At 45.9% G+C, this 121,896-nt stretch overlaps 6 protein-coding genes across 10 annotated transcripts in view; 3 read left to right on the forward strand and 3 right to left on the reverse strand.

Moving 5' to 3' along the window:
- Positions 1-2,851, reverse strand: part of MSI1 (musashi RNA binding protein 1) — a 22,664-nt gene extending 19,813 nt beyond the window's left edge. For all 4 annotated transcript variants that reach the window (XM_047698433.1, XM_047698432.1, XM_047698431.1 and 1 more), the window contains exons 1-4: positions 2,710-2,851; positions 2,500-2,540; positions 1,855-1,936; positions 1,672-1,756 (exon numbers count right to left, since the gene is read on the reverse strand). In XM_047698433.1, coding sequence (XP_047554389.1) covers positions 1,672-1,756; positions 1,855-1,936; positions 2,500-2,540; positions 2,710-2,768 — 267 coding nt within the window. In that variant the 5' untranslated portion in view covers positions 2,769-2,851. The remainder of the gene's footprint in view (positions 1-1,671; positions 1,757-1,854; positions 1,937-2,499; positions 2,541-2,709) is intronic.
- A 59,408-nt stretch (positions 2,852-62,259) lies between these two features.
- LOC125081662 (cytochrome c oxidase subunit 6A1, mitochondrial) lies at positions 62,260-64,270 on the forward strand. The gene is made up of 3 exons (XM_047696301.1): positions 62,260-62,418; positions 62,568-62,710; positions 63,996-64,270. The coding sequence occupies exons 1-3, from the start codon at positions 62,310-62,312 to the stop codon at positions 64,077-64,079; spliced, it is 336 nt and encodes a 111-aa protein (XP_047552257.1). The 5' UTR covers positions 62,260-62,309; the 3' UTR covers positions 64,080-64,270.
- A 646-nt stretch (positions 64,271-64,916) lies between these two features.
- On the reverse strand, positions 64,917-68,193 carry TRIAP1 (TP53 regulated inhibitor of apoptosis 1). Its single transcript, XM_047696304.1, has 2 exons — positions 68,011-68,193; positions 64,917-67,089 (listed from the first exon to the last, which is right to left on the reverse strand). Exons 1-2 carry the CDS (start codon positions 68,155-68,157, stop codon positions 67,006-67,008), a joined length of 231 nt encoding a protein of 76 aa, XP_047552260.1. The 5' UTR covers positions 68,158-68,193; the 3' UTR covers positions 64,917-67,005.
- A 1-nt stretch (position 68,194) lies between these two features.
- On the forward strand, positions 68,195-79,437 carry GATC (glutamyl-tRNA amidotransferase subunit C). Its single transcript, XM_047696299.1, has 4 exons — positions 68,195-68,334; positions 68,412-68,584; positions 76,954-77,057; positions 78,656-79,437. Exons 1-4 carry the CDS (start codon positions 68,254-68,256, stop codon positions 78,706-78,708), a joined length of 411 nt encoding a protein of 136 aa, XP_047552255.1. The 5' UTR covers positions 68,195-68,253; the 3' UTR covers positions 78,709-79,437.
- A 922-nt stretch (positions 79,438-80,359) lies between these two features.
- Positions 80,360-87,418, reverse strand: SRSF9 (serine and arginine rich splicing factor 9). The gene is made up of 4 exons (XM_047696298.1): positions 87,120-87,418; positions 84,644-84,804; positions 82,737-82,909; positions 80,360-80,849 (listed from the first exon to the last, which is right to left on the reverse strand). The coding sequence occupies exons 1-4, from the start codon at positions 87,305-87,307 to the stop codon at positions 80,706-80,708; spliced, it is 666 nt and encodes a 221-aa protein (XP_047552254.1). The 5' UTR covers positions 87,308-87,418; the 3' UTR covers positions 80,360-80,705.
- Positions 87,419-87,744: 326 nt separating this feature from the next.
- On the forward strand, positions 87,745-121,088 carry DYNLL1 (dynein light chain LC8-type 1). 2 transcript variants are annotated; one of them, XM_047696303.1, is made up of 4 exons: positions 87,745-87,878; positions 99,233-99,326; positions 118,971-119,108; positions 120,667-121,088. In XM_047696303.1, exons 3-4 carry the CDS (start codon positions 118,977-118,979, stop codon positions 120,802-120,804), a joined length of 270 nt encoding a protein of 89 aa, XP_047552259.1. In that variant the 5' UTR covers positions 87,745-87,878; positions 99,233-99,326; positions 118,971-118,976; the 3' UTR covers positions 120,805-121,088. The 2 variants fall into 2 exon arrangements, with proteins under 2 accessions (XP_047552259.1, XP_047552258.1); XM_047696302.1 differs by lacking the exons at positions 87,745-87,878; positions 99,233-99,326 and adding an exon at positions 118,612-118,770.
- The last annotated feature ends 808 nt before the right edge of the window (positions 121,089-121,896 follow it).

Here is a 121,896-nt window from a genome sequence, read left to right on the forward strand (position 1 = left end):
AGACCTGCCCACAGAGAAGGAACCTCTAAAATCCATGCTGGGGCAATGTCTCCTCTCTCCCAAAGTCCCACTGGGCTCCAGGGGAAATCACAACTGCCCATTTCCCCTGTCTGAAGGTGTGATTTCGTACCTCTACGGACATTTTCATCCTTCTCTTTCTCCTGGAAGCAGCCTCCCCAGCCACCAGAGCACCTCAGACAGTCCCCCTGCGCAGACCCTGATGGGGAGATGGTACCCAAGCCACGTCCCACAGACCCACGCACACCCGATCCCTGACACACCCCACCTCCACTCTGACTCACGGCTGGTAACATAAATAAAACGCAACAAGTAAATAAAAGGTGAAAGCCAGAACCCAAAATAGACTCCCCACAATAAACCTCCCTCCCACCCACTCCCCCAGACCCAGGCCAGAGAATGCCAAACACAAAGCCCTTGCCTTTTTGAGTCCCAAACCCCAGAAGGATGCCCATCACACCCTCCTTTCCCTCTTCCCTCTTCTCCTTATCAATCTTCCTTAACCCACCCCCACCGACCCCCTCCCAAGCCCCAGTCCCTAAATCTCAGCTTCCTGAGCGCTGCTGAAGCCATCAGTGCATTCTGAGGACAGGGGATGGTAGGAGAACTGGCAGCTTGATGGCAGATAATCACCAAAAACAATAGGCCACTGTCTCTCCATTCCCAGCTTGGGTCACTCACTCTGCGCCAAGAAGATCCTTTCAGAGCCGGCAAAGTTGAGGCCTGGCCTCATTTGCTCATTACTGTGAGCAGGAGTGGGAGCCACTGGGCAGAGATAACAGGAGCTGGGGACAGGCGGTAATTTAGCAAATTCTTGGGCACAACCGGCTATTGTTACAGGTAAACAGGAGCCAGGGACTGACCCAAGCAGGGAGGCCCAGAGCTGGAGGAGAGTGGGGGAGTGTGGAGAGAGATCACACTGTCCCAGCCCCCTGGCCTCCGGTCACCCCATCACAGAGTAACCCCTCCTCTGACTTTCTCCTTTTCCCTCTCCCCTAGAGCAGGGGCCTGGGCCAGCGCCCCCTGGAGGGCCCAAGACACTGGGGAGCAGTGGGACAGCAGTAAAATGTTTTAGGAGTTTGAATGCCAGAAAAGCAGCCTCTCCTCGGATCCAGCCCTCAGAAGGGTTGTTTCCAGGCAAGCTAGTCCCCTTCTCATAAATCCCTTCTCGGGCAAAGCAGGTTCCTGTCTTCCACACAAAGCGGGGAGCTCATAGACCAAAAGGGGAGGGGGGGAGAGGGGGACTCTGTGATGCTTTGCTATTGGTTTGGAACGGTGGTGGTGGGGAGTCAAATACTAGAGTCCACAGAAGCCACGGGGTGGGTCTCTGCAACCCTGACTCACCCAGTCTGGGCTAGGGGAGGGACCTAGCCCCACCCCAAGCTGCTCCGGGAGGCACCAAGATTAGTAGGTACGGGGAGGGGCTGGGGGATGTTAGCATCTCACCGCAGGCCTGGGATTCTTCTCCTCTCCCTACCACCCCCGACTCTAGTGACAAAGTTTCGGAGCTTGGTAGCCCTTCTACTCAGAAAACTCCTTCCTTCCTTCCTTCCTTAAGGACCCCATCCAACTGTCCTCTGGGGAGAGTCCTGACCCTCTCCTCCGGCGGCCTCCCTCTCCCAAAGGACCCCCGACGCCTGGAGGGCCACTCACTGTTTTGGAGTCGAGCTCGTGCCGCGACTGCGCCAGCACTTTATCCACCCCCGCCTGGTCCATGAAAGTGACGAAGCCGAAACCCCTGCGCGCGGTAGTGAGGGAGAGGCAGATGGTTACAAGGCAGTGAGTGGTGGTTGAGGGGGGCGAGCCGGGAGCAGGAGGAGGGGGTGAGGGGCTCACCTGGATCTCTTGGTCAGAGGGTCCCGCATCACCAGACACTCCTTCACCTCCCCGAACTGGCCGAAGTATTCGCGCAGCCCTTCTGTAACCACACACCCGCCTTCGGACCAGCTCGGGGCCCGCGCCCTTCCCCCCTTCCCCCGTCCTTTGCCCCCGGTGACCCCGCCGCGGCCCGGCCGCCCCCGCGCCAAGCAGCCTGCGCACTCTCCACTGCCCCCCCACCCCGTGGCCCTCACCCAGTTCCCGTGGAGCCTTCTGGCGCCCACGGGGGCTCCAGGAAGCCGAGGGCCGAGCTGGGCTGGAGGGGGGACGGCTCCGGCCGGGTTCCCGCCGCTCCGGGAGCCGCCTCACAAAAGTTTGAGCCGCAGGTGCGAGCGGAGTTGGCGCTGCCGCCGGCGGGTCCCGGGGGCCCAGCCCACCCCCCCGATGCCCCCGTGAACCCCTCATCTCCTCCCCTCCACCCGCTGGGCCGTGCGCGCTCGCCGATCGCCCTGCGCTCTCGGGGTCCCCGGGCGGGGCGCGAAAGAGGGCGCGGGGGCGCCCGGGGTCAGCAGGGCGCAGGGCCGGGCTGGGGTGTCCGGTTCCGGGGCGCCGGGGGGTCCAGGGTGCCCTGCCTGGCCGGCGGGCGCTCCCGGGCTCGCTCACCCTGCGTAGTCTGCCAACTGAGTCCCCCGATGAACATCTTGCTGCGGGAGGAGGAGAGACACAAAGGGCCCGCGTGAGCGCCGGGCGCCAGGGCGCAGGGGGCGCGGGCCCGGGCCCCGGGGAGGCCCGGCCCGACCCGGATCGGCCATGTTGGCGGGGCCGGGGCGGGCGCGGGCCGGGCAGGCCGGGCCGGGCCGGGCCGGGCCGTACCAGGGGTCGTGCGGCGAGTCCGGGGAGGCGAGGCCGGGCTGGGGCGCGTCAGTCTCCATCGGGAGCCGCGGGCGGCGCGGGCAGCGGAGCGGCGGCGGCGGCGGCGGCGGCAGCGCTCGGCGCGGGGCAGATGAGGAGCGCGGCGAAGGGGGCCGGACGGACAGGCCATGCTGCCCCCTCCCCCGACCCCGCTCGGGCGGGCGGGCGGGGACGGCCGAGGGGAGGGCCCGCCGGGGGCCGACCTGCCGGCTCCTCCCCCCGCCGCCCTGCGCGCATAAAGCCCCGCGCTCGCCCGCGCGCCCGGGCGCCCGCCGAGGCGGCGGCGTCCGGACCCCGCTCTTAGCGGGCTCCCGGGTCCCCGAGAGCGAGAGAGACCCCGAATCCCGAGGCGGGCCGGGACCAGGGCGCGGCCGCACCCCCCACCCACCCCAGCGCGGGGCCGGGCCGTGGGAACGCCCTCCCGGAATGAAGCGCTTCCCGGTGCCTTCAAGGTAGCTCGGTTCCGGATCGGGGACCCCCTAGTCCTCCCTCTCAGGTCCCCGCTATACAGAATTTAAGAGCTCCCCAATCTCCCTGGGTCGGGAGGGAGTTAGCCCCAGTGCCCCCCTCCATGCGCCCGGCGTTCCAACTGGTGAAGAGCCCTCCATTCCCCCAGTGGGAATGAGAAGCTGCCCCCAATTTCCTCAGAGCCTGTTTCAGGGCTGCCCCTCAGCCGCCCTCAGCCCACTCCCAGTGTCCCATATCCTCTGTATCCAATCTGGGGGACCCTTCCAATGCATCGCGTCTCGAGTGGGAAGACTCCATCAGCACCCCAGTAGAAACCGTGTCAGTTTCCTGAATCCCTTCTCTGCCCCTGCTGTACTTATCAGCTCCCCCAAATCCCTCCTGTATGGTCTATTGAGGACCCCCCCCCCCCAATTTCAAGTCTGGGTTTCCAGTTTAATGCCACCCGCACCCCCCAGTGTGAGGAGTCTTCACTGTTTCTCGCACTCCTGGCTCACTTGTCAGCCCTACTCGGACTTCTGTTTGGATTCGGGAAAGCCGGTTCCGGACGCTCACCGGCCCTCCCCACCGAGGCTGGGGGAGAGGTCAGTGCCGCTTAGAACCTCCGGTTTCCAGTTTAGGAGGCCGCCGGCTCAGCTGTGCACCTTCCCCTCCGAATGACCCCCCCCAACTCTTTTGCAGAGTTCTAAGCCCAGCCCCATCGGATTGGAAGACCCTCACCTCAGCTGCCTCCCCACTGCGTTTGGAGTTACTTTTCTCAGTCCGCCTCAGTTTGAGACCTACTCCCCAAGAAGGCAAACGCCTTCACTTCTCACTTCCTCCTCCCTACGCCTCCATCTCCTGAGTCTCTGAGATCCCCTCCCATACTTTTACCCTAGGCTCCTAGGAGCCACCTCGCCCTCCCCCAAAACTCCCTCCCTCCAGTCCGGGAACCCTAATATCCATTCTGATCAGCTCCAGAGCTAGAGGCCACCCTCCCTGTCCCCAGGTCGTCAGACCCATCTCCTCTCCTCAATTCCCTGGCTGAGACCAGCCAAGAAAGGGTCAAAGCTGGAGGCCAAGAGAGCCACTCCTCCCACACCCCCCATCCCTGCTAGGGATCTCATTGCCACAGGAGCCTCTCCCTCCCAACTCACCTCCCACTCCTTCCCCCTTCTCTACCTTAAATCCACCCTATGTAACCCAGTGACAACCCTAGGTGACAAACCCGTTGCTGCTTACCCTGATATCCATCCTTCAGTCATCTACCTTTTATTAATGTGCACAGCAGCTCTGTGCGGCATAACCCTGACCTCTGGAACGGTGCCCATCCCCCTCTTCTTAGTATACCTTCCCTCCCCCTCCCCCAAGCCACCCCACACATAAGAACAGTGAGAGACTCAAGTTAATGGTTTCCTTGGGGACCTTCTGGGAACACTCAGCAGGTATATCCTGCCACCCTGTGCGCATAACACTAGAAACAAACTTGCTTTTTCCTGTTTTTATTGTCCTACTTACCCACAGCTTCTCAGCATCCCCTGGACTGGGGGTGGGGGAGGGCACCTCACCCAGGGTATTTCTCACCATCTCACTGCAAACTGGAATATCAGGTGTGTCCTGGGAGTGACACAGATGAGGGTCAGCAGGTAGCGAATCTGGTGTTAGGGAACCGGCTATTGGTAGGTCTAAACTTCACGTCCCTTGTGGGTAAAATGGGCCCAAAATGGGGAGGTGCGGGGCAGGGCTGGGGGCAAGTGAGCATTGATTTGTGTGCTGATGCTGTTGGACACGTGGCTTGGAGGATAGGAAGCGGGTAAGGGTCGTTAACTTAGAGCCAGCCAAGGTGGCATGAATGGTACATGGAGATAGGATCCATTGATTAGCGTTCTCATTCAGGTTCTCAGAAGGGGCAGCATCTCATCTAGTTGTTGTCCCTACCTGGTTTGAGGCACAGTGGACTTACAGAAGTCTCCTGCTACCATAGGTTCATCTCAGCCTAGCTGCTTCAGTCCACTTTGTTCCCAGTAGGGGTAGCCGTCATAGGACAATGCAGCTGTAAATGCATGATCCTTGTAGTAAATTGAGGATCTCAGTGGTATTAAGGAAAAATGATCTTCAGAGCAACCGGCCCAGACTCCAGAATTAGGAGATTAGAGGATGCCGTTCCAGCTCTTTCTCTCTCCTACTACGCACACCGAGCATCACTCAGAGAAGGAAAGAATAATTTGCTTTATAGTGTAAAAAAAAAAAAAAATCCTTTCCAGAAACCCAAGGGACAAATGACATTATGCCCAAGCACTCTGATGCAAGTTGGTACCTTCATTCTTTCTACAAATATTTATTGAACACCCGCGACCAGCCAGACATCACTTTGAATGCCGTATTCCTAGCACTACCTTTGTGAAACTTGCTTTCTAGAGACAGAAGTCAGCTAACAAACAGGTAAATAGATAGGTAAATAAATAATATGTCAGATGTTCGTACGTGCTGTGGAGAAAGGAAGGGGGATAGGGAGGTTGGGAGGCATGGAGAAGAGGTTGATAAGCAATTTTAAATCAGTAAATTTATAGGGAGGGGTGGTGTTTTAGCAAAGACTTGTAGGAATGAGGTACATTAATCTACTGTTGTGATCCAGAGCTCTCTTTTAAGCAGAATGTCTGCATCTCTTGAGTGCAATGATAATAGATATTCATAATTTGACTTTCATTCTCTAAAACTGTGGTTCCCAAACCCTAATGTGCATAAAAAATCACCCAGTGATTCTCAGTTGACACAGGGTGCCTGGGAGCTTTGAAGAATGCATTTTTTTTTTTACAAGCGCCTCTATCAGATGATGACGATAGCTGAGGTTTTCTTCAGACCACTTTTGAAGAAACATTGCTTTAAAATACACTGAAGAGTCTTCTAGAATGACAACAACAACAAAATTAAAGATTAAATTACAGTCCATGTGGTTTTGGTGTTGAGAGTATTTCACTGTGTTTTCATTCTTTGAAGGAGCAAAGACCCAAGCAAAACCATGGATTACCCAGAACATTCCATGTCTTGTCCATACAGGAGAAGGGAAATTTTATCATAAGCTGATTAGGAGCCAAATATGTATAATCGGTGTGTTTTGCACACTTCCTGTCATTTGGCTCTAATTTTTCTCTGTTTTTGTTTTTGTTTTTGTTTTCCTTCTCCCAAATTTCTGGACTCAACCAGGAGGGGATGGGCCAGGGTAATGAGAGCACGTGACAGGTTGGGCACTGTTTCTGGCTGAATCAGTCTAGGGATACACCACTAAGCCTTTTGAGCGTCCATGTTTTCTCTCAGTTGCTGCAAGATTTGGGTGATCTCATGTGTATGAAAGCACCTTGAAAATTCTAAAGCACTGTGGAAAGATAAGGAAGCTCTGTGACTCTATATTCCCAGGTCCAGTTAATTTGGCCCAGCTCAAATTCAGTTACCTTCAAGATGGTGTGGGACCAGCATAAGGATATGCTTGCAGGGATGCTTGGGTGGCTCAGTTGGTTAAGCATCTGCTTTCAGCTCAGGTCACGATCCCAGGGTTCTGGGATAGAGTCCCCCATCCGGCTCCTTGCTCAGCGGGGAGCCTGCTTCTCCTCTGCCTGCCACTCCCACTGCTTGTACTCTCTCTAACAAATAAATAAAACATTTTTTTTTTAAAAAGGCTATACCTACAGACCAGCAGAAAAGGGGCGACTGGGTGGCTTAGTCGTTAAACATCTGCCTTCGCTCTAGGGTCATGATCCCAGGGTCCTGGGAATTGAGCCCCACATCGGGCTCCCTGCTCGGCTGGAAGCCTGCTTCTCCCTGTCCCACTCCCCCTGCTTGTGTTCCCCCTCTCGCTATGTCTCTTTCTGTCAAATAAATAAATAAAATCCTAAAAAAAAAAAAAAAGACCAACAGAATAGAATTGAGAGTCCAGAAATAAACCCTTATGTTCACAATCAACTGATTTTTTTTATGAGGATATCAACACAACTCGATAGGGGAAAACAGCCTCTTCAAGAAATGATGCCAGGACAATTTGATGTCCCTGTGCAAAAGAATTAAATTGTACTGCTACCTCACACCATATACAAAAGTCAGCTCAAAATGAATTAAAGACCTAAATGTAAGATCCAAATTTATGTTTTAAGACTTTATTTATTTATATGAGAGAGAAAGAGCGAGAGCACAGGCAGGCAGAGGAACAGAGGGAGAGGGAGAAACAGGCTCCCCGTGAGCAGGGAGCCTGATGTGGGACTCTATCCCAGGACCCTGGGATCATGACTCGAGCTGAAGGTAGACACCTAAGTGTCTGAGCCACCCAGGTGCCCATAAGATTTAAAATTATTTAAAAAGATCAATTAGACATCATTAAAATTAAAAACTTTTGTGCTTCAAAGGACACCATTGAGAAAGTGGAAAAACAACATACAGAATAAGAAATTTTTTTTGCAAGTCGTATATCTGATAAGGAACTTATATAGGAATATCCAAAGAAGCCGTATAACTCAAAAATGGAAAAATAAATGTCAATTAAAAATGAGCAGAGGAGGGGTGCCTGCATGGCTCAGTTGGTTAAGCATCTGCCCTCAATTCAGGTCATGGTCCTAGAGTCCTGGGACTGAGCCCCGTGTTGGACTACCTGATCAGTGGGGAGCCTGATTCTCCCTCTGCCTGCTGCTCCCCTTGTTTGTACTTACTCTCTTTCTCTGTCAAATAAATAAATAAAATCTTTTTGAAACAAATAGGCAGAGGAGGCGCACCTGGCTGGCTCAGGGGAAGAGAATGGGACTCTCATTCTCAAGATCATGAGCCCTATGTCAGGTGTAAAGAGGACTTAAATAAATAAATAAACTTTAAAAAAACGGGCAAAGGATCTGAATAGACATTGCCCCAAAGAAGGTCTATAAGTGGCTCATAAGCACTTGAAAAGATGCTCAACATCATTCGTCATCAGAAAATACAAATCAAAAACAACAACAACAACAAATCAAAACTATGATGAGATACCACCGCACAAACACCAGGATGGCTATAATCAAAATGATAGATGACAAGTGTTGGCAAAGATGTGGAGAAATTGGAACCTTTGTACATTGCTGGTGGAAACATAAAACAGTACAGGATATGAAGACAGTCTAGAAAAGCAGATGCTCAGTTAAACATAGACTCATCCTATAATCCAGTAATTCCACTCCTAGGGGTACACCCTCCGAGAAATGGAAATATTATCCACACAAATCTTGTACATGAAAACAGCATTATTTTATAATAGCCAAAAAAGTGGAAACAACCCAAATGTCTATCAACTCTCTGCAATGGAACATTACTCAGCCATAAAAAGAATGTACTACTGATGGGGCGCCTGGGTGGCTCAGTGGGTTAAAGCCTCTGCCTTCGGCTCAGGTCATGATCCCAGGGTCCTGGGATTGAGCCCCACATCGGGCTCTCTGCTCAGCAGGGAGCCTGCTTCCCCCCCTCTCTCTGCCTGCCTCTCTGCCTACTTGTGATCTCTGTCTGTCAAATAAATAAATGAAATCTTAAAAAAAAAAAAAAAAGAATATACTACTGATCCACGCTTCAACAGGGATGAACCTTGAACACATTATGCCAAGTGAAAGAAGCCGGAAACAAAAGTTCACAAATTGTGTGGTTCTGTTTATACAAGATGTCTATAGTAGGCAAATCCACAGAAATGGGAAGGGAGCTGGTGGTTGTCTAGAGCTTGGGAGGGTCAGGGGGAGCTCTAGGGGAAATGGAAATGGTGAGTGAGTTTCAATGAATGGGTATAATTTCCTATTTGGAGCAATGAAAACATTCTAAAATTGATTATGGTGATAGTTGCACAATTTGGTGAATGTGCTAAAAAGTTGAAATACACCTTTAAATGTGTAAATTGCATTTTATGTGAATTGTATCTCAATGAAATTGTTACCCCTTACCTATTATAATCACTTACCTATTATAAACCTTTCTCTTTTCCCAGTGCTTATCCATCAAGATGAATTTACTCTGTTCTCCCACAGCACCTGGTTTTTATCATCATCATCATTTAGAAATTATTCAGTGTTTTCTCTATGCCAGATGCCATACTAAGCACGTTTCAGGGATTTTCTCATTTCATTCTCCCATCAATTCTTCAAAGTAGGAACTGTTGTATTTTTTTTTTTAAGATTTCATTTATTTATTTGACAGAGAGAGATCACAAGTAGACGGAGAGGCAGGCAGAGAGAGAGAGAGAGAGGGAAGCAGGCACCCTGCTGAGCAGAGAGCCCGATGCGGGACTCGATCCCAGGACCCTGAGATCATGACCTGAGCCGAAGGCAGCGGCTTAATCCACTGAGCCACCCAGGCGCCCGGAACTGTTGTATTTTTATTTTACTGAGCAGGAAAACAAGTCATAGAGAAGTTAAGAAATTTGTCCAAAATCACCTAGTAGATGGGAAAAGCAGTAGTTAAGATTTGTTGAGCAATTACTATGTTCTAGGCATGGTACTAAGCACTTCAGGAAACTCCTTTGATCCTTACAATAACTCTATAAAGTAGGCCCCTATTTACAAATGCAAAAACAGAAGCTTTGACAGGTAAACTTGCCAATAAAGATCAGAATGGTCGCAAGCGGGAGAGCTGAGATTTGAACTCAAGTCTGATGTCAGAATCTCTACCAGGCACTACTACATTATATTAACTACGTATTCGACGCATAACAATCCACTTATTAGTACTGGACTGTCTGTTATGCTGGAATGAGAGCTACTCAAGGGCAGCGCCCCTTTGGTAAGCCTTTTTGCAATCCCTTCCATGATCATCCCCAACCTCAAGACCATACCTTATACTGGGGGCTTAATAGTTGCTTATTAATTACTTGCCTAGAGCTAGTTATCATGCTAGGGTTAGAGGACACGACGGTGAAGAAGACAGACAGCTATTCCCACTCTCACAGAGCTCACAATCTAGAGACACATACTCACAAGGGTTGTCCATATATCTTTTTAACCAAGTCATTTTCATCGGTGCAATGATCCAACAAAGTAGGTTCTATTAATATACTTGTTTTACAGATGGAGAAACTGAGACTGAGACACTTGAAGTGACATGCCCAAGGTCACACAGCTAGCAAGTGTGGTGGGGGGCAGTCTTAAGAACCCGGCTCTACCTGACTCAAGCATGATGTTACCTTCTGTCCCCATTTTTCCCTCTGACTTTTCCCCCTTGCCCAGGCAGGGAGAGAATTAAATAAACTATTCTGCTTGTGCAGCTGAGAACACCCACAGTCTGTCCAGACCTGCTGACTCTCCCACTTTCTCACTGTCGCTTCCAATGACAGCCAGAGTCGGTTTGATGTGTTGGTGAAAGGGGGGATGCTTTGGGAGTTTTATGGTTTCAGCATCTGAAGTCGCATCTCTGCTGTAATTATTTGATTTAGTCTGGTCAGTTAATAATTCCACAACACTGGGGCTGAAAGCAAAGATGCTAAGAGCATGCCTCCTTTATTTTTTTAAATGTTTATTTTGGGAAACTAAACTGCAGACCTGGAGAACAGAAACCGCAGGTCTGTCAGTGGTGACTGTGGGGGGAGGGGATGCCAGCCTGTTGGCAGAGGCTTCCGATTACACTCTGGGCATAAAGGTGAGGGGCTGGCTGGAGGACGGTTCCATTTAGGAGCTATGCCTGGGGAACAAAATGTCCTCTCCCTAGAGACTGGGTTTTCAGGATCCCAGGGATTTAGTTTTCGGAGTCCATGAGTGTAGTAGGAAAAAACATGAGACAGGGAGTTAGGAGGCTGGGGCTCCTTTCTGACCTTGAAGCAGGCTCTTCCCCTCTCTAAGTCCTACCTAGTTTATTCATCAGCAAAATGGAAGGTGGCCAGATTATTTCAGAGATGGGAAATTGGTTTCAGTTTTTCTATTGATTAGTAGTGGCTAGGGCTGGGCAAAGACAGAAAGCTATGATTGATTAGCAATGTCTGCTGTGGATACAGGTAATCAGGGAATAGTGGAAGGAGCACCATATATATGCCTTCCCTAGGCTCTTCCTACATCTTTTCCAGTTTTGGTCTATAAACTTTAGAACAAGAGGGGCAGAGATCAAGAGCTATGCAGCCATCTCCAGGGGTGAGGCAGCCAAGACAAGATCCACCAAAATGCATTGCATGTTAATTAAAAAAATTAAAAATTAAAAAAAAAAGAACCACCAAATGACAATTTTATTAACGGCAATAGTACATGATTCTAAATGTGGAAGAAAAGTTCTGAAAGGATTTACATCAAACCATAAACCATTAACATCAAATCATTAACAAGGGGGTGGTGTATATACTGCGTGTTGCTATGTGTATGGACTTTTTCTTTGAATATGGATTTATTTTAAAATAAAAAACATAGTAAGAATAATTTGAAAGAGACTATTTTTTTAAAGATTTTTATTTATTTATTTGACAGAGAGAGATCACAAGCAGGCAGAGAGGCAGGCAGAGAGAGAGGAGGAAGCAGGCTCCCTGCTGAGCAGAGAGCCGGATTCGGGGCTGGATCCCAGGACCCTGAGATCATGACCTGAGCCGAAGGCAGCGGCTTAACCCACTGAGCCACCCAGGCGCCCCTGAAAGAGACTATTTAAAGATTTTTTCCAAGAACAGTAATAGCAGCATTATTCACAACAGTCAGAATTTGGGAACAATCCAAATGTCCATCAATAGGAGAATGAGGGGCGCCTGGGTGGCTCAGTGGGTTAAGCCTCTGCCTTCGGCTCGGGTCATGATCTCAGGGTCCTGGGATCGAGCCCCGCATCGGGCTCTCTGCTCAGCAGGGAGCCTGCTTCCCTCTCTCTCTCTCTCTGCCTGCCTGTCTACTTGTGATCTCTCTGTCAAATAAATAAAATATTTAAAAAAAAATAGGAGAATGAATGAACCATGATATACGCACACAATGGAATATGACGCAAAAAATTAAAAGGAACAAATGAATGGTATATGGATGAATTTTGAAAACGTGTGTTAATACCTTATATGTATTAACCTATATGTATTAACCAATAATATGTATTAACTGAGCCTTTGGCTAGGGTCATGATCCCAGAGTCCTGGGATCGAGCCCCGCATCGGGCTCTCTGCTCAGCGGGGAGCCTGCTTCCCCTCCTCTCTCTCTGCCTGCCTCTCTTTCTGCCTACTTGTGATCTCTGTCTGTCAAATAAATAAATAAAATCTTTTTTTAAAAAATGTGTTAACCAAAAATTGCCAATACACACAAAATACGTACCGTATGATTCCATCCACATAAAGTTCTAGAACAGGCAGACCTAACCTATGGAGAGAGAAGTCAGAACAGTGTTTATCTTTGGGGGAAAAGGAGCAGATACTGACTGGTAAATAACAGAATTTTCTGGAGAATGAAATCTTTTTATACCAGTGTTGCCCTATAGAAATAAGACACAGGGCACCTGTGTGGTTCAGACCGTTGAGCATTTGGCTCTTGATTTCGGCTCAGGTTGTGATCTCGGGGTTGTGAAATCAAGCCCATCAGGCTCTGTGCTCAGTGCGGTGTCTGCTTGAGATTCTCTATCTCCCTCTTCCTCTGCCCCACCCCACACTTGTGTTCTCACCCTAAATAGATAGATAAGTAAACAAATAAATAAAATAAGTTGCAATCCACGGCTGTGAATCACATATGTAATTTTAAATTTTCTAGTAGCCACATTTAAAAAGTAAAAGGAAACAGGTAAAATTACCTTTATAATATATTCAAAGCATTGCATTTCAGCATGCAATTAATATAAAATTATCAATGTTATATTTTACATTCATGTTTTATAGTCTTCTATATCCAATGTATATATTGTGCTTATGGGACTTTTTAGGTCAGACCAGCTACATTTCAAGTGTTGAGTAGCCCCATGTGCTAAATGGTCACTGAAGTAGGCAACACAGCTCTGTATCTTAATCTGAGTTGTGGTTATGTATAAAAATTTATCAAATTATAATCTTGAAATTTGTGTACTTTATTTTGTGAAAATTATAGCTCGGTAAAAGGGAAATGAAACCTTACTGAAATGGCAAAATTTTAAAATTTAAAAGGAAGCTAAAGGGGCACCTGGGTGGCTCAGTGGGTTAAAGCCTCTGCCTTTGGCTCAGGTCATGATCCCAGGGTCCTGGGATCGAGCCCCGCATCAGGCTCTCTGCTCAGCGGGAAGCCTGCATCCCCCTCTCCCTCTCTGCCTGCCTCTCTGCCTACTTGTGATCTCTGTCTATCAAATAAATGAATAAAATCTTTAAAAAATAAAATAAAAGGGAGCTAAAGTCGGGAGCCAACCTGCTCAGTTAGTACAGCGTGCAGCCTTGATCTTGGGGTTGTGGGTTTAAGCCCCAGGTTGGGTGTAGAGCTGACTTAAAATGATAATAACAATAACAATAATAATAATAATGTGCTAAAATGAGAGAGTAAGGATAGAGTAACCAGGCAAAGAAAGAATGGATTACATCCATAAACCTGTTTCTCATCTTAGCAGGAAAATCCACCAGCACTCAGGATCCCCAAGACTGGGTTAAAAAACCACAAAAGATCAGTTGGTGGAATCTAATGAAGAGCTTGGTCTTCATGGGTGCCTGGGTGGCTTCATCAATTAAGCATCTGGCTCTGGATTTGGGCTCAGGTCATGATCTCAGGGCTGTGAGATCCAGCTCTGCCTTGTGCTCTGTCCTGAGTGTGGAGTCTGCTTGAGATTCTTTCTCTCTCTCTCCCTCTGTCCCTCCTCATCTCTCTTATTAAGAAAAAAAAAAAAAAAAGGAAAAAAAAAAAGCTTGGTCTTCCATCTATAGTATTGTATCCTGATTTTCTAGTATGTTACATGTAACTTGCAACTAATAACAGAAGTAGGTACTGACAACTTTACTGAGCCCTTGCCAAATGCTTAGGATGGTGCTAAGAACTTTCTGGCATGATCTCATTTAAGCCTCTTCACAGCCCTACTGAGGTTGATTGCCCTTAGGAGCCTCCCATTTTACAGACCAGGAAACCAAGGCTCGGCAACTTGCCCAAGGTCACTTCACTCAGAAGTGGCAAAGAGGGGATTTCAACACAGGTCTCCCTAGCTTCTGGTCTGGTATTTTTAACCACTTTCTCTACTGAAGGCTGAAAATGCTTTACTTGGTTTATAACAGATAACTAAGTAAATGAAGAAGGAAAAGAAATAAGCAGATGAGGAAGAGGGGACTCAAGGTTATGCCTATAAATAATATCACCCTTGCTCCCAGGCCTTCAGACGTGCTCTCTTGAGGGTGAGAGGAAGAGGTGGGTTACGTAGAGCCTTGGGCATTCTTATCTGAATGCCCATGGAAGCATGTGTCACATGGGAATCCATTCATCAGGAGTGCCCCAATTTCAAAAGGTTGAGAACAGCTACCATGGAGAACATCTGATGTCCCTTTCTTGCTCTACAGATAGAGAAACTTAGAGATCAGATAGACGATGTGTCTTGCCCAAGGTCACACAGGTCGTACTTTGTGGCTCCATCTTTCCAACTTCACTTTCATTGAACAAATTAAATATGCCTTTTCCACTGGGTCACTTACTTTAGAGGTGTCTTTTTTTTTTTAAGTTTTATTTGTTTAAGTAATCTTTACACCTCATGTGGGGCTTGAACTAATGACCCAAGATCAAGAGTCCCATGCTCCTCTGATTGAACCATCCAGGTGTCCCATTATTTTAGAAGTATCTAAACATTCTTGGGGTATCTGTCTGGCTAAGTTGGTAGAGCGTGTGACTCTTGATCTTGGGGTCATGAGTTTGAGTCCCATGTTGAGTGCAGGGTTTAGAAAAATAGATGATAGATGATAGATAGATAGATAGATAAAAATAAACATTCCTGAATGAGTCCTAAAGGGACTAATTATATCAAGCAAAATATGAGGAACTTAAGAGAGCTTTGGAGGCACAGGGGAGAGAGAGTATAGGGGGTTGGAGGGGAAGGGGATGGTTGGTGTGTGTGCTGGATCAGGAAGGCAGAAATAGAGGAGTGGGTAATCGCCAAAGGAGAGACACAGGGTGCCTGTGTTGGGCGAATTGCTTATTTCCCATCTGCCCAACTATTGCCTCGCTTCTACCGTCCGTCATGGTGCTGGGTCTACACTAAGGCTCATCAGGGGGCACCTGGGTGGCTCAGTTGGTTAAGTGTCTGCCTTCAGCTCAGGTCATGATCCTGGGATCCTGGGATCAAGCTCCGCATCAGCCTCCCCGCTCAAGGGGGAGCCTGCTTCTCCCTCTCCCTCTGCTAAAAATTTACCTTAATTCACTCATTTAGTATCCCCTCCTCTACGCTCCAACCCAGACTGAGGTACACAGAGCAAAGATATAAGATGGTGGAATTTGAGTACATGCAGGTTCTGAATTATTCTTTTTTTTTTTAAAAATTGTGTTTATTTTAGAGCTAGAGCTAGAGAGAGAGTACAAGTGTGGGTAAGGTGTGGGGAGGAACAGAGGGCAAGGGAGAAGCAGACTTTGTGTCTGCTGGAGCAGGTCTTGCTGGAGCGGGGCTTGCTCCTATGACCTGGAGATCCTGACCTGACCCAAAAATCAAGAGTTGGACACTCAACCAATGGAGCTACCCAGGCATCCCACCTTTTCTTTTTATGTAAACTCTGCCACCAATGTGGGGTTTGATCTCATGACCCCACGATCATGAGTCTCATGCTCTACCGAGTCAGCCAGAGCCCCGTAAACCGCTCTTGAATTCAATCACTTCTACCCATCTTCTTGTTCACCATGCAAATCTAGGCACTACCTCTTCAGCAAGGTGTCTGCAATATCATCTCCGATCATCCAGAAGCTGCTGTTGGGGCGCCTGGGTGGCTCAGTGGGTTAATCTTAGGGTCCTGGGATCGAGCCCCATATCAGGCTCTCTGCTCAGCCTGTTTCTCTTTCTCTCGCCTGCCTCTCTGCCTGCTTGTGATCTCTGTCTGTCAAATTAATAAATACAATCTGGAGAAGAAGAAGAAGAAGAAGAAGAAGAAGAAGAAGAAGAGGAGGAGGAGGAAGGAGAAGAAGAAGGAGAAGGAGGAGGAGGAGGAGGAGAAGGAGAAGGAGAAGGAGAAAAGAAGAAAAGAAGAAGAGGAGGAAGAAGAAACTGCTGTTGCCCTTGGTCCCAGCTCCAGTGGCTCCCCTGCACTGCTGGAATGCAATCCAAACACTTACAGGGGCACAAAGCCCTATACAGTCTGGCTCTCACCTCTCTCTACAGTTTCATGTCCCCCACATCCTACCTCCCTTCCACCTTCGGGTCAACTGGCCTTTCAGAGCCTGGGATCCCCAAGCTCTTTCTCAATTGGGGATCTGTGAACGGGCTACCTCCACCCTGGACCATCCATCTTTCAGCTCGGAGCACTTTCTTCTGCTGAGCGCCCTGCCCTCTGCCTAGAGCACCCTGCCATTTACCCAGCCTGCAGTCCTGGCTTAGCCTGGAGCACCTTCATCTTAGCCAGGAACCCCCACCCCAGCCTGATCGTGCTTCCCCCAGACTGGAACACCCCTCTCTTCCTTCCCCACTTGGTTACTTCCTCTCCATCTTTCCGATTTGGGCATAAATGTCACTTTCTCAAAAAGAAAAAAAAAAGAAAGAAAGAAAAAGGCCCTTTCTCATGAGACCTTCCCTGATCACTTCTCTGATCTCTTATTCCTATGCCTTTTCCCCACTTCTTCCCTTGCAGTACCTGTCATCGTGTGCATTTGTGTGTGTGGACTGCTTGGTTAACGTCTGTGAATCCCTAGGTCATAAGCTCCTTGAAATTAAGGACTGTTTTCCTATTCTCCATTGTTTGCCTGGCACACAGTAGGCACTCTATAAATCTTGGCAGAATGAACAAATAAGGAAATACTGTGGTAGACAAGTGACCCTCCTTAAGCCTCAAGCACAGTAGTTCCCCCTCCCTTTATCCTCCATTTGGCTTTGCACGGTTTCAGTTCCCTGCCATCCAACGTGGGTCTGGAAGCAGAGGATCCTCTGAAAGTCATAGTAGCCTAACCCTACTTCACGCACCTCACCATCCCAACACATAAGCATCTGATCATCTCCCATCCTCACAAGAACAAGGGTGAGTTTAATACAGTAAGACATTTTGAGAGACAAAGAGACCACATTGCCATAACTTTTATTTCAGTATATCGTTATTATTGTTCTATTTTATTATTAATTCTTGTTGTTTATCGCTCCCTGGGCCTAACTTATAAATTAAGGTTTATCATAGGTAGGTATGTATAGGAAAAGACACAGGGTACCTAGTGTTTGGTGATATCTGCCGTTTCAGGCATCTCCTGGGGGTTCTTGGAATGCATCCCCTGCAGATAAGGGAGGGGGCACTGTGATAATAGTAATCACCGTTGTTTATCGAGCTCTTATTTCGGGGTAAGCACTTTCACATGCTACTGCATGAACTCAGATAAATACGATGCAGATATAATTATTATTATCTCCATGTGACAGATGAGGACACTGAGGTTCAGAGAGGTGTCACCACTTGGCCAAGGTCACATGGCTTCAACCAGGCCCTCCTCTACAGGTATGACTCAGCCACTGTGGCACACTGCCTCTGGGAGAGCGGGGTCAGGCCCTTATAACCTGCTTCCCTCTCCTGTCTCTTCCTTCAGTTCCTCCGCTGAGGGGTTCCTGCCTTGAATTCTTTTTTTTTTTTTTTAAGATTTTATTTATTTATCAGACAGAGATCACAAGTAGGCAGAGAGGCAGGCAGAGAGAGAGAGGGGGAAGCAGGCTCCCTGCGGAGCAGAGAGACCAATGTGGGGCTCAATCCCAGGACAGTGAGGTCCCAGGACCTCAGGACACTGAGCCACCCAGGCGCCCCCTGCCTTGAATTCTTTATCTGGCAGAAGAGGACAGAAGGTCTGTCAGAATCTGGCTCCTTGATAGAGTCAATAATGATCAATTTTAACTGAGCAGTGACCAAGTGTGAGACCCTGCATTCCTTCATATACCCTCGCAGAGCTTTCACAGCCACACTATGAAGTAAGGACTATTATCTGAGGCTCAGGAAGGCAAAGCTCCTCACCTGAGGTTAGACAACTAGAAAATAGAGCCAGGGTTCCAGCACTTGTCCTTCTGTTATCAGACTTACTGACCGAGAAGAGGGGAGACAGGTCCACTCTGGAGGGTTCCTTCCCACCCATGCCACAGCAGTTCTGGCTGCCCCTTTAGGAGGACTGCTGACCACACTCTGTCATCAGGACCAGCAGGTGCCAGAAAGGGTTGAGCGCCTTGGCAGAACTCAAAATAATCCACCAAGAAAAGTCCAGGCCTTCTAGATGTATTTTTATCTATTTCATCTTTTTAAAAATTTCTTTCGTGTATGCTTTATAACATAGTTATGATCACAGCATAATTGGACACCTTCGTATGAATTGGTAAATCTACATATATTAGCAATATGGGCTCAAAGGTTGTTTCCTGTTAGGGATGTATAATCACAAAAATTTGCGGGTCATTGGTCAAGACAGAAAAGACAAGGGTTGAAATAATTATATAGAATATCTACCTATAAAAGAATGCTGTTAGGTCCCTACCTCACACCATATTAAAAAATGAATGCAAAATGGATCAAAGGTCTAAAACTAACTAAAACTCTTAGCAGAAAACATAGGGGTAAACCTTCATGATCTTGGGTTTATCAATGGATTCTTAGTTATGTGCCCAAAGCAGAAGCAACAAAAGAAAAATTGGGCCTCATCAGAATTAAACATCCTTTGATTGTGCATCAAAGGACGTAATCAAGAAAGTGAAAAGACAACCTACAGAATGGGAAGAAATATTTGCAAGTTTTATATCTGATAAGGGTCTAGTATCCAGAATATATATAAAGAATTCTTATAGAATGCCTGGGTGGCTTGGTCGGTTAAGCATCTGCCTTCAGCTTAGGTCATGATCGCAGGGTGCTAGGATGGAATGGCTCATCCCACTCCCTGCTCAGCCGGGAGCCTGCTTCTCCCTCTGCCTGCCCTTCCTCTGCTTGTGCTCTCTCTCTCTCTCTGACAAATAAATACACAAAATCTTAAAAAAAAAAAAAAAAGAACTCTTACAACTCAGTAATAAAAAGACAACCTGGGCGCCTGGGTGGCTCAGTGGGTTAAGTAAGACTCTGCCTTCAGTTCGGGTCGTGATTCCAGGGTTCTGGGATTGAGCCCCGCGTCGGGCTCTCTGCTCCATTGGGAGCCTGCTTCCCCCTCTCTCTCTGCCTGCCTCTCTGCCTACTTGTGATCTCTGTCTGTCAAATAAATAAATAAAATCTGTAAAAAAATAAAAAGACAACCCATTTTGATTAATTAATTAGTTTATTTTAAAGTAGGCTGCACACCCAATGTGGCGCTTGAACTCAATGGACTTGAGATCAAGAGTCCCATACCGTAGTGACTGAGCCAGCCAGGCGCCCTGGTGTCATGAGTTTGAGCCCCACACTGAGTGTAGAGATTACTTAAATAGATAAATAAAATAAACTTAAAAATAAATAAATAAATGAACAAAAGAGTTGCTACATATTTTTCCCAAGAAGATACATAAATGGCCAAAGAGCAAGTAAAAAATATGTCTGTAATAAACTGATGGTTGTCTGAGGCAAGGGAGAGGGGGATAGACAAAATGGGTGAAGGGGATTAAGAGGTACAATTTTCCAGTTATAAAATTAATAATAAATTAATAAGACATGGGATGTAATGCACAACATAGGGAATATAGTTGATAATATTGTAACAGTTTTTATTTATTTATTTGACACATAGAGAGAGAGAGCCAGAGACACAAACAGGGGGAGCAGGAGAGGGATAAGCAGGCTTCCTGCTGAGCAGGGAGCCTGATGCGGGGTTTGATTCCAGGACCCTGGGATCATGACCTGAGCCGAAGGCAGATGTTTGAAGACTGAGCCACCCAGGCAGCCCCAATTTTTTTTAAAGATTTATGTATTTGGGGCTCATTTTAAAATGAACCTGGCTGGCTCAGTCAGTAGAGCATGGACTCTTGACCTCAGGGTTTGTGAGTTCGAGCTCTACATGGGGAGGTAGATATTACACTAAAATATAAATAAAATCTTTAAAACAAACAAATATACAAATAAAATCTTAAAAAAAATAGAAAGAAGGAAGGAAAAGATGCTCAATCTCATTAACCATAAGGGAAACACAAATCAAAGCCACAATCAGATACCACTTCATACCCACTAAGATGGCTATAATTAAAAACAAAAACCATGGGTGCCTGGGTGGCTCAGTGGGTTGAGCCGCTGCCTTCGGCTCAGGTCATGATCTCGGGGTTCTGGGATCGAGCCCCGCGTCGGGCTCTCTGCTCAGCAGGGAGCCTGCTTCCCTTCCTCTCTCTCTGACTGCCTCTCTGCCTACTTGTGATCTCTCTCTGTCAAATAAATAAATAAAATCTTTAAAAAAAATAAAAAATAAAACTTAAGGGGCACCTGGGTGGCTCAGTCAGTTAAGCATCTGCCTTCAGCTCAGGTCATGATCTCAGGGTCCTGGGATGGAACCCCACATCAGGCTCCCTGCTCAACAGGGAACCTGCTTCTCTCTCTCCCTCTGCTGCTTCCCCTGCTTGTGATCTCTTGTTCTCTCTGTTAAATAAATAAAATCTTTTAAAAATTAAAAAAATAAACTTAAAGAAAATTACAAGAGTTGGCAAGAATGTGGAGAAGTTGAAACCTTCTGCACATGGTGGGTATGTTAATGGTGCGGTGCTAAGGAAAACACTTAGGTGGATTCTCAAAAAATTAAACAGGGAATTATCTCTGACCCATTTACTAGCCATATATATCTGAAAGAATTGAAAACAGGTATTCAAACAAAATCTTGTACATAAATGATCCTAGCAGCACCCTTCACGGTAGCCAAAAGTGGGAAGCTATCCAAACACTCTTCAAGGAGTGAATGGGTAGGGGCGCCTGGGTGGCTCAGTGGGTTAAGCCTCTGCCTTCCGCTCAGGTCATGATGTCAGGGTCCTGGGATCGAGCCCCACACGGGGCTTTCTGCTCTGGGGAGCCTGCTTCCCCCTCTCTCTCTGCCTGCCTCTCTGCCTACTTGTGATTTCTCTTTCTCTGTCAAATGAATAAAATCTTTAAAAAAGGGTGGGGGATGAATGGGTAAAGGAATTGTGGCATATCCATACAATGACATATAATTCAGCCATAAAAAGGAAAGAAGTGGGGCGCCTGGGTGGCTCAGTCAGTTAAGCGTCTGCCTTCAGCTCAGGTCATGGTCCCAGGGTCCTGGGATCGAGCCCCACATCGGGCTCCTTGCTCAGCAGGGAGCCTGCTTCTCCCTTTCCCTCTGCCTGCCTCTCTGCCACTCCCCCTGCTTGTGCTCTGTCTCTTACTCTCTCTCTCTCTCTCTGTGTCAAATAAATAAATAAAATCTTAAAAAAAAAAATTTAAAAAAAAAAAAGGAAAGAAGGTGCTGACACCTTTTACAACACAGATGAACCTCAGAAACATTTTTCTAAGTGAAAAAAGCCAGATACCAAAGGTCACATATTTTATGATTCCATTCATATGAAATATCCAGAATTGATAAATCCATAGAGACAGAAAACAGGTCAGTGGTTGTGGGGCATTGGGGGAGGGTGTAACGAGGGGGTTGATTCCTTCATGAGTGTGGGCTTTGACTTGGGAGTGATGAAAATGGTCTGGAAGTAGATAGAAGGAATTGTTGCACAACATTGTAAATATAATAAATGCAACGGAATTGTACACTTTATTTATTAATCTATATATTTATTTGACACACACACACAGAGAGCATAAGCAGGGGGAACAGTAGGGAGAGGGAGAGGGAGAACCAGGCTCTCCACTGAGCAAGGAGATGGATGCCAGGCTCCATCCCAAGACCTTGGGACCATGACCTGAGCTGAAGGCAGATGCTTAACTGACTGAGCCACCAGAAGCCCCTGAGTTGTGCACTTTAAAATGGTTAAGTTAACCTCAATGAAACAAAAATAATGGAAGAAATACATGATCATGATAAGAGAATATATTTTTTTAAACAGCACAGAATGATACTAAATGACCTCTGTCCCACTTCCCATTTGTCTCCCCAAAGGAAATGAACACAGATACTACAATTTAGTATGTATTCTTCTTCAAATGTTTTCTATATACATATAGGGACATGCAGTATGTATATGTGAATATTTATGTGCAGATATTTCCTTTCTCTTTTACACAAATGGGATTATGTTACACTCAGCATATTGCCTTTCTTCTCTTGGCAATATATCAATGACCATTCCATATCAATACATTTTTCTTAATGGCTCCATTGTCTGAAAGTCCCATACTCTCCCCATCTCTCCATCTTCAGAGTCCTGAATTCCACCTCCCCTCCTGCCGCACACTCCTCTGTGACTTTGACCTCCATTGTTGCTTCTTCCCACGGCATTGTGAGGAGTCGCTAATATTCAGCAGGTGCCTGGCCCCGGGGGCTTTGTGAAAATGACGGCTCTCTTCTCCCTTACTCTGTGACTGACTCTAGGACCAACTGAGGGTACGGAAGCATAATGCTGGAGAGGCTACACTCCGCCTCTTACGAGCTGTGTGACCTCAGACAAGTTCCCTACCCCCTCTGCACCTCGGTTTCGTCTGGTGCATTGAAGGTAGTATCTGTCCTGCAGGAAGAAGCACGGGAAGCCCTGAGCGCAGGGCCCAGCTCAGAGCTGGCTGGCATCATATGATCTTTCAGGAAGAAAAGGTGGGCTGAGCCCCGGGTCTGTGGCCACCTGCCTTTGGGTAGGGCTCTAACGCGGGGTGCTGAGGCGGGAAGGTGAGGCCAAGCTGGGCGGCCCTGGGAACCCGCGGAGGAGGCTAGGCTGAAGTGGAAACGATTAGAATGAGAACAAACCGGGTCCTGAATGGAAGCTTTTATTCCTGCCGGAGAGGGCTTTGTTCCCTAAACACGTGACACACAAAAGCCTCTACTTGAATTCGGGAACCCTAATTGGTTCTCAGGTGGGGGAGGAGAGGGGTGTCCGGATTTAGGGATTCCTTAAAGGGACGATACTATGGAGAGCTGGGCTCAGGGTTCGTTCTCATTGTCAGGGGGAGGGGATGGGATGGGGTGGAGGGGGGAGAGCTGGACCGGTGGGGGTGGGGCAGCTGTTACGAAGAGGAGAGGGGAGGGAGAGAAGGAGAGATGGGGAGAGAAGGAGAAGCGTGCAGAAACTCAGAGGCCCTCAGCCCCTGGCCCAGTGCCTGGAAAATAGTAGGCTAGGAGGGAAGGGAAGGGAAGGGAAGGGAAGGGAAGGGAAGGGAAGGGAAGGGAAGGGAAGGGAAGGGAAGGGAATAGAATAGTAGGGTAGGAATGGAATCCACATTTCTTACTGAGTCCCATAAGCCCAACCTTGTTAGGGCCCTTCCTCCTTCCCCAGTTTCCTCACACCCCACTCGTACTTACCCTCTCCTCTTGTGCTCCAACCACAGAGATGCCTTTCAGTGCCTGAGACACTTAAAGCCCCATCCTGCCCCAGGGTCTTTGCACTCGCTCCTCAGGTACCCTCTCCTGCCCTCCTCCCATCTTCCAAAGGCTATCCTAAAGTTCAAGTAGCACTTCTTCAAGAGAAGCCTTCTTGGACCCCCATGAGTCTAGCAATCATTTCATTTTACTCTCTTCAAGGCCCTTGTCACTCACAGAAATTACTTGATTGTTGTCACATGTCAACTCCAGGAGAGCAGAAGGACTGAATATGTCCATCTTGCACTCAGCTCTATCCTCAGTTCTCAGCACAAAGCTCAACACACAATACATGATCAAAAGAACTGAGAGTCACTGGCTGGCTAAGTAGGAAAGGGGTAGTGGCCCCAATAATTCTCATCACTCTCCACGCCTCCCCCAAGAGCCATTGTTTTGGGGGTCAGCTGAGCTCGTGCCTCCTTTTGAAACTCTCTAGCTGAGTGGCCTTGGGCAAGTCACTTCGCCTCTCTGAGTTCATTTTCCTCTTTCTTCAAACAGCGTAGAACTCACCTCGCAGAGGCGTTTCATGGGTCAAAGAGAGAATTTAGGTATATGATGGGCATCTGATAAACTATAACCACATTGGTAGCAAGTAACCTGGTGGGTGTTCTATGGAAGGCCGGGAAGGGTTCCCATTTTCTGAGCCCCACCCATGTGACAGGCACTCCCATGAGGTGTTTTACTGAATGTTTATAAACAATGTTTGAAGCAAATTTTGGTTGTCCCCATTTTATGGATGAGAAAAACTGAGCCTCAGAGGTTAAGATTTAAGATGGGCGCCTGGGTGGCTCAGTGGGTTAAGCCGCTGCCTTCGGCTCAGGTCATGATCTCAGGGTCCTGGGATCGAGTCCCGCATCGGGCTCTCTGCTCAGCAGGGAGCCTGCTTCCTCCTCTCTCTCTCTGCCTGCCTCTCTACTTGTGATCTCTCTCTGTCAAATAAATAAATAAAATCTTAAAAAAAAAAAAAGATTTGTCTGAGATTACACTGGTGATAAGTGGCAGAGTTAGGATTCAAACGCAGTTCTATCTCTGTGTTCAGCCTGTTCTAACCCAGGTGGCTCTCTTTGATTTCTTTTGCCAGGAGGCTGGAGGGTCAAGGGGCGGGGCGGGGTGGGGGTGGGTTGTCAGGACCCTGAGGGTAGGAATGCGCAGAAGGAAGACCCTCACGAACCTGCAAAGGTGAGGCTGTCTCAGGGCTCTCCATTAGCACCCAGCATGGGGCCTCATTATATCAGTAAGTAGAATCTTGAGTTCTGGAGCCACAGGCTCTGTGCTGGAGACTTATTTGAACACCTACTCTGTGCCAAGCGCCAGGATACAGCTGTGAACAGGATATATCCAAGAGTTGTGCACTAATGGGACCAAGAAGGGTCAAAACAGGAAATCCCTGGCGAGGATAGTCATTTTTCCTATGGCCGAAGGTGCTGGCACCCACACTTTGCTGGAGCTGAAGGTATTGTTGGGACCTTGCCCTGCTCCCAGCCCCAGCCTGGACCCTGGGTGAGGGGCCCTTTAAGAAGATTGTGGCTCCCCCCCTCACTTACCACCCCCCCATAATTAGCCAGCTAAAGAAAGAGCTGGCTTGAAATGGGATTGTGCAGACCCAGCTTTGGGCCCCGAGGATGCTAGATCGGGGATTGTTATGCTAATCGCCTGAGATCAGCAGTTCCCTTGCCCTTCAGATGGCAGGTAGCTGATGCCGGGCTCTGCCCAGCGGCTGTGGCTGCAGCTCTGCTAGAGGGTTGGGCTTTTCCTCCTGCTTCCTGCTTCCTCTGCCCGCCCCCCTACCCTGTCAGACTCGCCCTGCCTGTCCTCCCACCTGCCCTGTGGCTGGGAGGCTTGGCCTCTCCTGGAAATGTCCAACCCAGCTCTCTCCATTCTCCAAAGGGAAACCAGGCCCTCAGCCACTTGCTTCAGTTTGGCTGCTGTTAGAGGACACAGAGGCAGGAAGGAGAAGGTACCCAGCTCTCTTTTACAGGCACTGAGACTCGTCCTTCCTTGCGTCCTGTTTCCCCAGCTCTGGAAACCACACTGGGTGGTAGCTTTGCCTCTTGCTAACTATGCCATCACGGGCAAGTGACTTTGCTTCCCAAGCCTCGGTCTCCTCATCTGTAAAATACGTTGATAATCATAGTACCTGCCTCAAAGGACTGAAAGGAGGATGGAATGAGGGCAGGCATCAATCCAGAGTTTGATAGGGACTCTAACGTAGCACCACTACATGCCAGCCCTGTGCTGAGCCCTTTTATATGTCATTAGTCCATTTTACCTTTCAACTGTCCTGTGAGGCAATTGGCATTACCACAGATGCCTCATTTCACAGATGAAGAAACTAAGGCTGGAAGGAGCTAACTCATTTCCCTAGGATCCACCCTGAGCCGGTCTGTTCTCTTAACCTTGATTCTGCAGGTCGGCATTGGCCAATGACAATGCACAAGGTGAGCTTGGTTGGTACAAAAATGCTCACATAAGGGCTCCTGGGTGTCTCAGTTGGTTAAGCGGCTGCGTTCGGCTCAGGTCAAGGTCCCAGGATCTTGGGATCCAGTCCTGAGTCGGGCTCCTTTCTCAGTGGGGAGCCTGCTTCTCTCTCTTCCTCTGCAGCTCCCCCTGCTTATGCTCTCTCTTGCTTCCTCAAATAAATAAATAAAATCTTTTAAAAAAATAAAAATGCACACATAAACATGTGGAATAGTTATATCTTCAATGTGCAGGGGTTTAAAAATGAAACTAGCATTCCAAGGCTATGAATTCACAGATAGTATTGTTTAGGTTAAATATATTTAAGTCCATACAATGACTAGTACAAGTCTGATCATAGCAGGTTTATTCAGAGTAGCCAAAACCTGGAAACAGCTGAGACGTCCATCAAGGAGAGAACGGTCGAACCAACGGGTCCAGCCATACAATGGAACCCTCCCCAGCCGGCAGAGAAAAGGAACAAGCTGCTGTCCACGGACAACACAGGACAATCTCACAAACATAATGTTGAGTGAAAAAAGCCAAACTCAAGAGAGTACATCCTATAGGACTCTATTTATATGATGTTCCAGAACAACTAAAACTCATCTATGGTGACGGAAGTCAGAATAGTGGCTGCCAACAGGGGACGGTCTGGACAGGAAGCAATATCCAAGGGAACCTTCTGGGGTGATGGGATTCATTATATCCTGATCTGGATGCAGTCACGTGGGGGTCTGCCTCGGTAAAAATGCACCCGGAGATACACTTAATATTTGTTCAAATTAATGTATGTAGCCCATGCATCAGGAAATTACTGTTAATAATTTTTAAATTAAAAAAAAATAATCCATGTAAAGGAAGATCGTCTCTAACGGGTAGTTCAGCAGTTACGACACTATGGTCAAAAAGCAACAGCAAACAAACTCCAGAGACTGAAGGCCGGAGAGGTATCAGCATAAATGCTGGGCAGTGCAGTTGTAGTCGGCTTCCCTTCTCATAGACGCTGGGTAACATACAGGATGCCTAGGTAAATTTGATTTTCAGACAAGTATTATTTATTTATTTGATAGTAAAGTTTATAGAATGATAGAGTACAAAGCTCCCAAAGACGGAGGGGACCCCAGAGGGTTGCCCAAAGAAATACTGTTTTAGTAAAAGTATGTCCCATGCAATATTTGGGACATACTTAACACTAAAATAAATGCATTCGGTTTTGTTTTTTTTTTTGTTTTTCTTTTTTGCTCTTACTCGTTGTTTATCAGAAATTCGAATTTAACCGGGCGTCCGGTGTTCGTATTTGCTGAATCTGGCAAGCCGGCCCTCCTGGGACCCCGCCCGTCTCGCAGCCCGGTGCCCACCGCAGGCGGGAGCGCCCAGCGCGGTGCAGTCACGCCGGGCGCAGCCTGGCAACGCGGCCACAAAGGGAGCCCGGGAGGCGGAATCTTTCCACATGCCTGATCAATGGGGGCGCGGAGACGGCGGTGCAAACAGGCCTGAGACAGCCGCACAAAGAGGAGGCCCCTCGGCCGCTCCCGCCTTCCATTGATCCGGGCCCTTTGTGGCTCGGACAACGGGGGCGCGGGAGGCGCCTCGCAGGGACTTGGCCATTCTCGCTAGGGAGAGAAGGCCCCGGAGGACCCCCGCCCCGCCGGCCCACCCCAACGTTCCCCTTCCTGCCGGCTCCAGGTCTGAGGTCTGGGGGTGTCCACATCCCCTCTGGAGCACTGGGCGGGGCACACGGGACGGTGCTGGGCCAGGCCAAGGAGTGTCCTGTATTCCAGAAAAGTCTGGAGCCTGCCAGTGGGGCCAGCCACCCAGATCCGGCCTCCTGAGGAACCCCCAGTCTGCCCTGGCAGACTTTTCTATCCCCCTGGTTACAGGCAGACCTTGCACAGTCTCTTTATTTTATTTTATTTTTTGTTTATTGAGCAAATATTTATTGAGCATTTGCTCTGAGCGGTTCCCACTCCCTCCTGCCCCTGTGGCCACTTAAACTGGCCAACTCGTCCTCAGGCATCACCTCTCTGGGAGAGGTGACCCTGACCCCTCTCCCACCCCCAAGTCGAGTAGGGAGTCCCATTCTCTCTCTGTACACCCTCCAGCTCCTTCCTTACTCTTCATTTGTGATAGGAACAGCTAACAATTATTGGACATTTACAGTGCACACTGTATCAAGTATGAGATATCCTCTGTCTTCCTTCATTCTCATACAGCCCTTCAGGTTGGAGCTACTTGTCTCCCCATTTTCCAGAGGTGGAAACTGAAGCGTTCTATGTTAATAAGATGGTCAAGAAGCAGAGTGGGGATTTGAACCCAGGCATTAGATTCCAGAGCCTGGGGTCCTCACTACCCCAAGGCCCAGTCTTGGGGCAGTATCCATCATACGGCCCTGTAGGTGCGCCTTTGATGTCTCACCTACTGCATCAGAACATATACTGCAGGACATTGTGCCTCTTTGCCCATTTTCTTCTGTTTTCCCCACTGGGCTGATTGCTCTGTGCCCAGCACAAGGAAGGTGCCCAAGGTCTATCTGTTGATCTGAACTAGTGGGTTTGTGAACATTTTGCTAGATTCTGAAGCTGATACAGTTTCTGCCCACAAATGAATTGGAAATCAGACATTCAAATAATACAAGAAAGGCTGCAGGGCTCTGAGGTCCGTTACAGATTTTTCCCCCCTCTTCTTTTTTTAAAAATCAGATTCATTGAGATAGCATTTACATGCAGTGAAATGCACCCATTTTCAGTGTCCAGTTCAATGAGCACCGACAAATGATTATACCCATGTAACTAGTATTACTGTCAAATGTAAAACATTTCCATCTCCCCAAAAGGATCCCCTGTGCCCCTTTGCAGTCAATGCCTGCCCTCCCCCCCCACCCCCCCACCAGCCCCCACTCCCTGTTCCCAGGCAACCACTGATCTGCTTTCTGTCACCATAGGTTAGTTTGCATTTTTCTAGAATTTCATGTAAATGAAATCATACAATGTATACTCTTTGGTGTCTGGCTTTTTTCCCTTAACATGCCGTTTGGAGGTTCATCCGTGCTGTCGAACAATCCCCACTTTAGCGTCAAATCCCTTCTCTGTTCCTGACCTCTGAGCTTCAGCCTTTTCATATATAAAATGGGGGTGAATGCTGTGAAGCTGAGGGTAGGGAACGTCTGCAGGGTGCACAGGACCTGTACACGGCGGACACACGGTACTGTGTTCTAGATTAGTGTGGCTTTTCTAGTAGACTGTGAGTTCTGTGATATGGTAGGGGCGGGCCAGAGCTGCATACAGTAGGCGTTCGGTAAATGCACTTGGTTAGGGGCATCTTTCTAGCTGTAAGCTCTGTGAGGACTGGAATTTTATCCACCCACTCTCCACCAATGGAAATGGTCACCATTTATTACAGAGAGTGGATCCAGAGGCTCAGAGAGGTACAGCAACTTGCCCAAGATCACCCAGCTCTGTAGAGGCAGAGTCAGAATTGAACACAGGCAGCCTAGTCCTGGGGTTCTTAGTGTTCTGTTTTGTTTTTTTTAATTGAAAATATATGGGGTCCTTACTCTAAATCACTATACTAAACTCCCTGATAAGTGATTTTTCTTTCCTCCCATGATCTATCACCCTCGTCCTTTACTGACCTCCCCTGGGAGGCAGCATTTTTTTTTTTTTTTAATTTTTTTTAAAGATTTTATTTATTTATTTGCCAGAGAGAGAGAGCGAGCACAGGCAGGCCGAGTGGCAGCAGAGGCAGAGGGAGAAGCAGGCTCCCCGCCAAGCAAGGAGCCCAATGTGGGACTCGATCCCAGGACGCTGGGATCATGACCTGAGCCGAAGGCAGCTGCTTAACTAACTGAGCCACCCAGGCGTATTTTTTTGAGTTTGTATGTCCCTCAGTGGGCTGAGCACTTCACATGTATGTTCTCATGCTGTTCCCCAACCACTCTGTCAGGTAGGTTCTGTGTTTCTTCCCATTTTACAGGTGAAGAAACTGAAAGACAGCTGAGAGGCTGTGGTTTTGGGGTCGGGATGTCCTCCTTTTGAAGTTCAACTTGGCCATATTCTCCATGGGACTTGGGCAAGTGTGCCAGGTCTTCCCCTCCTTGACCTGCCATTTTTCTGGACACATCACTCTGACTCCTCAGTGAGATTTTCCCTTCCTGCTGATTCTAAGTGCCGACCACCCCCCCCCACACACACACACACTGCCCCGGCCACCTCCCCACTCCCGCATAGTCTATCCCTGGACCTTAGCAGGCCCAGGCTGCAATTTCAAAAGGAGTTGAGTTCCTTCTGGAAAGGGGCTGGGACTGAGCCCCTCCCCTCCCTCTCTTCCCATAAATACCCCCTGTGTGCAGCGCCCAGGGGCCCGGGGGAGCCAGGCGGCTGACCTGTAATTAGAAACTTTTCTCCCTTCCCCAGCCCGGGGAGGAGGGAGGGCCCAAGTCTGGGCCAGCCATTTTGTTTGTCATGAATTATTCAGGAGATGGGAAGTGGAGTGGAGAGGGCCCCTCTGCTGACCAGACATCTCAGGCCCTCCCCAAAGCAGCCTAAACCACCCGCTTCTGTCCCTTTCACCGTTTCATACTCGGAGAATAAACAAGCCATGTGCCAGGCAAATTTACAGAGCGAGTTTTCATGAGGGAGGTGTGTTCTTCAGCAGAGGGGGGTGACGGGGACTTACCCAAGGTCACAAAGCTGGGAAGAGGACAACTGAGCTGGGATTCAAACCCAGGAGGAGGAGGAGAAGGGGAGAGGCCAGGAGGGGGGCCAGGAGAGTTGGAAGGTGCTTTCCTTCCTCTCCTTGCTGTGTCCCTTGCTAAATCTCACAAGGGGCGGGCAAGGGGGATAATGCAGAGAGAACTAACTTCATGGGACACCAGTGGAGTGACAAGCAGGCATTACCTCGAATGCAATGTAATCCTCACAACCCTCTGAGGAAGGGGTTATGCTCATTTTATGGATTCAGAAACGAAGGCTCAGAGAGGTTAATGGAATTTTTACCATTAGTTAGTGGTTAGTGGCAGAATAGGGGATCAAACCTAACACAGTCCCTCCTTCGCACGTTCTTTTTCCCCACACTCCTGGTGGGTGGGACGACAAGGGCACCAAGGAATCCAGGCTCTTAACCCACATTGAGCCTTGGATCCGACTTCTCTTGTTGTCAAATCTCTCCGTACCCGTGGCACTTAGGTCCGTGGCGCGGCTCCAGGACAAGCTCTCTGAGAATCAAGAAGGACTCCAAGAGAGCATCAGGATGCTATCTGCCCTCCCACACGGGGTCGGTCGCCTGTGCAAGGTAGCCCTTTAGAAGCCTTGGAACTTCCTCTTGGGAGGAAGCTGGCAATTCTGAGAAACAGACCAGTTCTGAATGTGGTTCCCAGAGAAGCTAAGAGCACAGGATTGGGAAAAGGACTGCCTGTTTCCACTCCTTACGATCCGTATGAACTTGGACAAGTTCCTAAAATCTTCTCAGCATCAGTTCATTCATTGATGAAGTTAGGTGATGATAAGGAATAAATATGAGGAGTAACTATGATAATGTGAAGAGTAAAAATGATAATGCCTGAAAGGATTTAGCATAATACCTGGCACATCATGAGTACTCAGTAAGAACTAGCTATTATTATTATTATTATTATTATTATTAATTATTATTATTATTCCTGTTGACAGCCTCTCCTTAGGCTTGATTAACAGAGAGGCAGGAACTACCAGATGGTGAACATGTGTTGTCTACTGGAAAAAGCACCCCAATTTCTCTGGGGAGCTCTCTCTGCCAATATCAGTCTTTGGACCTTGGATGGGACTTATTTCGCCCTGGTGATCCAGCCTGACCAAAGGATTGGTTGAAAGATGGGCATGTGATCCCAGGACAGCCAATCAGAGGGAACCCTGAGATTTTAGCTGGAGGCAGGCAATCTCTTTTCCACCAGGAGTAGAAAGCAAGCCTGGAGCTTCTGAGGGCCATCTTATCATCCTGGGGAAGAGGTTCTGTGCCTGAGAACAAAACCACAGAAGAAAGCAGAGCCAAGACATGGCAATGACACTAACTGAAATCTTTGAATGCCTAGATCCAGTTGTGAGCCATTAATAATAATTATTATTAACTATTTTGGTGGTGCCTGGGTGGCTCAATCAGCTGAGCATCTGCCTTCAGGCCAGGTCACAATCTCCACATCTTGGGGTCGAGTCCTGCATTGGGCTCCCTGCTCAAGGAGAAGTCTGCTTCTCCCTCTGCCACTCCCCCTCTCCCTGTACGCTCTCTCTCTCTCCCTCTCAAAAAAATAAAATCTTTTTAAAAAATTGTTAACTGTTGGGGTGCTTGGGTGGCTCAGTGGGTTAAGCCTCTGCCTTCATCTCAGGGTCCTGGGATCGAGTCCCGCATCGGGCTCTCTGCTTGGCAAGGAGCCTGCTTCCTCCTCTCTCTCTCCCTGCCTCTCTGCCTACTTGTGATCTCTCTCTGTCAAATAAATAAATAAAATCTTTAAAAAAAAATTTAACTTTTTTTTTGTTCTCATCTGTTTCAGTTCTCTGTTGCTAACAACCACAAGTTCTAACTAAATATGTCAGTGATTCTCTATCTCTCTCCTTACCTTCCTCTCTCTCTCACCATATATACATATATACACACACACACATATATACATATATGTATATATATAGACACACACATATATATACACATATATACATGTACCTACATATATATATATGATTAAAATGACAGTGTGTGTTGAAGACTGAGTTCTAATTATTACTTTTGTTTTACAAACTTAGGTCAAGAGAGAATGTCGAGTAAGACTTTAAGATTCACAACACCTAGGTACAAATTATGGGCCTTTAACTCACTAAACTTATACTGCCATGGAGTCACAGACTTAGAGTCATGGCTTGGCTTTAACCATGGTTTTCCTTTCTGCTTTCAGGAAAACATTTAATTTCCACTCTGGGCGTAGTCTATCCCAGCTTCCTTGTGGTGCGCTGTTTCTGTCTGCCTTTTGTCTGTGTGCTGGTGGTGTCAGAGCCGGTAACTATCTGTTTACAGTTTCAGACAGAAGCATTAATTGCCTTTTGAACCTCCCATTTTCCTCTAAGAGCTCCCCACTCGACTGTCTCAACTGTCTCGCTTGTATTTCTTTCTGCCCAAAGAGAAATGTCTACTTTCTTTTCCCCTAAAATCTGACCACCTGCAAATCCATACATATTCTCTTATGAGTAGGCAACATGAGAGAAAAACATGTAGGCAGCAAAATATCTCTGTTAAACAGAGTTTCCAAGATAAGTTGTCACAACCCAGAAACTTCTAGGTCAAACAAGAAGGCAGCTGTGTTGTGCTGGGTAGAACATTGGAACTGAGTTGAGATCCACTTTTGATATCTGGTTTTGTCACTCATTGGTTGTGTGACCTGGGGCAAGTTACTTCATTTGCTAAGCCTCGGTTTCCTCATCTACAAAATGGGCATGAGGGGTGCCTGAGTGGCTCAGTCCATTAAGCACCTGCCTTCAGTTCAGGCACTTTCCTTTGCCCTTTACTTGCCTGGTGTGGGTTCAAAATCATAATAAAGCTAGCACTTATTGAAGACTTACTATGGGCTCAGCTTTATTTCAAGAGGTGTTCAGCCTTATAACAAACCCTATGATGTAGTTACTATTATCAGACTCCCATTCTACAGGAGAAGAAATGAGGATCAGGGAGAGGAGGTAAGTTGTCGAAGTCACACACATAAAAGACAAAACTGGGACTCAAACCCAACGGTTTCACTCCACAGCCTTCTCCCACTCATCGCTAGATGGCCCCAATTGAGGTAAAAGACGCCAGCCACCCTCCCTGGAGGCCGGGCAGGACCAAAGGCTGGGGTGGCTGCCTTTGATGCCAATCACATCATTCTCTGACTTCGCTGTCTCTCTTATCAACTCTACTCCACAGAGCTTGATGTTCCAACGGTCTAGACCTAACCTAATGTCAAGAGGCATGGTGGGAATAAGGAAATGGAAATTTGGCTTTGGAATCCAAATCCTGCACCACTCCCAGCCCCCACCATGATACCCACACACTCGTGCCTCTTGTGTACCAACAGAAAAGAGGAGAAACCCGGAAGATGAGTCCTGTGGGATCATGAATGGGGGACTCCATGTGCACATAACATTCCCACACCACACGCCTTGCTCAGTCATCCTCATGCCAGCAGAGCACGCACCCATGCAATCACACAGGAACATGTGTGCACTTGTGACCCTACAATACATGCATCCCCTTCATTCACACACTCACATCTCCACCCACCCTACCCCCCTGCTGAATTCCTGTGCTTGGTCAGAACCTCATTAGAAGGGGTGCCTGGGTGGCTCAGTCGGTTAAGCGTCTGCCTTCAGCTTAGGTCATGGTCCCAGGGTCCTGGGATTGAGTCCCGCATTGGGCTCCTTGCTCAACAGGGAGACAGTTTCACCCTCTGCCTGCTGCTCCCCCTGCTTGTGCTTGCTCTCTCTCTCGCTCGCTCGCTCTCTCTGTGTCAAATATATAAATAAATAATATATATATATTTTTTAAAGATTTTATTTATTTATTTGACAGAGAGATCACAAGCAGGCAGAGAGGCAGGCAGAGAGAGAGGAGGAAGCAGACTCCCTGCTGAGCAGAGAGCCCAATACGGGGCTCGATCCCAGGACTCTGAGATCATGACCTGAGCCGAAGGCAGCGGCTTAACCCACTGAGCCACCTAGGCGCCCCTAAATAATATATTTTTTAAAGATTTTATTTATTTATTTGACAGAGAGAGAGAGATCACAAGTAGGCAGAGAGGGGTAGGGGGGAAGCAGGCTCCCTGCCGAGCAGAGAGCCCGATGTGGGGCTTGATCCCAGGACCCTGAGATCATGACCCGAGCTGAAGGCAGAGGCTTAACCCACTGAGCCATCCAGGCGCCCCATAAATAAATAATATTTTGAAAAGATAATAAATAATATTTTTAAAAGATAATAAATAATATATTTTTTAAAAGAACCTCATTAGGGGGGCGCCTGGGTGGCTCAGTGGGTTAGGCCTCTGCCTTCGGCTCAGGTCATGATCTCGGGGTCCTGGGATCGAGCCTCACATCGGGCTCTCTGCTCCGCGGAGAGCCTGTTTCCTCCTCTCTCTCTCTCTGCCTGCCACTCTGCCTGCTTGTGATCTCTGTCAAATAAATAAATAAAATCTTTAAAAATAAATAAATAAATAAAAGAACCTCATTAGGAAGCGTAGCGTAGCAGTCAAGTGCATACATTCTAGCTCCTGACTGATGCGTTTGAATCCTGGTTCTGCCATACACCAGCTCTGTGACTTTAGGAAGACCCTCGCTCCTTTGTGTGCCTCAACTTCCCCATCTGCGAATGGGAGTAATAAAAAGTACCTAATTCCTGAGCGTGTTGCCAGGAATTCTGTGTATATTACACCCAGTGAACAGCCCCTAAGTGATGCTGTGTTTTTCTCCAATAGGTCAGTTTCCTGAGAAGCAGACTCAGAGATGGAGATTAGCAGGCAGAACTTCATCAGGAGGTGTTCTTGGGTTAACCCCCGGTGGGACTGTGCAGGGCAGGAAGCAAGAGTAGATAGAGGCTGTGATGCGGTCTCCATGGAGCCCTCAGCCTCCTCACTGGAAGAGGGGAGAAGCTGAGATGAGCCATCAGAGCTGCCCCAAGCTGCCATGACGGGCTGAGGATTTACACCTGTGTTGAGCAGTCTAAGGACATGAGCTGCCCTGACAGGGGGGCTTGACCTCAGCGTGACAGCGCCTCTTAACTATGGGCAAGCGGCAGAGAGGGACTCACCTGTGAGCCATCAGCAACCTACGCCTCCTGCCGCTAGGGACATACATGCCTCTGTCCCAAAGGGGGACCAGTGTAGTTCACAAACCACAGCCAAAGGGGTCCCCTCTGACCTCGTCTCATCACTGGGCTCCAAACGAGGACCCTGAAAACAGTGAATCAAGGAGAACCTCAACTTTCCCTGAGTTGGCCCTCAAACCAAACTCTTTGCATTTGCCTCTGTGTTCTGCCACACTTTACTCAAACCCAGGATCCCATTTTGCAAATCCTCGAATAGTAATAACCAGTGTTATGAACCAGCTAAGTCCTTTAAGTGGATTAACTCGTTTAACACTAACAACAACACTATGAGGTTGGTATGATATTGTTATCTGCACTTCATAGATGAAGAAACTAAGACACAGAGAAGCTAGGTAATTTGCCTAATGTCACACAGAGTTTGTATGTGGTGGAGCCAGGATTCAGAGAGTCTGGTTCCAGAATTCACTCTTAACCAGGATGTTCCTGTGACTATCGGTTAGTGCCCCCTCATGGATGATGGATACCCATGGATGTCCCATGGATGGCAAAAGGATAGACAAATGTATGAAGAGAAGGACTGACAATTGAACAGACAAATCAATGGATATATGAATGCATGAATGAATGGATGGACAGATGGAAGGAAGGAAGGATGGATGGATGGATGGATGGATGGATGGATGGATGGATACTGTCCTGGCCTTCCTGGAATTTTCCATCCCATTAGTTGCCTCTCCATCCTTGACATCAGAGCATCTGAATCCACACAAGCAGGGAGCATAGCCCAGACCTCAGCAAGGAAGACTGATCTAAATCTTCACCTCCTGGGGCTCTGACCTCTAGCCAAGAGATGATGGGACAATATGACAGAAGGCAATGTCAGAGGCAATGGCGGAACCCTACACTTGCTGGCTCTGTGGCCTGGGGAGAGTCTTTCTCTCTCTTCCTCCCTCTCTCCCTCTCTCTCTCTCTCTCTCTCTCTCTCTGACACAGAGGCCTCAACTGTAAAATGCAGTGGCTGGAACTTCTAGGCCAGACTCCCTACAATTCTTTGAAGTGGGAACTTAGCCCAGGGTATTGAGTTCTTGCTTACCTGAGGGGATCAGAAGACTCCAAATCACTTCTTCCAGACATCATCTCCTCCACTGTCTTTTTTTGTGGTCTTCACTCCTTCTTTGGGCATTTTCCTTCTCTTCACTCATCTCTTTTCTGTTCATCTTAATACTTCATACTCCTAACCATGGAATGGCCAAGGCTGAACATGCATTGGGGCTGCCCAATTTCTTCCCTGCCTGGGCATGTGGGTGCTTAACTGCTATTTCCTTTTTTTTTTTTTTCTTTCTTTCTTTCTTTTTTTTTTTAAATGATGGACAGGCAGCACCCAGCCCTGGAGGGGAGACACACAGCTGGAGCTGTGGTTCTGAGAGACTCTAAGTTTTGTTGGAACCCAGAAGCCCCACAGGAAGATTCTTTTAAGACAAAGAATTTTGGAGCGCCTTTAGTCCCGACTCCCTGGATTAGCGCCCTGTGAGCAGACAATGGAGCATAGTGGGAAAATGTCCAGCAATCTGAGCTAGGCTATTTCTCTGGGCAGCTCCCATCCCCTTTCTTGCTTCAGTTTTTCTACCTATAAAATGAGAGTTTGGTCCATCTATAAATTCATGCAAAAGGAATCCAATTGCTTGGTTCAAATCTCAGCCATGCCACTTACCAGCTACGTGTCCTTGGGAAGTACAGTTCTGTCTTTACGCCTCAGTTTCTTCATCTTTGAAGTGGGGATGATGAGACCACCCACCTTTTAGGGTTCTTGTGAGAAGCAAATAGATAATGCATGTAAAGTGCAAAGCACAAAGTAAAGGCTCAGTGATTGGGGGTAGTTGCTGCAGTGTTAGGAGAGAAAGCAGAATGCCACAACAGACAGGCAGAGAAATAGAAATTCCAGGTGTTCCCACTCAATCTTGGCCAGCTGAACCCTCCCCTTCCCATCTTTTCTCCCCCTCTAGAACATCTCTGTCTGTCATACATTCAAGAAACAACTGGACAATGCTTGTTAAGAGCCTGAAAAATAGGAGTGCTTGATTGGCTCGGTCAGTAGAGCATGTGACTATTGATCTGGGGGTTGTGAGTTCGAGCCCCACATTGGGTGTAGAGCTTACCTAAAAATAAAAAATTTTCTAAAGCTTTTATTTATTTATTTGAGAGAGGGAGAGAGTAAGAGAGAGCATGAGAGGGAAAAGGGTCAGAGGGAGACGGAGACTCCCCGCTGAGCTGGGAGCCTGATGCTGGACTCAGTTCTGGGACTCCAGGATCACGACCTGAGCCGAAGGCAGTCGCTTAACCAACTGAGTCACCCAGGCAGCCCCTTAAAAATAAAATCTTAAAATAAAGAGAGAGAGCCTGAAAAATAGACATACCCTTTAGCCTAGTAACTCTACTGCTGAGATATGAGGACATTATTTGACTTAGAGGAAAAGATGTAAGTATAAAGCATTCATCGGAGTTGTTTATAATCACAAAAACTTGGAAACAACTTAGCGATCATTAAAAGGGAAATGTTTGAGTGAAGGACTCTTTGTTTATGACTGGGATATTTTCTAACTATTAAAATTTAATTTGTGAATCATTTATATTAACATGGAAAAGGATATAAAAATACACGAATGAATAAAAGGAAAACACAAATTTACATATATAGAGGGAATGGTGTAAAAAAAAAAAAAAAGCAGAAACAAAATCAACTCCCCAAAGAAAACGCTGCAGGGAAGCATTCAAAGTTTATACGCTAAAATGTAAACAGTGGTTATTTCTGAATAGCAGGGTTTGAGTGGTATTTATTTTCTAACTTTTGTACAAATGCATCGTTTGTGTATATTTTCCATTAAGTATATTTTTTAAAGTTAACAAAATATATTTAGAAATAAAACTAGAAGGAAATAAACCAAAATGTTAACAGTGCTTGTCTTTGGATGGTATAGGAGATTGTATTTTCTTTAATCAATGCTGTGTTTCTTCAACGAACTTGGTGTTTATTCAGTGAAAATCGTACTTTCTTTAATAAACATGTATTAGAATTATATATAGCCAGGCTACATTTTTATTAGTTTTTTTAAGATTACAAATGTATGCTTACATTAAGAGAAAAATTCAACCAGTACACAAAAGTGTAAGGTGAAAAGTAAAAGTTCTTGACCCCTCTTTACCCCTTAGTCTCCTTCCCCAAAGGGTAATTGTTACCAGTTTCATGTGTGTTCTTCCAGAAATTTTCAATTTTCTGTGCATACACACTTAGGTATGATTATCCATTTATATATAGATCACATACACATATTATTCTGAATACATATAAGTATAAATTATTCTGAAACTTGCTTTGTTATTCAATGCAGTATAAATTTGAGGTTATGTTGACATGTATGATATTCTCTTATAAGGACTACAAAACATTTTACTCTAATGTCACATGATAATTTAATTAATCCCCTACTCATGACCATAGAGGTTCACAGTGAACATGAACATTGTTGCTAGCTTATGCTTCTATAAACACTGCGACAATGAACATACTCCTTTATACTACTTACCTTTTCCCACCCCTGTGAGTATATCTGAAGAATAGCATAGATGTGAAATTGTTGGGGCCCAAGGGTTTGTGTATTTTTAAATTTCAAGATATTGCCATCCAATAACATAAATATATGTAAGATGCATGAAAAGACAAATGGGAAAAAACCTCAATGTGTTAAGTTGTGCCAAAAGTGGGCAGTGTTAAGTATGCAAAACAAACACACAAAAATAAAACCCAAAAACTTGGAGTAGAAATAAATCATCAAAGGCCTTATACTTAAAATATGAAAAGTGACTTTCTTTGGGTGGGATCAGAGGTGGTTTTTATACTTCATTTTCTTAGTGTTTTACACTAGTTATGAATTTCTTTTCTCATGAGGAAACCATATCACAGATATTATGAAAAGTATCTCTTTTTTAATTATGAAAGGCAACACACAGTCGTTGTACCAAGCCAAAAAATAAAGAAATGTGTTATTAAAAATGTTAATAATGCCCTTCTCCTCATCTCCCAAATTCATTCCCAGAAGTAAACAACATTCAGGGCCCAGTAAGAATACTTCCAGACTTCTTTTTTCTAGAGCATGCCATTTTTACACAGGAAAAGAAAGAATGAATAAAAGACCTTTGGGGGAAATTTTTTTTTTTTTTTTTTTTTTTTTTTTTTTTTTTTTTTTAATGGAAGGCCTCCCCTTTCGCAGATCATCGCTCCCTACCTCCCACTCTGCCAAAGCTGTTTGCCCTCTTTCCACGTCCAAACGTCTTGGCGTCAAAGAAACCCACTTGGGGCCCTGCTCCCCGGAGGCACCTGCGCCTTTGCCTTGGCCGGGGTTCAGCAGAAATCAAGGCCAGGCGCAGGAAGCGCCCGACCCGGTCCCCGGCGAGCAGGCGGTCCCCAGCCCACGGAGCGAGGGGCCCAGGCCGGGCAGGCGCGGGGCTCCCGGCGAGGCCTCCCTCGGACGAGGGTGGAGTCTGCGCCCGGGCCGCGCTCCCGCCCGCTTTCTCCGGGAGTAATTAAGAGTGAAATCCTCCTCCCGGTGACCCCGGTGCTCCTGGCCCGGGCTGATTTACACATGAAAGGTCTACGCAGGGCCTGGGCTTTCTCCTTTTCACATTCACAATGAGGCGCGGCCTATAAATAAAACCTCTTTGAGAAACAAGAGGCTTCAAAAATGTCTTTGTGTGTGTGTGTGTGTGTGTGTGTGTGTGTGTGCGCGTGCGTGTGCGCGCGCGCGCGCGAGGTTTAGAGACAGAGACAGAGAGACCCAGAGGGTGAGGGAGAGCTTGGGAGAGCTAGAACGAGGAAGAAGGAGAGGGACATCCCAGTGACAACGGGTATTTATCGAGTGCTTACTGTGTGCCCGGCATCTTACCATTATCCATGTGACAGAGACTTGACGGTCCCTATTTTACAGATGGTGAAACTGAGGGTCAGGGAGGGGAGGACCTGCCCCGGGTTCCGCGGTTTATCCGGCGGTAAGCTTGGACCCAGGAAGTCGGATAAGCTGCAAATGATGTTCTCTTTCTTCATCGGGATAGTGGTCCCAGCACCGTGTGTATTTGACAAAACTCACAGGACTCTACAACTGGAAAGGGAGAATTTTACTCTACGTGCAACATACTGCAATAACCCGACTTTTAAATGATAGAATTAGGGGCGCCTGGATGGCTCAATGGGTTAAAGCCTCTGCCTTCGGCTCAGGTCATGATCCCAGGGTCCTGGGATTGAGCCCCGCATCAGGCTCTCTGCTCGGCCGGGAGCCTGCTTCCTCCTCCTCTCTCTCTCTCTGCCTGCCTCTCTGCCTACTTGTGATCTCTGTCTGTCAAATAAATAAATAAAATCTTGAAAAAAATAATAAATGATAGAATTAAAAAAGAAAAAATAAAAACTAGTACAACCCCCACCCCCAAAAGACGCTAATAGGCTTTGAGTGGGTGTGGTCCTCTGGGTGTCTGGGGCTTCTAGCAGGGCTGTTTCTTCATTTCCCTCTGTATCTTCAGACTCAGGGCCTGGTACTGGGGAAATGGAAATACTGGGGAAATATTTGTTTGCTTTAATTGAATGAATGAGCCAAATAATTTCTTCCGGACTCATTTCTCCATTCACAAAATGAGAAATTGCTGAAACACTAAGGAGAACACCTCTCGATCAACGCAGAGGTCAACTCCTCCAGGAAGCCTTCCAGGATTCCCCTCCCACTTCTGAACTGGATCGGGAGCCCGTTCTGGGCTCTCACAGAGCCAGGTTGTTTTCCCGTGTCTGTACTGACCCTACCGTGTAGTATTTGTCTGCTTCTGTGTGTCCTTCATTTGAATATCCAGGTTCTCCGCAGTAGGGCCCTTGTCTGTTTGGCTCATCTCTGTGCCTCCCAGTGCCTGGAACACCACCGGTGGAATATCCGATGAACTAATGATTTATTAGTTCTGGTCTGAGGTTCAAAACTGTTTCATGCTGGTGTTGGCTGAAGCTGGGGGAGGGTCCGAAGCAGCAGAAGTGGACCAGTGTACTGAACCAGGAAATGCTGGTGCAGCAGCGATTACTTGAAAGTTTTGACTTCTAGAGCACCTAGAAAGCAATCCTGCCATGATTCCTGCAGAAAATTCAAGTCTTCTCCTGCACGGGGCAGGGGTTGTGGGAGGAGAACAGCTGGACTCTGGAGGGCAGGTGGTTTGGAGGGGTGGGGGCTGACCCTGGGACCTGCCAATCTGCCTGCATCTGTTTGGGACAGAGGTTGGGTTGGGACACATGGGGCACATGGATGTGGTCAGCTTCTAGCTCTTCTTCTTAGCTGTCCTTCAGCCTCACCAAGCCTCAGTCTCCACATCTGGGTAGTGGGGAGAGTATAATTATACCTACTTCAACAAGTTTATTAGAAAGGCAAAGGGACAGAATGAGGTCAAAGTGTTTGCTTTCGTGTAGCTGCTCAGAAACATTTAAAAACATCTCACACTGTTTCTTGTTTCTCTCAAATGTTTTGACCCCTAATTAGAGCCGCCCCTTGTGAACCTCTAACAATAACATCAACTCTTCCTAACGTTGAGTTCCTGCCGTGGGTCAGGCACGGTACTATACATTTTACATGTATTATCTCACTTAATCTTCACAATCTCTTCGTAAGGTAGTTTTGCTATCATTCTTATCCTCCAGGGAGGAAACAGGCTCAGAGAGGTGCAGTGACTTGTCTGAGATCACACAGCCTCCAAATGATAAGCCTGGGATGGGAAACATCTGTTCACTTGAGGAAGCATCGGAATCTCTTGGAGGGCTTGTTCAAACACAGATTGCTGGGCCCCACCCCTGAATTTCTGATGCGGCAGGTCCGGGGTGGAGCTCAAGAATTTGCATTTCTAAAAAGTTCCCAGGTGATGTTGCTGCTACCGGTCCTGGAACGCACTTTGAGAACCACTGCCTAATACCAGGATCTCTCCACTGTCATTATCCCACTCCAGCATGTTATGTCACGTCCAGCCTATCCTATTACAATGGGCTAGATTCAAAGAATTTGAAGTCTAGTATATTCACCCAGCACTTGGCATATGTGACTGTATATTCTTAATTAACTTAAAAAAAAAAAAAACCCTTTCACCCATTTTAAAGATGCAAAAAAAAAAATAACTAAAAAATATAAGAAGGAAGGGCAGAATCTGCTTTGGTCTTGCAAATTACTCAGAGAATGACTTTTCATTATAGGAGGGGGTATAGTAGAAGCTTTCTGGATTAACTAGCTCACTGGATTAAGAACTCCCTGAAGCTGGCTCCCCGGATTAACCAACAGGCATCTTGCCTCCTGCAAAACCCAGAACGATGTCATGCCCACAGCGGCTGGAGGACTCATTCCTAGTATGACCAGCCAGTAACCCCTCCCGATGACTTAGCCACGTGACTGTGAGCCTCCCAAGAGTCAGCTGGGTTGGTTCTTCTGTCATTACTCTTGTTACTAAATCATGTCATTGTATGTGACAAATTGATAACATGGAGGTTGGAAAAGAAAACTTACGTTTCCATAAACCCAGTCGAATGCTCTGGAAAGATTCTTTAAAAGTTAGTTGGTACGTGTCATTATGCAATTGTCCAGACCTATAGAGTGCACTACCCTGAGAATGAAGCCTAATATAAACTCTGGACTTTGGGTGATGATGTATCTGTCATTGTGGGCTCATCAGTTCCAATAAATGTAATACTCTAGCGGGGGACGTTGATAACGGGAGAGGCTATGCATGGGGTGGGATAGGGAGCGTATGAGACATCTCTGTATCTTTTGGTAATAATTGCTGTGAATTAACCTTCTCTCCAAACCAAAATCAATAAGAGAAAAAGATTAGAAATAAGAAAAGAAAGAAGCAAAGCCCCAGCCTGATCCACTATGGTTATACAGGATGACCAAAAAATAAAATTTTGTCATAAGCCATCGGGAAAGTTAGTTGGGTCAGGTGTGGTGTAGACAATGAGAGACTCTAGGATGGGGTTGGAGGTGGAATTCTAAAAATCTGGACAACGAGGGCCTTCAGATCTACATCAACTCTTAAGAAGCTCAGGGGAGTGGTTCCCGTAAGAAGGATGTGGGAAAACTTCAACCAGCTGGCTCAGATCAGGCTCAAAGACAAGGCTTTGGACCTACATCAAAAGACCGGCAAATGAATATATAGCAATAGACTTTTACATTAGAATAGAATATTTAAGGGTTGTAAGTATTATTTTTACCATTTCCTGTTTTGGTGGGCTTTTTCAATAAACTTACCAACCACTCATCTGATCAGATTACATAAGAGCTCCTACTACAGAATATTTTATTTGAAAAAAAAAAAAAGAGGAAGGGGGTTGTGCAATTCTTAATTATTTATTGATTTCTATTTCATCTCTCTCCAGCCAGTAATATCTAATATTGGCACAGCACTTTACAGTTTATGAAACACTTACAAGGGGTGCCTGGGTGGCTCAGTGGGTTAAAGCCTCTGGCTTCGGCTTGGGACATGATCTCAGGGTCCTGGGATCGAGCCCTGCATCCGGCTCTCTGCTCAGCGGGGCATTCCCCCCTCTCTCTGCCTGCTTCTCTGCCTACTTGTGATCTCTGTCTGTCAAATAAATAAATAAAATCTTAAAAAAAAAATAAAACACTTACAAGTCCTATTTATCTCTCACAACTACTCTGGGCAGCAGGCGTTATTACCCCCTTTCTACAGGTGGGGAAAACAAGGTTTGGAGAAGGGAAATAAAGGCTTCAAGTAAAACAGGGCTTTCAACCTGGGGCAAGAACTTAGACTAAATCTAAGTGCCTAACTTACCCCTAGGGCATTGCATGAACAAAGGAATCAGAATACAAGTACTGAGCTTTTAACAATTGAGGCCAAGAGGCCTCAGGGTGTGAGGTAGGGGTTAAGGAATAGAGACTGTGTCTGGTTCACCTCTGGATCCTGGCACATAGAAGGCCCTCCAGGAAATATTCAATGCTTGGTCAAAGAAATGAGGAGTGAATAAATGAATGAACAAACGAATGAATGAAGAAACTTGGAGCAAAGCCCCTTTTCTCTCTCTGGTGTCAGTCTCTCCATCTTTAACTTAGAAGTTAGGGTTCTCTTAGGAAATATGAACAGACACAATTGTGTCCTCTATTTCTGGATGTTCATAGAACACCCTCCTGGACCCCCGCTATAGATTGCCTGGGAAAAGAGAGGAATCCATGGAAACTTGAGAAGGAAGCTCTTGAATTGGAGGATCTGAGAACCCTTCTAGCTCTGATGGTAAAAGTTGTAATGATGGGGTGCCTAGGGGACGGGGTCGGTTGAGCAGCTGACTCTTGGTTTTGGCTCAGTCATGATCTCAGGGTCCTGAGATCCAGCCCTGCATAGGGCTCTGTGCTCAGCGTGGGAGTCTGCTTGTCCCTTGCTCTCCCTCTTTCCCCCCACCCCCACCCCAGTTCATTTTCTCCTTCTCTCTCTCATATAAATAAATAAAATATTTTTTAAAGATTTTATTTATTTATTTGACAGACAGAGATCACAAGCAGGCAGAGAGGCAGGCAGAGAGAGAGGAGGAAGCAGGCTCCCTGCCGAGAAGAGAGCCTGATCAAGCCCGATGTCGGGCTTGATCCCAGGACCCTGGGATCATGACCTGAGCTGAAGGCAGAGACCTTAACCCACCGAGCCATCCAGGTGCCCCAATAAATAAAATATTTTTAAAAAATAGTTGTAATGATAACAACACCCATAATAATAGGATCCAGAAGTTTTTGGACACCGCCTCTGGGCCAGGCACTGTGCTAAGAACTTCACCTCATTTCATCTCTCCAAAACTCTGTGATGCAGGTATGATTATTATTATTATTACCATCTCTGTTCTGCAAATGAAGACACTGAGGCTTAGAGAGTAAATAAGTTGCTCATGTTGCAAGTCAGGAAGAAGCATCCTTAGTTCCCCATTTAGCCCTGTGGACACGAGTCTCAACACTTTCCCACCCCCATTCCAGCAGAGTGTAAACCTATGACCTTCATGTGGCTGTTTCAAGGTCAAACTCAAGTTGCTGTATCTGGAGAAGGTGTTATAAGGCTGGTGGCCATTCATTTATTCAAGCGTTCATTCAACCATCATGTATGAACACCTCTTATGTGCCAGGCTCAGACCGGCTCGTGGGGGTTCACGAAGATGACGGTCCCCCGCCCTCAAGCACGCAATTGTTTATTGCATGATTCCTCTGATGCCCCTCATACCAGAATCACCGTGTGAGTGGTTACAAGGCAAATTCTCAGGCCCTACTCCAGTGTCTGGAATCACTCTCTGAGGTTGGAGCCTGGGAATCTGCATCTTACAAGCTCCCCCAGGCGAGTCCTAGATGCTGAGGTGTGGGAACCCTTTGGTGGAGGGCGTGGCGACCTAGATAAGCAAACAAGTGATCATTGCACAGAGAAGTTTTCTATACGGATTGTGGGGGTTGCCAGGGAAGGCTTCTTGGAGGAGGTGGTCTTTAAGATGAAATCTGAGGAGTGAGTAGGAGTGAACCAGCCAAGAGGAAGGAATAAAAGACAGAACAATGAAGAAGCCGGTCTCTGCCTTTAGGGAGGCCACCACAGTCAGGAAAACCTGGAGAAAAAGATAGAACCTAGCAGAATGATGAGACCAGGCGCCTGGGGGAAGAGGCAGCTGGCTTAGCCTGAGGTGATCAGAAGGACTTTGCAGAGGAAATGACTACTTTCCAATGCTTTCTCAGATAGAAGCATCTGCTTCATCCCATTCTGGATGAAGAAAATGGGTGTGGAAGGGAATCTGGCTGGCCAGGGGTGGGGGGGCTGGTGTGGTCTCCCAGGACTTTGGAGGTTTCTCTTATCAGCCTAATGGTGGGCAGAAACTGATCATCCTTTAATTTGGATGCTGTTTTCACCTCCATTGTTAATGCTAAACCTTTGTTTGTTTGAACTAAGGCCTTCTATCTAGAGTCACAGCACCCAGCAGCAAGCGGTGATATTTGAATAAGTGGAGGAGAATTCCTTTGTAAAGGGCTCCGGAGAACACCTGCTCTCTCGACACTCTATTGCAGAGCAATTGCGGGATCTCATCCCAGTTGGAATGACTCTTGTGGTCCCCACTAATAACTCATATTGAGGTGGGAGGTAGGATCCTGGAGCCGTCTAGCCTGGGTTCCAATCTGCCCTGGGCCACTTTCTAGTTACTTGTCCCGGGACACATGTTACTTGACTTTCCAAGACTTCAATTTCCTCCTCTGGCAGAGGAGGCTAATAATAATACCTACAATTTCCAAAGAGGTTTGTTTGTTCGTTTGTGGGTTTCTTTGGGTTTTGTTTTGCTATGTTTTTTTTTTTTAAGATTTTATTTATTTGACAGACAGAGATCACAAGTAAGCAGAGAGGCAGGCAGAGAGAGAGGAGGAAGCAGGCTCCCTGCTGAGCAGAGAGCCCAACGAGGGGCTCGATCCCAGGACCCTGGGATCGTGACCTGAGCCGAAAGCAGAGGCTTTAACCCACTGAGCCACCCAGGCGCCCCTGTTTTGCTATGTTTTTAAAGAATAGACTGACTTTTTCTACAAAATGCTAGGAAGAGTGCTTAACACACAGTAGGACCACAGGAAATGTTGGGTGTTAGCATTCAGGCGCCAGGAACAGCACAAAGTGTTGGAGACACAACAACAAAAAACAAATTAAATGCCTTCAAAGAACTCACACTCTAGGGGTGCCTGGGTGGCTCAGTTCGTTAAGCGCCTGGCTTGGGCTCAGGGTCCTGGGTTTGAGCCCCATGTCTGGCTCCCTGCTCAGTGGGGAGTCTGCTTCTCCCCTGTCCCTCTCTCTGTTCACGTTCTCTCTCTCAAATAAATAAGAAAATCTTAAAAAAAAAAAACCCCCCACACACACACTCTAATGGAAGAGATGAAGAACAAACCAAACTAAAAAACAAAACAAAACAAAAAGAGGTTACAATTTGTGCTATTAAAGAAAGTGATGCTTGGGACACCTGGGTGGAGGTTGAGCCTCCAACTCTTGGTTCCACCTGAAGTCTTGATCTCAAGATAGTGAGCTGATCCCTGTGTCAGGCTCTGCACTCAGCGTGGAGTATGACTGAGGCTTTTCCTCTCCCTCTGCCCCTTCCCCCTCAAATAAAGAAATAAATCTTTTTTTTTTAAAAATTGGGGTGCCTGGGTAGCTCAGTGGGTTGAAGCCTCTGCCTTTGGCTCAGGTCGTGATCCCAGGGTCCTGGGATCGAGCCCCACCTCGGGTTCTCCGCTTGGTGGGGAGCCTGCTTCTCCCCCTCTCTCTGCCTGCCTCTCTGCCTACTTGTGATCTCTGTCAAATAAACAAATAAAATATTTAAAAAAAATGATACCTGTGGGACGCCTGGGTGGCTCAGTTGGTTAAGCATCTGCCTTCAGCTCAGGTCATGATCCCAGGGTTCTGGGATGGAGTCCCATATCAGGCTCCTTGCTCAACAGGGAGACTGCTTCTCCCTCTACCTGCCGCTCTCCCTGCTTGTGCTCTCCCTCTCTCTCTCTCTCTCTCATGCAAATAAATAAATAAATAAAATCTTTAAAAAATAAAAATAAATGACATTTGCATGGCACCTGGCTGGCCCAGCCAGAAAAGCTTGTGGCTCTTGATCTCGGTATCATGAGTCTGAGACCCATACTGGGTATAGAGATTATTTTTTTAAAGATTTTATTTATTTATTTGAGAGAGAGCAAACACACATGCGAGCACAAACAGGGGGAGTTGCAGAGGTAGATGGAGAAGCAGGCTCCCCTGGGAGCAGGAAGCCTGAGGGGCTTGATTCCTGGAACCTGGGGTCATGACCTGAGTTGAAAGCAGACTCTTTCCCAACTGAGTCACCCAGGTACCCTGGGTGTAGAGATTATTTAATAAATAAACTTTTAAAAAATGATCCTTGGGCGCCTGGGTGGCTCAGTGGGTTAAAGCTTCTGCCTTCAGCTCGGGTCGTGATCCCAGGGTCCTGGGACTGAGCCCCGAATCGGGCTCTCTGCTCAGCGGGGAGCCTGCCTCCCCCTCTCTCTGTGTCTGCCTCTCTACCTACTTGTGATCTCTGGCTGTCAAATAAATAAATAAAATCTTAAAAAAAATAAAAAAAAATTAAAAAATGATCCTTGCGATAAAGACAAGTATCACCTTTTCACCTTTGGAGAAAGTGACCAGATAAGGTCTCTCCTGGAAGGCTGATATTTAAGTGGAGGCACGCCACATGACAAGCCAGGGAAGAGGGTTCCAGGCGAGGGCCCAGCAACTGCAAAGGCCCTGAGGTGGGAATGAGGCTGGCTTATTCAAGGATCAGAAAGGCAAACAGCTGGAGTGTGACACAGGAAGTGATGAAGGCAAGATATGAACCTGGGTTCAGTTTGACCAGGAATTTCATCACGTGTGTTTTTTTTTAAAGTGTTATTCTTTTTTTTTTTTTTAAGATTTTATTTATTTGAGAGAGAGAGAGAAAGAGAGAGCATGAAAGGGGCGAAGGGCAGAGGGAGAAGCTGGGTCCCTTATGAGCAGAGGGCCCGATGTGGGACTCGATCCCGGGACTCCAGGATCATGACCTGAGCTGAAGGCAGTCGCTTAACCAACTGAGCCACCCAGGTGCCCCTCATCACGTGTTTTAATTACACCAATTTGCAGCAGGGTTCAAGTTCATTTGATGTTCTCAAACTTGAATGGAGACCTAGAGTCTGACTGAAGCGTCAGAGTGGCCTTCATCACAGGTGAGGTTTAAATAGACCTCCTCCCCATCAGAGCCATTTGTGCCACCGTCTGCCAACTTCAACACGGATAATGTATGTCAGTAACGATGCTGTGTGCCTAACTGGAGAGCAGATGGGGCGTAGGAATTAAGGAGAGGAACTGACGATGGGCAGGCCCGGTTCTCTTCTCTTCCTCTCCTGCAAAGTCTACAAGTAGAAACATGGTTAAAGGTACCATTGAAATCAAATGATAACTCTATAGGGTGGGTCCACAGGGGACTTTTACCTTCTAATTTACTCCTATCTGAAGTTTTTACAACAGGCATATTTTCTTTTGTCATTAGAAGAACAACAAGAGCAAAATAATAATAAAAATTTTCAAGGTTTAAAAAAAAGTTTTTTTTAGAAGAATTAGTATTTGTTAGTGTACTACCTGTCACAGGAGACACAGACATAGGGGTGTGGTGATTACCTGGGTGGAGTTTAGGCTCTAGCCCTACAGTGCTGGATGTTGTCAGATAAAAACAGAAGATATGTTATACTGTTTGATAGAGTCTCAAAGTTGTGTCAAAAAAATTTTTTTTTAAAACAGAGAGAGACACAGCAAGAGAGGGAACACAAGTAGGGGGAGTGGGAGAGGGAGAAGCAGGCCTCCTGCCGAGCAAGGAGCCCGATGTGGGGCTTGATCCCAAGACCCTGGGATCACCACCCCAGTTGAAGGCAGACGCTTAGCAACTGAGCCAGCCAGGTTCCCCAGTTGCATCAAAATTTAAAGAAGCAGAATTTTGGGGCACCTGGGTGGTTTAGTCGGTTGAGTATCTGACTGTTGATTTCAGCTTAGGTCATGATCTCAGGGTTCTGGGATCGAGTCCCGCATAGGGTTCTCCATTTAGCTGGGAGTCTGTTTCTCCATCTGCCCTTCCCCCTGCTCATGCTCTCTTTCTCTCAAATAAATAAATAAAATCTTTTTTAAAAATAAAGAAGCAGAATCACCTTGTTTTAAAAAATATTGACTATGGGGCACCAGGATGGCTCAGTGGGTTAAAGCCTCTGCCTTCGGCTGGGGTCGTGATCCCAGGGTCCTGTGATCGAGCCCCGCATTGGGCTCTCTGCTCGGCAGGGAGCCTGCTTCCTCCTCCTCTCTCTCTCTCTGCCTGCCTCTCTGCCTACTTGTGATTTCTGTCTGTCAAATAAGCAAATAAAATAAAATTTAAAAAGAAACATAAAGAATTAAAAAAAATAAAAAATATTGACTAAGCACTGTGTTTGGTGTTGGGATATAGGAGTGAGCAAAGCAGACAAGGTCCCTGCTGTCATGGAGCTCCCAGGTTACTTAGACATTAGGGAGCTGAGGAGCGGAAAGAGCACTCCTGGCAGAGGGAACAGCATGAACAAAGCCCCTGAGGTTGGAAATAAAAATAGAAACAGAAACAGAAAGAAGGCTAGCTCAGGGGATGTGTCCTTGGTGAAAATAGTGGAGAGAGGCAGTGATTGTATCCTTCAGTATGGTGAAGGTCAGAATAAGGGTTTTGTCTGAAGGGAGCAGGAAGCCATTGAAGGGTTGTGAAGCCATTGAAGAATTGTGCTTTAGAAGGGTCACCCAAGGGAGAGAGAACAGTGGCCATAACTAAAGCAGGGATGGAGAAGATGAGAGAGCCATTTTCTTCTTTTTGAGCATGGAGCGTGAACTCCATGTGGGGCTTGAACTCACAACCTTGAGATCGAGACCTGAGCTGAGATCAAGAGTCAGATGCTTGGGGTGCCTGGGTGGCTCAGTGGGTTAAAGCCTCTGCCTTCAGCTCAGGTCATGGTCCCAGGGTCCTGGGATCGAGCCCCGCGTTGGGCTCTCTGCTCAGCAGGGAGCCTACTTCCCTTCCTCTCTCTGCCTGCCTTTCTGTCTACCTGTAATCTCTGTCAAATAAATAAATAAAATCTTTAAAAAAAAAAAAAGAGTCAGATGCTTAACTGACTGAGCCACCCAGGTGCCCCAGGAGAGACATTTCTAAGGTAAAATCCAGTTGGTGGTTGACCAGATGCAAGGATGAAGGGGAAGAAGACAACGAGAAAGACCCATCCCTAGTTTGTTAGTGTGGGGACTGCATGGATGGTAGTGCTGTTCTCAGGCCACCTAACCACTGACAAGAGATGCCTGAAATTGATAATCTAGCAGGAGAGCCAGACAGGGAGACAACCATCCATCACACACAGTATAATGAAATGTGCAAGAGAGATGCTGGTAAGGCCTCTGGGGGCAAAGAGGGAGGGGAGATGGGTTCTGACTGGGGAGACTCAAAGGGCAAAGAGATCACAACAGTTGGAACAGTTGGAAAGAAGCTGGAGACAGGAGGCTGGAAGACGACACATGATATAGAGCTTGGAGAAGACCTACATGGTTGAGACATAAAGTGGCTAGAGGTTCTCCCAGGAGGCCATACTTCTGGCCGTCTGAAGAGTCAGTGAAGAGAACTCACACTCAGTTCTAGAAAATGACTTGGTCCTTCCTGTGTTTTAAAGATTTTATTTATTTACTTGACAGATAGAGATCACAAGTAGGCAGAGAGGCAGGCAGAGAGAGAGAGGTGAAAGCAGGCTCCCCGCAGAGCAGAGAGCCCGATGTGGGGCTCGATCCCAGGACCCTGGGACCATGACCCGAGCCGAAAGCAGAGGCTTTAACCCACTGAGCCACCCAGGTGCCCCCTTCCTGTGTTTTAGAAACTCAGTGGTGAGTGTGTAAGAGGTAGTCATCTACACACAGAATATCTTGGGAAGATTCATTAGAAATCTCTAGTACAGTGACCTTCTTTGCAATAAAACTGTGGTTGGAGGACAGGGATGAGAGGTGACTTTTCCTTCTTTATTTTTATCTTTTTATTTTTTGGTGATTTGAACCATGTGGATGTATTACCTATTCGATACTCCAATACTTAGATAATTATTAAGAAAAAAGCAGGTACTGGGGGCATCTGGCTGGCTCAGTCAGTGGGGTGAGTGACTCTTTTTTTTAAGATTTTATTTATTTATTTGACAGACAAAGATCACAAGTAGGCAGAGAGGCAGGCAGAGAGAGAGGGGCAAGCAGGCTTCCTGCTGAGCAGAGAGCCCGATGTGGGGCTTGATCCCAGGACCCTGGGATCATGACCTGAGCCGAAGGCAGAGGCTTTAACCCACTGAGCCACCCAGGTGCTCCTTAAACAGTTTTTTTTTTTAAGGTTTTATTTATATATTTGATAGACAGAGATCACAAGTAGGCAGAGAAGCAAGCAAAGAGAGAGAGGAGGCATGTGACTCTTTTTTTTTATAATCTTTTTTTTTAATTTATTTTCAGCATAACAGTATTCATTGTTAATCTCCAGGTCATGAGTTCAAACCCCACGCTGGATGTAGAGTGTACATTAAAAAAAAAGAAAAAAAAAGACTGGAGTCAGAGAGCTGTGCATTGCATCTTGCCTCTGTCAAGCTTCTCTAGTTGTGTCAATTTTTGCTTCTCCAAGGCCCAGTTTCCTCATCTGTAAAATGAGGATAATAGTACTTCTTACTTCATGGGTTGTTGGAAAAATTAAATGAGATAATATATGTCAAATGCCTGTACTGCAGTAAGGGTAGGCTAGATAGACGCTATTAGTATTGATAATTTAATGTTAAGTTGGATGGGCACACACCGCCTCCAAGGATAATCTCAGCTTGACACACAGGGGAGGGTCAAGGGAAGAGATTTGGAATCAAACACAGCTGAGTTCTGTCTCACTAAGTGAGGACTACCTCTCTAAGCCACAACGGCCCTCCTCTGCAAATGAAGATGCCAATACACCTTCCTCCTAAGATCAAAGAGCTACTGGGTGGGGAAGGTTAGTCAATGCCAAGTGCAGTGCCCTGTGAGTTATGAGTAAGGAAGGCGAAGATTTTCAGGATGATCTCTCTTTCTCTCTCTCTCCCGCCCCCCACACCTCCACCTCCAACCCAGGGGGCCTGTCAAGTCTCTCCTGTCTGCCTCCCACTAAGGGGTGAATTGGAGGTGGGGACATTCTCCAGGAAGTGGAGTTTTCTCTTTTTTGTTCCAATCCAGGGAAGATGCAGGAAAAATTTCAGAGGCAAGGCATTGAGGAGGAGTCCTGAGGCCCGGGTCGGGCTCCCTCCATCCCTCTTGCAGGTTCCACCTCCCATTCTCCTTCAGGGATCCTGAGGTCGGACAGCCACGTTGAAGGTCGAAGACACTACTCTTCTCTGTCCAGACTTGTGGGCGGTGCCCGCACATGCGGAGCCTGCCACCCACAGGGAGAGAGCGGTACTGCAGGCGCTGGTGCCAGAGACACCACCAACGAGTCCTCCTCGCGTCAATGTTTGTTCAGCGTCTTTTCTGCCCGAGGCGAAGGGGTCTCTGTCCTCATGGGGCTTATGGTCTCATGGGAAGAATAGCAGCAACTTCATAATCTGCTTTTTCGTGAAAGCCGTGTTCTTTTTTTTTTTTTTTCTTTTTGAGATTTATTTATTTTAAAGAGAGAGACCACGAGCTGGGGGAGCAGATGGAGAGGGAGACAGAATGTCAAGCAGACTCCACGCTGAGCTCGGAGCCAGAGGTGGAGGCTCAACCCCATGACCATGGGATCAGGATCCGAGACTAAACCAAGAGTTGGGCTCTTAACCTACTGCATCACCTAGGCGCCCCTGAAAAGCCCTTGTTGTTATAACACAAGTGACATAGATTCATTGCAGTAAATTTGAAAAGAAAATTAATGCCGAGACATTACTTCTGTTAACATGTGAGTATAGTCTTTACAGTATTTCTTGGTACATTTTACAAAAAGTGGAAACTTGCATTTCATAACATTTCGCAGCCTGCTTTGTTGTGTTTAACAGCTTTATTGAGATATATTTCACATAACATACACCAGCCTTGCTTTTAACTTAACAGTGGAAGGTTAATAATAATGCAGTGCAAATTGCTATTTGTTGAGCAAGGTGCTGAGATTTTTCACGCACATCATCACATTCAGTCCTCCCCAAAATTGTAGGACGTAGGCACTAATATCTTCCTCCTTCTGAGATGAAGAAACTGAGACATAGAAAAGGAAAGTGAGACGCACCTGGCTGGCTCAGTGGGTGGAGCATGCAATTCTTGATGAGGTTGTGAGATCGAGCCCCATGCTGGACATAGAAATTACATGCATAATAAAGGTCGGGGGGGGTTGTCCAGTAAAAGTAGCAGAGCCAGGATTTTTATTCAGCCTTGTCTGAGAACATAATTTTTAAAAAAGTAATCTCTATATTCAACATGGGGCTCAAACTCACGACCCAAAAGTTGAATGCTCTCTGAACATGATTTCTTTTTTTAATTTTTTTTAATTTATTTTTTATTTTTTTAAAAGATTTTTTTTTTATTTATTTATTTGTCATAGAGAGAGAAGCGGGAGTGAGCACAGGCAGACAGAGTGGCAGGCAGAGGCAGAGGGAGAAGCAGGCTCGCTGCCAAGCAAGGAGCCCAATGTGGGACTCTATCCCAGGACGCTGGGATCATGACCTGAGCCAAAGGCAGCTGCTTAACCCACTGAGCCACCCAGGCGTCCCTCTTTTTTTTTTTTTTTTAATTTTTAAGAATTTATTTATTTGGGGCGCCTGGGTGGCTCAGTGGGTTAAGCCGCTGCCTTCGGCTCAGGTCATGATCTCAGGGTCCTGGGATTGAGCCCCGCATCCGGCTCTCTGCTCAGCAGGGAGCCTGCTTCCTCCTCTCTCTCTACCTGCCTCTCTGCCTGCTTGTGATCTCTCTCTGTCAAATAAATAAATAAAATCTTAAAAAAAAAAAGAATTTATTTATTTGAGGGATGCCTGGGTGGCTCAGTCAGTTAAGCAGCTGCCTTCAGCTCAGGTCATGATCCTGCGGTCCTGGGATCAAGTCCCGAACTGGGCTCCTTGCTCAGCGGGAAGCCTGCTTTTCTCCCTGCCTCTCCCTGCCACTCTGCCTGCTTGTGCTCTCTCTCTCTCTCTCTCTGATAGATAAATAAATAAATACAATCTTTTTTAAAAAAGAATTTATTTATTTGAAAGAGAGAGAGAACTCACACACAAGCAGGGGGAGGGCCAGAGGGAGAGAGAGAAGCAGACTCCCTGCTGAGCTGGATGCAGATCCCAGGACCCCAGGATCATGATCTGAGCCGAAGACAGACGCTTAACTGGCTGAGCCATCCAGGTGCCCCAAGAACATGAGTTCTTAACTATTTTGTTATGCCTGCTCTGTGCTGTATGGAATTCAGAAGAATCAGGGGGAAAAGGGGGAGAGGCTGTCCTGGAGCTCAGAGTGTAAATGAGGGCATAGAATGTTCTTCATACACAGTAGAGTGAGCTTAAACATCACTGAGGGACCACAACAGGGAGCCATGATTTAATCAGGAAAGGCTGCCTGAAGGAGAGGACGGGGTGGGTGTGTGTAGACATAGATGGGCAATAGGGTGGGAAGAGCACTTCTAGCCAGGAGGGGCCAGCCTCAGAGAAGCTTCAGGTGCAGACATGTGTATGAGCCCAAACAGGGACCAGTAGGGGAAAATAATTGAGCCCCAAGTTCTATGGGAATAAAGAGATGGATGACACCTGTGGTCTGCTCACCAAAAACTACTCAGAGGGGTGGGGGAACCATGGAAATAAATAATAGTTACCTTCACTGTGCACATCCCACATTCCAGGTTCTCTACCTACACTATCACATTTAACTTCACAACAGATTGTGAAGATTGCCAGTTGTTGTCCTCTTTATAAACGAAGAAAGGAAGTCTCAGAGAAATAAGTGCCTTGCTGTAGGTCCCTGAGTAGGGAGGGCTAGGGCCAAGAGAGTCAACTGAGGAGGCTCAGGATCTGAATCTGGTGCTCTAACTGGCAAGCTACACTATTCTGCCTGCCCTAACTGCCCCCAAAGAAACAGACTTTCACAGCCAGCCCCCTGTGCAAACCTCCAGGTGTATTACAGCCAGGGATCTTTGTAAATTGCAAAGCTGATCATCTCTCTCCTAGCTTAAAACCAAGCCTTCTCGGTACCCTTCAGATAAAATCTTAACTCAGTACTACCTGCAGGACCCTTTAAGTTCTTGTTCCTTCCCTGCCTTCACACCTCCAGCCTTAAGGAACTGTTTGGAATTCCAGATATAGTACCTTTATCTTTTCTCTCTGCCTGGAAAACTCTTTTTATCTCCCTCCCAATTCAAATTTGTCCCTGACTCATTTATATTTATTTGGGAAGGATCCATGACTTAGATGTCACCTCCTACAGAAAGACTTCCTGTATTGCCCCTCTATAATCCAGGCCCTTATGCTCTGCTTCCATGACCTTATACACCTTCTCTTAATCATGGCAATAATAATAATAATAGTTTACAATTTTTGAGCATTCCACTTTGTGCTAACATTATTTGAGTTGTTGAAGCAGTATCACAGTAATTAAACATGCAAGTTTTAAAAAAATATTTTATTTATTTATTTGACAGAGATCACAAGTAGGCAGAGAGGCAGGAAGAGAGAGAGAGAGAAGAGGAAGCAGGCCCCCCGCTGATCAGAGAGTCCGATGTGGGGCTTGATCCCGGGACCCCGGGATCATGACCTGAGCCGAAGGCAGAGGCTTTAACCCACTGAGCCACCCAGGCACCCCTAAACATGCAAGTTTTAAGACCAGATTTTCTGGATTTGAATCCTGGCTCAGTCACTTAAAGGGCCGTGAAATTTAGGCAAATGGCTTAATCTCCCATTGTACCTCAGTTGCCTCACCGGTAAAATGGGGATAAGAATAGCACCTATCTCATAGGACTGTTGTAGCTGTGAAGGGCCCAGGACATGCTAAGTGTTTTTTTTTTTTTTTAATATTTTTTAAAAGAATTATTTATTTCATACACACACACACACACACACACACACACACACACAGCACAAGCAGGGAGAATTGGAGAGAGAGAAGCAGACTCCCTGCTGAGCAAGAAGCCCAATGTGGGGCTTGATCCCAGGACCTGAGCCGAAGGCAGACACTTGACCTACGGAGCCACCCAGGCACCCTGACGGTAAGTGCTTAATGAATGTTAGCTAATAACTTTTATTCTGTTAAGTCCTTGTAATGACTCTAATTCACAGGTGGAAAATCTAAGAGGTAACTTGACTTCCCCTTGATTACATAGGTAAGTAGCAGACCTGGGAATTAAACTTGACACCAAGGTGCATGCTGCACTGCCTCCCATTGTAGAACCCCTCACACTGGTTGTAATAACTGTTTATTTGTCAGTCTCTCCCTCTAGACTGGGTGTTCCATTGAGGATCATTTCTGTCACCCCAGTCCAGGGACACAGTTGATTCCCTAATTAAAGGAGCTAATGATGCTGAACAGCTCAGACAAGTTATTCAGAGGTTTGAGGTGGTGGTTGTAACACCCTGACTTCCCCTGCAGTATGCTTTGAAAAAGGTTTCAGTGTCTGTTCCTAGGATTAGTCTGTTAGCAGACAAATATTAGTCCAGGAATTGGAGGTGCTCTCATTGGGAAAAGCCACAATCGGAATAGCAAGCAGGATACCCCTAGATAAGCTTTCCCCTAAGCAAGCCCTGTCCTTGGCAGGGAGCCTCCCCCAGTCTTAACAACCATGCCTCCCCTCATCAGCTGCCCCTAGTATTGCGATGTCCACCTGCCAGCTCCCTGTTTCAAGGAAATAGAGCACCAGAGACCTTAGTGGCTTCAGCATGAGCATAAACATCGCCAGCTGCCCGAGAGGATGACGTCAAATCCAGGCCTGGCTGGCCGTGGCCTTGGGGAGGCTCCCTGCACAGAGAGGCTTGGTGCCCTGGGGGTCACTGTGAGAGGCAGCACAAGCTGCTGACTGCCAGCTCAGTACCCTGAGGACACATTTGATGGTTCTGTCCATTCTCAAGGACTTGAAATATTTTTCTTTCCAAAACCCACTGATGTCAGAAATCAGATAGCTATTCCTTTTCTTTCCAGAGCCTCAGATCAGCATGAACTTGACAGGGTGACCTCTTAGGCTTGGTATCATTCTACCTAAAGCAAATCCTGTATGGCTTTGAGGTTAAAAGAACTGGCTTGAGTCCCAGACTGTCTGGGTCTAAAGCACCTGTGTAAAGATTCTGACTGTGGTCAATTTCCTACACCTCCCAGAGTCTCAGTTTTCTTATATGAAAATTGGGTAGAATAGTATCTGATTCACAGGATCTTGGTTGGGATTAATGTATATTCAGTGAGTGCCTATTGTGTGCCAAGTGTGGGGTTCATACCAGTGAACAAAACAGTCCGTGCCCCCTGGTGTTTGGTGAAGGAAAGCAGACAATAAACCAATAAATATTTAATAAAACAGATGGTGGTAAGTGCCGTGAAGATAGACAAGGCACAGTAAGGAGGATAGAGTTTCAGGGTGGGGAGGAGTTATTTCACTTCTGGGTGGTCTGGGAAGGACTTTCTGATAAGAAGACCTCTGAGCAGACTCCTGAGTGAAATGAGGATGCAATTCATGGGGCCATCTGGGAGAAAACTCTTCCAGGCAGAGAAATGAGCAAGTGCAACAGTCCTGAGGCAGGAACATGGGTGGAACGTCCAAGGAAAGTCAAGAAGGCCAATGTAGCTGGAGTGAAATGGGCAAGGGGGCAGGGAGAAAGGATGATGTGAGAGAGGTGACTAGGGGCACCTCCTAGGTGACTAGGGACTCTCCTAGGGTGACTAGGGACTGAGTGGAGAACTCAGTACCCTACTCTAAGAACTTTGGTATTTATTCTGAGATGGGAGCCATAGAAGGATTTTGAGCCAAAAAAGAAGATGATCTGACAGATTTTATTTATTTATTTACTTAAGATTTATTTATTTATTTATTTGACTCAGAGAGAGACAATGAGAGAGGGGATACAAGTAGGGGGAGTGGGAGAGGGAGAAGCAGGTTTCCTGTCAAGCAGGGATCCCGATGCGGGGCTTGATCCCAGGACCCTGGGACCATGACCTGAACTGAAGGCAGACACTCAATGACTGAGCCAGCCAGGCGCCCCAATCTGACAGATTTTAAAGGATCCTTCTGACTGGCATGTAGAAAATAGACTGGAGGGGAACCAGGTAGCAGGAAGACCAGTCAGGGGGCTATTATTGTTGTCCAGGAGAGAGATGAGAACACCTTTGATCAAACTGGTAGCACCAGGCAGTAGGAAATGGTCAGATTCTGGATGTGCCTGAAGGAAGAGCTGGCAGGATTTGGCTGATGTATTGGATATAAAGTGTGTGTGTGTGGGTGTATGTGTGTGTGTGTACATGAGAGAGAGAGAGTGTGTGTGTCGAGTCAAAGATGACTCCAAAGTGTTTAACTTGAGGAATAGAATAGTCACTTAGTGAGGTGGGGGAAGACAGTTTGTATGAAGTGCTCACCATGGATGTGGGCACAAAATAAATGCCCAATAAATATTAGCTATTCTTTGTGTTTTTGATTTTGGTGTCCCGGGCTATCCAAACTCAGTCACCTGAGGCTCTGGAAATGATGAACATACCCAGCAAAAACATCATAAGCATCATGTCTAATATGTTTGTTGTGAGCCAAGCACATGATAGAATGTTTATTTAGCAGTACCACCCTACAAAGTGTACAAAAGCCCTATGAGAAAATGAGTATTTGTAGAGTTTTTAATATATTTCAGATATTTTTCATTGATTCCTTTCCCTACTACTAGAATGTGAGTTACACGAGAGAGATCTTACGCCTACTGTGTACTACCACACATGCCTGGCACATAGCAGGCACCTTGGTTAATATTCATGGAATGAAATCTCATGATTATAAATGGAGGCTGAGTAACATCCGAAGGTGGAGCTGGGTCCTGATAAATATTTATTTGATAGAGGGATGAATAAATGGGTATTACATTCCCATTTTAGAGAAGAGGAACCAGCTGGTGGCAGACCAAAGAACTGAACCCAGGATATCCTGATCCTTGAGCGTGGACCCTTTCCATGGCCACACTATGGAGCTTCATAATGTGGCCCTTTGGCTGTGTTTGAGGATGCCTAGGAATTTGATGATCCTGATGATCCTGACGGCATACTATGTAAAAACCCTGGCTACTAAGAGAAAGAAAGAGCTAATGTGAGATCAGATTGTGATGCTCTAGTAACATGATCCTAAATTTCTGTCTTCATGAAACTGCATAGCTTAGGTTGCACAGGGTGTAAAGGATGGAAACAGAATGTGAATCCAGTCTTCCCAAACCAGTGTCCTATTTGTTCTCCTACTTGGATTTTTAACCTGGGGTACAAGGACTCTTGAGGGGGGTGTCTCTGGATGTACTTAATGGTACATTCTTCCTACAACATTGTGTGCTTAGGAGCAGGTGCATTTTTGGGGGAAGGGCTTCATAGCTTTCATTACATTCTCAAAGAGGCCTATGATCCAAAAGTTTCCTTACATTTTCTCTTATGAATTTTTTTTGGGGGGGCTTCAAAAAACCCTCAAATTTATTCTCTCATAGTTCTGGAAGCTAGAAGTCCAAAATCAAGGTGTTAGCAGAACCATGCTCCCTCTGAATGGCCTCTCAGGAAAACCCATACCGTGTCTCTTCAAGCTTGTTTTGTGGCCACATCACTCCAATCTCTACCTCAGTCTTAACATTGCCTTCTCCTCTATTATTATTATTTTAATTTTAAAAAATTTTAAAGATTTTATTTATTTGAGAGAGAGCACGAGCAAGGGGGAGGGGTAGAAGGAGAGGGAGAAGCAGACTCCCTGCTGAGCTGGGAGCCTGATGCGGAACTCAATCCCCGGAAGCTGGGATCATGACCTGAGCCAGAAGCAGACGCTTAAACGACTGAGCCACCCAAACGCCCCCATATTTTATTAATAAAACTGTTTTTAGATGAGTAGAAGAAAGACAAAAGAACTGGGGGAAGAGGACTGAAGAGACAAAACATGCTAATTTTTGTTTCCAGAATTTCGAGAGAAGGCTAACGTGACGAAAAAAGCCGAAAGTTAAGGATGTTGAGGCAGGATTAAAATCCAGATCTTCTGCTACCAATTCCAGGGCTCCCTCTGGTTCCCCTAGTTTTCATTCATTCATTCATTCACTCACTCACTCATTCATTTGTACCGAGTACCTGCTCCGTGCCAGGTACAGTTCCAGGCTCTGGGGATGGTGCTGTGGAAAACTCCGGGCATCAAAGAGTTTATATTCTAGTAGGGGAGGCAGACATAATAATGATGACGACGATTATTATGTCAAGTGCAAAGAAAAATGGCGTCACAGAACGGGGAAGAACAGGAATGGCATTTTAGATGGGGTGTTCTGAGCTCAGAACCTCCAGTTGCTGTCCGCGGACTCCAACCAAGACAGCGCTTCCGAAGGCCAGCTTGCCCCGCCCCGATAAACCTCTGTTTCGCCCTCAGCCTTGCCTAGCCTCACCGGGGTGGGGACTGTGGGGAGAGGGGCGTGCACACGGCGGGTGGAGAGCGCATGCTCCCTCGAGATGCGTGGCTCTGGGGATTTTAACTAGAACTCACGCTCCTTGCCTTAAGGCGAGTGGGAAGCATCCGCCCAATAGGAGTTTGCTTTTGAGGTTGTGGTTCCGCCCCCAGTCCAATTTCTACTTCCGCTTCCGGCGCTGAGGCTGTCCAGCTTGAAAATGGCGGCGGCGGCGGCTTCTCTGTTCCGGCTGTCTGGGCTGCTAGGTCGGTCCGGGGCACAGCTGAGGCGGCCCATGTCAAGTGGCGCCCACGGCGAGGAGGGCTCAGGTACTGGAGCTGCGGTTCGCGGGTAGGGCCTCAGCCCCACTCGAGCGAGGCGGGGCAGGACTGTGACCTTGGCTTGAGGTCTTGGGGGGGGCGGGGTGAGACCCGGGCGGGGTCCCCATCAGGCATGAGCGGTCGTGCCTCCTTTGCAGCTCGCCTGTGGAAGGCTCTCACCTACTTCGTAGCGCTCCCCGGCGTGGGTGTGAGCATGCTGAATGTCTTCCTGAAGTCGCATCATGGAGAGCATGAGAGACCCGAGTTCGTCGCCTACCCCCATCTCCGCATCAGGTCCAAGGTAGGCCTTTGTAGCCTCTTCGAGCATCAATTCCCGTTTTATTACAAATGCGTGGTCTAAGTTCTTCATTCTCTAAAATCGTGCAAAATTTGTCATTTAATTTTTACAAATTTTTATTTTCTCCGGTTTTATGGAAATGTAACAGACTTGGGGGGAGTCACATCTGTTTTTTTTTTCAAGGTCATACAGTAAGTGCCCTTCAGATTTCTTTTTTTTTTTTTCTTCCTGACCCATCCGCCCTCTGCCTTCTCCTACTCTTCTGAAAAGGTTGTCCCTTGTATGAGACTTAGAGGTTTGGGAATCTCCCTTAGAGGGGCAAAATCTGAATGTGATTCACCCTTCTATGACCTGGGCATCTGATAGGTACTAGCTGCATGATGAAGAGACTAAAAGCTTCTCATATTCCTACCTCTGCTAGTTATTTTCACAACTGTTTTATCCTTTGTTAGTGGTGTAGATGTAATCATTTGTTTTTCATTGCTTTTTGTAAGTATTCTTAACAAGATGCCCTGCTGGCTCTTTAATAACTATTACATCACTTAGCCAAGATAGGACTGGCCTTAACAGAAACTTAAGCTAGATTCTTAGATTCAGAAAGAATTTTTGAGTCTGAGCCCCACTCCCACCCTTGTACAAAGATGTAGAAGCCACTTAAGCATAGTTTTTAAGCTCAGTACTATTGACATTTGGGTCTGGATAATTCTTGTTGCGGCAAAAGGGGCGATCCTGTGAGTCCTAGGATATTTAACAGCATCCTTGACCTGTATCCACTGGATGCCCTCTCCCCGATGTCTCTAAATATTGCCCCATGTCCCTGGAGGGGCAAAATCATCCAGGTTTGGAAACCACTGCCCTAGAGCAATTTTTTTTCAAAGGCAGCCTGCAAAAAATTGAGGGTCGGTTGCAGTTTCCAATGCAGAGGATTGTTTTAGATCTGGAACGAAGCCCAAAGTCTACATTTAAATAAGCATCTTCTCTTGTTTACCTCTACCATACTGATAGGATGACGTGAAGATTACACTTCCACAAACACTGCAGTGCCAGGGAGAGGCTCATGAATAATGAACTTGAGTTTGCCTTTCCTATTGCCTACTTTAAAAGCTCTCCTGGAAGTTAAAAGAGCTCCCTTAAATTATGGGAAGGCTGAAATACCCCAATAGTTAAAGGACTAATTATCATTTTGTTTTTATGTATAGTCTGTCACTTATCCTTATCTGAAGCAGTTATGGCAGTGCTGTTCTGAATTCTTTTCTGGAATTGCCTAATTGACATCTTCACTCCACAGCCCTTTCCCTGGGGAGATGGTAATCATACTCTATTCCATAACTCTCAAGTGAATCCACTTCCAACCGGCTATGAAGATGAATAGAACCTGGACCACCACCCAGTGGGGACCACAGCACTGGTTTGGACCATGGCTCTGCACACGGACCAGAAAAGTCTATGGGACCATAAGCTCACCTTCCTTACTTGTATCAAATGATGACCAGTATACTGATCTTCCATCCCTTTGCTTGTGGCAGGAGATGGCTTAAATAAATAACTTAGATTGGTCAATGATCTGAGAGTTGCATTTTTTGGTGTTTTTCCCTCTGAAATTAGCATTATTTTTGTTTCTGTAATGAAGGTTTATGGCTCCTGTGTACAGGCTTCTGGATAACAGTGTTTGTAACAGTCTTGTCCTTGGTTTCTTATACCTGGGGTAGGTAAAGCCAAGCGACCGTAAGTGGAACTAATTTAAGTATCAAGATTGGGTCCTGACAGACTTTGGGTGGCAAAGATACTGAGTGGCCAATAGAATTAGTGGCAATTTACATCTCAAAGAGGTATCTTTTGATTCTCCAGAGGAAGTGCTTAGTCTTTGTCTTGGCTTTCTCTTATTCCATTCCACCATCATTTGCTGAAGAATACTCCCTGTAGTCAGATAATTGTCTCCAAAAATGTCAAGTTCTCATCTTGGGGTCATCTCTTAGCACCTTGAAGACTGGAAGGGTCAGAAACTTTTGGAGAAATAAAGGCAGTATGGGGACTCCTGGGTGGTTCAGTTGGTGAAAGGTCTGCTTTCGGCCCAGGTCATGATCCCAGAGTTCAGCTTCAGTCTCCCTGCTCAGCTGGGAGTCTGCGTCTCCCTCTGCCTGTTCTCCCTGCTTGTGTGAACTCTCTCTCTGACAAATAAAATCTTGAAAAAATAAAATAAAAGGCAGTATTACACATTTTTGCATATAGCATTAGCTTTATTTTTTTCTAGAATTAAAACCTTTCCATAGCATTAAGAATTAGGGAGAAATAATAGTAACAGTAACAAAGTCACCCTTACAGAGCATTTAACTTCTCAAAATTTAGTCCTTGAAGTAGCTGAGATAGATGAAGTCACTATAAAGTCAAAATAGAATGAAGAACAATTGGGCGCCTGGGTGGCTCAGTTGGTTAAGTGTCTGACTCTTGATTGTGGCTGAGGTCATGACTGCAAGGTTGTGAGATTGAGACCTGCATCAGGCTCCACGCTGTGTGGAGCCTGCCTAGATTCTCTGTCTTCTCTTCCTCTTTATTATTCCCTCGGTAGCAGTTACAATGAAAGAACATGGTTGGCTTGGAATGGTTTTATTCTCGAGGCTCAACCAGACAGTTTTGTAATAAGATTCAAGAAGCTACCAGGTTTTGGCATTGCATAGTACATAAAGTAAACTGGTACTGCAAAGGTGAGGCATATGGAAACAAAGGATGTGAAAGCCTTTTACAGTAAGGGAGAAAAGGATCCCTGCTATCTTTTCCATTTTGTGATCTAACCACAGCCTGTGCTTGTGCTTCCAAGTCCTCATAGAACCGTTTTACTTGAGCTGAGTCTGAGTTCAGGACTTGACTTTGGCTTGCTGCCTGGCCTCCCTCAGCTGGACTTCAAGTATCTTTTATAATTCTTGTATAATAGACCGTAACCAGTCAAAATATAAATGCAGAATGTATTGAAATGACATTCAGGACTAGTCATGTTAAATATGAAGCAGTCACATAAACTGGAGCGAGGCCAATACAATTTCTACCTTCTGTAAGTTGTTTCATACTATATTGGGTATATATAATTGAACCAGATTATGCAAGACCTGCAATTTTGGTGACTACTTGACATTTCAAAGTGTGTTAAGTGCTCACCTGATCCTGACATTTTTTTGTGTGTGCAGGTACAGAAGCATATTAAGTTACTTGTGTAACTTATTGTGGAAATAAATTTTAGAAATCAGTGAGGTTTCTAATTGTTTTAGCACACTATTGACCTTAGATAAATTTTCACTTTTTCTTCACCTTTAAATTATAAAACAAAACTTTCTCCAGTGTACATATGGGATATGTAAGGTCGCATTATAATACTTGTTTTGTAAAGTGCACTGAGTTCTCCAGGGGCATTCATACTTAATGAAACTAAGTATTACAATTTATTCCATCTTCATGATTACAGACATTACAGGGCAGGGTGGGTACACAAAGCAAATAGGACAAATTTCTCCCATTTAACTAGATGCAGCATTTTGGCAGTTTTATGATAATACAGGATGGCTTAATTAATTGACTTGGGCTGAAAGCTGGCAAAAGCAAATCTTGGCAATTTAAGATCTTCCTTCATTGTTATTACAACAATCTTCATTCCTAAACTACACTATGATCTCCAAAATGGTGTGTACTGTAACATTCTTCAAGCTTTCACATCTTAATCAGAAATCTGACATCTCTTAAGGCAGGGAACTCTTAAAGCTGTCTTCCTCTTGGCTAACTCAGTCCACCAGCAATCTTAAAAGTTATTATAAAAGTAAAACCGTGCTCCCAAGCATTGATTAAAACCGTTGTGCTGGGATCCCTTTTCAGAGCCTTAGCTCCCTGAGAGAAAAGAGAGATCCTAACAAATTGCTTCCATGAATAATAACCCTAGTACAATGTACCTAATGTCCTTCCCAGCAAAACTCAAGAGGTCAGGCAACCCTGATCATCCTGACAAGTTTATCAGTATTTACATAAAAAAGGATATTTAAAGCTGATCCCAGACCAAGTATCGCAACCATAGTCCCAAGCAATCATTCAGTTTAAGCACATGGAGTTCCTGTACGATGCCAGAGCAAGTGAGAAATCTCAAAGCAAAGAGTGATGGTTCATCATCTTTTACAAGTGAGGAAATCAATGAGGAAAGAAGACTACTGCCTCCTAAACTCCTCATCAAATCCTTGGCTATTTTCACAGCCTTAATTGACGAAATCCAGTGTCTTCAATTTCCTGATTGGAGGAGTCTATTTTCAAGGTGACTGTCAAGGTCAAGAAGAGCTTTCAGGCTTTTCTTTGCTATGGCCCATAAATTCCAGTCCTTCAATGGGAATCTCCTTCTCCTTTATTGCTTTCTGATGGAGGAGAAAACACATGACACAGGTCTGTAAGAAGCTTGAGGACCAAACTTTGTAAATATGATGGTGCAAAAGTAAATCATATGGGACCAAGAGAACACCCAACCATGATTAAAGACCTGTACTTTTTTTTTAACCTTAAATGTAAGACCAGAGAGCGACTGGAAAGGAGTTTCAGATGTGGAATTTAAACAGTATCTCCACTCTGTTATGACAGACACAAAATTCAAATCTGAGTTCCAGGACAGTGGCTATGTGACTTTGGGCAAGCCTCACTTTCCTGTCTATAAATAGGGATAAAGATAGCAACTTGCAACTACCCTGAGGATCTTTTAAGTTAACTGGGAATGTTGTGCCCACTGAGGTTCTTAAAATCCAAAGCAGTTTCACATTCACTGAACTAGAATGAAAATTTCCTAGCGGGTTGAGAGATTTAACAGGCCAAAGAAGGAATTACAACAACAACAAAATAAGATCCTCATGTCTAACAGGCCAGATTCTAACACCCCTCTTCAACCCCCAACACTAATAGTGAAATAGCGCACCACCGCAAAAATCAAAGAAACGATTCTGGTGAACATGAACTAATCACTTCCTATTTGGGGAACATTCCATGTATAAAATATGAACAACTACGCGCACTTTGCGAGTTTAGGACGAGCACCAAATGAACCAAAGAATATCCCTGTGCTCTGTGAAATGTAACACATATTGTAAAAATATTTAACTTTGTCATTCAGAGAGATACCGGGCGGCCTTGGTGGTGATAATGGGGAGACAGCTCCTGCTACTGTCCTCACTGAAGCTTTTCTTCACCGTTCCCATCCCAACCTCCGCGAATTACTACCCGTGTGGCCGGGGACACCGCAGAGACAACCAGGAGGGTAGACACGAAAGGGCTCTGGCCAACTGGCTCACCTGAACACACTGCTGATAGCGCTTGAAGAGGTCGGTGCACGGGTCTCCGGAGCCGTCCCCCTTGAGGAACTTCTCGGCAAACCAGCGATTGAAGCACTGGTCGTACTCCCGCTTCATGTCGGTGCAGGCCTCTCCTACGCTATTCATGGCGGCGGCGGCAGTAGCGGCGCGCTCTGATGTCGTCACTCTTGAGTGCGTCGCTCGGCTTTACGTGGAGACGCACTACGGCGGCTGAAGAGAGAAATGTGGGTCCGGGCGACGAGGCTGGGCCTTTGGTCCTGGTTGGGCTGGCGCCGGGGCTTCACCTCCAAGGCGGATCCTCAGGTAAAGGCCGGGGGCGTCAAGCGGGTGGCGGAGCAGGCCCCACCCGTGACCCCCTGTTCTCCGCCTCATCCCTCCAGGGTAGTGGCCGGGTCACGGCCGAGGTGATCGAACACCTGGAGCGTCTAGCGCTTGTGGACTTCCGCAGCCAAGAGGCCGTGGCACGGTTGGAGAAAGCCATCGCCTTTGCCGACCGGCTCCGCGCGGTGGACACCGACGGGGTGGAGCCCATGGAATCAGTACTGGAGGACAGGTAAACACTCGCGGCTGCGCACCCTGAACCCTTGCCTGTGGCGCCTTCGCAGACATTTGAGGTGGCGATTATTAGTGTGTCCTTTCACAGAAGGGAAAAGAACTTTAGCGAGATAGAAGAACTTGTCCACGGTCACCCCGTGCTAAGTTTCATGGTTTCCTTTGTTCATTATCGGTCCTATCACTCGCGTTTAAAGTCCTCGAGGCCTCCCAGTGTAGCTAGGAACCATGCCCGAACTGCTAATCATCGCCTTTGAGGCCCTATTTCACAGAGTCCTTGCCTACCGCTCGGGCCTACTGCTCTTTTCACTGCATCTACATGAACTTTCTTACTTCTCCAACATGGCAAATTTGTTTCTTGTCTAGAATCTTTGCGTTTGCTATTCCCCTTTCCTTGGGCAGCCTATTTCCTTGGCAGGTCGTAGTTCTCTCCTCGGTAAGGCCTCTTCAAATATCCTCTCCCTTAATAATCACCGACTCCTGATCCTGTTGGATTTTCTCCAATTTCTTGATTATCTTATTTTTGTTGATCTGTCTCTTGTTAATAGAATGTGAGCTCGTGTTTGACTTGCTTACTTGTTAGATTCCTGTCCCAAAATATGGCCTGTACATATCTTCTGACCTAGTGGTTCCCTGTGGAAACATCTGTAAAAATGCAGCAAGATGTGTATGCACGAGTGTTCAGGGTATCCAGACCTGTTTATAGTACAAAACAAAAAACAACAAAAAGCTCCCAACAAGGGGCACCTGGCCAGCTCAGTCTGCAGAGCATGCTCTGATCTCCAGGTCATGAGTTTCAGCCCAGCTGGGGGTAGAGTTTACTTAATTTAAAAAATTTTTTGAACCCCGAAAAACCAAAAACAGAAACAGCCTAAGTGCCTTCATGGCTAAATACATCATCATGGAATGGAATATTGACAGTTGTTTAAAAATAATGCAACTATACTGATATGAAAAGATTATATTTAATAAAAAAGGTAAAGTTCAGAACATTGTGTATGGGATTATCAGTACTTTAATGTGTCCTCTATTTGACATATTCTGGTATATTCATTAACTTTTGTTCCCTCAGAGCATGCAAGGAACTGTAATAATTGTGTTTTTTTTTAAGATTTTATTTATTTGACAGACGAGAGAGAGAAATCACAGTAGGCAGAGAGGCAGGCAGAGAGAGAGAGGAGGAAGCAGGCTCCCTGCTGAGGGATCATGCTGAGGACCCCGGGATCATGACCTGTGCCGAAGGCAGAGGCTTAACCCACTGAGCCACCCATGCGCCCCTGTAATAATAGTTTTAAAGAAAGTGGAAATGCAGAGGAAAATTCTAACTTTTCATCTTATAGTGAGGGCCAAAACACAAATGCCTAAAGGAGCAGAGTAATAACACAAGAAGTGATACAGTCTACTGTAATAGGGAGGGACAGGTCTTTGACAAAGCAGTTTGTGAATATTATACTAAACGGGTGCAGTCTCTCCACACTTCTACCAAATTTTGCTAAATCTTAATACATTTTTTAAAGAAAATGCTCTTTTCTGAAAAGCAGACTTGTTTGCTGGTTGGGACTGCAGTTTCTTGGGTGAATGGGTATGTAGCTCATAAAGACAGAGGCAGTCTACAACTCTGTCCTACCCTTTTCTTGATGGGATTTTTTTAAAAAGATTTCTTTATTTTAGAGTGCAGCATGGTGTGTGGGGGAAGGATCAGAGAGGGAGGGAAATCAGTAGACTCCTTGCTGAGCAGGGAACCTGATTCTCTGCTTGATCCCAGGACCCTGGGATCATGATGTGAGCTGAAACCAAGAGCAGACACCCAACCGAGCCACCCAGGCTCCCCCTTGATGGGATTTTTTAAAAAATACATTCTTGCGGTGCCTGGGTGGCTCAGTCAGTTAGGTGTCCAAATCTTGACTTCAGCTCAGGTCTTGATCTCAAGGCCATGAGTTCGAGCCCCAAATACTCAATATAGATGGGAGCAAAAAAGATGAGCTGGCATTAGCACTCTATTAGAGAGAACCAGACCTGTATGTAACCATAACCTCTGTGTAAAGTGCTTGCTAGCCTCCCATTCTCACCTCCAATCTTTTTTTTTTTTTTTTTTTAGATTTTTTTTTTAAATTTATTTATTTGACAGAGAGATCACAAGCAGGCAGAGAGGCAGGCAGAGAGAGAGGAGGAAGCAGGCTCCCTGCTGAGCAGAGAGCCCGATGCGGGGCTCGATCCCAGGACTCCGAGATCATGACCTGAGCCGAAGGCAGCGGCTTGACCCACTGAGCCACCCAGGTGCCCCCCCCCCTTTTTTTTTTAAAGACCTTATATATTTGACAGACAGAGATCACAAGTAGGCAGAGAGGCAGGCAGAGAGGGAGGGGAAAGCAGGCTTCCTGCTAAGCAGAGAGCCCGATGCAGGTCTCGATCCCAGGACCCTGGGATCACAACCTGAGCCAAAGGCAGAGGCTTTAATCCACTGAGCCACCCAGGCAACCCTCACCTCCAATCTTTGATTCCGTCACATCCTTTCTCTATATTGTAATCTGATGCTCAGATCTACATAAGTCAGTTTGCCCAAAATTACATAGCACTTCAAAATAGAAATCTGAGGTCATTCGCCTACCCAGGCTCTTCAGGTGGCTCTCTAGTATTCTTTAGGATAAAGACAAAAGCTCCACCAGGGCCTACAAAGCATCATTTAACTTAGCCCCTGCCCACCTCCAAGATAGGGCTGTAACTCAATTCCTCAAGCTCTCCATTCTGTTTCCTTCTCAGAATCCTCTACCTCATCCCACCCACTACTTTTTTTGTCTACTTTACTTTCTTCAGATTTCAACTGCCTCTTCCTCAGATTCTTCTCTTACCAAGTCAGGCTTTCAGGACCTGTGGCTCTCATGGTATTCAATAGAGCTGTAATTTTACATGTGTTTATATGTCTATTTGAGTAATTTTTTTTTTTTTTTTAGATTTTATTTATTTATTTGTCAGAGAGAGAGGGGTGGGGGAGAACAGAGGCAGAGAGAGAAGCAGGCTCCCCACTGAGCAAGGAGCCCAATGTGGGGCTTAATCCCAGGACCTTGAGATCTTGACCTGAGCCGAAGGCAGAGGCTTAACCCACTGAGCCACCCAGGCGCCCCCAGGTGTGCCATATTTTATTCTCTGTCCCTCTTCTACTACTCATCCATGTACTGGGGAGCAGCATATCTATTATTACTCATCATATTCTCAGTATCTACTACCTAGCACTCAGTAAATGTTTGTTGAATTTTTTTTTTTTTTTAAGGATTTTATTTATTTATTTGACAGGCAGAGAGGCAGGCAGAGAGAGAGAGGAGAAAGCAGGCTCCCTGTAAAGCAGAGAGCCCCATGTGGGGCTTGATTCCAGGACCCTGGGCTCATGACCGGAGCCGAAGGCAGAGGCTTTAACCCACTGAGCCACCCAGGCGCCCCTGTTGAATGTTCTTTAAAGATTTTATTTGAGAGACAGAAGCAGTCCAGAGCAAGAGGGAGCAACAGTCTCAAGCAGACTCCGCACTGAGCATAGAGCCCAGCGGGGGCCTCTATCTCATGACACTCAGATTACAACCTGAGCTGAAACCAAAAGTCAGAAAATTAGCCACCTGTGCCACTGAGGTCCCCCGTTGACTGTTCTTTATTAGTATCTTTGGGAAAGGAGGGCATAGAAGCACAAAGAGGAGACAGAATTTCCCAGACCATGTAAAGGGAAACTATAAAGAAATGCAACTATTACTCAAGGAAGTTTGTGAAAACGATGAAGAGGGTTGTATCTGGTGGCTGGAATAGTGACTTCATATTCAGTGATCTGCAGTCTTGCCATCAACTTGGAAACCAGTTTGAGTTAATTATTCCATTTTAGGGGCGCCTGGGTGGCTCAGTGGGTTAAAGCCTCTGCCTTCGGCTCAGGTCATGATCTCAGAGTCCTGGGATCGAGCCCCACATCGGGCTCTCTGCTCAGCAGGGAGCCTGCTTCCTCCTCTCTCTCTGCCTGCCTCTCTGCCTACTTGTGATCTCTGTCTGTCAAATAAATAAATAAATCTTAAAAAAAGGGCGCCTGGGTGCTCAGTGGATTGAGCCGCTGCCTTCAGCTCAGGTCATGATCTCGGGGTCCTGGGATCGAGTCCCGCATCGGGCTCTCTGCTCAGCAGGGTGCCTGCTTCCCTCTCTCTCTCTCTGCCTGCCTCTCCGTCTGCTTGTGATCTCTCTCTGTCAAATAAGTGGATAAAATCTTTAAAAAAAAAAAAAATCTTAAAAAAAAATTTTTTTAATAAAAAAAATAAAATTATTCCATTTTAGAGATGTAGCACTTATAGGACTTTTTTGTTTTTGAAGATTTTTATTTATTTGACAGAGAGAGACAGCAAGAGAGGGAACACAAGCAGGGGGAGTGGGAGAGGGAGAAGGAGAAGCAGGCTTCTCGCTGAGCAGGGAGCCTGATGTGGGGCTTGATCCCAGGACCCTGTTTTTTTTTTTGTTTGTTTGTTTTTTTAAAGATTTTATTTATTTATTTGAGAGAGAGACAGTGAGAGAGAGCATGAGCAAAGAGAAAGTCAGAGGGAGAAGCAGACTCCCCATGGAGCTGCCAGGACCCTGTTTTTTTTAACATATTGCCTAATGTTTGAAATGGAACCCAATTAAGACAAGGTTCAACCGTTTTAGGCCACACTAGGTGTAAAAGCACTGACTGGCTATAAGAAATCTCTTGGCATATTAATACCTAACCTTTGGTTTTAGCTAGAAAGCATTTAGTGTCCTTATGTGCCAGGCGCTAAGATTTTATATGCATTGTCTAAATTATCACATACAACTCTGGAAGGTAAATGCTAGTATCTCCTTTATAGATGAAGAAATTGAGACACAGAAAACTAGTGTAATATGCCCCAGAGTTTCGCAGTGTAATAAGAGAATCCAGAACTTGAAATTCAGAGCCTCAGCTCTCAAATACTGTTCTAGATATGCCATCTAAAAAGTCAACCCCTGGGCGCCTGGGTGGCTCAGTGGGTTAAGCCTCTATCTTCAGCTCAGGTCATGATCTCAGGGTCCTGGGATGGAGTCCCACATTGGGCTGTCTGCTCAGCAGGGAGCCTGCTTCCCCTCTCTCTGCCTGCCTCTCTGCCTACTGGTGATCTCTCTCTGTGTCAAATAAATAAATAAAATCTTTAAAAAAAAAAAAAAGAAATAAAAAGTCAACCCCTAGAACCTTTATTTTCTCCCATCTCCAGAGACTGACTCAGATGATGACATCTCTGACTGCAGCCAAATACTTCAGTGATTAGGATGTCCCTCAGGATCTTATTTGAATCAAAAATTCTTTGCCAAATGTATTAACTCTCATTCCAGTCTAAATCAAACTAGAAATTAATTAGGAAGGAGAGAAAAGGATTGTAGATGATGGAAACAGAATTGTGCCTAGAAAAAAATGACTCCTGGCTGCCTGACACCAACAGCAGAGCACTCCTATCTGGTCAGTCCAATGGCCAATAAAGGCATTTCTTCTCCAGTGCTGCTGTAGTGCTTTCCATTAAATTGCTTTTTATTAGCATTTCCCACAGCTACTGGTTAAAGTGCTTTGTCTGTGAGCCTTTCTCAACCAGGCTTTCATCTGAACCAGAACACGTAAGATTCAAGTGATTCTTTTTTAGTGCTTCCCAGGATAGTACATAATTAATATTAGCCCACAGTTGATTTATTATCAAAATGGGTGTCCTATAGTATTTGGGCTAAAGTTCTCTTGTAGAACCCTGAGAAAGAGAAGTGAGATAGACATTTAGTCAATCAGTAATTGATAGGCACCTGGTCCTCTTTGGGAGTTTTTTGTTTTTTTTTTTTTAAAGATTTTATTTATTTATTTGACAGAGAGATCACAAGCAGGCAGAGAGGCAGGCAGAGAGAGGGAAGCAGGCTCCCTGCCGAGCAGAGAGCCCGATGTGGGACTCGATCCCAGGACCCTGAGATCATGACCTGAGCCGAAGGCAGCGGCTTAACCCACTGAGCCACCCAGGCGCCCCTCTTTGGGAGTTTTATGCATGATTATGAGATCAAGAAAAGTTAAGTGGGACATCTGTATGGCTCAGTTGGTTAAGTGTCTGCCTTTGGATCAGGTCATGACCCCACGGTCCTGGGATCAAGTCCTGCGTCGGGCTCTTTGTGCAGCTGGGAGCCTGCTTCTCCCTCTCCCTCTGCCTGCCATTTCCCCTGCTTGTGCTCTTTCTCTGACAAATAGATAAATCTTAAAAAAAGAAAGAAAGAAAGGAAAGAAGTTAAGCAACTTGCCAAATGAACAATTGATGTGCCACCCTCACAGAGACCCTGAGTTCAGCAGCCTATGATTATGAAAATAGGAAGGTGTGGATTTCTTCTAGAAACAACTCCATCATAACAGTAATTAGGTGAAAATGGGTGGTATTTTAAGGAGTGAATTTTTTCTGGAAACATTACTTAAACAGGAAACCAACTGTCCAATGAGTGAATAAATCAATTGCTATTACATCTACTGTGAAGCAATAGCTTCTAACCACCTGTTGGTGGTAGTAGAGTCTCACTTCATCAAACTCTCCAAGTGCCCAGGAACAATTAGCAGCCTCCCCTAGGGGCTAGGCAGGTAATGCGTGATCCCAGCAGGTTAAGGGCAGGGGTATACTCTGAATGAGGAGTGGGGACTGAGGTGTGCCCAGGTACGCTAACTCTAAGAGGAGGAAGGGCTGCTCGCACACCCACCTCTTACTGCAATGAGAACACAGGCCCCAATTATCAGATCTTTAACATTTCATCTTCCCAGCAGTTCTATGAAGCATTCCACAAATAAGGGAACAGGTACATGGAGAGGATAAGTAGCTTGCACATGTGCCATCTATGGCTTTAAGATTTGAATTTATCGGGCGCCTGGGTGGCTCAGTAGGTTAAGCCTCTGCCTTCGGCTCAGGTCATGATCTCAGGGTCCTGGGATCGAGTCCCACATCGGGCTCTCTGCTCAGCAGGGAGCCTGCTTCCTCCTCTCTCTCTCTACCTGCCTCTCTGCCTACTGTGATCTCTGTCTGTCAAATAAATAAATAAAATCTTTAAAAAAAAAAAAAAAAAAAAAAAAAGATTTGAATTTATCTGTGACTCAGGAGCCCAAGCTCTTAGCCATTCTGTTGTATCACCCAGCAGAAATGCAAACTCCAGAAGGTCCACTGTTCACCTTTACAAAGGATTTTTATTTTGTTCTCCAGGTTTTCATAAGCCTCCATACGGTTAGGGGGAAAAAAATTAAATGCAACCTTCGCTTTTTTGGCAAGAAAGTTAAGGTCTGGAAAGATCCATACTTGTCCAAGGCGACAGAGTTAGAGTGCAGATCCTGGAATAGACTGCAGCTCTCTACAGTCCGTATCATGAGTGCTTATTGTGTCTGGCCCTAGGGTGGGTGCCACAGAAGAAACAGAAAAAGTCCTTTCCTGAGAGGATCTTACCATGACAACTTCACCCTCTGTAGCCGTTCCCTGGATGTTCATGTCACATCCTTGCCCTTTTGTCCCATTAGGTTTAGCCCTCAGTCTGTGTCTGGCTCAAAGCAGAAAGAGCTTGGCTACTCGATCAGTGACTGAGCAGACTGCTCATTTTTCAGCCCAAATATCTGGAAGCAGGATCAGACTTTTTTTTTTTTTTTTTTGCACTTTTAGGCCTTGAAACAGAAGTGAAGCCCCATTGATATGTTCAACTCCTGTTTGGTTTCACTGGTTTGCCATCTGGACACTTTAATGAAGCCAGTAGGTCCAGAGAACAGTGGAATATTCTTCAGCTGTGCAAAGGCAGGCACCTCCATGTCCATGAATGTGGCTGCAGTGAAAAACAGCTCATCTTTGGGGTACAAGAACTGTGCTGATTCCAGTCCTCTCACTTGGGACCTAATATCTAAGTCACTTATAACCACTCTTGAGCAAGTTTCTTCACCTGCCTGGAAGTCCACTTCCCATGCAGCAGTTTCTTACCCATCCTTTAGCAGTGACATCACCTATTCTGAGTACCTGTTCCTTACCCAGGCTGGTTTAGGTGCCCCTTTTCTACTCCCTTGGCAAGCTTTGCTTACATATTAGACTTAAAACATTGTAATTGCCTTACCAGTATCCACCAAAAGCAGCTTACCCATAGTAATGATGCAGGAGTATTTACTGAATGTGTCAGTTCTGAGGAACGATTACCACTTACCTCACTGAATGGTTGAGAATCTATAAACTACCGATAGTTATTTGGTCAACTACTGAGCATGCGCTCCTCCATGACCATACCTCAAGAATATGCTGCTCTGTTTTCTCCCATTCTCAACCCTCTTCACCCATGCCATAGAAGCCTATTCTCTGAGAAGGTAACCTTGAGCTTCTGGTTTTGTAGATGTCTATACTTGAGATCTGACAGTGTGGTAGAAGGCAACTGTGCTGAAGAACTACTACAAAATGCCCATCAAGTTGTGGAGGAGTATTTTGTGGCCCCCCCAGGTATGTGTTCCCCAAAGTGGCTTAACAGATTGTCCCTCAGTGAACTAAGAATGTAAAGGGAGCTGTGAGGTCCAAATTTGCTACATGAAAGTACTTTAAGAAGTATAGAGTGGGAATTAGGTGAAGGTGGTCAAAAGGTACAAACTTCAACATACAGTGGAATGACTATACTTAATACTGTATTCTGTACTTGAAAGTTGCTAAGAGAGTAGATCTTAAAAGTTCTTATCACAAGGACAAAACTAATGTGAGATGATAGATATTAGATACTCTTGTTCTGGTAATCATTTTGACATATATATATATAATATATATGTATTATATATATATAAAATCATTGTGTTGTAGAACTTAAGACAATGTTGTGTGTCGATTCTATCACAATAAAAGTGGAATGAAAAACCCCACATATATTAACAGTGGGGGAAAAAAGGGTGGCAATAGAGTGTAGGGGTCACATTCACTCCTAAGGGCCAGTCTGTAATAGGAATGAGCAAAATGAGGACTGGGGCAGGGAGGTGTGTATGTACATGGTATCAAATCTGAAGCTCAAGCTCTGCGTAAAAAGGCGCAACTAGCTCTCACTGCTTCTCGTTCTGTGCCAGACAGTACTTGGGAGCCCATTTTCCCTGAGAACCTGGACATCTGGCATTTTGATGTGTGTATGGTAGTTCCCAAATTTTAAGTATGGGAACTAATTCCAAGATTAAAAAAAAAAAAAATACCATGTAAATAAAACATACCTGCAAGCCGGATGCATCCTGTGAGCCATCAGTTTGCAACCTTGTTGTTGAAATTTGTGTCTTTAAAATTTACTGTGACTATTTTAAATGAAAACTTAAAAATGACTCTGGGCTAATACTAAAATCCAGAATTTTGGTTGGGTTGAACTTTTTAATCTGCTCTGCAGACAGATGGGTCTTCTGAACTGCCGCACCCTTCTGAATGTTTGGGAATGGGATGAAGTGCTCAGGTAGATGGTTTTCCAAGTGCCAGCTACAGTTTCAGGAGATCATCTCAGAGAACCATCCTAACTAGCCTCAGAGACAGACATCAGTCCCCCAGCTCAGGGGTTCTCTCTTTGATCAAGACCAGCCAATTAAAGGAAAGCTTTGCTTGAAGCAAGAATGAGAAAGAAAGCTTAGAAAATTGTGGACTCGGCTCTCAATCATGCCTTTTGATTCACTAAACCACCTCAAATTAACTGAAGAGAAAAAAAGATTTTATAATCTCTCTCAGAATCTGATAGTTGTCACTACTTTAGCAGACCTATCCATTCATTATATATGCTGTTTTTCCAAAAAGAACTCTGTGTCAGACTTCTTGAGACAAAGTGAATTCACAATCATTAGTCTTTCCTTCCACTCCCATATGCATATAACTGGCTAAACTGTCTCTGCTCTTTACTGAAAAGCATGCACTTATTAGGCTTCAGTTACAACTGTTGTTCTTTCAGACACTCAGAAAAATAGAATAGACACTACACTTATCTGCATTGCTTATTCTTCTTGACAAACCAAGTGATAAGTTAGCTCAGTACAACCAGTTTGGAAGCAGACTCAGCTTTAACATTTTTTCTTGTTACTGTTTTCAAACAGGTAATATCTCTTTGCCAAAGCAGGATGAACAAGAGCCTTTTTCAGACAACTGAGTAGCAATTCTGGGAAGGGGTACCCTATGAACACGTGGAAGCCCAAAGACGGTATTTTGTTTTTATGAACACTAATGGCCCCACTTCAGTCACCTGAAAAAAACTGATGGCTAAGTATTTTTTATTAACTAACTCTCTAAAGACAAAATTGGGAAATAATCTACCCAAAACAAGGCAATGAGTTCCTGCTGCTACTGGAAATAAGAGGTATTGTTACTTTCTGAGGAAATGGATCAAGTATTTATTCACAGGCTGTTCAGTATGTAAAGATGTTATACTCCTTTATCTCCTCCAGAAAGACTGTCTACCAAACGGCACTTGAGTGAATTTTTCTATTGATGTAACCATTAGACCATGCATCTGATCACTCTGTGATAACCTGTGTTGTACTTTTTAGTTGCTGTTTCTATCAACCCAAGAAACCTTGTATCTTTACCAAACTCCATTTTGTTCCTGGGTACCCACTTCGTTCCCAGCAGAAGGCTTTCTTCTAAGCTCTGAAGGGTACTCAAAGTAGACTCTACAGCTTGTGAACGCTTAACCTGCGGTCATCCACTATCCCACAAAGTGATTACACGCAAAAGGGATGCTAGCCACAGCTACTTTTCCTGAAAAGAGCCTATGACAAAAATAGCTAACAGTGCTGTACTGTACACTAAAAATTTGCCAACAGGGTAGATCCTATATGAAATGCTCTTACCACAAATAAATCTTGAAGTAGAGAAGAGACTTTGGGAGGTGATGGATATGTTTACAGTTTTGATGGTGGTGATGCTTTCATGGATAAACACTTAATCCCTAATTCACTGAGCTGTATACATTAAATAAGTACAACTTTTTAACATATCAATCTTACTTCAATAAAGTGGCTTTTTAAAAAAAGCGCCAGGCCTGAAACAAAGTAACTTACCCACCCCCACCATGATTACTGAATCCAAGACAGTGGAGGTTTTTGGTTTGTTTTGTGTTTTAAGAAAGCTCAGATACCAAGAATAAATGAAACAGATTTAGGGGTAAAAGTGACAGAACCAAAATTTAAAGATTTCTTTTCTTCCCCTCCAAACTGTCACAGTTGGTTTTGTTTAAGAATCTTCAATCATAGGTGCCTGGGTGGCACAGTGGGTTAAGCCTCTGCCTTCGGCTCAAATCATGATCTCAGGGTCCTGGGATCAAGTCCCGCATCAGGCTCTCTGCTCATCGGGGAGCCTGCTTCCTCCTCTCTCTCTCTGCCTACTTGTGATCTCTGTCTGTCAAATAAATAAATAAAATATTTTTTTTTTAAAAAAGGTAAAAAAAAAAAAAACCTTCAATCATCTTTATGCTGCTGCCAAGTTTAAAAAGTCTGTTTTATTCTTTTCATTCCTTTGCCCTATCTTAAACACTCCCTTCTTCTTTAAGGCAGCTTCATTTATAAGTTTGGCCTTGAATTGTAAGACAATCCTGAAGCAACTCTTGGAATTGAAATTCTCAAACCACCAACATAGCAACTGCCTTTGTCCCCAACATAGCAACTACCTTTGTCCCCAAATAAAGTTACCCACTTCTCCTTACCAGTTGGGTACAAGCTGCTGCTACAACTCAATGACTTTCTTTTTAATCAGTGAGCCTGTTTGGTGAAACCTATTAACTTAATCAAGGACAACCACACATGTCAATTACTAAACGTTTAAAATATATTTCTAAACAGAATGGGCCGACTCAGTCACAGTAACTGCTCATCTCCATAGTAGAGCAACCCACAAAGACACAGCACTGATTTTTTTCCCATAATCAGGGGTGAAAAATATACAACTTATTTCTGAACCAAAACCACAATTTCTGCAGTTTAAAATGCTTCACTGCCAATATGGCCCTGGTAGAAATTATGTATTTTATTTCCTTAAAAAAAAATTAAAAAAATTTCCTAAGACACTAAATCATCAATCTGGAATGTAGATTCTGAGCACAAAGCAGCTCAGTTCACCTAAAAAATAAAGAAAAATTTCCCATCACCTGTCTCAGTAGGGCCTGAAAGGAGAGAAGTAGTGTGGGGAACCCCTGCTTTGGTATGGAGAGTCACGGCCCCTTGAGCCAGACCGAGACCGTGAGTAGCCATAGCTGGTGCTTCTCTCTGGATAAACTCGGATGTAGGAAGTTTCACCCTGAAATTCAAACAAAAAGAGTACAGGAAAAAATAAGACCCAGAAGAATACAGCACACTAATACCTAACATAGCTGCCTAACAATAGTTAAGTACTGAGCACTTACTGTTTGTCTGGCATGATGTTATCTCATTAAACCCTCACAATAATGCTATGAGGTATGTATGCTTAACGGCTCATTTCAAGAATGAGGAAAACAACGTTCTTATCTGTTCCAGGGTGACACAAATAATAAACAGCAACTTCACATGTGGTAAATGCTCAAATACTAGCCACTACTGTTAATACAACTGAATTACTGCCACTGACCCCTGAATCTAAGAACGAGAAAGGATGTCAGAGGTCATACAATTCAATCCCCTGCCACCTCATATATGCATCTTTGGATAGATGCCTATGGCAGAAGCTAACCTGTATTCAATACCTCTCAGGTGCCAGGACCTGGGTTAGATACAGTTAATCCTCATAAGTTAGCTTCCTGGCAAGTCTTATGAGACAGTGCTATTATAGTTCCTGTTTTGCATAGCAAGAAACCAGGGTTCAGAGCATAGCTCAGCTAAGAAATTACTAAGTGAGGGTCGCCTGAATGGCTCAGTGGGTTAAGCCTCTGCCTTCAGCTCAGGTCTTGGTCTCAGGGTCCTGGGATTGAGCTCTGCACTGGGGCTCTCTGCTCAGCAGGGAGCCTGCTTCCCCACCCTCTGCCTGCCTATCTGCCTACTTGTGATCTCTATCTCTCCCTCTCTCTCTCTTTCTCTCTGTCAAATAAATAAATAAATAAATAAAATCTTAAAAACAAAAATCAAGAGAAATTATTAAGTAGCAGAGGAGTCATGTCCAGGCTGGCCTATGCCCTTTCCCCTCAGCCAACACTCTCAGAGAATCTAAAAATGCTAAGATGAAAGAAGCTGGATGCAGAATTCCCTAGGTAAAGTCAGTAATTGGATTTATCATTACTGAGGCCCTGTTTTGCAGTATAACTGAGGACCAGATCCTGTTTTTTTATAAGATTTTATTTATTTATTTGAGAGAGAGAATGAGCGTGCATGGCGGGGGGGGGAAGGTCAGAGGGAGAAGCAGACTCTGCTGTGCAAGGAGCCCTACGTGGGACTCCCTGAGCCACCCAGATGCCCCCAGGTCCTGTTTTGTTTCTGCTCCAAATTCAGCCTAAGCAAAAGCACTGTTAATAAGCCATGCATTTTCCAAGTCATAAAATCAAGGAACTATATGAATCCTTAGAAAAAGAAATGGACCCCAGACATATCTAAACTCCATAGTTAAGATAACCAGAAAAAGCAATGTCCAGTTGGGTCTGCTGTCTTATCTCAGTGATATCAAAGGGACAGTCAACATATGAATCAAACTGAGGGATCCAAAGCAGCAGCTGCCTTCCTGAAAGACCAAGAACTAAGTCCTGAGAACTAAGGTTATTACAAGAAAATGCCAAGGTGACAATCTGCATGCATTACTCTTTGGAAGGGAAAAGTAAGGTGAGAACCTTAGAAGATCTGAGATGATGAGGTTGGCTTGCAGAGCACAGACTAGACCCAGAGGGACAACCGTAATAATTAGGTTCACAGAGGTACACTACAGATTAAGCCAGTTGTGAAAGGGATGGTATGACAGAATAGTTCACCACATTATGACAGACTGAACCAGTATTCTCTCCAGGTTAAAAATACTATGACTGTAAACTTCTTTGTTATGAAGAATTTGGGCATGATGAATTCCCTGGCTTTAACCACTTTAGATCTTTAATGGTACTATGAGGTTATCAAATGGCAAGCGCATGGCCTGCTGCTACTTCTGCTAGGTCAGCTTCAGGTGGAGTGGCTTAGGAGCAAGCTCAAAAAAGTTGGGAACCAAAAAAAAAAAAAGTTGGGAACCCACCTCATGAGAGCGGAATTTGGTGTCATCCAGTTTACGCAGGGCATATTCCATGTCTTCTTTTCTGAGATATTCAACCATCCCCATTCCATCCTTCTGCACATCTGCATAACAGACGTCCCCAGCTTCTCGCATATGATCCTTCAGGTCCTGCCAGCTACCTGATGGTGGAAGTCCTATGCATGGACAACAGAAGAGAAAAGGCCATATTTTTCAGCCACGTTAACTGACCTGTTAAGAGCCAGCAGTACCTAGGGTCCCTTTTTTGTCCATTGCTACTTTCAAATTCAAATTCAATGACAAGTCGTAAAGGGCATAAAACCAGCAGAAAGTACTAAAGTATGTGTGGTAAATCACCATTAAAAGTTGATTCTAGGGGCGCCTGGGTGGCTCAGTGGGTTAAAGCCTCTGCCTTCGGCTCAGGTCATGATCCCAGGGTCCTGGGATCGAGCCCCGTATCGGGCTCTCTGCTTGGCGGGGAGCCTGCTTCCTCCTCTCTCTCTGCTTGCCTCTCTGCCTACTTGTGATTTCTCTCTGTCAAATAAATAAATAAAATCTTAAAAAAAAAAAAAAAAAAAAAAAAAAAAAAAAAAAAAAAAAAAGTTGATTCTAGGCTAATCTTCCAGAGACCAAGCCCTTGCAACAGAGTAAGAAGTCCACCCCATTACAGTTTAGTATCTGTGAGAATTCACAGCCTTTCTTTCTTTATCCTTCATATTTAAGAAAAACTCCCAAGACTTTGAGTTCTCATTTTCTCCATTATGAAACTTATCAGTACCAATTATCTCTTGCTTGACTGGGTTCTCAGGACATGGGAATTTTGAAAGTATCCAATGAAATAATAACCAAGGCATAGCTAAAGGTGACAACATAACAAAAATCTAAAGTTTGTTTTCCTGTAGGTGTGAATGACTAACAAACTAAACAAAGTACCTTTCAAAAGATCACCAACATTCTTCAATACAGGGGGGGAAAAGGTAAGACTCAGACGCTATAACTAGTCGGGAATTATACAACCCTACCTGATATCATGAAAGGGAAATGTGCTCCTGCTCTCAAAGGCTGTGTTTACCGCTCACAGCTCAGGACTGCAGCCATTTCCTAATAGTTTTCTAAGCAGGATTTCAGAGCAGCATGGAGAGAAAAAAAAATATGTATGACATCCTGAAGGAGGGAATAGTTCTGGGGTTAAAAAATTACAAAGGGACACAGATAGGCAGATACTGAGAGGATTGCTCTTAAGTCTGCTGTAACTGTGTGACATTTACATCTAAGAAAAGTGCCAGGTTTCTCAATACATTTCACTCCATCAAGGTCCTAAAATGCCCCTGCAGTGTGCAGAAGGCCCAGGTCTTTACCGGGGCTTTAGTATTTTGAAAAGATGAATACGCCCCTGAGCTTGGCATTTCATCACTTGTCAACACTAGACATTTCATTCTATGTTCTGCAATATGACCCCTAAAACTCCAAGTTCTTTTGTTTTCTTTTTTATATAATTCCAAAGCCACCACCAAAATCTGGCCTTTTTCAGCATCCAAAGCTGGGCAGTAGTTCAAATCTAGTTCCTGGAATGTCTAGCAAGTCTGATACCCAGTACATTACAAAAGAAAGCATCTCTACAGAATTCTAGTTCACAGGGTTTTGCTACTATCTTCCCTCTCAACACCAGAAAACTTCTTTATAAGAAGCAAGCTGATGTTCTACCAAGACTACACTACCAATGCAGTTTCATTTGCAAGATACCTGCCTCAGCGGCAAGACGGCAGGGCTTCAGACTGTGCAAAGGCTACCGAAAAGAAAGCCCCATGTGTCCCATGCACTGAAAAGTAACAGCTAACATTTCTTGGGAGGCCAGACTGCGTGCTAAGTATTTTACATGCATCATCTCATTCAGTTTTAAAGGAACATACCTGAAACAAGAACTCGGAAATCAGATCTTCTTGTAGGAGGGCCATTCCTCCCACCGCGGGGCCACCCACCCCGACTGCCATAAGTCCTGGGGAACTCCACACGAAGCCGACACTGGCCATAATCATAACCATTCCTTCCATAAATTGCATCTTCAGCATCTCTGCAAAGAAAAGTTAGGAATTAGTGCTGCTCAGGAGGCTGACTTACTTCCCAGTGAGGGGTTTGTGTAACAAGTATAAAAGGGAAAATGAACCAGAAAAACAAAACAATCTTGATGCAATACTGCTTTCGTGTGAAGACCTTTCATAATATTAAAATTAAACTTTACAACTGTCACGGGTTTTTCTAAGTATGGGATGATAATAATGGGGCAAACAGATGAATTATAAGACTAATTCAGGGAAAAAAAAAAAGCTTGACAGATGATTTCAGTAAATTTCTCTAACCCTGTGAGCAGTTTCTCAGAATGCCCACCACACACTAGTCCTTTATTTATTATTCAACAAGGCCTAGTACATCAAGTCTATAGAAAGAAAAATTCATTTAAAAAGAAATGAGGCTCAAAAGACAGATGCTTTGTGCTTTGTGAGAAATATGTAACTCTCATGTGTACCTTTTCAGTGTGGTTTGGAAAATTGTAAAGACCAAAGCTGGGTACAGCTTTGCCAAAAGAGGTAAATATTCAATGAAGTTACTTTCAGTCTTCCCTAGGTCTCTAGGGGAACCAAGCTGGTTCTCCAATATCGGACTGGAGAAAGAATGGCCTCAGAGCTTGGATGGACAAGCAAAGCCAAAGATATACTAATGAAGAAGTTATCATTCAGTTGTCACAGGCACATAATTGCTCAAGATTCTAGTTACAAGGTTAAAAGCAATGAGGACCATGACTAGTGCTGTATTTACAACAAAGTGAAGGAGAGGCAGAACTGCTAGGGTTGAAGAGCAGATTCTGAATACCAACTGACAAGTTCAAATCATTCTTCTGCTACTTACTAGTATCTCTCTTTGGGTAAATGCTTATATCAAGTTTTCACTTCTCTTAAATGTAATATGCCTATCTCACAGGGTTATTGTAAGAATTAAATACTATGTGTGCAGTGCTTTGCTAGAAACTTGGCACCTAGTGATATGAAAAGACAGCTTTTCTATTATGGAAGGAAGTTAAAAGAGATGACAATGTAGCATATCATACAGTAAGTCTGTGTTTTAAAGAACAGCGTAACAGCATAGGGGGTTCAAATGCTACCCTGATCCCTTACTAGCATTCTCTATCAGCAACTCTAAATTCTCCGTGTTTTTTTACATTGTAAAATGTGGCTAACACTACCTCTTTTATAGGTTATTGAAAATGCTGAAGTGGTATTTGACACATGGTAACTGTTCAAAAAACACACAAATTGTTACAGAGGTGCAACCTTCTCCAGTTTAGGGGTAAAAATACCTACTTCCGTTTTTTGAGACAAATGGCAAGGCGCTTAAGAATGAGCTCTGTCAGTCATCAAAGCCTCAGGGTGCTTCCTACCTCCCCGTCCTCAGATGCCCTCCTTGCCCTATACCACCACACCACGGAGGCAAGACACCCTATGGACAGTCCTTGTAGTGAAGCCTGCCAGGTGCAGACTAGATGAAAGCACTGCCTGGGTCACTGCTGGGAAGCTGAGCGGGCTCTTATTTACCTCAAGTGCAGTGACCAGCAATGACCAGTCCATGCGGTGGCTCCTAAGAACCACCAGTTTTCAAAGTTCCCCGGTCTTTTTTGGCCGTGAGGCCGACAAAGTTTGCAAAATCACAAAGACCCCTTTGAGCCAGTTTAGAGATCAAGAGCTTCCCAATGCTTGGGGTCCTAAGCATCCAGCAGTGCCTCCCTCATCAGACAAGTGGAGTGAAATCAGAGTCCTCCCCTCAGACTATTTTAGAAGTTTTTCCCAAATCCCTAGTGCTTTTATAAGGACGAGACCATGGCCCGCCGGGGCGCGCGAGGATGGAGATCTATTCCATCACAGACACCCCTTTACGACCTCCAAAGACGACCACATCCCCGCGGTCTGTTCCCCGTAACGGCGAGTTCTGGCTGGGGGGAGGGGTGGGCAGGGAGGGCGACTGGCCACTTCTGTTCACGAAGTCCTCTCCCGGCTAGTTCCGGGCCGCTTCCCCTGAAGGGTGCCTCTCCAGCGGTGAGGGAGAGATTGGTCGTGTGTACCATCCCCGAGGCAGGTCTGGACGGGCCGGGGCCCTGCAAACGCCCAGCTTTGGTGTTTTTAAGTAAAGTTAAAAAAAAAATAATAATAATCCTAGAGGAAGTGACGACGAAGCAAAGGACGGCCGGAGCCTGCTGTGAGAGGAGGCCTCATCCTCCACCCGGGGGCGCCGTGAGGGGGGTCTGCGCGGAAGGGGGAGGGGAGGTCCCGGAGGGGAGGGGGAGGAAAGAAGGCAAGGGCCCGAGGCCTCAGGCGGGCGGGTGGAGCGGGGCCTCACCGGGGGTCCTCGAAGCGCACGAAGGCGAAGGGCACGAGGCCGTGCCGGTTCTTGAGCTCGATCTCGCGGATGCGGCCGTACTTGTAGAACAGGTCCTCCAGGTCCTTCTCGCGCACGTCGGTCGGAAGGTTCCCCACGTAGATGCGCCCGTCTCCCTCGCCGCCGCGCTCGTCCGCCCAGCCCGACATCCGCACCGCCCGACGCCGCGGGCCCGCCGCAGCCCACGTCGCCGCCGCCGCCTCAGCCGGGGTCCCCCCGCAGCGTCCCCGCGGGCTCGGAGGCGCTCAGCCGCACTGCATTGTGGGAACGGCGGAGCGGAAGCGGAGGGGTCGGAGGAAGCAAAAGGAATCGTCTTAAAGGGGACGCGGCTGAGATGACTGCGCTTGCGCGCAGGCCGGCGCCCCCTGTAGGTGCGGGCGGGCAGGGGAGCGAAGTGAGGGAGAGCTTGGAGTCGGGCAAATTGGGTTCGATTTCCCGAATTCTCTGAAGGCAATTCCCTCGCCGGATTCATGGATAAGTGGCCGGGACAGGGGCAAGTGCCTCAGGCTTCCTGGGCCTCAGTTTTCTGCCTCTGTAGCTCTACCTCACAGGCTTTTGTGAGCACTCCCTGAGGTGACACCGCCAGTGTGGGGCCCGCGGGCAGACACTCTGCGTGCGGGGCGCCGGAGGGAGGGAGCCAGGCCCGGGCCGCAGGCTGACCCTGCTGCGGCCTGAAGGAGTCCCGGACGGGGGGCTGGGTGGGGCGGCCTTCAAACTCAGGTCAGTAACCTTCTGGGCGATGCCCCCATTTTACAATCGCTTGGAACTGAGGGTCTCAAATGGACTAAAGATGAGTGTGAGGGGCTTGAGATGGCTTCCAGAACTTGGCCTTGACATTCAGGGGAGGCTAGGAGGGTGTAAAAGAGTCTCAGCTATCTCAGCTGTCGCTACAGAGTAACTCCCACTATTTGTGCTTTTAATCCTCCCCGAAGATGGTGGGATTCCGATGTTAACAGGTGAGAAAACTGAGGCCTCCTAGTGGAGTCGGGATTCGAACCCTAAGCCGAGCTCCCAGCATGTGGGGCGAGCCTCTCAGGAGCTCGGGTACACTGCCATTTTGGCACTTTTTCACATTTACTACCCATTGTTCTGGGCACTGAACTTGGGGACGTTACAAAAATAGGCATCTAAAAAGAACTTGTGTATTAAAAATGAAACCTCTGAACTGATGCATGGGCAGGTGCGCAAAAGCAAATACAGCCGAATGTTAACTGTAGAATCTAGACTGCGTTCAGTGTGTTCAGTGTACCATTCTTTCAACCTTTTTGTATATCTGGAAATCTTTATAATAAATGTCGGGGGGCAGGTATGGAAACTTTTTTTTCTAAGATTTTATTTATTTTTTTAAAAGATTTTATTTATTTATTTTTAAAGATTTTATTTGTTTACTTGACAGAGAGATCCCAAGTAGGCAGAGAGAAAGGGGGAAGCAGGCTCCCCACTGAGCAGAGAATCTGATGTGGGGATGGATCCCAGGACCCTGAGATCATGACCCGAGCAGAAGGCAGAGGCTTAACCCACTGAGCCACCCAGGTGCCAAAAAGATTTTATTTATTTATTTGACAGATCACAAGTAGGCGGAGAGGCGAAGCAGGCTCACTGCTGAGCAGAGACCCCCACCCCCACTCCAATGCAGGCCTGGATCCTGGGACCCTAGGATCATGACCTGAGCCGAAGGCAGAGGCTTTAACCCACTGAGCCACCCAGGCACCCCTGAAAGTTTTTTAAAAAACCCTCTAGGGTCTCCTGGCTGGCTCAGTCGTGGGTGACTCTTAGATCTCCCGGTTGTGAGTTTGGACCCCACGTTGGGTGTTTAAAAAAAACAAACAAGAACTCCATTAATAACTAGCAATAGCAAGAGAAAAAACCAAACATTTAATCTGAAGGTACAGTAGTTGATTTGTAGTTACACCACCTCTGAGGTTGTCGTTTTCTTTTTTTTTTTTTCAAGTAGACTCAAGCCCTGCGTGGAATCCAAGGTGGGGCTTGAACTCAGGACCCTGGGGTCAAGACCTAAGCTGAGATCAAGTCTCAGACTCAACCAACTGAGCCACTCAGATGGCCCCCGCCTCTGAGCCTTTTAAAATAAAAACAAAAATTAGGCACCCATGCAAAACTACTGAGTGTATATCCTTTTTGGAAGGTAGAGTGATGGTATACATCAGGTCCTGATAATATACATAGAGCTTTTGGTATTGAAATTCCAGTAATTTCACTTGTAGGATTTTATCATTAGGAAATAAGAAATCCTTACAATAAATTATGTATGTTCATTGCATTCGGTGCAATTAAAAAAAAATTGAACCCCTGATAAGAGAGTGGTTCAACATAATAATTTTGAATGTTACAATTATTAAATGATATTTTGGAGGATATTAAGGTCATGCTAATTTAGTTATAATTAAAATGATTTTTTTTAAGATTTTTCTTTTTTTTTTTAAAGATTTTATTTATTTATTTGTCAGAAAGAGAGAGGAATGAGAGCAAGCACAGGCAGAGTGGCAGGCAGAGGAAGAGGGAGAAGCAGGCTCCCTGCTAAGCAAGGAGCCCAATGTGAGACTTGATCCCAGGAGGCTGGGATCATGACCTGAGCTGAAGGCAGCTGCTTAACCAACTGAGCCACCCAGGGTCCCAGATTTTTCTTTCTTTATTTGACAGACAAAAATCACAAGTAGGCCAAGAGGCAGGCAGAGAGGTGGAGGAGGCAGCTCCCCAATGAGCAGAGAGCCCGATGCGGGGCTGGATGCGGGGTTTGATCCCAGGACCCTGAGATCATGACCTGAGCCAAAGGCAGAGGCTTTAACCCACTGAACCACCCAGGCACCCCTAAAATGAATTTAAAATGTTATTTAGGGACGCCTGGGTGGCTCAGTTGGTTAAGCAGCTGCCTTCGGCTCGGGTCATGATCCCAGCATCCTGGGATCGAGTCCCACATCAGGCTCCTTGCTCGTCGGGGAGCCTGCTTCTCCCTCTGCCTCTGCCTGCCATTCTGTCTGCCTGTGCTCGCTCTCTCTCTCTCTCTCTCTGACAAATAAATAAATAAAATCTTTAAAAAAAAAAATAAAATGTTATTTAAGGACCACCTGGATGGCTTCAGTTGGTTGAGCTGCTGACTCGATCTTGACTCAGGTCTTGATCTCACAGTTGTGTTTGGGACCATGTTGGATTCTGCGATGGGTGTGGAGCCTGCTTAAAAAGATATATTGTTTAATAAGTACATTATAGGGGCGCCTGGGTGGCTCAGTGGGTTAAGCTTCTGCCTTTGGCTCAGGTCCTGGTCCCACCTGGGAACTCAGCAGGGAGCCTGCTTCCCTTCCTCTCTCTCTGCCTGCCTCTCTGCCTACTTGTGATCTCTGTCTGTCAAATAAATAAATAAAATCTTAAAAAAAAATAAGTAGGGCGCCTGGGTGGCTCAGTGGGTTAAGCCGCTGCCTTCGGCTCAGGTCATGATCTCAGGGTCCTGGGATCGAGGCCCGCATCGGGCTCTCTGCTCAGCAGGGAGCCTGCTTCCCTCTCTCTCTCTCTCTCTCTGCCTGCCTCTCCGTCTACTTGTGATCTCTCTCTGTCAAATAAATAAATAAAATCTTAAAAAAAAATAAGTACATTATACACATATAAATATATGTTCTCAAGGAATCTGTTAAATTGGTTGACATCAGTTGTCTCCAAAGAATGCAGTTGTGGGAACTTTCGCTTTAGAACTCAATATAGTTCTGTAAAGTTGAAAATAGTTACTGCAACTGTGTGCGGTTTTTTTATATTCTGAAAAAAAAAGAGAATTTAAGCAGTACTCTCCAGTTCTGTTCAAGGGAACACACACACACATTGGAGGTTCCTCAAAAAAAAAAACACATATATATATATACACACACACACACACACACACACATATATTCATTCCTTGTAACAGAGAAGCATAGAACAAAATACCTTTCCAAATGTTTGTGGAGATATCTCTTGTTGGAAGTGATTTCTATATTTTTATTTATGCTGTTCTGTATTTATCAAATTGTCTGTAATTAGCATGTACTACTTTTATAATTGGGATAAAGCACAATAAATTATTTCTAAAATAAAACAGAACCATCTGTTGTATTCTGGATGATGTAAAGCTTCTAGTTGTTCTTTGTTAGCCTTCAGAAATCAAGCAGGAAAGAGTCCTGGCCAAATACGATCTTGAATCAAAGTACAAAGACTTTTAGGAGCTTACATATCCTAAAGGCATCCAGAAGTCCAGATGCCTCCCCATTTTTGGGGTGTGTTTAGGTGTGTTAATACCACTATCTGACTCCTACCACTTCTACATCATTGTTGCCTGGAAAGATCAGCCTCCCCACCCCCGCAAAAAATGCTGGTTGGAGACAATTTGGTCATCTCCTAGGGCGAGAAGTAGAGTCAACCAAGTAGCCTACTAGGACTCAAGGTGGAAGATTGCTTATGAATAGTAATGATGCAGCTTATGTTGTGCAATCACCAGAGGGGTTCATAGACGAAAATGTTGTGCCCTGATGTGGAGAGAGGGTCAAATGTAGAATTGGAAGGAACACAGCTAAATTGCTAGGGGGCATTTATGGCCATCCATGGAACCCTAAAGGTGGATTTTTTTGTTTGTTTGTTTTCCTTTGAACCCAGGTACTAACCTTTGCAGGTAAGAACACAAATAAGGCCAGAATTATGGCCTAATGCTTAAGGGGCTCATGGGTTCCATTCTCTACTAAGACCACAGACTCTAGGCAGGAACATGCTTTTGAGCTTTTGCTTATCTGTTCAGCATTATGGCTAAATTTTAGGCCATATAAGAGGCCCATGGCATGCAGTAATACAATTTTGTTCTCAAAGTGTGTATTCAAGCTGCTATTCAAACAGCCATAGAGAGGACATTTGTGATAAGGGTAAACCGCTATGAGAACACCTAATACAATCTTAGAGACTATAAGGAACGCTTCCAGGAGATGTTGAGGTTGAGCCCTGAAAGACCAGTAGGAGTTAATCATAGGGAAAAAGAGAAGTATGACAGATCTCCCACATAGAAGAGAGCACACCAGACCAGGGGCGATCCTCACTGTCCTACAGTATGGCTGGGGCAGAAGATTCAAGGGGGGAAGATGGAGGAGGAGCTGGGTCTGGGGCTTGCAAAGCCTAGTAGATCACATTATGGAGTGTGACTCCACTGAGAGCAGTGAGTAACCATGAAGGAAGGACTCTAAAGAGTTATTTATGTTGGGATGAGATAGTTTCAGAAGGAAGTGGCAGCTGAAAGGATTAGAGATAGGAGTAAGAGATAGGGAGGAGGAGACCAAAAGCTAATTAGACTAGAGTGCAGCTGCCGAAGCACGGAGTGAGGGACGGGTGTGGCAATACCTGCCATAATGAGGCTGGGGTGGTGGGTGGCAGGGGGAGACAATGGGTCTGTGTAGGAAGCATTGCTGTGTATCCTTGTAAGCTCCTCCCTGGGACTTTGTAGAGTCCTTTATTTAAAAGTACGTTATTCATTTGTGATTTTGCAATGGATTCTTACTGTTCTGGGAAGATATGATAGTGTAGTCAGATTGGCCTAAAAGTGCATATAGGTAAAAACAGGGTTAGAGGTGCCTGGAAGGCTCAGTTGGTTAAATGTCTGCATTTGGATTGGGTCGTGATCCTGGGTCCTGAGATCAAGTCCTCTGTCCGGCTCTGTGCTCAGCGAGGAGTCTGTCTGCTTCTTCGTCTTCCTCTGCCTGCCACTCCCCCTGCTTGTGCATGCTCTCTCTCTCTCTCTTTGTCAAATAAATAAATAAAATATAAAAAAAAAAAGAACAGAGATAGCTCCAAATGGCCTGTTGACTAGTAGGTTACATGGGGAAGTAACATGGGGGCCAACGCAGGGAGACCCCAGCTGGTAGACACCGCAGTCCTCCAAGCAAGAGATGCCAGTGGCCTGACGTAAGGTAATAGAGATTGAAACTAAGGAGGTGAGTTATCCCAAGGAGACAACATCATAGGACATGGGGATAGACTGGGTGTGGGGGCTGAGTGAGGGGGAGCCCAGGTTGATCTCCAAGTTCTTGGCTTGCGGAACTGGTTATGCATGGGTAGCATTCTGAGATGGGGAGTAAAGCAGAAGAAAGTAATCTACAGGGAATGGACAATGATGATGAGTTCAGTTGTATGTGGAGAACATAAGGAAGGACAAGAAGTGTGACAGCTCTAGGCTGTCACATCTAGTGCCTTCTGTACTAATTTCAGTTGCATGACTTGATGATGGTGGATGGGCATCAGAGTTCTCAGATACATGGGCCAGGACTGCCCTTTCTACAGGGATAAGCTTTCACCTAAAATACATGGGAGCTCCAGAACATTGATCATTCCTAATATGAAGATAAGAATGGCACTCTTGGGCGCCTGGGTGGCTCAGTGGGTTAAGCCGCTGCCTTCGGCTCAGGTCATGATCCCGGAGTCCTGGGATCGAGTCCCGCATCGGGCTCACTGCTCAGCAGGAAGCCTGCTTCCCTTCCTCTCTCTCTGCCTGCCTCTCTGCCTGCTTGTGATCTCTCTCTGTCAAATAAATAAATAAAATCTTTAAAAAAAAAAAAAAGAATGGCACTCTTGGGCTTATCTTCAGATTGAAAAGAAGCCTTTGACCTTGGCAGAGTGTTAAGAGTTAATGTATTTCCCATGGCAGGCAAGCCATTCACTAGGGAGTAGGGCAGTGCCCAATAAAAAGTAATAGTAAAACAATTATCACTGAGGATAAAACATTCTATGAACTGGCCCATCTGGTTTTCTCCCTTTCCCTATGACATCAGTTCCCTCTGGCATCCCAGCAAAATGTTCTCTTCTGGGTCAGGCTCAGTCATGAGTTTCTCCCAGACTCTGGTCCTTGGGAGCAGTGGACCGACGAGGAAGTGATGTGGGAAGCAAACCATTGGTGGGAAAATGAGTCACCTCAGAGAAACTGGTCCAGGGTGCCAAGGAGAACTGTGGAGTTGGATCACTGTGGATTGCGTGCCTGGTCTCATCACCCTGGGAGCCTTCTCTTTGTTATTCTTTGCCACTGTATTCGTGTGCTGGAATAAAATAAAACATATTCTGCAGCGCTACATAACAGAGAACTTTGCTGTGCAGGGGTGGAAGGGGAGAAGCGGTAGCAGACTAGGTTTGGAGGGGGTTTGGATGCAGAGAGCTTTCAGGAAGCAAGTGCCATGTGTGGGAGGATGAGAAGAGGAAAAAGATAGGAGAGATAACTGAAGAAGATTTACAGTGTGTTGTGAATGTTATTCCTCTTTGGTGTCTCCTTCAGAGACTGCAGAAAATCCTTAACATTGTTTTTCAGTTATTTTTGGATAATAAGCTGATGTCGTCGTTGTTGTTGTTGTTGTTGCTATTGGGATTTTTTTTTTTTAAAGATTTTATTTATTTATTTGACAGAGAGCACAAGCAGGGGGAGGAATAGAGGGAGAGGGTGAAGCAGGATCCCTGCTGAGGGAGGAGCCTGATGTGAGGACCCTGGGATCATGACCTAGCAGAAGGCAGATGCTTAACTGACTGAGCCACCCAGGTGCCCCTGCCATTGTTGTTTTTAAGATTTTATTTATTTATTTGAGAGAGAGATAGAGTGGCAGAGGGAGTGGGAGAAGCAGGCTCCCTGATCAGCAGGGAGCACGGTGTGGGGCTGGATCCTGGGACCTTAGGATCATTATCTGAGCTGAAGGTAGACACTTAATGGCTGAGCCTCCCAGGGACCCCTAAGCTGATGTTTTTTTTGAATGTGGCCAGAAAGTAGGCACCCCCCCTTTTACCTGAGGAGGTAAAATTAAAGCAGTGAGCTTACTGAATTTATAGTAGCTTTGTTGCTTTATTTTTGTCAACTTGCTATATTCTTTTTTTTTTTTTTTAAGATTTTATTTATTTAACAGAGATCACAAGTAGGCAGAGAGGCAGGCAGGGTTGAGGGAGCAGGCTCCCTGCTGAGCAGAGAGCCCTATGAGGGACTCGATCCCAGGACCCTGAGATCACGACCTGAGCTGAAGGCAGACGCTTAACCCACTGAGCCACCCAGGCACCCCAACTTGCTGTATTCTGAGATGGAGTCCTCAAATTGCTTGTCATATCAGGGCTTCTTTTTCTTGGATTCAGGGGCCTTAGGGACCAGTGAATAACCCCCACCCCAACCCTGCAAAATTGTGAAGGTTGTAAAGTTGGATGCAAAATATTGCATGTGAACAGAAAAGTATTTATTCTAGGGAGAATATATATGTAGTGCTGTCCAATAGAACTTCATGTGATGCTGGAAACATTCTGTGTCTGAGTTCTGTATGGTAGTCATTAGCACCATGTGACTGTTGAGCTCTGCAACTGAGATACTGAACTTTTAATTGTATTTAATTGTAATTACTTAATATTACTTTATTACTTTATAAAGATTTAGTTCCTTAGAGAGAGAGAAGCACGAAGAGTTGGGGAAGGGGCAGAGGGAGAGAGAGAATCTCAAGCAGACTCCGTGATGAGCATGGGGCCCCACCACACGGGGCTTGATCTCACAGCCCATGAGATGATGACCTGAGCCGAAATCGAGAGTCAGATGCTTAACTGACTGAGCGCCGTCCCCACCGCCCCTTGCCCCACCGAGCCCTGGTTAATATTATTTTAAATAGCCAGATGTGGCTAGTGGCTACCATATAGGGCGATGCTGTTCATCATTCACAATGATCTATAAAACATCCCCCCAGAAAAGATTAAGAAGTGCACAGACCAATCACTTCCCTTTATAGCCATGTTATGTTGGAACATAGTAAGTGCTATGAAATAACAATAAAAAATTTAAATTTTAAAGATCTAATTGGCTTTATATATTTTTTTATTGTAATTATTTATTTATTTATTTCTGGTAATCTCTACACCATTGTGGGTTGAACTCTTGGCCCTGAGGTCAAGAGTCACATGCACCTCTGACTGAGCAAGTCAGTCAGACGATCCCTCTAATTGGCTTTATTAATTGATTTTTGAATCAGGCAGCATCCAGTCTAGCAAGCAAATAAGAGATCCAAAAGGCTATTGAAAAGGAAAGGTTTTTAAAGGTAGAGAGGGAATGGATAAAAGCAAATGATTAGCAAAGAATCCATTGTTTTAGGCAATCACCCTCCCGAGGGGAACTGAAGCGGCCGATCAGTAAATTTCCTAGTGTTAACCAGAAAATTCCCCTGTTGACTGGTTAAACATTACATTTCAGGGTGGTGGGGGGAGGCGGCTGTTGAAACTGCAGTTGGGTTAGAAGTCCTGCTTTACCGACTTGGGGTCTTAACCTCCCTGACACCATTTTGGGCCTGTGGTTTTTTTTGTACTTCTTTTTTAAAAGATTTTATTTATTTATTTGACAGACAGAGATCACAAGTAGGTAGAGGCAGGCAGAGAGAGAGGGGGAAGCAGGCTCCCTGTAGTTTTCTTTTTAACAGTGCTTAATGGGGCACCTGGGTGGCTCAGTGGGTTGAAGCCTCTGCCTTCGGCTCAGGTCATGATCCCAGGGTCCTGGGATCCAGCCCCACATCAGGCTCTCTGTTTGGCAGGGAGCCTGCATCCCCCCTCTCTCTCTGCCTGCCTCTCTGCCTACTTGTGATCTCTGTCTGTCAAATAAAAGTAAAAAAACAAACAAACAAAAAACAAACAAACAAACAAACAAAAAACAGTGCTTAATCACCTGTTGACTTTATTAACTAGTACTTAAAAAAGAGTTATTCTAGCTCCAGAAAAGGGGAACTGAGGTACAAAATGGCAGATGGGTTCCTTGAGTTCACCATGTTTTATTTTCTCAGCCCCAAATTCCTTACCCTCAACCCAGAACTATTCCTTAAACATGTCCCCACCCTATCACATACCTTTGAAACTCATTTTATGGCAGAGTAAACCAGAAACAAGCAAAGGGTTGAAGCAGTGTGAATTGATTAATGACAGTGCTAATTTTATATATATATATATATATATATATATATAATTTATATATATAATATATATAAATATATATAAAATATATATATATTTTAATGCAGCAAGAAGATGCACTTATTTATTAGAATCCTAATGTTTTTGGATTGAATCAATTTTGTACTAAGCAGATTTTTATTTTTATTTATTTATTTTTTTAAGATTTATTTATTTGACAGACAGAAATCACAAGTAGGCAGAGAGGCAGGCAGAGAGAGAGGAGGAAGCGGGCTCGATCCCAGGACCCTGGGATCATGACCTGAGCCGAAGGCAGAGGTTTTAACCCACTGAGCCACCCAGGCGCCCCTGTACTAAGCAGATTTTTAATGAACTCTGTCAATATAATTTGGTAACAGCACCTGAAAAATAAAAACATTTCTTAAAGGCAAAAAAATATGTATATGAATATTAAATATCCGGAGATTTTTTTTAAGTAAAAAAAAAAAAATGAACGCAGAGCCAAGAAGTTTCTAAGTCACACATTGCTCAGTGCTAACACATGCACAGTAGCTGAACTCCCTTCTGTCTGGCTGAGGCAGGCTCTCCCCCTCAGTCAGCCCTGTGCAGGGTTTCTGTGAATGTCACACTGACAAACATTCCCTGGAGCGAGGCAGCTGGAGACCGGTTTCTTTTGTTATTCCATCCTTTCCCTTGGGTTGCCAGTTGTCTTGTGACAGACTCCTTGAAGGTATCTGCAGGAAGCCAGGTTTTTGTCCCTTAGAGAATGCTTCTTCCCCAGCTGTAAGAGACCACTCTGGTGGCTTCCCCCCTCCTTGCGCACTTCACATTTGTTCATTCATTCAACAGATATGTATTGAGCCACAGAACTGCCTGGCTCTGTGGTGGGCGCCAGGGACAAAACAGTGAACAAGACCCAAAGTCAGCCCTCACGCTGTTCACGGAGAACTAAAAAAGAAATGTATCAAAGTGGGATATGTGCTACAAGAAATAATGGGGTGTGTCTGCGGCTCTTCACCCAGGCTGGAGTGGGTATTCAGGAAAGGCTTCCTGGAGGGGGTGGCTTGTGAGACCTGAAGAACCAGCTGGTGTTCGGTTGGTCCTGAGAAGAGAAGGAAGACCTTGTGCAGAGAAAGCTGGGAGGGCCAAAAAGAGCTTGGTGCTCTGGGGAAAGCTCAGTAGCTCAGCACAAGAGTTGGGCGCCTGGGTGGCTCAGTGGGTTAAGCCGCTGCCTTCGGCTCAGGTCATGATCTCAGGGTCCTGGGATCGAGTCCCGCATCGGGCTCTCTGCTCAGCGGGGAGCCTGCTTCCTCCTCTCTCTCTACCTGCCTCTCTGCCTGCTTGTGATCTCTCTCTGTCAAATAAATAAATAAAATCTTTAAAAAAAAAAAAAAGAATGGTCTGAGTTGGGGGTGAGGGGTGTTCTTTCTCCCTCTAGAACCACAGATGACTTATAGTGAGAAGCCCTAATGTAAATCAGAGCCCAGGTGGGTTAGGGTATATACATGTAAGACCTGAGTATTTCAGGGGCTCAGTAGAAACCAGCGTGAGTTGCATTTACCATACAAATAAGTTTACTATATATCATCTCTGAATAGGATGATTGTAAAGGGGAGTAGGCTGGGGGGAGGGGAAGGCCTGAGGGGACTATAGTCTCACAGTCTCTGAGGGGACTATGAATAGCAAAAGGGTGTTTGTTTGGGAACCAGGAGAGCAAAACTGGACCAAATAAAAATCCAAAGATCCCTCCTGGCCTTTGGGAAGAAGGGCCACAGAGGGAGCTGTATTGGAAAAGCTTGGATGTTTATTAATAATGACTGTGATTCCCTAATAATAACTGGAAGCCACCTCCAGGTCCATCAGTGGAGACCTGTCATAGGGAAAATGTGGAGGCCTGAACACTATGCAGATGTTACAAAAACCAAGTCCATATACACAGGTATGAAAAGATCTCCAAGATACAGAACATCTATTGGGTGCTCTGGGCTAAAAACTAGGGACTCAGCAGTGGAGGAGAGACAAAGTGCCTCCTGGAGAGAGCCCCATCTCCACACCCTTATCTTTGCTCTTCATCATGTGCCTCTCCCAGCTTCTCCTCATCTCCCACTACTCCTCAGCCAGCTTCTCTGTGTCTGAAAGCCTGTGCTTGATCCTCACAGGGGCTGCTCCTTCTTGGAACATTGATTTCGCCACCTCTGCCTCCCCAATCTTTTGCTTGACCAAACTCTCCGTGGCCGCCAGATCCCTGACTTGGTGAGTTTTGGTATTCAGTGGTAGCAAGAACTGTATGAGCCCAGTCTAGAACTTTCCTCCTAATTTGTACCTCTGAAAGGCTTAGTTGTGTTGATGATTTACAGACTTTTTTGTGGGGAGGGGGGCAGAGAGAGAGGGAAAGAAAGAGTATTAAGCAGACTGCTCAATGAACGCAGAGCTCCATGCTGGGGGCCTGATGATAACCTGAGCAAAAGTCATGAGTCAGATGCCTAACCAACTGAGTCACTTAGGTGACCCAGGAGAGAGAGAATCTTAAGCAGGCTCCATGCCCCACACAAAGCCCTACCTGGGGTTCAGCCTCACAAACCTGAGATCATGACCTGAGCTGAAATCAAGAGTGGGACGCTTATCCAACTGAGCCACCGAGGCACCCCATGGTTTATCTAAGCATAATCTAACATCTTTCTGTCAAGTTCTGTACAACATCTTGTTAGTATCTTTTTTTTTTAATATTTTATTTATTTATTTGACAGAGAGAGAGAGAGAGAGATCACAAGTAGGCAGAGAGGCAGACAGAGAGAGAGGGGGGAAGCAGGCTTCCCGCTGAGCAGAGAGCCCCATGTGGGGCTCGATCCCAGGACCCTGGAATCATGACCTGAGCCTAAGGCAGAGGCTTAACCCACTGAGCCACCCAGGTGCCCCCATCTTGTTAGTATCTTAATTGGAATGGTGTTAAATCTGTAAATTTACATGTGGAAAATTTTTTCATTCTTGCTATATTTGGCTTTCCCATCCAGAACCTTGATGTTACTTTCCATTTATTCACATCTTTCCTTTTCTTCTGTTTGTGGCTTATAATTTTTCTATCTGTTGAAGTCTGTGTATCTAGCACTATCCTAATACCCAGTGACTACCTCTGGTGTATTTTGTTTTTTGGACATGTAGTGTGTCATTTTTCCATCTCAATTCTCCAATTCTCCAACACCAACTCTGTGTTCAACAATTCAATTCCTTTTTTTTTTTTTTTTTTTTAAGATTTTATTTCTTGGAGTGCCTGGGTGGCTCAGTGGGTTAAAGCCTCTGCCTTCTGCTCAAGTCATGATCCCTGGGTCCTGGGATTGAGCCCCGCATGGAGCTCTCTGCTCAGCAGGAAACCTGCTTCCCCTCCCCTCTCTGTCTGCCTCTCTGCCTACTTGTGATCTCTGTCTGTCAAATAAATAAATAAAATCTTTTTTAAAAAAATTTTATTTCTTTATTTGAGAGGGAGAGAGAGAGCATGAGCGGGGTCAGGAGGACAAAGGGAGGGGGAGAGGGACAAGCAGAACTTCCTGCTGAGTGCAGAACCCAGTCCCAGGGCCCTGAGATAATGACTTGAGCCAAAGTCAGACACTTATCCAACTGACCCACCCAAGCACCCCAATTCAATTTAATTCTGACACTACCCGGAGTTCATACTGAACCCCACGGGTTAAAGGCTGAGTTCTGTAAGACTCATCCCTACTTTAGGCAAGGGCCACAAATGGGATTCCCAGTATACCCAGTTTTTTCCTGCTGACTACAAATTTGGGGCTTCCTGCAGACTGAATGTTTATGCACCCCCAAAATTCATATGTTGAAACATATGTGTGATAGGATGGGGAGGTAGGGCTTTGGGGAAGTATTAGGCCATAAGTGTAGAACTTCTTTTTTTTTTTTTTAAGATTTTTTATTTATTTATTTGACAGAGAGAGAGATCACAAGTAGACAGAGAGGCAGACAGAGAGAGAGAGGGAAGCAGGCTTCTTGCTGAGCAGAGAGCCCGATGTGGGACTCGATCCCAGGACCCTGAGATCATGACCTGAGCCGAAGGCAGCGGCTTAACCCACTGAGCCACCCAGGCGCCCAAGGGTAGAACTTTTAAGAATAGGACTAGGGCCCTTATAATAAAAGAGACCTCCGAAAGTCCCTTGCTCCTTCTAGCATGTGAGGACACAGGAAGAAGTCAGCCGGCTATAACCCAGGAAGAGGGCTCTCACCAGAACCCAACCATGTCAGCACCCTGATTGTGGATTTCCAGCCTCCAAAACCGTGGAAATGAATTTTGGTTGTTTCTAAGCCCCTCAGTCTATGGCGTTCTGTTACAACAGCCCCAGTGGACTAAAATAGGAGTTCTGGGCATAGAGGTAGTGTTTAGAGCCGTGAAAATAGAGACTATGAGAAGTGGCCCAAAGAGTGAGGCCTGGGACACTCCCTTCTTCAGAGGTCAGGGAGAAAATGCTGGCAAGCAGCTGAAGCGGAGGAGGAGCACCCAGGGAGAGAGGAGAGCTGTGAGAGTCTCAGGGATCCGGGAACCCAAACAAAGAATGAGTTTCAGAAGAGAAGAAAGCGAATTGTGATGAGTTCATCCATGGAAGTGCTGAGAACTGGTTGCTGGATTTAGCATGTGGCAGTCACTGGTCACCTTGATAAGCTGTTTTGGTGCAGTGAATGGAGGAGACAATTGGCAATGGGCTGTGTCTCATTCCGTTCCGGCTGCTGTAACAAAATACCACTGACTGGGTGGCTTTTTTTTTTTTTTTTTAAGATTTTGTTTATTTATTCGACAGACAGAGATCACAAAGTAGGCAGAGAGAGAGGAAGGGAAGCAGGCTCCCTGCTGAGCAGAGACCTCCTGATGCTGAGCAGAGACCCCCCATGTGGGGCTACATCCCAGGACCCTGAGATCATGACCTGAGCCAAAGGCAGAGGCTTAACCCACTGAGCCACCCAGGCGCCCCCTGGGTGGCTTTTAAACACCCAAAAATTCATTTCTCATAGTTCTGAATCAGAGACATTGAGATAGTTCCCTCAGCACACCCCCACTCCCTCCCTTGTCCACGGTTTCACTTCCCCTGGTTCCAGCTTCAGTCTGGAAGCAGAGCATCCTCCTTCTGACTATCCTCAGAAAGTCAAGAGTAGCCCTAATGCTATGTCACAATGCCTGCCATTCACCTCGCTTCGTCTCATCGTACAGGCATTTTATCATCTCAGAGCATCACAAGAAGGGGGAGGTCAGCACAATAAGATATTTTGAGAGAGAGCGATCATATTCACACAACTTTTACGACAGTTCTATAATTGTTCTACAGTTATACTTGTTTCATTTTATTGTTAATTATTACTAATTGTTAATTATTGTTAGTATAGCTATTTTGTCCATCTCTTACTGTGCCTGATTCATAAATTAAATGTTATCACAGGTATGTCTGTACAGGAAAAACATGTATACATGTATACGGAGGATTCTGTGTATCTGTGGTTTCTTTTTTTTTTTTAAGATTTTATTTATTTATTTGACAGGCAGAGATCACAAGTAGGTAGAGAGGCAGGCAGAGAGAGAGGAAGGGAAGCAGGCTCCCTGCTGAGCAGAGAGCCCAATGCGGGACTCGATCCCAGGACCCTGAGATCATGACCTGAGCCGAAGGCAGCGGCTTAACCCACTGAGCCACCCAGGCGCCCCTGTATCTGTGGTTTCAAGCATCCCCAGGGCGTCTTGGAACGTATGATGTGGGGGGCTATCCACAGATGAGGGGGGTGCTAACTGCATAGACAGCTCTTTGGAGGAGAGCTGAATGGGTTGGTAGCTAGAGGAGAATGTAGAGGTAAGGAAGGCATTTGTTAAAGGTGGAGAGTGTTTTTTTTTTTTTTTAAGATTTTATTTATTTATTTGACAGAGAGAGAGAGATCACAAGTAGACAGAGAGGCAGGCAGAGAGAGGGGAAGGGAAGCAGGCTCCCCGCCGAGCAGAGAACCCGACTCGGGACTCGATCCCAGGACCCCGAGATCATGACCTGAGCCGAAGGCAGCGGCCCAACCCACTGAGCCACCTAGACGCCCATAGGTGGAGAGTGTTGCAGGATGTTTGTACACTAATGGGAATAATCCAGGAGATGCGGGAAATTAATGATGCAGGATTTGACACACTGGCTATCAGAGAAGTGAGAGGAGATGGACGCAGGGCCAAGAAGATGGCCTTAGATAGGAGCACTTGTGGTTCATGCCTGGGACGTGGAGGGGAGGCGGTGTGTGCATACAGATGTGCGTGGGCAGATAGCGAAGGTGGGGGGGATGTCAGGAAGATTATCAAAAGAATGAAGCAGATGTATATGTCGTGACATGGAAAACTCGGAATCATCCTGTTTTGGTAAAAAGAAAGAAGAAAGACTATTCTACGCATTTTTAAAAAATCTAATTTTAACAGTTGTTATCTTTGAGTTGTGAGATTACCGGGAACGTTCTTTTCCAGATTCTAAATTGCTGCAGTGTTTGACTTTTATACAATGAGTACCTATTACTTCTGAAAGTAGAATAAAACAAAGATTATTTTTAACTTTGAAGGATGTTCATCAGAACAAAGTGTTGTTACGATACTGAAAAACTGGAAACAACCCAAGTGTCCAATAATAAAGGATTGTTTCAAAAAGTGATGGATGGAAATAGTTATGGATGGACTATTAAGAAGCTATTGAAAGATTATGTTGGGGGCACCTGGGTGTCTCAGTTGATGAAGCATCTGCCTTCAGCTCAGGTCGTGATCCCCGGGTCCTGGAATCGAGCCCAGAGTTGGGCTCCCTGATCAGCAGGGAGTCTGCTTCTCCCTCTGCCTTTGCCTCTCTTCCTGCCTGTGCTTTCTCTCTTGATCTCTCTCTCAGATAAATAAATAAAATCTTTTTTTTTTTTTTAAGAAAAATAATGTTGTAGAAGGCTTTTAAGGACATGGAAAAGCATATGACGAAAATGATATTTACAGGGGCACCTGGGTGGCTCAGGCAGTTACGTGTCTGCCTTTGGCTCAGGTCAAGATCCCGGGGTCCTGGGATCAAGCCCACATTGGGCTCCCTGCTCAGCAAGGAGTCTACTTCTCCCTCTGCCACACCCTCCACCCTGCTCATGCTGTCTCTCTCTCTCTTAAATAAATAAATAAAATCTTTTTAAAAAATGATATTTACAGCGTGGTAGGTGTCCTACCTAACTACAATACATATGTATATATGTATTGAAAAAATGATTTTTTAAAAGATTTATTTATTTATTTATTTGACAGACAGAGGTTACAAGTAGGCAGAGAGGCAGGCAGAGAGAGAGAACAGGAAGCAGGCTCCCTGCTGAGCAGAGAGCCCGGTGCAGGGCTCAATCCCAGGACCCTGGAATCATGACCTGAGCCGAAGGCAGAGGCTTTAACCCACTGAGCCACCCAGGCGCCCCTGAAAAAATGATTTTTAGGGCAAGATATTAACAGTGTTCCTCTTTATACAGTTAATCATTATAATTTAATTCTTTGTGTTCTGCATCTTTTACTTTGCACATTTATTATTTTTATAATCTTTAATAAAAAATGGATGTCAGGAAAGAAAACTGGTTCTCTAAATATTTCACACCTGTGATGGCTGTGACATCGAGACAGAACAGTTGCAACTGGCTGCACTAATTAATTATTTTACTTTATAGCCCGATGGTAAAGGGCCCATAAATCCAGGAATCTAATTTATATGAACTCAGATAGAAAATAATCATAGAGAAGAGTGTCACAGAGGCTCTGGCCAGAACAACCTGGCACTTGTGCTTAATGAAATACCGATCTTTGGCTTTCAATGGGTTTTATTCCAATAAACCCATCATAAGTTGAAAATATCGTAAGTCGGGGGTGCCTGGGTGGCTCAGTGGGTTAAGCCGCTGCCTTCGGCTCGGGTCATGATCTCAGGGTCCTGGGATCGAGCCCCGCATCGGGCTCTCTGCTCAGCGGGGAGCCTGCTTCCTCCTCTCTCTCTACCTGCCTCTCTGCCTGCTTGTGATCTCTCTCTGTCAAATAAATAAATAAAATATAAAAAAAAAAGAAAATATCGTAAGTCGGAAATGCATTTAATATACCTAACCTACTGAAAAGCATAGCTTAGCCTGGCCTACCTTAAAAGTACTCAGAACAGTTACATTAGCTTATAGATGATTAAACTCATCCAACACAAACCATATTTTATAATAAAATGTTGACTAGCTCATGTAATTTATTGAACACTGTACTGAAAGTGAGAAGCAGAATGGCTGTAAGTGTATATCAGTCTTTTACCCTTGTGACTGTATGGCTGGCGGGAAGCTGTGGGCGAGAGCGTAGAGTACCGCACATCACCAGCCTAGGAAAAGATCCAAAATCAAAATTCAAAGTATGGTTTGTGTATCACTTTTGCACCGTTGTAAAGTCAAAAAATCTTAAGTCTAACCATCCTAAGCCAGGGACTTTCTGTAATACCTCTGGAGTGGCACCTAGAAGAAGAAGAAGACTTTTATGTGCAGCCTTAAACTCTGGCTTTGAGATCCCCAGATGCCAAGTTTGGGGGCACCAGGGGTTCTACTCCTCTGAGAGAGGACATCCCTCCTGCCCTGGAGAGAACTGGGGCTCTGCAAACAGATGCCTAAAATGGGTCAAGCAAGAGACTGAGGCAAAGGGGCAACAGTCAAATACTTCTTCTGTGGTGACTTGGCTGCCACATTGGCTCCCTGCCCTGATCTACCCTTCTTAGTGACCCTATGATCACATGAAGCGCAACCTATAGCCTTTTGGGGCCAGTGATGGCCTCAGGAGAGAATCCATGTGGTCTTAGCTAGGCTCACAAGGCCCTGAAGGTCTGGCTGTTGCCCAATCCTGCACCCCCAGCTTCATCTCTACCATTCTTCCAGATCACTTCTATGTAGCCAAGTTGGCCTTCCTCAGTTGTCAGCCTCCTTCAAGCCTTCAGATCTTTGACCTGTGCTATTCCTTTCACCTGAGAAACTTCTGTATGTCCCCTTCTGCAAGTACAGCTTCCTTTAGATTGGTACTCAAATGTGACTTCCCAGGAGAGCCTTCCTACTTCCCAGACTCGGGCACAGGCCTCATTAACAGCTCTCCTACTACCCTACGTTCTCTGTCATTGCATTTGTCACAACCGTAATCACATCAACGTATGCATCTTGTTCAATGCCCACCTCTTCCACATACAAAATCCCTTCATACCATTAGTATGAAGCCTTATTCGACTTATTTTCTTTCATGACCCCAGTGCCTAAACAGGGGCCTTGTACAAGTAGGTGCTCAGTAAGTATCTGTTGGATAAAAATAAGTGACTAAGAGGCACGGCAGGAACTCCCGATGTTTATCCTCTAAGTAGCCAAAGCATTTAGACAGGAAAAATTAAATAAGTAATGGAGCGTCTCTTGGGCAGGTGCCTAAGGATATACATCTCTGTACCTAGCACCTACCTTGGGGCCTGGCCCATGTTAAAAGCTCAGAGAATGTTGTTAGCTGAATAAGCATTACCTCTTCCATCTTCACGTACTCCTCCCTCTATGATGACCTCATCCAGTCTCATGGCTTTAAATGTCACTTATAAACTGATGACTCCCCAAATTATAGCACTGGTCTGGACCTCTTCCCAGAACTCATATATCCAACTACTTATTTGACACCTCCACTTGGAATAAACATCTTAAACTTAACATGGGCAAAGCAACTTTTTGTTTCTGTTTTGGCCAGCCTTCCCCAACCCGATCTATTCTTCTCATTGTTCAGGCCGCAAGTTTTAGAGTCATGTTTGATGCCTCTCTTCCCTCACACCTTGCATTCAATTAATCAGCCAATCTGCCAGCTCTGCCCTCAGAATATATCTAAAATCCAGCCAGCTCTATTTCTACCTCTGCCTGGCCTCTCTGCCTCCACAGGCTTCTCCACACCCCATCCTCCACCTGGTCATCAAATCTTGGCTCAAATGGCACCTTCTTGGAGAGTCCTTCCCAGAAACCTCTATTAAAATCAAGACTCCTCATCCTATCCCTTTGGTTCTCTTATTCTACTTTATTTTTATTCATTTCACTTATCAGGGCATGACATATATTTTTTTAAAGATTTTATTTATTTATTTGACAGAGATCACAAGTAGGCAGAGAGGCAGGCAGAGAGAAAGGGGGATGCAGACTCCCTGCTGAGCAGAGAGCCCAATGGGGGGCTCGATCTGAGGACCCTGAGATCATGACCTGAGCTGAAGGCGGAGGCTTTAGCCCACTGAGCCACCCAGGCGCCCCAGGGCATGACATATTTTTGCTTGTTTATTGTCTTTATTCTCCTATTAGTATATAGGTTCCATGAAGATGGGACATTGCCCATTTTGTTCTTTTGTACATTCCTTTAAAAGTTTTTTTTTATGGGTGCCTGGGTGGCTCAGTGGGTTAAGCCGCTGCCTTCGGCTCAGGTCATGATCTCAGGGTCCTGGGATCGGGTCCCGCATCGGGCTCTCTGCTCAGCAGGGAGCCTGCTTCCCTTTCTCTCTCTCTCTGCCTGCCTCTCCATCTACTTGTGATCTCTCTCTGTCAAATAAATAAATAAAATCTTTAAAAAAAAAAAAAGACTTTTTTATAAGGGGGAGAGAGAGACAGTATGCATGTGTGTGAGTGAGGGGAGGGGAGCAACAGAGGGAGAGGGAGAATCCGAGCAGGCCCCACGCCCAGTGCAGAAGCGGATGCAGGGGCTCCATCTCATGACCCTGATATCATGACCTGAGCTTAACCAACCGAGCCATCTAGGCAACCCTCTTATACATTCCCAGTAGGGTTTTGGTCACCAATTACTCTATATGGGGCAGGGGGTTTCCCTCACACCAACAAGCATTGTCTGGACACCACCTGGGTTTCCTACAATTCACCTCAATTCTGACACTCTCTGCCTGGAGATAGCATTAGAATCCACAGGTTAAGGGCCCAGTCCTGCAAGACTGCCCCACCCATCCCACTGCAGAAGCCAGTCACAAGCACAGGTTGTTGCCTGTATGACTGCTGCTGCTTCTTTGTGTGTGTGTGTGTGTGTGTGTGTGTGTGTGTGTGTGTGTGTGACATATACTTCTGAAAAACTGGTTATAAATCAGAGGTTTCCATGACTCTCTCCTTGGGTTTGATTAATTTGATAGAAGAACTCACAGAACTCAGAGAAACATTTTATTTACTGGATCACCAGTTTATTATGAAGGGATATAACTCAGGAACATCCAGATGGAAGATACATGTAAGACAAAGTATGGGAAGAGAGCTCAGAGCTCCCGGCATGCCACTCTCCCTGCATCTCCACATATTCACCAACCCAGAAGCTTTCTAAACCCTGTCCTTTTGGGTTTTTATGGAGGCCTCAAAACATAGGGATGATTGACTAAGTCATTGGCATTAATTGTTAGTTATTGAACGCAACCTCCAGCCCCTCACCCCTCCCTTGGAGGTCAAGGGTGGGGCTGAATGTTCCAACCTTCTAATGGTTGGCTCCACTAGCAATCAGCTCCTATCCTTAGGTACTTTCCAAAAGTCACTTCATTAACATAAACCTTATTAACATTAACATAAACATAGTAGAGAAAGACTTGTTATGATAACAAGACCTCCAATTCACCCATTTCACCCATTTTAGGAACTGAAACTAGAGACCAAATGTTATAACAAAAGATGCACCAGAGAGACACAAACTAATTATTTACAAATAAAATGATAACAATAGCTGAGATGTGTTTAAAAAAGGAAAAAAAAAAAAAAGGGCGGGGAGGGCGCCTGGGTGGCTCAGTGGGTTAAGTGTCTGCCTTTGGCTCAGGTCATGATCCCAGGGTCCTAGGCCCGAGCCCTGCCTGGGGCTTCAGTGGGGACCCTGCTTCTCCCTATTCCTCTGCCTGCTGCTCCCCCTGCTTGTGCGTGCACGCTCTCTGTCAAATAAATAAATAAAATACTAAAATATAAGAAAAAAACAGATGCTGCCATTTCTCTTAACTGCTCAAGAAATTCCAAGGTTTTGGGAACTCTGAGCCAGGACCCTGAATGGAGATCAAATATATATTTCTCATTAAAGTCACAATATCACAATCCTCCACACCCAGCACAATGACTGACACCCAGTTCTCTCTCAAAAATCTCCCAAAAGTCCTAAAATCTTAAAAAAAAAAAAAAATCAGGACACCTGAGTGGCTCAGTGGGTTAGGCCTCTGCCTTCAGCTCAGGTCATGATCTCAGGGTCCTGGGATCGAGCCCCCCATCGGTCTCCCTGCTTAGCAGGTAACCTGCTTCCTCCTCTCTCTCTCTCTCTGCCTGCCTCTCTGCCTACTTGTGATCTCTGTCTGTCAAATAAATAAATAAAATCTTTTTCTTTTTTTTCAATCTCTCAGCAGTCATGAATAAATTTCTGAATGAACTCTTGAGTTCTGGAGAGTCAAGTTTTCTCCCTGTCAGTGAAAAAGAATGCAGATGCCAGATATCAGATACCCATGACTCGTCCCTTTGGGCCCTAGAATAATCGAGATTTAACTGGGGGGCCCTTTGTGCATATAATTAAAGAGTGACACTGAGATCACCAGTGAGTTAGAGGGGGGCTGTTAGCTCCCAGAGCAAGTGCAGGTCCAGCTTCTTAGCACACACTGGAGGGAACCTGTTCCGTAATTGCAGGACATCCCATCCCTTCATCTGTAGTCCGCCTGCCTGCCTTGTGGTCTTTCACTGGGGCTGTGAGTTTGGCACTCATGACATTTGGACTCAAGTCTTGTTTACAGCAGTCATTCTCAACTGGGGCCATTTCACCCTCCAGAGGACATTTGGTGCTGTCTGCAGACATTGTTGGTTGATAATTGGGCATGAAATGCAATCGGCGTCTAGTAGGTAGAGGGTGTGGATGCTGAAAACATCCTCCAAAGCACAGGATGGTCCCCCTCCTAGCAAAAAACTTTCTGGTCCAAAATGTTAGTGCCAAGGTGGAAAAATCCTGGTTTAGGGTAATATTAATAATAATTGGTAGCTGGCATCGTTGACTTTTGCCATGTGCCAAGTCTTGCACTATATACTTTACACACATCATCTCCATCTCCAAATTGTCCCTGAGAAACGAGAACTACGGCAGTCCCCATTTTACAAATAGGAAAACCAAGGCTCAGAGAGGTGGACTCGCTTACCTAAGGCTACACACCTTAGGTGGGGTAGAGTCAAGATGCATACCCGAGCGGGCATGGCCTCAGAGTCTGTGCTTTTAGCCTCTGCTCTGGGTGGCTCTGACCACTCATTGGAAGTTGATGGGGGTCTGACTAGGCCTCTCTGGATGTATCTGAATTCATCTGCTGCCCCCCATGGACAGGAGGCTGAGCAGTGAGACTTCAGAGGGGTCTGTCCACTCAGGCAAGACTTGGCTATTGGCCAGAGAGGAGATTTTTCTTCCCTGAGTTGTCCCAGCCTATCTGTCCTCACTCTCCCTGCACTGCAGCACAGCACTTGGCTCTAAACCTTAGTCGCCCTGCCAGCCCCAGGCAAGTGCCAGCCCTTCTCCATGAGGAAGCTTCTGGATTCAGACCTAGGCCTTATGCACTCTCCCATGGAGCCCATCCTTTCTGGGCAAGAGTCCTTGAATCAATTCTGGGAGCTGCAGGGTCACATCTCACATGTCCTTTCAGGTAAGGGAGGGCTAGGGCTGCTAGGTTGATGACAGAACTGGTCCAAGCAAGGGCTTGAGGTCCCAGAAAACCTTGAAAAGTGATTGCTGGACATGGCTGGGAACAGTATAATCCTGGACCAGTGGCGAGTGGAGGTGGAGCAGGTGGTCTTCTCTAGCCTGTTTGTTGGAGGGTATAGCTCTGAACCCTCGAGCCTGTATATGGACATTCCCAAAGGGCTTTCTGAAGGCCCTGGGAAAGTGTGGTGGCTAAAATACAAGGTAGTTTCTCCAGGGAAGATCAAGAGAGTCAAGAGCCAGTCTAGGGTCAAGTGTGAGAGGAAGCAGTGTTGAATTAGTTTGAAATATCCATCCTTCCTTCCTTCCTTCCTTCCTTCCTTCCTTCTTTCCACCCACCCACCCATCCATCCATCCATCCATCCAACATATATGTAGCAGGGTTCTGCCAGGATCCAGGGATACCTACAGTCTCCAGGAACATGCATCATCTCTCTTTGTCTGGGAGGTGGACAACTCAGAGGTTCTGCCTACTACCTGTGACTGCAGTCAGACCCAGCTCTGTCATTTCTGAGCAGTGTGACTTTAGGCAAGGGACTTCACTTTACTGAACCTTATTTTCCTTCTCTGTGTAATGAAGAGATTGGCAGTTCTTGATATCCACCCCACAGAGTTGTGAGAAGTCAATGAGACAGTGTGTCCCAAATGCCTGGCATATAGTAAGTTCTCAATACATAACAGCAATAGTCACCATTTTGGGGGACCTTGGTTAGGTCTTTATTTTTTTATTTTTTTTTTTAAGATTTTATTTATTTATTTGACAGAGAGAGATCACAAGCAGGCAGAGAGGCAGTCAGAGAGAGAGAAGGAAGCAGGCTCCCTGCTGAGCAAAGAGCCCGATGCGGGGCTCGATCCCAGGACCCTGAGATCATGACCTGAGCCGAAGGCAGCGGCTTAACCCACTGAGCCACCCAGGCGCCCCATAGATGCATTATTTAATGTAACCCTTCCCACCACCTTATAATGAAGGTATTATTTCCATTTAAAAATCAGGAACCGGGCGCCTGGGTGGCTCAGTGGGTTAAAGACTCTGCCTTTGGCTCCGGTCATGATCCCGCGGTCCTGGGATTGAGCACCGCATCGGGCTCTCTGCTCAGGAAGCAGGGGAGCCTGCTTCCTCCTCTCTGTCTGCTTGCCTCTCTGCCTACTTGTGATCTCTGTCTGTCAAATAAATAAATAATATCTTAAAAAATATACATATATATATATACACATTTGCCTTTTTTTAAAAAAATATTTTTAAAAATATTTTATTTATTTATTTGAGAGAGAGAGATAGAGAAAGCATGAGAGGAGAGAGGACAGTGGGAGAAGCAGGCTCCCTGCCGAGCAGGGAGAACGATGTGGGACTCCATCCTGGGACTCCAGGATCATGACCTGAGCTGAAGGCAGTCACTTAACCAACTGAGTCACCCAGGCACCATATTTTTTTTATTTTTTAGGATTTTATTTATTTGACAGAGAGAGGCATAGAGAGAGAGGGAACACAAGCAGGGGGAGTGGGAGAGGGAGAAGCAGTCTTCCCGGTGAACAGAGAGCCCAATGCGGGGCTCTATCCCAGGACCCTGGGATCATGACCTGAGCCACCCAGGGGTCTTTTAAAAATATACTTATTTTAGGGGCCCCTGGGTGGCTCAGTCAGTTAAGCATCTGCCTTTAGCTCAGGTCACGATCCCAGGATTCTGGGGTGGAGCCCTGCATCCACTGGTCTCCTTTTTCCACAGGGAGCCTGCTTCTCCCTCTCCCTCTGCCTGCCACTCCCCCTGCTTGTGCACTCTCTCTCTCTCTGTCAAATAAATAAATAAATAAATATCGTTTTTAAAAAAATTTTTTTTAAAGATTTTATTTATTTATTTGACAGAGAGGGATCACAAGCAGACGGAGAGGCAGGCAGAGAGAGAGAGAGAGAGAGAGAGAGAGGGAAGCAGGCTCCCCGCTGAGCAGAGAGCCCGATGCGGGACTCGATCCCAGGACCCTGAAATCATGACCCGAGCCGAAGGCAGCGGCTTAACCCACTGAGCCACCCAGGCGCCCTCGTTTTTAAAATTTTAAAAATAAAACAAAAATAAAGAGACTTTAATTAAAGAAAAATATTGAATAAATAGTAGTAGGAGGTAGGATGCAGGTATGGCAAAAATTATGAAGATGATTTGGGAAACTTCTCTGGGGTTTCTACTTGGTGGAGTCATAGTGGGTTTACTTTAGTGCCATCCCAACTCCCAGAAGACCCTGGAAATGAGCTATTCTTGGGCTTTGTAAATCTGATCAGATGGTTCTCATCAACCAAGAATGAGGTTGAGTCTCCACTTTCTCCCCTTCCCAGAGAATCCCGTAGTACCTATGATGAGTTGCCCCCCGCCCCCGCTGCCAATCAGAACTACACCAGGTATTGTTTTTGTGCCGCTCTAAGTGTAGGCATTTTGGTGCTATATCCATTCATTTATTCTGCATTCATTCCACAAACATTATGTGCTAATTAGCGAGCATAGAACACACTCCATTCACTCCTAGAAAGTATAAAATCCCGGCACCCAAGGATGAGCCAGTCTGTCTGATGTGACAGAGTACCAGATTTGGAGTCAGACCAGGCTCCATAACTAACTCTCTGTGTAACCACATGCAGGTCCTTTTCCTTCTGTAGCGTCTTTTTTCTGACACTACTTCCATCACTGTTTTGTTTTGTTTTGTTTTGTTTTCTCTCTCTCCCCAACACCAAGCACTTATTTTTCCATACAAATTCTTCAATTCTCCAACATCAACTAGGTGTCCAACAATTCAATTCAATTCTGACACTGACTCCCAGGGTTAGCACAAGCTCCACTAGCTAAGGCTCAGTCCCATAAGACTGCCTCCACTTCAGGGGCGCCTGGGTGGCACAGTTAGTTGAGCGGCTGACTCTTGGTTTTGGCTCATGTCATGATCTCAGGGTCCTGAGTTCAAGCCCCACGTCTGGCTCCGCACCCAGTGGGGAATCTGCTTGGAACCCTCTTGCCCTCTGCTCCTCCCCCCAGCCTCTGTCAAAATAAGTAAATAAATAAATCCTTAAAAAAAAGGGGGGGCGCGCCTGGGTGGCTCAGTGGGTTAAGCCTCTGCCTTCGGCTCAGGTCATGGTCTAAGGGTCCTGGGATCGAGCCCCGCATTGGGCTCTCTGCTCAGCAGGGAGCCTGTTTCCCTTCCTCTCTCTCTCTGCCTGCCTCTCTGCCTACTTGTGATCTCTGTCAAATAAATAAATAAAATCTTTAAAAAAAAAAAAAAGACTGCCCCCACTTCAGGTGTCCCTGCAAATGGGGTTCCCAGGCTGCCTTCACTTTGCCCAGCAGACTAAAAATTTGGGGGGTTCCCATGACGACCTCCTCAGCTTTGATAATTCTGTGGAACAACTCACAGAACTCAAGAACATACTCTATTTACTATTACAGATTTATTATAAAGGACAACTGAGGAACAGCCAAATGGGAGAGATGCATATTGGGAGGGGGTGCAGAGTTTACATGCCCTCTCCAGGGGTGCCATGGTTCATGGTTCATGGTTGGGGAATTTTTATGGAGATCTCATTACATAGGCATGGCCACTGGAGATTGAATTTAATCTCTAACCCCTCTCTGCTCACAAAAGGTGAGGAGATAGGGAGGGTCAGGGTCGGGGACATGGCTGAGGAAGGGGGTTGGAAAGTTTTAAACCTCTAATCACAAGGTCGGTTTCTTTGGGGACTAGCTTTCTAGATATCTCAAGCTATCCAGCCCCATTCCCACAAAAAGTCACCTCACTGGCATAAACTCAGGTACCAGTAGTTAATGGAGGCTCATTATGAATAACAAAAGCAGATTCCAGAAAACACTCCAAAGGTATTTAGAGCTCTGTGTCAAGAATTCTAGACAAACTGGGCGCCTGGGTGGCTCAGTGGGTTAAGCCGCTGCCTTCGGCTCAGGTCATGATCTCAGGGTCCTGGGATCGAGTCCCGCGTCGGGCTCTCTGCTCGGCGAGAAGCCTGCTTCCCTTTCTCTCTCTCTGCCTGCCTCTCCGTCTACTTGTGATCTCTCTCTGTCAAATAAATAAATAAAAAATCTTTAAAAAAAAAAAAAGAATTCTAGACAAACGGGGCGCCTGGGTGGCTCAGGAAGTTAAGCCTCTGCCTTCGGCTCAGGTCGTGATCTCAGGGTCCTGGGATCAAGCCCTGCGTCGGGTTCTCTGCTCGGTGGGGAGCCTGCTTCCCCCTTCTCTGCCTGCCTCTCTGCTTACTTGTGATCTGTCAAATAAATTAAAAAAAAAAAAAAGAATTCTAGACAAAGACCAAATATATATATATATATATATATATATATATATATATATATATATAATTATATTAAACCTTCTCTGAGTCTGTCTTCTGGTTGCAAAAAGAGAGTATTCCGCTGAATGAGAGGACCATATGCTGTATCTAGACTGCACCGTATTTTTTTTTATACTGCACTGTATTTCAAGAAATCAATTTGTGACCAGCATTTAAAAATTATATTTCTTTCAAAAATAACCCAGATCTCCCACCCTCTTGAAAAATTAGATTCAGGGGCCCCTGGGTGGTTCGGTTGGTTAAGCGCCTGCTTTTGGTTCTGTCACAATCCAGGATCCTGGGATCCAGTCCTGTGTTGGGCTCCCTGCTGGGTCTGGTTCTCCCTCTCCCTCTGGCCCCACCTACTGCTTGTGCTCTCCCGTTCTTTCTCTCAAATCAATTAAAAAGAGAGATGGGGCGCCTGTGTGGCTCAGTGGGTTAAGCCTCTGCCTTCGGCTCAGGTCATGATCTCAGGGTCCTGGGATCGGCCCACATCAGGCTCTCTACTCAGCAGGGAGCCTGCTTCCCCCTCTCTCTCTGCCTGCCTCTCTACCTACCTGTGATCTTCCTCTCTGTCAAATAAATAAATAAAATCTTTAAAAAAAAAAAAAAAGAAAAGAAAGAGAGAGAAAGAGAATAGACTTGTAGGATCATCCAGACCTGGAACTTATTCATTTATTAACAATGTAAACTTGAGGGGCGCCTGGGTGGCTCAGTGGGTTAAGCCGCTGCCTTCGGCTCAGGTCATGATCTCAGGGTCCTGGGATCGAGTCCCACATCGGGCTCTCTGCTCAACAAGAAGCCTGCTTCCCTCTCTCTCTCTCTCTCTGCCTTCCTCTCCGTCTACTTGTGATCTCTCTCTGTCAAATAAATAAATAAAATCTTAAAACAAAAACAAAAACAAAAACAAAAAACAATGTAAACTTGAGGGGCACCTGGGTGGCTCAGTCGGTGTCGTCAGTCTGTCGTCGGCTCAGGTCATGATCCCAGGGTCCTGGGATCAAGCCCTGCATCAGGCTCCCGGCTCAGCAGGGATCTTGCTTCTGCCTCTCCCTCTGCCAATCCCTCTGCTGTTCCCTCTGCCACCCCCTCTGTTGCCCCCCCTCCACTGCTGCCACTTTTGCTCTCTCACTCTCTTTCTTAAATAAATAAAAAATAAATAAAATCTTAAACAAAAAACAATGTGACCTTGAGAAAGTCAACGTCCTAATCTGTAAAATAGTGATAGAAGACCTGGTAATTTTAATTCAATGCATATTTAATGCAATACATAGTCTAGAGTCAATGCAGACACTGAATTAGATGCTGAAGGTGCAAGACAGGGACAGAGAGACAATAACCAAGCAAATAAATACAAGATAATTCTTCTGAAGGAATAAATGAAGCAGGTACAATGGAGGAAATATAAGTGTTGTAGAAAGTCACTAAAGGGTGATGGTTAGTGGCAGGTAGAGATGGGAGCTGAAGGTGGCGTTTGAGCTGAAAGCCAAAAGGGAAACCAGAGGAAAGGGATCCCAGGCCCAGCTGTTGTGAAGAATAACTGAGTGAAAGCACTTGGGGCTAAACAACCACTCAGTAAACAGCTGCTGTTTTTATTATGGCACATGCTTTACTCTCAGGTCCTTCTATTCAAATGAGGAGAAGCTGGCCAAGCCATAGACCAGAAGGATAAATATATATGAAAAAAAAAATCATGAAAAATAAATATAGGGGCATCTGAGTGGCACAGTTAGTTGTGTGTCCGACTCTTGGTTTTGGTTCAGGTCATGTCTCAGGGTTGCGAGACTGAGATTCCCTCTCCCTATTCCTCTCCCTTCCCACCCCCACCCCTCCTGCTCCTGAGCCTCTCTTTCTCTCTCAATCTTTTTTTCAAAAAGTAAATGTAAACATATTCATAAAAAGGCCCCCAAGAAAAATTCAGGCTCTGACCTCATAAGAAGATTCCACAGCTCTGAATCATACACCCAAGTCAGGTAGAAGCACTAACCCAGCCTCGCCCCTGTTGCCAACCCAACTTCTTCCTCCATACAGAACTATTTTAACTTCTGTAACCCATAATCCCTCCACGGGAAACCTGGAACTGGGAAAAGCCTCTTAATTTTATTTAACTGATATGCATATGTTGTACCTGAACCTCTTTTCATTATTCCCATCTGTTTCTCTTTGGAATTGTGTGCCTGTCTTGTCCAGTTGCTATAAGGGGCTCTGGGGTAACAAGAGTAATGGTCAAGAAGGAAAAGGCAGAAATGTAAATGGAAAGCTTCTGTTTGCATGATGAATCTGAACTTGTTTATGGAAGTACAAAAACACATCATAGGCATGTAAGGATTGGTCAAAATCTTGCTGTGACTCTTGGGACAGTTCCATAAGCTGATAGTTTTTGATAAGATGCGTCGAGCCCTGAATACAGTCCTACACCTTGCGCTGAAGAACTTCAAGAGCATCAGTGCTTTTAATATTTTCAACATGCCAAGAAGTGGTTTTCTTTTATATTTAGTCCTCCTTCGTGGATAAGAAAACTGAGATTCAAACAGCTAGTAAATGACAGTGCTGGGATTTAAATCCTGATCTGACCCTGCTCCCCAAACTCCCAAGACCTAGCTTTTTTTTAACCACTTAGTGGTTAGTCTCCCAAAGCCAGAGGAAAATACCTCTGAGGGACACCTTTCTATCCCTTAGGGTACTTCGGCCCGAGAGTTAAATCCCCAACCCAGAAACTCCCACACAGGACGGACTGCCTCATTGAGCAAGAAGCCCCACCCTGGACACACACACCTTGGGATCAGCACTCCCAAATCCACCCAGATGTAATCCTAGCCCCTTAAAGAAGTCTTCGCTGCCCAGCCAGGATAAGGAAACCTCTCCCATTCCTGAAGACCTTTCCCCCATCCCCCAAATTTCAGAGAGGACCAGGTTCATAATTTGTGGGGCCCAATGCAAAATGAAAATGTGGGTTTCCGTGCTTAAAAAAAAAAAAAAAAAAAAAAAAGAATTTCAAGAATGAGAGATTAAAGCATTAAACCAAGCCATGGGATCCGTCTTCTGAGACTGCCCTGGTTACTCGCCCATAAAGTCAGCGCTGCTTCAGAGATGCCGTTTAAGTTAAAGGACTGGCTATCTCAGCCAGAATCCTTAAAACCTTTGGACATGGGGTGGACATGGCGGATACGTAGCACACACAACTTCCCAAGATATTCGAGAACACAACCTGGGGCAGACAACCTTCGAAAATCTGAAGCCACTTCTCTTGGCTTGGGCACAAAGTCCCGTCGCACCCTTCTAGTCTTCTGGGTGGTCCTCGCAACCCTGCCCCAGCTCCACCTTTGGGGTGTGTGGGCCTCACCGCGTGCGGCCCATTGCCGGGGCAACCGACGCCGCGACAGATGCATTGTGGTCTGCAACAAAATGCTGGAGAAAGATCCTGAGGGAACCATTGACACCATGGACCAATGGGAGAGTCCTGGGGGCTGCGTCAAGCCAATGGGGACGTTCCTTAGTGGGCGGGGCCGGCGGGAGCTGGGCGGGGCCTAGGCACTAGGCGGCGGCGGCTGGCGTGGGGCTCCTTAGATGCGCCACGGCTTCGGTAGCGACCGTAGCTCCCGCCGGGTGTGAGTGTCGCCAGCCCCTCCCCCAGGAGACCGTTGCAGTTGGTCGCTTTCTGCTCCTCGGTGAGAGACTCCGGGGACTCCGGGGGGCTTCGCTGCCTAGTTACATCTCCCACCGGACTTCTCCCGCTGTTCGGTCCGCGCGGCCCGCGCTTTCTGAGAAGTGGGGTGGGGGGCGGGAGGAGCGGGCTGGGGGAGCTGGCGCCTCGCAGGCGCAGCCTACACCCCAACTCCTCACCCCTTGCCCGGGCCTCGCCCCCCAGGTAACCATGTGCGACCGAAAGGCCGTGATCAAAAACGCCGACATGTCGGAGGAGATGCAACAGGACTCGGTGGAGTGTGCAACTCAGGCGTTGGAGAAATATAACATAGAGAAGGACATTGCGGCCCATATTAAAAAGGTGAGGACGGGGCCCGCGGGCAGGGGGGCTCGGGCCGCTTGCGCGCAGCTGGGGCGGGTCACAACTTAGTCCTTCTCCCCGATCCTGCGCTCCCAGAACGCGTGGCAGACATCCTTGGAGGTACGCAGGGCACCTCGGGTGTAGAGGTTTCCAGAAAGGACGCAGATGAATTTTGCGCTCCTGATGAGAAGACCAGACCCTCCGCGCCCGAAGTTTTTTTATTACCCAGCTCCGCAGGGGGAAAGCGCCACCTAGCAACGGTTTCTAGGATCAGGGAGCAGCGGTTCCCTCTCTTCTGCTTGATTCCTGCGCGGAGGATCCATCTGGGTGTTCTGAGGGGGGAGGGGGAGCTGCGTGGGTGTTTCCAGCCCGGCCGGAGGGAGCTCTTGCCAGCCTTCCAGTGGGGAGTTAGTCGGCAGTTGAAGGAAAGTGGGTGGTAGTGGTGGTTAGGGGGCTGGGGTGAGGGCTTGGTAAATGGCAGTCTGTAGAAAGCTGGCAGGACTGCCAATTTCCCCGAGCTGTGTTTTCTGCAAGGGAAGGAAGCTGGCAGCCTAAGCCGTGGGAGGGTTCCCAGTTGAGAATGGGGAGATGAAAGACTTCAGATGGAACAGAAATACCTTTTTTGACAAACGCAGCAGTGGGTTCCTCTAGCTTGTAAGAATGTTATTCCAGTAGATGTAAAAGATGTTCATGCTGCATACGGTGAGAGCCGAATTTTGTGTAACTCCTCACTGAGACTTGTAAGAATTACACAGAGAAAGATTGGCCTTGGCGCCTGCCCTACAGTCACCTACTGAGGATATTACCACCGTCGTTCTAGTTCTCAGAGCCCCTTTGGCTGAGGAAAATTGGGAAAGCTGTTCCTGCAATTTGCTATCTTTGTATACCAGCTGATAGATGAGCACCATCACGATAGACGTGGAAGAGAGCGGTATTGAAATTAAGGATAAAATCTGACTTAAGTGACTGTCAGGTTCTGCTTCTGGCGTTCTTTTCGTAGGACCAGTGGATTGCAGAGTATCTTGTGCCCTTTAAATTTGCATCCACAGTGGCTGAGATGCGAATTGAGGCTTTGCCCTTCGGACATCTTTGTTTTCAGGGATACTGGAGTGCAGTTAGGGAATGGGGTATTTGGGGCTAAATATTTACCATTTTGGATGTTGTGGTGCATGACTTACAGGAGGATAATTTCGTTTGTTTTGTTTACACATAACATGATAAACTAGAACTGTTATCACCTGCTCTCTATTAAGGAGCCTATCCTAGGAGCTATGAAGGTGAAATTACCATGATAACAAAGTGCCCCTGTCTTTGAGGCTGCCCTTTCTGCCTTTTACTTCCCCAGCCCCCATTCTCAGCTTAGCTCAGACTGCAAGTATGTATGCATTAATGCACTTATGTAGGCGACTTGGAGCTGGGGAACATTCTTTCATGTTAAGAATTTGCAGATGCTAACGTTCCTTCTTTCTGCCCCTACAGGCTCTGCTTATCTAGGAGGCAAATTCTGACCTCTGGTTTAGCACTGTTCTTTTTCTTTCCCCCTCTCCCCCCCAACCAGGAGTTTGACAAGAAGTACAACCCCACCTGGCACTGCATCGTGGGGAGGAACTTCGGTAGTTATGTGACACATGAAACCAAACACTTCATCTACTTCTACCTGGGCCAGGTGGCCATTCTTCTGTTCAAATCTGGTTAAACGCATGGACTGTGTCACACACCCAGTGATCCATCCAAAACCAAGGACTGCAGCCTAAATTCCAAATACCAGAGACTGAAATCTTCAGCCTTGCCTAGGGGAACACCTCAATCTTTGAACCTTTATTGTGTTGTGTTGTGCAGGGTATTCTCTGTACAAATTTGTTGTGGTTATAAAACAATTAGCAAAACAGCTTACATTTGTATTTATTTTCTATTCCATACCTCTGCCCCATGTTTTTTCTCCTCAAAATCCATTCCTTTAATAAATCTGTTGGAGAAGTGTGTGTTAGTTACGATTTGTTCAAATCTAGGGTCGAAAATGGCCTATTACTTGATCTTGAATAGGTTATTGGGGGTCAGGCCTTGAAGTGAGTTTCTGTGGGATGTAATAGACTAGCCTATTCATAGTGCTCTTGAGTCTTTGATCTGTCCTATCCTGCAGCTGTCATGCATGGAAGACCACTGCTCAGAAGTGCATGTTGAGAAGTGCATGGCAGAGAAACTTTCGGTTAAATCTCAGTATTATAAATACTTAAGTGCTCATTTTGTTAAAAGATGCTGTTCTGGACTTTGGGCCTCAGGTGGTGTTGATGAATGTGAGAATTTTTTATCAAAGTTCTCTTTGGCTGTAAAACAAGCCAATATCAAGGTTGCACTAATGAGAAATTGCTGGGCTCTAGGCCATCCGCCCCCGCCCCCTTTTCCTGCCCTGTCCCAAAAGGACACTCAAAGATTAAAAGTGGTCTTAAGAGGGAAAATGAAAGTTTTTGAGCAGCAGCCCTCCATGTGATTGCAATAAAGTCTTTGCAGGAATTTAAACGTGTAAGCCTGCTGTGCTTTGCTTTAACTAGCTGTGCTTAGAAACCCCATTAACTATTAAATGTGAATTGAAGCTTTCATTAAAATACCCAATTAAAGCTGTGGACAAGTAACCTTCATTAAAGGTTTCCTGCTATCAATTTTAAGAAGACTTAAAGGCTTTCCTCTGACGAAAAGCAAATATAGCAGACTTGGCTTTTGTAGGCATAAAGGAAATACGCCAGAGGCTGAAGCAACCTGCACCTCTTTGGAAGATGCAAGGAAGGTCCTG

Source organism: Lutra lutra, chromosome 12 (genome assembly GCF_902655055.1).
Source record: "Lutra lutra chromosome 12, mLutLut1.2, whole genome shotgun sequence".
NCBI lineage: Eukaryota > Metazoa > Chordata > Mammalia > Carnivora > Mustelidae > Lutra > Lutra lutra.

Bases quoted from the DNA above. Each gene is read 5' to 3' on its own strand.
- LOC125081662 (XM_047696301.1), top strand. From the start codon at position 62,310: ATGGCGGCGGCGGCGGCTTCTCTGTTCCGGCTGTCTGGGCTGCTAGGT. The intron at 62,419-62,567 runs GTACTGGAGCTG...CCTCCTTTGCAG, and splicing joins CCACGGCGAGGAGGGCTCAG to CTCGCCTGTGGAAGGCTCTC. The intron at 62,711-63,995 runs GTAGGCCTTTGT...TTCACTCCACAG, and splicing joins ATCTCCGCATCAGGTCCAAG to CCCTTTCCCTGGGGAGATGG.
- TRIAP1 (XM_047696304.1), bottom strand. From the start codon at position 68,157: ATGAATAGCGTAGGAGAGGCCTGCACCGACATGAAGCGGGAGTACGAC. The intron at 67,090-68,010 runs GTGAGCCAGTTG...CTCCTCCATCAG, and splicing joins GCTATCAGCAGTGTGTTCAG to AAAGCAATAAAGGAGAAGGA.
- GATC (XM_047696299.1), top strand. From the start codon at position 68,254: ATGTGGGTCCGGGCGACGAGGCTGGGCCTTTGGTCCTGGTTGGGCTGG. The intron at 68,585-76,953 runs GTAAACACTCGC...CTGGTTTTGTAG, and splicing joins GAATCAGTACTGGAGGACAG to ATGTCTATACTTGAGATCTG. The intron at 77,058-78,655 runs GTATGTGTTCCC...GTTTTCAAACAG, and splicing joins GTATTTTGTGGCCCCCCCAG to GTAATATCTCTTTGCCAAAG.
- SRSF9 (XM_047696298.1), bottom strand. From the start codon at position 87,307: ATGTCGGGCTGGGCGGACGAGCGCGGCGGCGAGGGAGACGGGCGCATC. The intron at 82,910-84,643 runs GTATGTTCCTTT...GTCCATGCATAG, and splicing joins TTTCCGAGTTCTTGTTTCAG to GACTTCCACCATCAGGTAGC. The intron at 80,850-82,736 runs GTGGGTTCCCAA...TTTGAATTTCAG, and splicing joins CCAAATTCCGCTCTCATGAG to GGTGAAACTTCCTACATCCG.
- DYNLL1 (XM_047696303.1), top strand. From the start codon at position 118,977: ATGTGCGACCGAAAGGCCGTGATCAAAAACGCCGACATGTCGGAGGAG. The intron at 119,109-120,666 runs GTGAGGACGGGG...CCCCCCAACCAG, and splicing joins TTGCGGCCCATATTAAAAAG to GAGTTTGACAAGAAGTACAA.